The 117,402-nt window shown below is 46.9% G+C and overlaps 5 protein-coding genes and 2 long non-coding RNA genes across 11 annotated transcripts; 3 read left to right on the forward strand and 4 right to left on the reverse strand.

The window, feature by feature from the left end:
• Positions 1-7,465: 7,465 nt before the first annotated feature.
• Positions 7,466-9,687, reverse strand: LOC147005879 (uncharacterized). The gene is made up of 2 exons (XR_015045238.1): positions 9,549-9,687; positions 7,466-8,167 (listed from the first exon to the last, which is right to left on the reverse strand). It is a non-coding gene; the product is annotated as an uncharacterized LOC147005879 (long non-coding RNA).
• Positions 9,688-16,246: 6,559 nt separating this feature from the next.
• Positions 16,247-40,403, reverse strand: Slc43a1 (solute carrier family 43 member 1). 4 transcript variants are annotated; one of them, XM_085834719.1, is made up of 16 exons: positions 40,267-40,338; positions 40,091-40,173; positions 38,767-38,933; positions 29,912-30,089; positions 29,734-29,789; positions 29,549-29,625; positions 26,972-27,064; positions 25,175-25,308; positions 24,073-24,251; positions 22,884-23,030; positions 22,684-22,719; positions 22,343-22,496; positions 20,009-20,150; positions 19,676-19,749; positions 18,330-18,453; positions 16,247-16,948 (listed from the first exon to the last, which is right to left on the reverse strand). In XM_085834719.1, exons 3-16 carry the CDS (start codon positions 38,918-38,920, stop codon positions 16,802-16,804), a joined length of 1,695 nt encoding a protein of 564 aa, XP_085690845.1. In that variant the 5' UTR covers positions 38,921-38,933; positions 40,091-40,173; positions 40,267-40,338; the 3' UTR covers positions 16,247-16,801. The 4 variants fall into 4 exon arrangements, with proteins under 4 accessions (XP_085690845.1, XP_085690847.1, XP_085690846.1 ...); XM_085834721.1 differs by lacking the exon at positions 40,091-40,173 and having other exon boundaries at positions 40,267-40,403; XM_085834720.1 differs by lacking the exons at positions 40,091-40,173; positions 40,267-40,338 and adding an exon at positions 39,278-39,374.
• An 8,807-nt stretch (positions 40,404-49,210) lies between these two features.
• Timm10 (translocase of inner mitochondrial membrane 10) lies at positions 49,211-52,499 on the reverse strand. Its single transcript, XM_021156267.3, has 3 exons — positions 52,357-52,499; positions 51,802-51,916; positions 49,211-49,637 (listed from the first exon to the last, which is right to left on the reverse strand). Exons 2-3 carry the CDS (start codon positions 51,870-51,872, stop codon positions 49,436-49,438), a joined length of 273 nt encoding a protein of 90 aa, XP_021011926.1. The 5' UTR covers positions 51,873-51,916; positions 52,357-52,499; the 3' UTR covers positions 49,211-49,435.
• Positions 52,500-60,674: 8,175 nt separating this feature from the next.
• Smtnl1 (smoothelin like 1) lies at positions 60,675-68,164 on the forward strand. 2 transcript variants are annotated; one of them, XM_085830529.1, is made up of 7 exons: positions 60,675-61,307; positions 62,279-62,453; positions 62,554-62,605; positions 63,541-63,696; positions 63,858-63,972; positions 64,138-64,289; positions 67,965-68,164. In XM_085830529.1, exons 1-7 carry the CDS (start codon positions 60,675-60,677, stop codon positions 68,107-68,109), a joined length of 1,428 nt encoding a protein of 475 aa, XP_085686655.1. In that variant the 3' UTR covers positions 68,110-68,164. The 2 variants fall into 2 exon arrangements, with proteins under 2 accessions (XP_085686655.1, XP_021012640.2); XM_021156981.2 differs by having other exon boundaries at positions 62,321-62,453.
• Positions 68,165-69,325: 1,161 nt separating this feature from the next.
• On the reverse strand, positions 69,326-79,884 carry Ube2l6 (ubiquitin conjugating enzyme E2 L6). The gene is made up of 4 exons (XM_021153305.3): positions 79,816-79,884; positions 76,094-76,189; positions 72,571-72,757; positions 69,326-69,995 (listed from the first exon to the last, which is right to left on the reverse strand). The coding sequence occupies exons 1-4, from the start codon at positions 79,840-79,842 to the stop codon at positions 69,844-69,846; spliced, it is 462 nt and encodes a 153-aa protein (XP_021008964.1). The 5' UTR covers positions 79,843-79,884; the 3' UTR covers positions 69,326-69,843.
• LOC110286746 (uncharacterized) lies at positions 79,824-81,111 on the forward strand. The gene is made up of 3 exons (XR_002377163.3): positions 79,824-80,095; positions 80,511-80,678; positions 80,868-81,111. It is a non-coding gene; the product is annotated as an uncharacterized LOC110286746 (long non-coding RNA).
• A 21,808-nt stretch (positions 81,112-102,919) lies between these two features.
• Positions 102,920-112,893, forward strand: Serping1 (serpin family G member 1). The gene is made up of 8 exons (XM_021153819.2): positions 102,920-103,005; positions 103,541-103,615; positions 104,712-105,225; positions 106,789-106,923; positions 107,830-108,033; positions 108,212-108,348; positions 110,710-110,929; positions 112,426-112,893. The coding sequence occupies exons 2-8, from the start codon at positions 103,565-103,567 to the stop codon at positions 112,677-112,679; spliced, it is 1,515 nt and encodes a 504-aa protein (XP_021009478.1). The 5' UTR covers positions 102,920-103,005; positions 103,541-103,564; the 3' UTR covers positions 112,680-112,893.
• The last annotated feature ends 4,509 nt before the right edge of the window (positions 112,894-117,402 follow it).

Below are 117,402 nucleotides of genomic sequence, written 5' to 3' on the forward strand. Positions count from 1 at the left end.
GGCCTCAAGGTCACTCTGATCCCCCAAACCTTCTGTTTATTGAGTTACCTGGGTGTTGGGTTTGTGTATTGGTGGCACCAATTTGCCCAAGAGAAGCAGCTACCACCAGCCCTGAAGTGTTTGGTGGCTGAGCAAGGAGTGGAGGTGCCTGGCTAAAAGGTCTCCAAGAAAGAAATGCAGCTCCCACTGTCCCCACCAGGAGGCGTTGTAACTTAGATATCCAAGGTCACAAACAGCCTAAATATGTCTGTGGGCATCTCTGGAAAAGGCAGGTCTTCCTCAGGAGAGCACAATGACACCACAGAAGACTGAAAGAGCAGAACCTAAGACTAGATTTCAGCTCGTGTTTGCCTTCTTTGTTGAATGCCCCCCATATGAAGTATTCAACATACACAGCTATTCTCAATACCCCAACAGCCATCTGGTCTTTCTCTCTTTGCTCCAGTGAGATAGAAGCCTTCATAGGTGGATCGAGCCAAGGAAGCAGTTCTCTGAGCAGATTACAAGAGGCTAAGAGGTTAAGGTAATCAAGAGACCAGGATTTCAAGTTGGGGTGCCTTACATTGCAGTGTGACTGGGAGCTCTCTCTCCTGGGCAACTAAAGAGGCTGGGGGCAGGGCTCAAGGCTTAGCCTTGAGACTCATCAGATGGAAAAGATCTAGGATCCAGAGTTAAGGATGTAAACTGAGAGGTGGGAATGGCAGAACAGGAGAGACCCGGGTGCTAGGGTTTCAGGACTGAGCTACTTCTGGGATCCTATAAGGCTGACCAGTGATGTGCATGGATGATTGGAAGAGGGGGTATTCACGGGGAGGATTGGGGAGGACTTTAGATGCGAATGTAAAATGGATGAGAGACCAGTGAGAACAGAGGTCAGAACTGGAGAGCTCTAGGCTCAGGGTCTTATAAGGGCCTGTGTTAGGCTGGCTTTGAGAAAGCTCATGAGGGAGACTGGGGAGAGGAAGGGGGTGGAGGTAAGGTTGAGGGGGAAGGGGAGATGTGAGCTAGGAAAGAGCTGTGTTGGAGGAAGGGCTGCTGGGCCAGGGCAGGGGAGGGTAGTCTGCTGGTAAATCAGAGGCAGGCTGTCCAGGTCACAGAATTATCGTTGTGAAATATTCATGGACCTTCGGTCCAGATGCTATTTCAGAACAAGGAGAGCAGGAGGAGTGTGTGAGGGCCTCAGGAAGCAGCCTAGAGCAATACTGCTCCCCACTCGCCCCCCCCCCCCCAGCCACTGCTAGCCCAGACCAACCAAGGGACGCCCATCACGTGCACACCCACACTCTCTAGCTCTCCCTCACACGCAAGCACTCTCGCTCGTGCACGCGCGCGCGCGCACACACACACACACACACACACACACACACACACAAAATGGAGCTTTGCGGCAAGTGTAAGCACACCAGACAGCCACGGGTCCCACAAACAGGCAGATGCACCTCAGATATGTGGACCTATACCCACACCCTCTCTCTCATCCAGGACCCCACCCTCAGCAATCTCACAAGCTCAGATCCCCAGCTTCTCCAAACAATCCAGATTGACAGCTGTGAGCCATATACCCCAAAATAGAAGAGATGGGTAAGACTGTGTATCCCAACCCCCACCAATGTCCTGATAAGGAAACTGAGGCCAGAGGGTCCAGGAATGAATGCATCCATTCCTGACTCCTGAAAGAAACAAAATCCATTCACCTCCCACATTCCGTGAGTGTGTCCCCATTCTGCATGCTTCATTTTTTTTTCCAGACACCCAGTGTGGTTGGCTTTAGCTCCTCCCTTCTCTAATCTCCTCCATCTAGTCAGTTCCCAAGCCCCCCTCCTGGCTCTTGTCCATCTTCTCCTTCCTAGCCCCTACCACCTCCCTGCTGAAGCTCATTACCTCATGCTTAGAATATAAATGAAAAGGGAAGTAAGCTCTACTCAGCTTTTTCTACACTCAGTCTCCCACCCTCCAACCCAGCCTGCCTACAGTAACCAGACCTCATCTGGCCAGACTGTACACTGTGTCACTATGTCACTCTGGAACCTATTGTGGCTCCCCCATAGCCTTCAGACTCAAGGTAAAACACCTCATCCGGGGATCAGAGGCGTTTCTCTGTCAGGAAGAAGCTGCTATTCAAACCTCCTTGCCTTGATGGCCAGCCTTCTCTAAAGCTTGAATGTTTGTGGCCGCCTGGCTTGGTATGCTAGAAACTCAGAAATCTACTTTCAGTGCTCCCTAAAGTTCTTTCATCTCCCCCAAACTAGGAAACTCCTCCCTGCTCTCCTCAGATAACAGACTACAGAGCTCTTCCTCAAAGCCCCGACTGCACCTTCCTGCCCATAGGCAGGGCTCTTTTCACTGCCCTTCAAACTACAGAGATGAAGTAGCCCAGAGGATGGCTGCCCCCTACTGGCCGTCACGGGAAGCACAGACAGGCTTTGTCACCACAAACTGCAGAGTGAGCATGCAGTCTCCCAGGGAGAGGAGTAGAAGGACGCCAGATGACAAGCTTCATAAGCCCTTAAGCTTCTCAGGTTCTTACACTCAGACTGCGGGTGAGGGTGTTTTCAGCCCGGTTTTCTGAGCAGCTGGCTCCCCACTTTAGATCTCTAATCTGTTAGAGAGCTCTTTTATAAAACATGGAAAAAACGGGGCTTCCAGGACCCTTTAGAAGGGAAAGTTGGCCAACAACTTCTGAGAGGCCACAAAAGCAGAGCCAGACCAGGTGGCAGGCCCAAGGTCCAGCTGGGGTCAGGTTTCTCTATGAATTTTTAATGCTTCCAGCCAAACCTGTCAGATGTCCTGAAACCTGAGCATCCATCTCCTTCCTTCTGTACTAGACGCCCTTGTCTATCCCACTGTTCCTGGGGAGTGGGCCAGAGAGGGAACTCTGGGATCGCTATGCTCAAGGAAAGTGGTTTAGGGTAGTAGAGGGTTCTTCTACTTCCTAGCTATGTGACCTTGGCAAATTACTTCTCCCGATATTCCTTTTTGTTGGTGTGTTTGGTTTGGACATCTAGGTGGGGGAGATCTCTGATATAACTGAGTTGTAGTGGGGGAGCAAGCACCCAGCAGGCCGCAGGAAAGGGGAAATAGCCTGTGTTTGTCAGCACCATCTTCCCACAAGCCCTGTCTCTTCTCATCTTGTTTTCTTCCACCCCTAGAAGTGGCTTTGCCTCTTTGTTTTGAAGGTAGGGCTCCAACTGCTTTTGTTGTCTCCAGTCACCTCCAAAAAGCCTGAGCCTCAAATTTCTCCCAGGAGCTACAGATGAGAAGAGAGGGGAAGGTGGATCAGAAAGTCAATAGTAGAGAGCTGATGAGTGGGGAGTAGAGATGGAGCAAAAGAGGGGAGAACCCTGAGGTGGGCCAGGAGAGAAAGGGGGTCACCCATCTTAGAGAAGAGCCAGGGGCAGACTCACCCTTTTATCTTGGATTCTTCCCCTCCCCCTTCCCCGTTGCCTCCGCTTTCTTTTTTTCCTCCTGGCATCTTCTCCAGGCCAGATATCATCACACCAGAGACAGCCATAGTGTCCGGGGGAGGGGCTGTAGAAGGAACTGGGTCCCTATTTTTTTTTTCAGTCCATTCAGCCTTTGCACTGTGTTTCAAAAACAAGGGCCGTTTTATCTGATTAAGAGGGAAGCTGGCTCCTGAGCCCCCTCGACCTACCGACCGCTGCCGAATCAGATAGCTGGGGGTGCAGGAATCTGCTTTTTTTTTTTTTTTTTTTTCAAGCGGAGAGCCACTGTAAGTGCACTTAAGACTGAGAATCTTGTGAGTGGGAAAGAGAGGAAAGAGGGGAGCAAACAGCAATGCAAAAGAAAGTTAGAGGTCCTCCCCAAATATACACACATGGAGGAAGCTGTGAGTGAGAATTCTGTGTAGAGGACAGTGGGTGCAAATAAAAGATGGAGGATGATAGAGACAGACGTGCTTGCCTGTAATCCCAGTACTAGGGTGGGTGGGGCAAGAGCATAGCAATGAGTTCGAGGCCAGCCTGGGCTATATAGGGAGTTCCAGGCTAACCTGAGCTAGAAATTGAGATCCTGTTTAAACAAAACCACAAGATAGATACTATGAGGAGTGAAAAAAGAGGGATCCAGGTCATATAGGGGTAGGAGGTGGCCAAGATGAGTCTGGGAAGTAGCCAGGGGCAAGACTATACACATGCAGGTATGACCACCCATGGCCACCTGAGATTCTGCACTGCTGGACCCAAGATTCAGAGAAGGACAATCACAGACAAACCCCCACTAGCTTTCTGAGGAGAAGGACCAGAGAGCAAGCGTTTCATTCCCCAAGACCAGTGTGCCTCTATAGGGTGAATCTCAGGAATCTATAGATTCGTGTGAGTCACCTCCTTAACCAGGGCCCTCTGCACCCGCGGGGTTCAGCTGTGTCCAGCATCCTTCTGACCTGTTCTCTCCGGCAGCCCCAGACCCAGCTCATCTGCATAAAGTTCCAATTAACACGTTTCCCCAGAGCTGTTTGCGATCCCTGAACTCGCTCCCAACCCAGAGAGCGCTTCCTGCCGCCCCCTCGTCCCTCGGATCGCAGCCCCATTAACCCCTGAGCTCCAGGCGGTTCCCCGTGGCCTCTAGACAGTCCCTCCGAAGGAGCCAGCGAGCCCGGGACGCACCCCTGGGCGGTGAACCGCTCAAAGGGCGGGGCAGAGGCTGAGGCTCCTTGGTAAACGAACGACAGGCGCTTGCCCGCCCCTCTTTCTGGGAAGAGATGAGGAGGGGGACTTCTCCCGGGAGACTCGGGCGTCGAAATTCCTCGTTCCTCATCCTCCGGCCCCCGCACCCCTCCTCCCGGCAAGGCACCCTCTCCCCTCCCCAGCCATCTGTTCCTCTAGGCAGCGCCGCGACAAACACGGCTCTAGCTTGCTTCCGTCCCTACCCAGCCCCCTCCCCAAACTCTCCCATCCCCAGGAATGGAACAGTGATGGCACCCCTCTCCTAGAAGGTCCACATGTCGACCTCCACCTCTCACTCAGCCCCTGCCTCAGCTGCGCAGAGTTAGCTGTGGAAGTCCCCTTTCTCCGGAGGGTCCGTGGGGCTTGAGAGAGAGTGCTTCAAGACTGGGGGGTCTGGGAAGAAGAGACGTCGGGAAAGGACAGAGCAACCAGAGGTAGGGAAACTGAGGCATAGGTGTCAGAAGTGTGGATTTCAGCACAGCGGTCTGGGGTTCCCCTCCTGGCTTGCCACCCCCAACTTGGCCACCCTCAAACACGCAGTGCCGCCTGCTGGGCATACTGAGTATCGCGCGCCCACACGCTGGGCTTCCAGCACCTGCCTTCGTCAGAGAACTGACTGGTGGGATGCCAAACAGGTCACTAGATGGCTTGAGGCTTACAAAATTAGAGTCTTGGGCAGAGAGCAGGGAGACCCCGGCAGGGCCTTTGGGAGCTAGCCAGCCTCACTGACAGGATCTCTCCCATTCTGAGATTGTGTGTGTGTGTGTGTGTGTGTGTGTGTGTGTGTGTGTATATATGTGTGCACAAAAGGCCACATAGAGAGTCAGGAGTCTGCTTAAAGCAACCATCTGCTGCGTGACTTCTCTCCAGACCTCGTGCAGTTTTGTCATTTGAAGATGGGTGGGTCATTCTTTATTTATTCCTCAAGAGAACTCAGAACAAGCAGGGAAGCACAGCTTATTTGGAATGCTATCTTCCAGCCCTAACATTCGAGGGGGGGGGTGTCCTCCATGGGGTAAGGATCAAGAGAGTGGATCCAGACTTTTACTGGGATCACTCCAAAGTCAGAGATAGTGGTGCTAATCTGTCAACCCAGCAGCTGGGAAACTGAGGCAAGAGGATTGAACGTGGGAGGCTAGTCCCAGCTACAGTGAGTTCCCTAGGCTAGTTTACCTTAGCCTAACAGGCAAACCCCTCAAATCTACTAACAAGTCACCCATCCCAGAGAACTTGTATGCCTGGGTGATCCCTTCTGCCCCTGACTGCCAATGGGATAGGCTTCTGTAGTCACATTGCTACCTGCCCTTGCCTGAACACTCTGCCTCTGTGTACCGCATGGCTTTGCCTAAATCTTTCTAGGTGTTTTCCAAAACCCACAAAGCAGTGCATTACTAACCTCTCCGACTATATCGAGGTGTGCGGATGACGGATTCTCAGCAGGCATCCGTGGTCCTGTCAGTCTATGACTAACTGCTAAGACTTTATGTCCCAAGGCACAGACCAGTGGTGGCCTGGGATAAACAAGGTCACATCTTCCTGGAATGTCGCTCATTACTTAAGATGGTGTTCTCTTTACATGTGAGTAATTCTAAAGCCTCCCTTTAATGTTTAAAGTAAATGTAAAAATAGTGTAACACAGCTCAGAATTTGCCTGATGTCTTAAGATAAAATAGGAGGCAACAAATAGGCATTGCTTTCAGCAGGCCTCAGACATGTGCTTTGGTGGCAGAAAGGTTTGAATCATTCTTTAATGCCTCCTCTCTCTCTCTCTCTCTCTCTCTCTCTCTCTCTCTCTCTCTCTCTCTCTCTCTCTGTGTGTGTGTGTGTGTGTGTGTGTGTGTGTGTGTGTGCGTGCGTGTGTCTGAAGCTCAGGCTGGCCTGGAATTTACTATGTAGCCCAGGCCAGGTTCACACTCATGGCAATCTTCCTACCTCAGCCTTCTAAGGATCCACCACATCTGGCTCTTCAGTATGTGCTCCTTAAGCATTTGCTATTGTCTCTTGTAAGGAGAAAGGGCAGCTTGTGAGATACACTCTCAAACCCTGGGGAGACAGAAACTGAACTTCCTTTAGACACTAATGTGTGGTGAATGAGCATGGCCTCTATAGGCTCAGAGATCTGAATACTTGGTCCCCAGCTGGTGGACCCATGGGGAAGGATTAAGAGGAATAGCCTTCTCCAGGAGGTGTGTCACTGGGCTTTGAGGTTTCAAAAACCAACACCATTTCCATTTAGCTTTCTCTCTTTTTCCCTTGATTGTTATCTGGAAATGTGAGCTCCCAGCTCCTGCCCCAGCACCATGCCTGCCTCCTGTCACGCTCCCTGCTGTGGAGGTTATGGACTCTAAGCCCAAGAAATTGTAAGTTCCTTCAAACTCTTCCTTCTTTAAAGTCGTCATTGTGTCTGTACAACAGGAAAATAACTAAGACAGATAGCAAGGCAGTAAGTACATAGTTGAGAAGAGGAAGATGGCTAGGCAAACAATGGTCAGGCAGGCAGACAGACAGAAGACACACAAACACACACACACACACACACACGTTGTTTTGTTTTTCAAGGCAGGGTTTCTCCATGTAGCGCTGGCTGTCCTAGAGCTCACTCCGAATACTGGAGTGTGAGCAATCAGGTCCTCTGAAAGAGCAACCAGTGCTCTAAGCACTGGACCATCACTCCAACCCCACCAAGCATCCTTCCTAAAGGTCCAGCCAAGCCTGGGTGAGGCAGAGAGATAGAGTTCTGGAAAGACAACAACCCACTCCTCCAGGCACAGATACACACCAGCCAGATTTCATTTCCCTTTTTATTTCCTCTAAGACCTGTAAGAAACAGCACCAGGGAGGGAACCCGCCCTCCAGCCCCCACACCCCATCCTGGATACAGCCAGCCCCTCGGTCCTTCTCCTGCAGGAAACGATGCTATATGCATGTGCGTAACATATATGTGTGCACACTTGGCGGCTGGAATCTTAGTGTGGTCTGTTCACTGATCCCATGAGTTTTCAGAAGGCAGCTCCACAGAGGCTCCTTGGCCAAGTGTGGAGAAAGGGCAACCCCACACTCTCTTTTCAAAGACGATGGCCCAATACCACTGGAACGGGCACTGTCTTCAGTTGATGGATAGCTTGGTTGGGGGAAGTTTTTAAGGGCTGTTTTTGGTTTGGGGGTTTTGTTCTGTTTGTTTCCCTTTTTGCAAGTCCCTACAAAAATAGAACTCTTAGTATTTATAAATCCACAGACCCCGGCTCTATGCACACGATGCAGGTAGAAGGCCACAAGCCATTCCCTTCGCTTTATCAGGCCTTGAATGCCTGTCCTCCAAGTCTCTTGGCCTCAGGAGTCTATGTAGTCACCTTCGAAGTATTGAGCACCTTCTGTGGGTCTACCAAATTGGTGGCATACTCTCTCTGCAGGCGAGACCGGTAGTAGTAGAGGTAGGAAGGTAGGAGAAATCCCAGGAGTGAGAGAATCAGGAGGCCCAGATTTACCTGTAGAACATGGAAAGAAAAGCAAAGGAAGCCACATCCTTACTGGCTGGACACATCTTCTTCACGGACCTGCCTAAGACTTCCATCATGGAAGAGAAAGTAGCCATCTGTCCTCCAGGTCCAGGATCAGAAGAAACACCCGTTCAGACCTAACGGGTGTGTTGCCTGTTCCACCAGCATGTTAGATGGTCAGCAAGCTGGCAAAGGGACTGAGGTGAAGTCTAGGAAATAACAAGGAGGCCCCACAATGCAACACTCTCACAAGTGGAGAAACCTATACCCCTGAAGGCAGGCTCATGGCAGCCAGTAGGATCCCACTGGTATGACAAGAAGAGGCTCTTGGTCATGGTCAAAGGAGCCAGAGCCAGCCTGGAACACACACCCAGGACCGGACCTTCATCAGCTCGTGGGAATCACATCCTACTCCCTCCATGATTCATGTGCAACTCTGGGCAAAAACTCTCAACTCTGAGTTCCTCTTTCACAGGTCAACTGTGGCAAAGACTGAGGGAAAGAAATCCCCGCATGCTCATTGCACAAGAACTGCTCAGCAAACTTCGGGGAGGGTCATATGTCAAGTTCCCTCAGAAGGAGGGTTCACGGGTGAGTGTCCCACAAACAGAAATACTGTCAGGGAGGAGGCTGAGAGTTCTGCAAGGAAGGGACCTCATGCAGGCAGGGGCAGGCATTCTGCCAGTGAACATCCCCAGTCAGGTGAGGAGGAACCCTGAGAAAGGATGCCTCTGTAGGTCAATGGGAATGGGACCAGAGGTACCTGAATGCAGTCCCAGGGACCATGACCAGGCTAGTACCAACCTATGAGGAACCTTATGCCAACAAATCAATGGGAAAACCTCTTTCAGAACATGCATGAGGACCAGCGTCCACATCCCCCAAATCATCTAAATATTGTGTGGGAGTGGTGGGCCACCTGTAATTCCAGTTGCCTGGAGAAAAACTGCTTAACTAGACGACTCACACTGTTAAGTTCTGAATCCAACTAAAAGGCCCTGCCTCAGGGGATAAGGTGGAGAACAATCTGGAAATACTCCCAATGTCAACCATGAGCCTCCACATACACAGAAATACACAAACACAAGCATAGATACAGTCATGCACACTCACCACACACATGCTAAAGTTTAATAAAATAGAATACCAGCAGACTGTTGGAACCAGATCAGGAGAGAGACTGACCTGAGAAGTGTGGCTTTTAACACTCTGGGAAGGGTTCTGATGAAAAACCAGCCTGAGAGACCCAGATTAGATATCTCTAAGGCACCTCCTGGTTGAGATGCAAGGAGTGAGGGGTTCTAGCACACACCAACCCCTCCCCCTTCCCCAGTACTGCCCCTGGGCCCCATGTTCAACTGGCTCTCACCCAGAAGGGATCTCCATGCAGGGGTCCCACCATGGCCATGAAGAGTAGCTGTTGCAGCAGAGCAAACACGGCACTGATGAGAGACTGAAGACCTGTCAGTGTCCCAAAATGATTGGACGGGAACCTATCCAGAGGGACATCAAAGAGTCAGAGGTGAGACCCCCTGATGCCCAGCACCCATCCTGCTCCCTCCCCAAATATCACTGTGTTGGCCAGGAGAATTGTTCCTTGAAGAATTCAGACTCTGAATGTAACCTTTGGTCCCTGCCCTCAAAGTTATATGCCACTTCAGAGCCAGCAGGCTGGGTTTAGTCACCTACTGCCTGTGTGGTCATTGTCACAGAGAAGTGGAGAACTGCATGGAGACCAAGGTCTTGCAAATGGAGATGAGGTGGCCAGAGGTGGCCATGCCCAAAGGACAACTAGATAACTGTTTGGTTCCAGCCTGCGAGGCATCTCGGAACTGGAAGAGAAGAGGGAATCTAGGCAGGTAGAGAAATAATGGAACCAAGCCAAGCTAGTCTGCTCAACGTACAAATTTTTAATGGCAGACATGCTTTATAATGGAGAAGGGAAGCCCATTCCCACCAAATCATCCTTGGAGCCCAGCTGCAGGTGACCATGTGTAGGATCAGATGTAGACTCCAGAACAGCTAGGCTGACTTCCAGCAGGTAGCAGCAGCAGCAGTGGCAGAACAATAGAGTGATCCAGGGAGGCAGGCTCCACCCTAGGTGATCTCCTTAGTGGTAAGCAAAGTCAAGGTCTGGATCAGCCTGCTTCAGGCTGGTGGGGGGAGGTTACATCTCCTCCCTGTTATTAATATAAAAAAGAATGGCTGGACTGAGGCATAAAAGTTATTTATGCTCTATAGTTCTGCCTGATTTCTTTGGGCCTAGTGAAAAAAACTTGTCTCAGTGGGATTCTCTAACTTTTCTCATGGTAAATTCTTATTTGGTTAAGACTGTCCTTAGTGTCCTAGTAAACATTCTGCAGACCAGCCCTGAACTGCTCGCTCCATCTTTTGTAATGCTTAATTAGTTACTGAATAGGTAACTTCCTTACTGAATTCCTACTGAATTCCAAATTGTAGGCTTCATGGTCTTTTTTAGGACATTGGAACACTGGGGAAGGCTTAACTATATCAGAATTCAATCTTAAAAGGCACTTATAATAAGCTAGTACTAAAGGAGAGCACGTGGATCTATACACCAGACTAACTCGGGGATAGGGTAATAATGTATGGGTTGTGAGAACGCCAAAGTTCCAGGAGGTGAGTTTCCATGAAACTCTTTGTCTCATGAGTGCTCCCAGGCCTCTTGGTCTGCCAAGCAAACTTCACTGGAGTGTGCGTAGCATTCTCCCATTCTTATATTTTTGCTGAAGTTCCGGAATGTCTTGCCTTGTCGTAGCTGTAGATCTTAGGAGTGCTCTAAAGATGAGTGGAAACACAACAATTTACTAATAAATTAGTGTCAATAATAATAGCAAGTAGGATAATATATTGAACCCAATCCAAGGGATTCAGTGCACTTAGGTTATCTTTTAAATCTCTGGCCAATTCATCAATTTTCCAAGTGTCCAAGTGACTATTGCTAATATCTGATATTTCTGCCGTTCTAGCCTTAATATATGCTATGTTCTGCCCTATTGTTAAGACTACTACTTCTAAGACATTAACCTTTGCCTCCAATTCATGGCTCTGTGGTGTATTATTAATAAACCACGGCCTCTAGACAAGTACCTCTGTCTAGATTAATATGATTTTGAGATCTGGGTTCCTGTCTTAGACTGTCTGGCCCTCATAGCAAACCTTAATTCTAAATCAGACCAAAAGCCACAATATGTACTAAAATGCTACTTGAGTGAAGATTAGTAACTGCCACCTGCTTGGAGGCGGGGATGCATGCCTGTTGCAGTCAGGCTGAAGGGCGTTGACTGACCTGCTTGAAAAACAAAGTCCAGAGCTGGTGAGATGGCTCAGTGGGTAAGAGCACCCGACTGCTCTTCCGAAGGTCCGGAGTTCAAATCCCAGCAACCACATGGTGGCTCACAACCATCCGTAATGAGATCTGATGCCCTCTTCTGGTGCATCTGAAGACAGCTACAGTGTACTTACATATAATAAATAAATAAATCTTTAAAAAAAAAATGGGGCTGGTGAGATGGCTCAGTGGGTAAGAGCATCCGACTGCTCTTCCGAAGGTCCGAAGTTCAAATCCCAGCAACCACATGGTGGCTCACAACCATCCGTAATGAGATCTGATGCCCTCTTCTGGTGCATCTGAAGACAGTTACAGTGTACTTACATATAATAAATAAATAAATATTAAAAAAAAAAAAGAAAAACAAAGTCCAGACAGTGAAAGGCAACAGTACAAAAGCTTCATTTGGGGAAGTCCAGGAAATCCATTCAATTGCAAATTAGCAATGATAAAGCTTAGACTTAGAACTCCCAGTGTGGGGGAGGCAACCTTGAGAATCACAGAAAGGCTGCAATCTTTCTGGGAGAGGAGGCTGTGTTCTAATTTAACTTCGTTAAGTAAGAATATTTTGTTATCTTCCCTGGGATACTCTAATACTGGAATTATTACTAGACCAATCCAAGACTGAGTTAGAATAACCGGTCACATGAGGGAAAGAGAAGAATCACTAATCTTGCTAAGTCAGATTACACAGTCTCTGATGTTCTTTTTACCATAAGGTTAAAAAGCTTGAAGCAAGGCAGCTTCACTTGTCCAAACTGGAAAAATGGCAAGCAAGGATGGGTCGAAAACATGTGCCCAATTTAGCTTCCTTGTCATTAAAGTCAGGGCACTTACCTGTCAGTTTGTCACACGAATTAGCCACCATGCTTCTGCAGCATTCTGTGAAGAAAACCTATACTTTTCTCTTTCCTAATAAGCTAGCTTTTCAGGATCAAGCCATGTGCCAATAAGTAGATCCTTTTAAGATACTATAAGGCATTTATTAAATTCTTTGTCATCTAAATTTCAAAATTCTAAAGTAAAAGTATGATTTAAATAATGTGCATGGGAATGCACTAAATAATATGCACGGGGATTAATTTCCCCCTTCTTTGTCTTTTAAGAATCTAGAGTTTTAAAGTTCCACAATACCTTGTCCTTGAGAATTAATAATTTGTTGACAAAACATCTCAAATACTTGACTGTTATAGTCAGTATTTATGTAACATGGGTTGTGACTAATTGTACTTTCAATAGTTTTTCTTGAAGAGCGGTTGTAACTAGAAAGCTTGAAAAGTTATTAATAGTCACACGTGTATAATTTATTTACTTATTAACTCAGAAATAAGAGCATTTATTTGCAGCAAGTTATTAAGTATAAGTCCTCAAGAATTAACACTATTATGTGGAAACAAGTAGTAACTGAGGACACTAAGAGGAAAGAATTTTACATGCACAATTTCCAAGAACACTAAAATATTATCTTAAACCATAACTGTTTTGAATATATAAAGAATGAGATTATATATCCAATCCATCTTATATGTAGGACCTATAGACTGCCTGAGATATAAATCTAGCATGGCATTGCTTTAAGATGTCCAGGCAATCTAGAACAATTTATTAAATGTCTAAAAACATCCTTCTTAAAAGGACAGCATTTTTTCTTATGAGTTGTATTTGCATAAGCAATTGCAAATTTGAGAATTAATCGCATCCAAGGTAGGAACAAGCTTAAGCAATTGTGAGCTCTGAGATATAACATTGACTATTAATATACAAATTAAGGTTTGATTGTTCAGCATTTTAAAACACCATCCACAGCACACAACTTTATCTGTGCTGAAGCAGGGGAACCTCAAAAGAATAAGTGTGTGATCCAATTCACATCTACTTATATCCCATAGAGGGGTTGTTTTTAAACACAATAATTGGGATGTATGCATGCATGAATTTATAGAAGATACAAAAGCATGCATAAAAACAATTTTTAGCCTACCTTTGGGATAATGTTTGTCAATTTTATTTAAAATGATGGTATGCAATAGATCAAATATTAATATTCTGTAATAACCAAATTAATCGCTGTTTGGAACAAGGAACAGACACTTAGTCAGGTTTTTAAGACACAATTTTTGTTATAGTTATCCCAAACTATATGAATTTATCTTATAATTTTTTATTAGCACCACAGTGGCTTAATAGGATGCTGAAACTGTGCTTTGAGGTGAATGCCACCTTGGCCTCACCCTTGAGAGGCATTAGCTAATAAAATACTTTCTACTTAGAAAACAATATACACTGAAAAATTTAAACTCTTAGCTTTTTGATTACAACTCACTAGAAGCAAAACTCTTTACAATTATCAGAATGCAAAGGAAAAAACAAACCTTTAAATCTATAATAACTTTATATAAAGTAGGCAAGCCAGATTGTAATGCCTTTATAGATTTTACAGCCCAATTGACTTCTTATAAATTCTGAATTTAAGCATCATTTCAAACATCCGGATAGATCTGCAACAATGTTTTATTAGTTAAAGGGAATTTACCCTGAAGGCAGGGAGGAGGGAGGTTTTCAGGACTTCCCTAGTCACATTTTGAGAAACAAAGGAGATTTTGCGCCAACTTCCCTGAAGCTGCTCTGAACTCGCATTAACTCGAACATAAGAAAATTTTTTTCCGACCCAAGCATTTTGGCCCTCCTGTAATGAGGACAGAATTTAGAACTTTTAAGTTTCTTTGTAATATTAGATTATAACTACAACCTTGGGAAAGCAAAACCCAATTTCAAAACAATTTATCATCGTTAGAATCAATATTAGAAGCATTACTATCATATTACAAAGTTTGGCTGCCAATTTATACCTATGAATACATGACAGTGCAAGCTTTAATGATTCATTAAAGAGACATTGCTTTAAATCTTATCTTTAAATTTAGTTTCTAAGATAAGAATCACATTAAATAGTATCTCAGCTAGAAGTATCTTAGGAGGCCCAGTTTTTTGGCCTGCTTATGTCACGTGTTTGAAAAGACTCCTGAGTTGCCAATTTAAGGCTAACCTTCTGTTACCAATGTAACAATTATTTAATCCTAACCAATAACTTATGAGCTGATTGTGAAGACATGCAAAGCACATTACCAGTAAAAATCCAAATGAAGCAGCTACACTTAGACCAATCAGAGAATATTAATTTTTCTAGCGATAATTATAAAATAAAAAGCACTTTGTCATTAGCTAAACACAATAATCATGAATGCTGGGAATTTTCTTAGGAAAAAACCATCTATCAGCTTTTTTGCCCCAAAACCATGAGGCTGTATCCGTTTTTTTAAAAAGCAGTTTTTCCAGCAGGGGCCGTCCTGCTGTGCCTGATTCTGGCGGAAAGCATGTGGCCACTCTCGGCTTTGCTTATACCAGCAATCTTTTGTTTTTCAACACATAACACAGAACATTCAGTCATTCAGGCAAGTAGACAGGAACACACATGAATTGAACACGTGGACAGACCGGTGCACCAGACATTAGACGACACCTTAGACAAAAATACAAAGAGGGCTGGGAACTTCTGCTGTAGGGGCTAGAGAGAAAAAGGCAGGGCGTCTCCTAAAATTTCTATCTGCTTCTGGGACATTTTCCTCCCGCCTGATGCAGTTTCCGACTGCAGCCAATCTGCCTGATTATTAAATCTAAACCCTTTTATCTCTCTCACCTAAAAAGCAGCTTCTGGAAGCTGCGGCTGACTGCCTGTTACCTTCCAGGATCCTGTATCTCACTGCTGAACCTCAGTGAACCCAGCGCATGGGTTTAATGCTGTTCCAGCTTAGCCTGTACGTACGAATTTTAATGGTACGAATTTTAATTCTTTTCTTCTTCCATGGAGCTCCAAACCAGCAGTGTTTCTTCCAAATGTCCTCTGCCATTACCAGGTCCCGAGTTGGTTCACCAAATTGTTGGGGACGGCCTGCGGCTCTCATGTCCAGGTTCGAGCCTGGGAGGCATCTCGGAACTGGAAGAGAAGAGGGAATCTAGGCGGGTAGAGAAAAAATGGAACCAAGACAAGCTAGTCTGCTCAAGGTTCAAATTTTTAACTGTGGACATGCTTTATAATGGAGAAGGGAAGCCCATTCCCACCAAATCATCCTTGGAGCCCAGCTGCAGGTGACCTTGTGTAGGATCAGATGTAGACTCCAGAACAGCTAGGCTGACTCCCAGCAGGTAGCAGCAGCAGCAGTGGCAGAACAATAGAGTGATCCAGGGAGGCAGGCTCCACCCTAGGTGATCTCCTTAGTGGTAAGCAAAGCCAAGGTCTGGCTCAACCTGCTTCAGGCTGGTGGGGGAGGTTACAGATAACTAGTAATCCAGCCCATGTTAAAAGGAGAGTAGGAAGGTAGGCATAGTGGTGCATGCCCTTCATTCTGACCTTCGGGAGGTCATACACACACCACACACACACACACACACACACACACACACACACACACACACGTTGTTTTGTTTTTCAAGGCAGGGTTTCTCCATGTAGCGCTGGCTGTCCTAGAGCTCACTCCGAATACTGGAGTGTGAGCAATCAGGTCCTCTGAAAGAGCAACCAGTGCTCTAAGCACTGGACCATCACTCCAACCCCACCAAGCATCCTTCCTAAAGGTCCAGCCAAGCCTGGGTGAGGCAGAGAGATAGAGTTCTGGAAAGACAACAACCCACTCCTCCAGGCACAGATACACACCAGCCAGATTTCATTTCCCTTTTTATTTCCTCTAAGACCTGTAAGAAACAGCACCAGGGAGGGAACCCGCCCTCCAGCCCCCACACCCCATCCTGGATACAGCCAGCCCCTCGGTCCTTCTCCTGCAGGAAACGATGCTATATGCATGTGCGTAACATATATGTGTGCACACTTGGCGGCTGGAATCTTAGTGTGGTCTGTTCACTGATCCCATGAGTTTTCAGAAGGCAGCTCCACAGAGGCTCCTTGGCCAAGTGTGGAGAAAGGGCAACCCCACACTCTCTTTTCAAAGACGATGGCCCAATACCACTGGAACGGGCACTGTCTTCAGTTGATGGATAGTTTGGTTGGGGGAAGTTTTTAAGGGCTGTTTTTGGTTTGGGGGTTTTGTTCTGTTTGTTTCCCTTTTTGCAAGTCCCTACAAAAATAGAACTCTTAGTATTTATAAATCCACAGACCCCGGCTCTATGCACACGATGCAGGTAGGAGGCCACAAGCCATTCCCTTCGCTTTATCAGGCCTTGAATGCCTGTCCTCCAAGTCTCTTGGCCTCAGGAGTCTATGTAGTCACCTTCGAAGTATTGAGCACCTTCTGTGGGTCTACCAAATTGGTGGCATACTCTCTCTGCAGGCGAGACCGGTAGTAGTAGAGGTAGGAAGGTAGGAGAAATCCCAGGAGTGAGAGAATCAGGAGGCCCAGATTTACCTGTAGAACATGGAAAGAAAAGCAAAGGAAGCCACATCCTTACTGGCTGGACACATCTTCTTCACGGACCTGCCTAAGACTTCCATCATGGAAGAGAAAGTAGCCATCTGTCCTCCAGGTCCAGGATCAGAAGAAACACCCGTTCAGACCTAACGGGTGTGTTGCCTGTTCCACCAGCATGTTAGATGGTCAGCAAGCTGGCAAAGGGACTGAGGTGAAGTCTAGGAAATAACAAGGAGGCCCCACAATGCAACACTCTCACAAGTGGAGAAACCTATGCCCCTGAAGGCAGGCTCATGGCAGCCAGTAGGATCCCACTGGTATGACAAGAAGAGGCTCTTGGTCATGGTCAAAGGAGCCAGAGCCAGCCTGGAACACACACCCAGGACCGGACCTTCATCAGCTCGTGGGAATCACATCCTACTCCCTCCATGATTCATGTGCAACTCTGGGCAAAAACTCTCAACTCTGAGTTCCTCTTTCACAGGTCAACTGTGGCAAAGACTGAGGGAAAGAAATCCCCACATGCTCATTGCACAAGAACTGCTCAGCAAACGTTGGGGAGGGTTATATGTCAAGTTCCCTCAGAAGGAGGGTTCACGGGTGAGTGTCCCACAAACAGAAATACTGTCAGGGAGGAGGGTGAGAGTTCTGCAAGGAAGGGACCTCATGCAGGCAGGGGCAGGCATTCTGCCAGTGAACATCCCCAGTCAGGTGGGGAGGAACCCTGAGAAAGGATGCCTCTGTAGGTCAATGGGAATGGGACCAGAGGTACCTGAATGCAGTCCCAGGGACCATGACCAGGCTAGTACCAACCTATGAGGAACCTTATGCCAACAAATCAATGGGAAAACCTCTTTCAGAACATGCATGAGGACCAGCGTCCACATCCCCCAAATCATCTAAATATTGTGTGGGAGTGGTGGGCCACCTGTAATTCCAGTTGCCTGGAGAAAAACTGCTTAACTAGACGACTCACACTGTTAAGTTCTGAATCCAACTAAAAGGCCCTGCCTCAGGGGATAAGGTGGAGAACAATCTGGAAATACTCCCAATGTCAACCATGAGCCTCCACATACACAGAAATACACAAACACAAGCATAGATACAGTCATGCACACTCACCACACACATGCTAAAGTTTAATAAAATAGAATACCAGCAGACTGTTGGAACCAGATCAGGAGAGAGACTGACCTGAGAAGTGTGGCTTTTAACACTCTGGGAAGGGTTCTGATGAAAAGCCAGCCTGAGAGACCCAGATTAGATATCTCTAAGGCACCTCCTGGTTGAGATGCAAGGAGTGAGGGGTTCTAGCACACACCAACCCCTCCCCCTTCCCCAGTACTTCCCCTGGGCCCCATGTTCAACTGGCTCTCACCCAGAAGGGATCTCCATGCAGGGGTCCCACCATGGCCATGAAGAGTAGCTGTTGCAGCAGAGCAAACACGGCACTGATGAGAGACTGAAGACCTGTCAGTGTCCCAAAATGATTGGACGGGAACCTATCCAGAGGGACATCAAAGAGTCAGAGGTGAGACCCCCTGATGCCCAGCACCCATCCTGCTCCCTCCCCAGATATCACTGTGTTGGCCAGGAGTATTGTTCCTTGAAGAATTCAGACTCTGAATGTAGCCTTTGGTCCCTGCCCTCAAAGTTATATGCCACTTCAGAGCCAGCAGGCTGGGTTTAGTCACCTACTGCCTGTGTGGTCATTGTCACAGAGAAGTGGAGAACTGCTTGGAGACCAAGGTCTTGCAAATGGAGATGAGGTGGCCAGAGGTGACCATGCCAAAAGGACAAATAGATAATTAGTAATCCAGCCCATGTTAAAAGGAGAGTAGGCAGGTAGGCATAGTGGTGCATGCCCTTCATTCTGACCCTCGGGAGGGAGAAGCACACAGATCTCTAAGATCAAAGCTAGCCTGGTCTACAGAGTGAATTCCAGGACATCCAGGACTATACAGAGAAACCCTGTCTCAAAAGGGACTTGGGGGTGAGACTCCAAGTTACTAGAGTTGATTCGGATTTGCAGTGATCCACACTTGAGATGACACTAGGTTGGAGTGGGACTTAGGCAGGTAAGCTTGGGAAATGAGATGGGGGACATGTGACAGGTGAAGGCAAATGGGTTACAGATACCCTGGATATGAGTGTTCAGAGAAACGACATCAAAGGTGACTGAATGGCATAGCTGGGACAGTGCAGAAGGAAAGAGAGAAGCTGCCTTCTGCTGAGATGGCTCCAGGAAACATTAGCCAACCACATACTCAGAGCCTTCCCATGAGGGGATATCGCATGATGCAATCCATGCAGAAAAGTATGTCAACAGTGCCTTGAAGTTGGAATGAGGAGAGGAGGGAACCAAGGTTGCTCATTGAGATACTACAAGAAATCTCTACAAGACAGGGGTGGGGAGCAAGGCCACAACCCAGCTCCGGGGCCAAAACATTCATCAGAGGAGACTCCCATTTTCTTTAGGAAAGGCATCATAACTTTGGCATCTCTGTGAATAGGGCGTGGACTACCTGTAATCATTGAGTTCCTGCTATGAGATATGAACAGCCAGTTTCCATGACCACATCCCCCTCTGACAAGTCAATGCTGGGGGTGGGAGCGAGGCAGGAGCGATGCTGCTTTAGAACACTGGGTCCCTTTCAGCTCTGGCTAAGCATCCCTAACTATGCAGGCAAAGCTCCAGAAGGCAACTTGGTCCATGTGACTCACACAGCAGCATAGAGACCTCCACAGGCTGAGTGGAAGAAACCGCGAACTATGGTGTGCAGGACAAAGGCCAGCAACTGAAATCCGAGACAGAGAGAGAGAGGGAAGAAGGTCAGAAAGATCAAGGCAGAAAGAGGAGGGACCCAGGCCTTGCTGGGCCATCTACAGGGTTCTAACCTGACCCACCCCTCACCAACATGATCTACTAGGCATGCCTCCTGGAGCACCTAGGAAACAGACATGGAACAGAGCCATGCTTGTTGACCATGCAGATGCTGGTAGAGAATTCCCAGGGGGAAGTCCTAGAAATGGAGAGGGGCAGAGGAAAGCAGGTACCTGCAGGTGTAAGTTCTTGATGAGGCAGGCGATGCCAAAACCCACAAGCAGGATGTTGGTCAGGGTGAAGGCATTGATGGCATTGGTGAGCTTTTGTACCTTGCGGTAGCGTGGTCTGGTGAACTTGGTGCTAGCCCCATCTCTGAAAAAGAACAGACAGTCTCTAGCCGCTGCCTAGAACTCCCTGGAAGCACCTTGGTACTAGCCTGGCCCCACCCCCCCCTGCTGGTATGTTTGTAGTTGGGAAAGCATCAAAACAGAAAACCATTTCTCCATCTAGAGAGATGACTTAGTCAGTGAAGCACTTGTCTGGCAAATGTGAATCTCTGAGTCTAACCACTAGATGTCATAGATAGATAGATAGATAGATAGATAGATAGATAGATAGATACATACATACATACATACATACATACATACATACATACACATATACATATATTTCCCCTAGGAATTGCTAAACAGCATAGTGCACATCTTTAATCCTAGCAATTCAAGGCCAGTTTGGTCCACATGATGAGTGCTATCCTGTATATAAAAGTGCTATATACTTGTCAACCCAAAGCTGGGGAGGTACAGACAGGTGGATCCTTGGATCTCACTGGCCATTCAGTCAAGCTTACTGGGCTAGAGGTCCACGCCAGTGAGAGAACCTATTTCAAACTGAAAGCCATAGGCAATACCTGAGGAACAGCAGCCAAGGTTGTCCTCTGCCCTCTACCCACGTGTGTGCATGTTCACACGCATACATATTTATATACTCACCTGTAAAAAAAAAAAGGAAAAAGAAAAACATTTTTCTTTAAGTGTGGCTCCCTCATCTAACTAGATAAGCACCAACTTGAGGGGGCACTTAAGGTATAAATCTACAGACCTATCCCCAGAATGCAGAATGTCTGGAGGCCCAGGAAATCAGCCTGGCAAGTGTCCCAAGTGTGTCTCACACACACTGAAGTCAGAAGATCATGGGTGAGAAGGCAGGTACAGAAGGAATGCCTCATACCAACCGCCCCCACCAGCCTGAACAAAAGCAGATGCCAGTCTGGGCACAGTTTGGCATGACTGCCCAGGAATCTCCCCGGGTGGCATGGCCAAGAGCCCTGAGGCCAGCCCAGGAAAAAGAACATCAGGCTGGGGTGAGCACATGCTGCCTGTCTGTCCTGTCAGATGGGCTCTGTAAATGGGCTTTGATCATCAAGAATAGAAAGCAGGGGTCCAGAGAAAAAAAGGAAGCCACTGGGTCCATCCTTAGGTACCTTTTCTCCTAATCCCCTCCCCCAAATTCTCAGAGCAGATGGGTTCACAAAGGGCAAAGTTGTCATGATCCCTGAGTTCAACCCAACTTCAGTCTTCAGCCAACAAGATGCCCAGGATAACCCCAGGCCATCCTCTACTACAGCTGGCTCACTGTGTGTGAGCCCAGGTCATGACAGAGGTGATAGTCAGTTACTACTAAGACTCCATTACAGAAGACACAATCGCTTCTACCTTCACCTCTCCCCTCTCTCAGAACTCTTTTTGCCAGGAAGCCATCTGTCATATCTAAAGTAGTCCTAATATGGGCCACTTCATGCTCAGTCACACTGGCAAACCTGGAAGCAGTTATCCCATCCAGGCAGGACTTCGGATGGCAGAGCTATGGTAGGAAGCTAGAACAAAGCCTTATGAGAAATCCCAGACCAGAGACATCCAAATAAGGTATTTCCAGACTCCCTGCCCTTAACAGCCATGTGTAATAGTGAAGATTGGTGATTTGGGAACAAGGCAATGCATTCCACAGCAATAGAGAGCTAATAAACCAGCCCCCTTTCCCCTAGCCTTTGTTTTGAAGTTGCCTGGGTCTCACTCCGTAGCCAAAGTAAGCCTAGTCCTATCATGTAGCCTAGGCTGGCCTCAAGCTCATAGCAAGCACCTGCTTCAGCCTCCTACTTAGATAACAGGCGTAAGTACCCAAGCTTAGACCAGGTTTGTAGTGTATGCTTTATGGCACCGACTCAGGAGCCTGCTGTGTGCCTTCGGGCTGGCTATTTAGTGGTACAATCTCAGCTTCCTAGTCTGTCAAAGGAGGATCATCATGAACTCATCTCATAGAGATGCTGTAGGATTCAAAATTGTGCAAAGTGACTACTAGCACGTGCCCAACCCCCAACTACAGGCATTCATTATGCCAAACAGGCCATGCCTTCTCTAGCCTGTTTCCCCCATCTGTAAAACAGGGGAGTGCATTGCTCTCTCAGACCTCTTAGGAGACCGAAATAAGATGCTATATGCACAGACAAGGAGGAAATGTTAAGTGTTGTCTGGGGTCCTGTTAGCACCATCCCTAGAGATCACCTGGCATCTCCAAAGGAAGCACTCTCATTCAGGGTGCCCTCCGTTGGAGCATCCACACAGTCCTTGATGCGCCAGTCCATGATGTAGCCAATGAGGGGGCAGGTGAGAAGACACAACAGCTGCATGACTCCAAAGATGGAAGAGTAGAACTCAACTGGGCAAGAAGAGAAGAGGGGGTCAGGATGCCAGCATCTGTGTGGACACTGCCACCCACCTCCAGCAGAGGAAGACTGTGTCAGACCCAAATTCTCAGGACCCCAGGACTATGAGAATGAATCACACTCAAGGAATGGGACATATCAGGGTAAGTACGGGCCGGGGCTGTGCCTTCATCTCCCTACCTGTCTCCTCCACCTTCTGTCTCTGCTCATTCGTCTCTGTGGGTAGAGGAGAGACATGGTAATCAGACGCTTAGCCAGATGATCCTCTGAGCTGAGCTGCACATACACATACACATACACACACACACACACACACACACACACACACACACACACACACCATGCTCCCACCCTTGCACAGGATTTCCAGAGAGCCTTACCACATTCCTTGCCACCAGTCACAATGAACTCCAGGATCTTGTTCATAGCACCCATATAGAAGATAACCCGAAGCTGGGTCATGCCCATAGTGACAAGGCTCCACAGGAAAATGGGGGAGCAGAGGCTCTTGCGGAAAGGGGCAGACTCTGAGGAGACAGTGGGTGGAAGGTCAAACACTTCTGCTGTTCAGCTCATATGGAACCAGTGTAACTATGATGCTGCGTGACTCCAGAGAGGAAGAGGACTCTTCAGAGACAAAAAAGCTGCAGGTACAGTGTGCTCTAAGCTCCTGGCAAGCTCTATAACAGCCCCCAAAGCATATTTCCAAGTGACCTCTAAATGCTTCCTGTGTTCATAGATTAGCAATATTTATGAAGCAGCTGCTATGAAACTCACACCTGATAAGCTTTGTTTTCAGCAAGTCAATTTTGCACCAACCTTTTTTTTTTTTTATTTTGAGATAGGCCTTCCCACAGTGAGGAAACTGCTGCTCAGACAAATAAATGATTAGCCTGAATGGCAGGGGGACCTGACTCAGGTTCCTGCTCTTAAGCATCCTCCTGTAAGATGGGCAGTGGGGATAATTACTATAATGGCTGGCCCCATGGTGCACCGAGTGAAGAGCTTTCCTGCCCATTGACTCAGACAGTCCTCGCTGGACAATGATTTAAGGCGTGAAGAAGGCCAGGGTGAGAACCAGTGTGCAATGTCATTCAATGGAGAATAGGACTCAAACTCTCACCTTCTCACTCCAGAGGCCATGCTCCATCCCCAATCGTGTAGCTGAGGCCCAGAGAGAGAGCACAAGAGCTAAGGTATCTTTGGAAATGAACTTCAGCTTCGTGCATCTCCTCCTGTGGCCAGCAGGGGGTGGAAGTATGCCAGACATGGGAAGGCCTTCCCTGCAAGCTCTCTGACTTGGCAGTGCCAGATGCAACAGGCACGGAGACTGGTTCCAGGTGGGTTGGGACAAAGACCCAGATACCTCCGAGCTCAGGAGATTTGCCTTATGCTGGAAGCTCCTTCTACCCACATCCAGAGGACCCAGCAGGGGTCCTGAATCTGAACTTGCCGTTGAGCTTTGACTTCTCCATCCATAACATCCGTAGAGGGTATTATGAAAACCACGGAGGGATGACACTGCACCCTCCCTGCCCACCATGGTTAGAAACCTGACAAGACACTCACTTTCAGGAGTCTTCTCTGAGGTACCAGGGATATCCGGGGATGAAATAAAGGCGTCAGCCCCCTCCTCCAGGCTGGGGGACTTCTGACTCAGCCGCTGACCCACAATGGTTACATGGGTGTAGAAGCGGTCACCTGTGACCTTGTGGTCCAAGGCTAACCCAACGAGTTTGATCTTCTTCCTGGCAACAGGCAGACCAGAGTGTGTGAGAGCTAGCTGTGCAGAGTCTAATGTCAAGGTCTAGGCACCATCCCAGCCTGTCCAAGGGTACTGAGCACCCCTTTATCTGGCCCTGACATAAGTTCCTTATTGCTGCCCCCATCTCTCTTGCTCCGAGCCTAACTTAAGCAGCTGCTTATACAGATACCCAGGAAATGAGGGCAGATGAGTATTCTTGGTCTATTCTCATGAAAGAGGGGTCATAGCAACTGCAGACACTGGCTCGGCCTGGTCCCCTCCAAACTTCAACTCACCTCTTCAGCGCTAGGACCTTTATCGAGTCTCTTTGTCATTAGCAGAGTTGGTAATAGCATCTATATCATACAGCTATCTGGCAGTAAGTACATACAGTAGTTACTCAAGGAATGCCAGCTTTTTGACTATTACCATACATATGTGCTAGGCTGTACAGAACCACCTCCGGCTGCTGCTGAATTGAAAAGGGGCTGGAGAAAGCTGTCAATCAGGTTGACTCCCCACCCCACCGCCAACCAAAAACAGTACGCTAAACTTCTTGGCAGCCTCCTCTTTTGGTCCATTTACCACAATTTCAGGAGTGGTGGTGGTGTCTCCTACTCTGACACCATCTCCTCCAAAGCCAAAGAGAATACTACCATTAATAGCAAAAAGTACATGTTGACCACCTAGTATGTGCTAGCTCAACTAGTTAAAAAAAATATCTGCAAACAGGTGGCTCAGGTGCAAAAGCAGAGCTGGGATATCTGAGGCCATTTGCAAAACTGAATTCCAAACCCATGTCTAACGCCAAAGCCAGTTCTGTCAATCACATCATCATAGTCCTGGCCTCAACCCTCTACAGCAGGGGTCAGGGGTCGGGGGTTGGGAATCCGCTTCACACTCCAACCTCCTCTCCCAGCCTCTCACGTGTAGTCAACTTCCTCAGGGGCAGGAAAGGCTTCTGCAGGCCAGTTGAGAGCACAGTTCAAAAAGACGAGACAGGCCAGGCCAGACCATGTGAACATGATGACAGTGAAGGGGACTCCAGCATCGTAGATCAGCTGTTGGGGAAGGACAGGCTATAGAGGAAGCCAGCTTGCCGGGGCCCCACAAAGGCAGAACCCTTGGAGAACTGGAGCCTTGCGTCGCGCTCCTTCTACCCAATTTGAAGGTGAGGAAACCAAAGCCAGAAATCAAAAGTAAGACCCAGAACACCTGCCTTCCCTTTCTTCACCCAAGCCCCATTAAAGGAGTGTGGAACCATTCTTTAAAAGTGCTGAAGGTGCCTGCCCTCCCCCCCCCCCAACAAGCCTTGAGACTCTCAACTACTACCTTGGAAAGGAATGCCAATTTTTGCCCATGACTCCATAAAAATTATTCACACACACACACACATGTTATTTCATATCATATGCTCAAGGGAAATTAATGCTCCAAGCTTACCCTTCCTCTGGCTAGCAGATTTCCTCATGGAGTGGCATCCAACCCGAGAAACCTTATCTCAATGTTCCCAAGAGCAAACAGGTTCACACAGTGAGGGAGGTGGGGTAATCTGGCAAGATTTTAATCCCAGAACAAATAGGTTCCGAATTGCTTGGGCTCTTGTGCAAATGGGTCAGCCCCTCTGATAAGAGAACTGTCTCCAATTGTCCTCCCTAACAGTCTCCTGCTGAGAGCTCTGGTAGAGGTGTGAGGGAAACCTTCACCTCTTCCAGGAGCTTGGGACTTGGGCTCTTTCCTTCTGGTGGCAAGACAGAGCTTCTATAGACAGCTCCCCTTAAGCATGTAGGAGTGATATCATAGGACACTCCTCAAGGTCACAAGGAGGTAAGCAAAAATGCCCCTGAAAGCAACAAACGGCCCAATTTTCAACTCTGAAGAATGATGGCACAGTCCAGTGGAAAGAGTGCTTTGGACCACTTGATGGAGGAAGAAGCCGAGTCCTCCAGCCCTACCCCAAGGGTCCACCAGGCTGGCCTGACCAAGATCTACTCTGGCACAGACATGCTTTTTAACCTTAGATTAAGTTACCCAGCCTCTCCAGCAGGGAGATTTAGTCAAAATATCTGGCCTTCTGGACTTAACACAACCTCTACCCTGCCCCATCCAATTCCTGTGGCAAAGCAAAAAGAGAGCACAGAGGAGTAGGGAAGTGGGTCAGTGGGTAAAGTTTGGATCTCACATAAGCAAAGGTGGGATGTGGCAGCATATGTCTGCCACCCAGGATGGGCTGTGGTGTGGAAACAAGCAGATACCAGTGGGCTTACTGGCCTGCTAAAACTGCAAGCTTCTTGTTCAGTGAGAAAATAAGAATATAAGATGGGGAGTGGGGGTGGGGGGAGGTGGTGCACGCCTTTAATCCCAGCACTTGGGAGGCAGAGGCAAGTGAATCTCTATGAGTTTGAGGTCAGCATCGTTGTCTACAGAGTGAGTTCCAGGACAGCCAGGGCTAACCAGAGAAACCTTGTCTCAAAAAACAAAAACAAACAAACAAAAAAAACCCCAAAACAACAACAACAACAAAGAACAAAAACAAAAACCAAAGAAAAACAAAGACAGAAAAGAAGAAGATGGAGAGCAAGAGATTAAGCCCCCACATCAACCTCTGCTGCTATAAGCATGGAAGAGCCCAACTGTAATGTACACACAGACAAACACACACAGTGAGGGGGGAGAAGGTGGGGGACAACCCAGCCTTCCCCAGCCCTATGAATAGTGCCATACCTTGATTCCAGGGAACGTGATGGCAGAAGACGCATAGGAGCCAATCATGAGGGCCATGAAAGTGGATCGCAAATTCCCAAACATGTTGGGCAGCTGAAGGAGAAGAATAACTCTTATGACTCAGTGAGGTGATAATATCGTCCCAAGCTCCCCTCTCTTAGCACTCTATAGGAAAGCTTGGAGTCGTTCCTCAAAGTGGCCTCCAGGAATGGTGGCCCCAAGAGACCTACAGGAGAGTCCCAAGGTAAAACCCCTTGGGGAATGTTTTCATTCTGACGGCTCTATTACACACTCAATGCGCTTGGGCACCTAACAGTGTTCCAGAAATATCCTTAGAGAGAAGTTTTAACTTTGCCTCATCCCAAGGCTACCTGGGTTTTTTACAATGCTGGAATAGGTATTAAGAAACACTGATCAAGGGACAGGAGAGCTCACAGATGCTCAATGTCCAGCACCAGGGTTTCTCAAAACTGTTTATAACTCTATTTCCTGACAGCCTTTTCTAGCCTCTGCAGGGCAACAGGCATGCACACCATACACCGACATACGTGCAGACAAAACACGCATATGTATAGCATAAATAGAAAATAAAAATAAATAACACCGACGTAGTCCAACTCATTTCCAAAGTGAGAACGCTAAAGCTGTGAAGGAAAGAAAACCACTCATGCTCACACCTTAAAGACTTCCTCCTGGCCCCATCAAGGTTGCAGCGATGGAGAACCCTCTAAAACAAAGGTGACCTTTAATCTTCTCTGAGGCCCAAATACCATAGCCTACAGGTTCTGCTGCACAGGGATAAATCACGGGAAAGAGCGGGCAGGTAAGAATGAAGCTGAGGTGGCTCTGACAGGCAAAGCAGGCCCGAATGCAACCAGTAATGAATTCATTCATCATCTGTTCTGCTCAGTGAACCAGGCCCTCCGGGAAAAAGAAGGCAAAGTCCTCCGTTCATCCCACTGTCTTCCAGTGTTAGATGCCACACGGAAACTAAAAACTCCACCAGAACAGAGGCTCAGTCGAAAGACCTCAAATAAAGATGAGGAGTAAAGCATTTAAACAGAGAAAGAAGCTGTCGCTGACCCGAAGAGAACTGTCAGGGAGAAAAAATAGGCTCCCATTAAAACAGGGTTTCCTGGTGCCCTCTATCTGTTACGTACACTGTCAAGGACACCAGGAAATGATCCCTTTACCAAAAGGGTCGAAGAGGCTCTGTCTAAGCTTGGCACTAGCGAGAGCTAACCACAGGGTGACCCTGGAGGTAGCATACTGGCAGTAGTTAGAGCCCACGGGCAGTCTGCAACAGCAAAAGGCTCTTGGTTAGGCTTGTCAGCGGGAGGGGGGGGGGGGCAGGGCCAACAAGTGGTGGGGCGGGGCGGGGCCGGCGTCAGGCCCCACCATTGGCTGGATATTACCAAGGCGATGACCCGCTGAGGAGCACAGACTGTCTGGCCCTCCAATCCCCTCTACGACCCCGGGCAGGGTCCAGGTCAAGCCTCCTGTTCCAGCCCCAGAAGAGATTTAGAGACCTGAGCCAATGTGCACAGCGGGAAAGGGTTGCTGCACCGAGGGGTGGATCAGAAGGGATCAGCTTCCTTGAAAGTTGTGAAATGTCCCCGGCTGCAGTTAAAGGCAGCTGCTAGGATGAGAAATTCGGCCAAAACACCCAGTTTGGCCGCATCAGAGATAAACAACCAAAAAGAAAAAGAAGAAAAAGGCACAACAAGAAATTCCCTACCCCACCCCCACCCTGCTGAACTTTTAACCCTTATACCCACAGACATACATAAACATATAGAGTAAAACAAACACAGAGAGACTAATAGGTTGAGCCACATGAAAGGGTTAGTTTTGTAGGTCGAAGACAGTCAACTATTGGCAAATTCACACAGTCCAGGCTCACAGATGCATTTTCACACAAGCCCTTTAACACACACTCACTCCCCTATAATGTGGCAAAGGTCCCCTGGGCTCAGCTGCTCCTCTGCCCTCAGGACCACATTACCCAGTTGAGCTCTCTTTCCAGTATTAATTTATGACTGCTGACATGACTTATTAGTTTGCTTACTTATTGGATTTTCTGTTTAGTCCCCCATATGGAAGCTTCTGGAAGGTGAGGACATAGTCCTGTTTGTACTGTAGGCTCAGTGCGGGAACAGATCTCAACTGACAATACAGGCTCAGTACACACACAAAGTCTCACCCACGCACTGCCCCGTGCCTACCTACCCTCAGTTCCCCACCTGCATAGTCTCACACACAAGCACTTGGTCTGAGACACTCATCCTTTCTTGTGATTCTAAAGTTGTTTTTATTTATGTGTATGAGTGTGTCTGGTGTGCCTTATGTGCTGTCCCCTCGGACGCCGGAAGAGGGCGTTAGTTTCTCTGGGGCTTGAGTTATATAGGCAGTTGTGAGCTAGAGGCCTAGGGGTGCTGACAACCCTATCTGGTCCTCTGGAAGAACGGCAAATGTTCTGAACTGCTGAGCCATCTCTTCAGCCCCGTCTCACTCATTTCTAACCCCACCCACTCCCAGGTGTCTGGATGGCAGCCAGGGCAAATCAGTAATACTCACAGTGAGTGAGGTAAACGTTAAGCAGATGCCAGCAAATCCATTCAAGGACAGTGCCAGGAATATCAACGGGGACAAAACTGGGAAGAGAAAGAAGGGTAGATGAGGGCATTTGTGGAGCCATGAGAGTCAAGGTCCACCTTCATCTCACCCGTTCTAAAGAAGGCACACGAAGGCAGGTGGCTTACCTTCGGTGTCCCGGGAGGCCAAGGCCATGAGAGTGCAGGATGCGGCAAAGCAGGCACTGTAAGGACACAGAAATGTGGGGCATGTTTTTGTTTGTTTGTTTGTTTGTTTTGTTTTTTGCCTCCCTTCCTCTGCACCACCTTCCTGGCCCTGCATCTCCCCACAACCCAGCCACCTCACCTGCCCACCAGGCGCAGGGGCCTGGGCCCAAAGCGGTCCATGAGAATTCCCAGAGGCAGTGTGGTAGCACTCAGCAGGAAGGAGCCAACGGTGAAACCCAGGTTGAGCATCTTTTCCTGCTGGTCACAGCTTGTCCACTGATGCTGTTCATCTTGGGTGGTATTGGTCCTGTTCTCAGCTGAGGAGGGGAAGGGAGGGCTCAGCACATGCAACAGAATCAAGAAGCCCAGCCCGGAGGTCCTGCCTTCCAATCCAGGCCTCTAGCTTGAACCAACCAGGTGTCCCTGGAAGTAATAGGCTCTGTCTGGGGTGGGAAAGGAGCTCCCGAATGACAGCCATTAGCACCTGGCCCTGGGAGACTCACATACATTCTCAGTGTGAGGCTACAGCTAGCCCAGTTGAGAAAGTGAACGCATGGCATGTAAAGTTATAATAGTCGCCGGAGAACACCAGTGAGGAGCACCCCAAATCAGTGACTGGTTCTTTAATTCTCGCAATAAGAATGCACATAAAAAGTAGACGCCTTCTCAGCAAATGATATTACGATAGTAATAGCTTGTATTATTTAGCACTTAACTATGTTCCAAGCACTGTTCTGCACAGACCTTGTAAGTCACAACAAGACCCCATTAATAAAACATCCCAGCCCCCCACATGAAGACGCCAATGTGCTGCCTTCCGAGGGCCGAGCTCAGCTGTGAACTTGGGAGCTGTAACGAAGTAGAATAAAGGGGAAAGAGGGTGACTTTACTTAACTCTGTGCACTGAGCCACAAGGTGGTTGCCTCCGAATTGTTTCTGGGCAGTGGTGCCAGGGGAAATCAGGGCATTACCTGGGAGACAGACCAAACAGGGTCTTCATTCCCATCGTCCACCTGACTAGCTATGGAGTCTTGACCTGGGAAACTCTCACTCTCTGCCCCAGGCCCCTCGTCTGCTAACAAGGGCAGAAAATGAGCAGCCTCCGCTGGAAACAGTGAAGAGAGTTCTGCAGAGTTCCTGGCCCAGGGGAAAGGGCTGAGGCACATTCCAGAGCTCTTGAAATAGCAGACAGTGAGGTTGAGCCCAGACCCACAAGATCCTATCCTAGGACTAGAAGCTCTGCAAAAGGCTCATCATGGGGAACAAATGGATGCTGATTTAAAGGGTGAGGTGAACGGCTCATAATCATTCATGCATGAATTCCCAGTCCTCAAGAGGCTGACATGGGATTGGTTTGAGGTCAGCCTGAGCTACATAGTGAGTTCCAGGCCAGCCTGAGCTATGCATGAGACTCTGCCTTGAGAGTGAGAAAGAGACAGAGACAGAGACAGGCAGACTGACAGAGAGACAGAGAATCATTAACTAAAAATACAAAAGTAGTGAGTTCTGTAAGGAGAATGGAAGGGTATGATTGTTCCTGGGTGCTGGAAAAGAGGATGGTTATTGACCCCTGACTTCAAGTTGCCAAAGGACCTACAGGTAGCATGAGGGAATGATCTGTGTGTTAACATTAAAAAGAACATAAAGAGTGCATCGTAAAAGCAGGCTACTAAGAAAGGAACTGCCTTGAGCAGTAACAACTGCCTGAGAGGCCAGGGAAAGGGCTAAGGCGCCTGGAGGAAGAGGGAGGGGGCTATACCTCTCAGCCTTTGAGGGCCATGCTAACCCTCTTACTTATCTATCTTCACGATCACCATCCACTTCACCACTGGGTTTGTCCATAAGGGTTTATTCTACACCTGATTACTGGACATTTGCTGTACACCAGCATTGTGTTAGAGAAAGACAAGTCAGACCCAAGGCCACAAACACGTGACCACCACTGATTCTCTCCCTGCCCCTGTTGTGCTGGGCTGGCAGTAAATTGGGTTGAGTGTCACTTTAAGTTAAAATCCAGTTTTCTAGTTCATTAACAACTTGGGCTCTCACTGGGCATGGTAGGGTGCAGCCACAGCCCCAGCTACTCAGGAGGCTGAGGTAAAAGCTACTGGACGCAGGAGCTCTGGGCCAACCAAACCTGAGCAACATAAAAGAAAGAGATGGAGAAAGAGAGAGGGGAGGGAGGGAAAGTCAGGAAGATCTAGCTGTTCCTACTGAAGAGGTAGCCTCCTCTTTTGCCAGGGCTGTCCTTCTTGAATAAGTTTATGTCTATGTCACAGCTCCCAGATGCTGGCTGTCTTAACCCTGCTCTGCTTGCCACCTTTATTATCATCTGCCTGCCCTTATATGACACTTGAATGTGTAGCCCCCAAGTTAGAGACTGTCCCTGCCTTTAAGTCAGGGACTTAAATCGAAGGCCAAGCTCCCTTCGAAATAATTCCACTAGCTTGCACCTAACACCTGCTTTGTGCCAGGTTGTTCACGCAACATCTCAGTTACTCTTTACAACATCCCTAAAGAGTTAATACAGCAGTCCTGATTACAGATGATGAGGTTTCCAGAAGCAAGAACACTCAGTCACCCAGCAGCCTACAGCAGCCTCCAATTCAAACTCAGAATGATCTCCAAAGCCAGCAGAGATTCACCACACCACCATCCTAGCTGTCCCACAGGCCAGCTTGAAAACTTCCCCAAGTGGATTCTATGTCAGTGAGTTTGTGTACTCTGGAACAGGATCCAGTCCAGTGGATTGCTAATGGCCACTCAAGGTCCACTAATACCTAAGTTCTTCTGGTTTAATCAATCAACTTCTTGTGAGTTCAATATGAGCTAGTTCCTAAAGCCTGATCACTCTGAGTGGCTGGTTAAAGGTTCTTCAGTCATGACAGCCGCAGCAGAGTAAGTCTTTGGGATCCAACTGCCCCACTTTCATAGGCAGATGGGACATGGGGAGGGGGAGGGGACGGGGAGAGAATGTACTCAGTAAGTAGAAATGTGCTCAGCAGTTGGATTAAGAATCAAGGAAAAGGGGCTGAAGAGATGGTTCAGCGGTTAAGAGCATTCACTGTTCTTCCAGAGGTCCTGAGTTCAATTCCCAGCCACCACATAGTGGCTCACAACCATCTGTAATGCCCTCTTCTGGTGTGTCTGAAGACAGGGACAGTGTACTTACATAAAACAACTAAATAAGTCTTTTTTTAAAAAAAGAATCAAGGAAAAGCAGATGACCAACACTGTTCCCAGCCAGCCCTTGTTTGTTCCTTAATAGCTGGGTAACCTTAGCGACATTAAAGTTGGCCATATACACTACATGGGCATTCAAAGTAGGGTTAGGTAGTGTATGGAATCACTTCTGAGGTTTCAATTACTAGTTATTTGTGCATTAAAAACATGGGAGTATATGTGTACTTCTTAGGAATAGGTATTCCTGTATAGATACCTGTGCATATAAGACATCAAACCCAAGGTTGCATCACACTTTAAATAACAGTAACTATGGCACTCAGAAATTATAAAATTACAATGGTGACTTGTAGATGATCCTGTCTGGGAAACCCTGGAGATTAGATCATGGTTAAGCATGCATCTCTAGTCAAATCTTGGCTTCGATAGGTATGCTGCAAAAATTCTCTAAAGACTTGCCCCACCTCTGAAATGGTGACAGTGACCTGAAACACCTGGATCTGACCATGGCCTAAGCCCCACACCTACAGAGCAAATTTTAAGTGATTTGATTTATCTCCTAATCCATGTTTGCTTCCTCATGATACTTTCCTGCTGGTGACATAGTCACACCACCAAAACACCTCAGGACGAAGTTCTAGCTGGGAAGGTCTTGTCTATGGCCCAAGGGAAGGTAATGTTGGAGCCAAGTCCAGTGCTCCAAGATAAGAAGTTTAAAGAAAGACCAGATGCTAACTGGAAAAAAAGAGAGAGAGTGGTCTCCACAGAGTGAGATCCTACCCAGCCAATCCTGCAGCCAGTGAAAGGAAAAGACCTGAGGGATTTTGATATCTAAAACACATCAAAGAGTCAAAGTTTATGCACCAGGAGAGGCCCAGATTCCAGCCCCACCGGGCAACAGAACTTGGCAACTTCAACCTCTTGGTTAAAGAAGAATAATTGTAAAGAGTCTATGGAATCTTCCTCTTCAGTTAAGGAAAGCCACGGAGAACAGGCACGTGGCAAGAGTCTCTCTCCATGGAGGCCCAGAGAGACCATTTCATGGAGCTGTGAAGGTGAAGTCTCGATTGCACTGGAGACCCTAAGATATTGGATAAGCCATGGGATGTCTGCCAAGGAGAGCCACTAACAGGCTGTGGAACAAATCCAAGAGAGAGAAGTGTGTTGCAGTCAACAAAGTTGGAAGAAGTGGGAGATCTGAAGAGCCTTTGATAACTGACAGGAAGTAACAGGATTAGAGTTTGCCCTCCTGTGTTTCCTGCTTTGGTCTAGTATTTCCTCAGTATGCTTCTATCCTGTTTTTGGAATGGTAATGTATATTCTGTGCCGTTGTATGTTGAATTATGTAATTTGATTTTTGATTTTGACAGGGGTTACAGTTAAGAGATTGCCAAGCCTCCGAAGGGACTTTTTTTTTTTTTGAAGTGTTAAGAGAGTTATTGACTATGGGGACTTTGGACTAAATGTATTTTGTATTATGATGTGGCTATAAGCCTATGGGGGCAGAGGATGATATGTGGTGGTTTGAATGAGAATGGTATTTGAATGTTTGACTTCAGGTTAGTAGAACTACGTAGGAAGGATTAGGAGGTGGGTCACTAGGGGCGGGCCTTGAGGTTTCAAAATCCCATGGAAGACCCAGTCTATCTCTCTCTGCCTCCTTCTTATAGATCAGATGTAAGCTCTCAGCTACTGCCCAGTGCCATGTCTGCCTGCTGCCATGCTCCCTGCCATAATGGTCATGGATTCACCCTCTTATACTATAAGGAAGTCCCTAATTAAATGCTTTATTTTATAAGTTGCCCTGGTTATGGGGTTTCTTCACACCAAGAACAGTATCTAAGACAGCTGGACTGCTCTAGATCAATCCTCAGCTATCAATGGTTGGGACACTTGAGCTTTTCCCATGAGGCTTAGTAACAAAGTTCTACGGTTACTTTGTACCCTCCTCACAAAGGTGGATGTGGGGATAGAGCCCACAGAGTCGCACTTGTTAAGGAGACACTGTGAGCCTCAGCAGTAGTCCTTGCTCTCCTTACCAGCTGAGTGACTATAGACACATCACATCTCCTAGTTTCGGTTTTCTGTCCCCCAAAATGGGGTTATAATAATACTGACATCACAGATTTACCATGAGATCGAAAGATCTAACAAATAGTAAATATTTAACAACCATTAGCATTCTTTTGTTATTTTGTTAATGTGTTACAAACTGAAATGGCCCTGATCAAATTTTGAGTAACAGTCCCCATTAGCTCTTACCCCAGAGTAAGAAAGACAGCGGAGAGACCCTGAAAACAGACAGTGTGACCAAGGAACCCCAAAGCCTACACAAATGTCAACCTCAGTAATGAGCGTCACACTCGTTGAGTTCTTCAACTGTTTGTTAAACGACATCATTTGAGACTTGCATGGCTCTGTGACAGAAAGCTAACAGCTCTCCAGATGGAGACCATTAACGAACATCACAACCATTCAGAACGCAGAGGGCGAGTACCCGCGTGGTACCCAGCCCCAACGGATTCATCCACCGTACAACTCCTAGACCTAAGGCAGAAGATGCCTTCTGGAAGAGGGGATAGAGAGATTGTAAGAGCCAAGTTTGCTGTGAGACTGCATCTCCTAGAAATGTCAGGGAAGACTCATGATGAATGAGGCACCAGAAGGATTGTTTGTGATCAGATAGCATGAGCAAGACAGAACCAGAACGGAAAACACCCATCCCATCCGTCAGCCTGCAGGGCCCCTTACACGAAGGGGCGGGGAGAGAGATGCTCAGCATTGATGTCCTTTCCAAAAGTGCACAAATATGTTCTGGGGGAAAGGACAAGAGTTCGCTTAGCTCACCACTAGTGCTCAGAAACAGCCAGACCCAACCACACACCCACTTTCAAGTAACTCAAAACATCAAGTCGGGACTTCATAAGTCCAAGGATCAACACTCAAACCACAAAACTAAGAAAACACAGGTGCAAATTTTTGTGACCTCAAATTTAGCCAACGGTTTCTTAAACAGGATGGTGTAGCAGAATAAGAATTAGGCAAATGAAATTTTATCAACATTAAAAGGGATACACACCAGAAAAAAAGAAAAGAAAGAAAACTATATGAAGGACTTAGATCAGGTAAGGAACTCTGATAGGTCAATAATGAAAAAGAAAGACCTAGGCATATGGCTCGGTAGTAGACTGTGCATTTGCTTAGCAGTATAAGGCCCAGGGTCCAATCTCTGAATAAATAAACAAGCAAATAACACAACTTAAAAGGGGAAGAAGAAGCTGACTAGATGTTATTCCAGAGAATAAGCCAACAAAAACACATAAAAAACATTCAACCTCAGTAGCCATTAGGGAAATGCAAATTAAAAAAGACAGTCAACAACCAAAGCTGAGGTTGTGGAGAAGCTGCAAGCCCTCACGCGCTGCTGGTGAGAATTTAAAATGTGGTTATCATCTTGGAAAACATTAAAGTTACCTTCATGACCCAGCAAGTCCACTCCAAAATAAATACATAAACACGGGAGTATTAGCCGTAATAACCCAGGTGCCCATTAACTAATGAAGAAAATGTAGTCAGTCCACATGATAGAGAACTACTCTGCTATTAAAACAACAACAACAACAACAACAACAAGGCTTATATGTGGAACAAGGATGAACCTAAAAAAAAAAAAAACATTATGCTGAGTGAAAGAAATCAACCACAAAAGACAAAATTCCATTTATAGAAAACGTAAAAAAGAAAACGTTCCAAACAGGTATAGCTGGTATTTGTCATAGCCAATCTCTGACAGAAAGCAAACAAGTGGTTGCCTAGAGAGAGAACGGAGAGCTGGTGTTGGTCATGGTACAGTGTGGCTTTGGGGGATACGCATATGCTCTAAAATTTGTGGGGATGACTATAAAACACTGGATATTCTTGAAGCTATTATATTGTATGTTACAAATGAGAGACTTATACATATCCCAGGCCCTTAAAAGTTCTGGGGGTGGTAGACATGTTGTAAATATTGACTTGTGATAATTACTAGAGTGTATATATTTATCAAACATCATCAAAATGTACAAGGTAAATCAATTTCTCCTAAAGAATTCTTAGTGAAAGCTTATTACCTCTAAGGACAGAAGACAGGGAGAAGCCACTGGATGGGTTATAGCAGACATCAAGGCCACCAGACAACAAAGGGATGGTGCTCTCTAGTCTCCAGAGAAAGCTCAGAGGGATTTGAGCTCCTGTGTGTGGGGGTCCCTAAGGACCCACCTGGTCCTCTCAACCATCCTGAAATGCAAGCCTATCATTCCATTTCAGACTTCTTCCTCAAGGAATCCACCCTGCCTTCCTAGGCCTCACACTAACTCCATCATCTCCAGCCCCAGCCCTCTGTAACTGGGGCCGGGCACCTGGGCAGAGTGCCATAGCTGGGTGCAACCCACTGCTTCCTTAGAGATAACTTCAGCAGGGGTGGGGCAGCCCCACAGTATAGCTGGAGCTGCAAGTAAGGATAGATATCAAGACCTCCTCACCTCCACCCTCAAGGAAATGGTTTTCCATCCTCCCACACTCACAGGCTAAGCAATGAGGCAACAGGTTGAGCTGAGGAGTCAGGAGAAGCCAGAAGGACATTCACATGTGTGTTGAGACTTAGTCATCCAGGGAACTGATGTTACTATTGTTTCTAGGTAATGGACACTCAATTTGCAAGGAACTCACTGGTTAAATGAGATGGAAGCCGGGATTCAAATCCCTGCTGGCCTTCTTTCCACAACATGGATGTGGGAAAAGAGACAGGAGAGACATCAAACTGCACACCACACAGCCCCTTCACTGAGCACAACACTCTCCTTTCCAGAAAAGAGAAATATCCACCAAGTCCCAGCCACTAAGTGAAGCACTCCCTCCCTGACAGATAGATGCAGACAGGCAGCCTCTGGCTGCACTAACTGTTCTCAAAGAGTTTAGAATTCCCACTCCAGGTCCGGGTCACTTTACACAAGACCAAGGTGATTGGTGTGGAAAACAGAAACAAACGGTCCACAAATATCCATTCTAGAGGAAATAAGGCTTTTAACTTTGTACAAAAGGAATGATTTGTAGAACTGAGCACTCCAAGGTCCTGAAAAGACCAAGAGTATAGGTCTTTCATGTCCATACTCCAGTTTGTGTACTTCTGCTTGATCTCATTAAGAACTCTCTGTGGGGCTGGTGAGATGGCTCAGTGGGTAAGAGCACCCGACTGCTCTTCCGAAGGTCCAGAGTTCAAATCCCAGCAACCACATGGTGGCTCACAACCATCCGCAACGAGATCTGGCGCCCTCTTCTGGAATGTCTGAAGACAGCTACAGTGTACTTACATATAATAAATAAATCTTTAAAAAAAAAAAGAACTCTCTGTGTATTGGTGATGTAGTTCAATGCTTGCTAGCACACACACACAAAAGACCTGTTTAATTTGAGCATTCCTTAACCAGGTAGGTGCAGAACTTCTAAGAGTCTATGGACTACTCTAGACAGAAGGTTGTTATAGGCAATCAGTCTCAGGATATGGATGCCTAGTAGGACTTTGGCTTTCACTGGCCACTGAATCAGAGAATCCTGACAGAGTGGCATGTGAAGTTTGAAGAGATCATGAAGTGAGGCTGTCCAATTCCTAGCTGCCCAGTGTTCCGGTCTTGGGCAGCCCTGCTTTGTCGCTTTGTCTCTGCCTGACCACCTGTCCTTGTTTTCCAACTTCCTGCCACCTCCTTCTACCGTCCCTCGTCCCTCGTCCCTCGCAGTCTTCACCTCCCACCCCAACACCCTTCTCAGATATACCTGGGCACAGGCTGGAATAGAAGCCTTCCTTCTTGAGCATGATCAGCAGGGAGGCCCAGCCCAGGAGCACCGCGGAGAAGAAGAGGTTCTCCACCACAGCGGTGCAAGCCATCCACCAGCGCCTGCCGTACGCCTGCTTCAGCGTGGGAGCCATGGTGGCCGAGACTCTGCAGAGAAACAGAGCGCTCAGAGAAGGGCTTCCTAGCGGCCCTTGGGAAGGGTAATCCATCATGGTGGCTCCTGAGACCCCTGGAGCCAAAGAGATGGAGCCTTCATGGAGGCCCCATAGAGCCCGGTGCTGCGGAGCTGGCTCCGCGCGCTCTGGCAGTGCCAGGAGCGAACGCGCCACTGGCCCGCAGGGCGCTATCAGGAACCAGAAAGGTCTGGTCTGAGCGAAGCAACTTCCTGGCGCGCTGCCGGGCTTGCCTACCCGGGCCAGGGCGCCCCGATCCCGCTCCAGGAGACAACCCCCCAAGTTCCCAAAGTCTCTCAAAGTCACCAAGGGGCAGACCGTGCTCTGTAGCCACCTCTGGCCCACAGCTAGCCAGCCTCTAGGCGCCAGATCGGATTCTCAGAAGCAAGCAGGAGGCGGAAAGGGAAGTCTAGGGCTACCCCGAGACCCTCTATTCTAGTTACGCCTTTCATTCTACTCCTCCTCTCCAGAGCCGGGGTAGAAAACTTCCTCCCGCCTGACACAGCCGGCGGCGCTCGTCCTGTCTCCTGGGCCAATCCCACGGCTGCCACGTGGAGGGAGACCCTGGGCGGGCCCCGTGGCGCCTCCGCGCGCCCCTCATTCTGCCGCGCGCCTGGGAACGCGCCAGCCCCTCTGTCCCTGGGAGGGGGCTTGGGCTCCGGCAGGAAGTCCGGTGCCTGCAGACTTTATAAGGACATACTTTATAAGGAGGCAGATGGGGTGGCCGGCGGGCGGGTGTGTTTACCAGAGGGAACGAAGAAACCCGAGCCCGCCAGGGCCGCGGTAGCCACCGCCAACAAGGGAGGCGATCTGACCCGGGGACCCGAAGCAAGACCCGGGCGAGCCGAGAGGAAATGATCAGGGGAAGAGCAAACAAGAAAGACGAAGGGAAAGAGACCCTTCTCTAAGGGGTGGCCCAGCCCCTCATCTGTGAAACGGGGCTTTTGAATCAGGGATCCCCGAGGTCCCATCCTATAATGACAACCGTGGTTCTAAACAGAGTGGAAGAGAAGAAGGGGAGAATGAAGGGGTCGGACAGAGGGAGCAATGTGCCCAGAGACTCAGGTAACGGACGCTTCACAGGGACCTGCAAGTGTGGCTGGGTGACTTTGAGCTGCGCTAGCTGCTCACCTGTCCCGGACAAACTTGCCTCCCGCAGCTGTTGACACCCGGAGTAACACAATTCTCCCCGGCGCTTCCACACTCCGGATCTCCTGAAACCCAGGATCCCAATTCCAAATCGCATCCACGCGGGGGGTCTTCCCTGCGTGCCAGACCCAGCGGGCCTCGGAACCCGCCGGTCTCACCTCGTCTGCGCCCTCGAAAGAAGCAGTGGATCTGGGAACCGTCCGGGGGCCACAGATCAGTGAAGCGGGGAAGCCAGGGCATGGACTACGCGATCTGCGGAGTTGATAGCTGTATTTACAGGCGTTGGGAGCAGCGCCCCAAGGTGGGGGCGGGGGTTCCCGTCCTTCCCCACCCCTTAGGTCGAGTTTCATGCACACGTGACTCGCCTGTTGGTCCCCAGATACTCTTCTTACCCAGTGCGCCCGGGGCACCTAAATTTCCACTCTCAACCCCCAGCTTCTCTGTTGACCCCCTGAACTAACATTTGACAGCATTGTCTACATCTTTGTTCAAAACAACCAAAAACTTGGCTGAAGTTAAACTGGATGCTGGAAAGGCTAGGGTGGGGTCTTGAACTGTGAAGTCGAAAAGGATTCTTTTCCAAAAGAGTCGGGAACTCTTTTGGAGTTTATATGCTCCAATTAAGAGCCTGCATTTTGAAAACTGTCTAGCCCGAGTTACCTTGGGCAACTTAATCTCTCAAAGCTTGTTTCCTTCTCTATAAATTTGGATAACAGCATTTGCCGGCCTGTCAAGAGGAGATAGAATTAGGATGCAGTAGTAATTAATGCTGGGTACACTTGACTTGGTGAGCATAATAAATGTTCATTGTTGCCGCTGTTGTCATTATTTCGCAAGATTCAGTGATCAGGTGCTTCCTGTCGCTAAATGATTGATCTTTTGGTAAATCATTCAGTCCACCTGGCCTCAATTTCCCCATCTGTAAAACAGGAAAGGTATTCAGTACTTATTTGGACAGATTAAGGAAGTAATTATGCTGAAGGAAAATACGGATATGGGTTAACTCCGTGCATTAAGAGTGAAAAGGAGAGACCAGAGGTGGTGGTGCATGCATTTCATCCCAGCACTCAGGAGGGAGAGGCAGGCCTGGTCTCAGGGCAGCCTGGGTTGTTACACAGAGAAAGCCCTGGGGTTGGGGGCAGGGAGTGGGAGGTATGGCTGGTAAAATGCTTGCTTAGCATGTCTAAGCCTGAAGGTTTGATCTGAAGTACAGCACAAAGCAGGGTTAGTGGCGCATGTCTGAGAGGTAGGGGCAAAGGGATCAGAAGTTCAAGGTCGTGATCAATTTGCAAGAGGCCAGCCTGGGCTACAAGAAAGCCTGTCTCAAAAAAAAAAAAAAAAAAAAAAAAAAAAAAAAAAAAAAAAAAGTGTGATTCACAGAGCTCTGAAGAGCCTGAAACAGTGCAGAGTTCCACAAAGGTAGCCAGGAAGGAGCTGCTGAGCCACCACACCAAAAATGGAGCTGACATTGCCAAGTGACTGCGACGTGATGGGCACTTTCCAGAACAAAAGTTATTAAATATGCAGCTCATCGAAGAGTGCTTCAAACCTCACATGTTCTCACACAGAGAGTAAACAAGATTTGCAGCTAGACCACAGAGACTGGAGGCAGGCTTGTCTGGCTGGGAAGTTTTCTGGTGTTTTCATTCCTGTGAGCCAGGTGAAGGAACAGCAAAGCAAAAGCTTGGCAGTAGAAAGGCACGGGAAGTTCTCTGGCAAAAAAGTGCGTGTCAGCCTTTGATGGTTTTACTTCTTAAAATGCCTCGCTGGCTGCAGAGTAAGGGGTGTGGCTGAGCAATTGAGCTCTCGAATATGTATGTGTTCCAGTCCAGAAGTACAACACACACACACACATACACACGCACATACACACACATACACACACATACACACATACATGCACACACATACACACACACATGCACACACATAAACATGCACATACACACACAAGCATATATATATAGATATATACATACATATATATATGCTTCTACACGCTTGACCTCAGGGTCAAATTCCTTAGCTCAGTACAAGGGACCCCACAGGAAAGGTTCTAACTCAACAGCATCACCACCTCTTGATGACCACATTGAAACATTAATCCACTATCTATGGAGATGCTTTGTCGCACTGAAGTTTCAGTGAGGTTGTGAGTCCCACCAGTAAGACTTTAGTGTCCATGAACTCCTGTGTTTGGAAGGCTTGCTACTCCAAGTTCCATCTGATGCTCCCATCTTCCGACTCCTGTGAAGTCAGGAGCCTTTGTTCTGTTCACCGCTTGCATATGCAGAACACCTATGAGCAGATGTGTGGGGCGGAGCCCGGCCAGCTGGTTTCACACCTTCCGGGCTCAGCACCTGCTCTTCCTTCTTGTAGGGGTGGCAGATTCACTTCTTCTTTTCCAGTTCACTCCTCCTTACAGCACTCTCAAGCTTCATCTTCATTTGGAAGCTGCCATTCCATCCCCAATGACTATGCTGATCCCTTAGGAAGCGCCCCTCCCCCGCCCCGCTAATCTAAAATGAAGACTTTCTTTCCTTCTTCCCCTTCCCCACTCCGTGGGCTGGAAGCCTGTTGGGCGCAAAACCAGTCATGCTGTAGGTAGCTTGTATGGCTGCTGCTGCCTATGGCAGACCTGGCGTACAGTAAACTTCAGCTAGACATGTGTTGAATAAATGAGAAGGGAGTGGCAGGAAACAATGCTGGTAAGGAAGCCTCGGATGACTTTGAAATGATCTCCGTGAAGCTAAATACTTACAGTAAAAACAACACAAAAACTGAGTTCTTTCGTTTTCTTCTTTTGGTTTTGTTTGAAAGGGACAGGCATGGTTAATGTTTAATGAAAGGAGGGCATATTGGGAAGGAAGGCTTAAGTAGGTAGGAAGCCTATATAATAGCTGATTGGAGAATGTCAGGTACTGTCACACACACACACACACATAAACACACATACACACACATACACACACACACACACACACACACACACACACACACTGCACTCAAGAAGCAGAGGCAAGGCTAGTTCTAGGCCAGGGCTACAGAGCAAAACGAAGACCAGCAAACAGCGGGTGGGATGGTGGTGGAGAGACGGCTCAATCATTAAGAGTAGTTGTTGCTCTTGCAGAGGACCTGGGTTGGGTTCCCATCCACCCACATAGCTGCTCACAACTTTCTGTGATGCTAGTTTCACGGAACTCAGCGTCCTCTTCTGGCATCCACAGGCTCTGCAGGCATATGGTATACACTTCATGCCTGCTGGCAAAACACTCAACCAACACACATAAAAATACAAATAAATAAATCTTAAAGATTCTATTCAGGAGAGCACCTGAGGTTTGGGGAGGCTGAACAAGGGCCATGGTGGGAGTGTATAACTGGGGAATGTACTCCGGGAGGGGAGTTGGACCCAGTCAGGAGCTCGGGAAATGGTCTTTAAGGGTAATGTGTAAGTTGATGTCTGAAGATAGCTTTAAGGGAAAGACTCAGCAGCCTTTATCAGTCCCTAAGAGAAGGAAGCCTCCTATGCAGAATTCAGTTCCAAAAACTGCAGGTATGCACACAGAGGGAGGGGGTTGTAGCATAGGTCATTGCCGAAAGCTGCCCTTCCAAGCCTGCTGGACCTTCTGGGGCTCTGAGGGTTGCTCAGCAGTTTAAAGCGACCATTTCCTTTCCTCTCTTGCTCCCATTGTAGCCTAATCAACAGCAGCAGCAGGTCTTCCCCCGGCTTATGTGACAAAAATGGAGACACCCCAGATTCTGTCCTGTGACGCCCTCTTTGCATTACCCTGTAGCTCCCGCCTTCTCTCCATACACTGGCCTTCCTGAGCCCTTCTGCTCACTGAGCCCACAATGGACCCTTGCAACCTGGCCTTCCCAATTCTGCCCCACTTGACCACACATATAACCAGCATGATTTACTGGTAAAAATAATTTTATCTGGCTACTGCCTTTGAAATATCTTCTGTGTCTTTCTGTTAGTGGAGTTAGGCAATTTCCATAAGTGCCCGATTCAATAACTTTCCAGACTCCACCTGTTTTGTGGTCTATGTAACATTTGCGCTTTAATGTTCTGTGATGAACTCATCAAGATGTGCCTGACTCCTCTGATGGACTGTGCACCTCTCAGGGCCAGTGCATGGTGTGCCTTCCCTCTGCCTCCCACCCTCCAGAGCCCCTGCCCGGTAAATCTTAGTCATCCTTTGAATCTCACTAGTTTATCGTTTTTTGGAGCATGTAGCCTTCTCTGAATACCCAGACTGGAAGCACAGTCCTTCTCACCGCCTCATTGCTCTTTGAACATCTTTTGTAACACTTACTAAGAGGCCTCTGATTTAGGGTTATTGGAGCACACTGGGGACAGATCGTCCTTCTGAGTAAGAGACATTTTAGGAGAAATATTAATGCCATGGAAAGTGGTGGTGGTGGTGGTGGTGGTGGTGGTGTGTGTGTGTGTGGAGGGTTACGACAAGATCACAGACCCCAACACTGTAGACAGGGGCCAAGTGAGGGGTTCCTTCTTATAGGTCTCAGGCACCATAATTGATGAGTGGCCACAGCACAGGCCTGCCTCTGACAGCCAGGGTTTGAGAGTCGGAGGTCTTGCTTTCTGAGGAAGGAAGAAAGGAAGGAATCTTGTTGGTGGGTAACTTACAGGACATGGGGGAAAGGGGAGGGGGCACACTTGCTTATGCTGTACCCATTACCTGGTGGGGAATGTGCCTTTTGATATCTTCGGAGTCTAGTAGCCTGGTTCTATCCTTGAAGAAGTAAGAATAAGGGTACCAGAGACAAAGAGATGGCTCAGTGGGCTGATGCTTGCTGCCATAGCAGGTGAAAACACTTGCAAGTTTTTCTGATTTCTGATATATGTGCACATATGTACCCACTAATTTTTTTTTAATTAGGGTACCTGCTATTCTTCTGGAATTCAGGCACCTTGGGAGTCTGCTAGAGGGTAAGAGATAGGCTTTGGGTAGGGGGGCTTGTCGTTTTCTTTACTACAGCTGTAGAAAGTGGCTAATATATGTGGGTGTGGCTTAGTCAGCTCCTAGCCCAAAGTCTGATGCTTTTCACAACTATAAAACCACCTGGATTTAGTACTTGCCCCATCAACTGGATTTTAAACCTCATTCCAACGTATCCTATGACCTAAGACGATGCTCATCACAAGACTCCTCTCAGCTCAGCATACAAGAGCCCTTGCACAAGTCTATCAGTGCATACTGAGAAAACAACTCTTAGCATTTGCCAGATTTTTAACAGGGTTTGAGACCTGGAAGAGGCTGTGAACCTTTCCCTAGATTCTGAAGGGACTGTCCACCCTTCAGAAAAGCACCCCCCACTAGAATTTAAGCTGTAAGAAGGGAAGTGTCTGTTATTCTGTTTTGCTCATGATGTATGCCAAGGACCTAGAATGGTACCCAACACATTCTAGCATAGGTGTAAAGTGAACAGCAGTCTCAGACAACTGCTTCAGGTACACAGGCAACATGTGCACAAGCTGTCTGTGGCTGAGTTACCTCAAAACACAATGCTTTATCTCACTTCTCAAGGTTGAGAGATAAGGTGACTTGGCTGGGTCCTGACCTTCAATATCTCTCACAGGCTTGCAAAGTGTGGATCAGGGATGCTGTCATCTGAAAGCCAACAGGGGCAGGATCTGCTTCTAAGCTCACACCTATGGTGGGACACTTACCATGTGAGTGTTGCTTACCCCAGGGGCCACTTCACAGGTTAGCTTTCTACATGGGAGCTGGCTTGATCAGAGTTAGCAAGGAAGGGAAGAAGAATGTGCAGTCTTTTATAACTATATCCTGTCACCTTAGCTATGATCCTTTTTATCAGAAGTATCTTTCATCTAGTGCACATTGCATATAGGGAGAGGATCCACGTAAGAGTATAAATACTGGGCAGAATCACTTGAGGTCCCCGGAATCTTAGAAGGATTCCGTGGGATTCACTCACAGTAGAAGGCATAGAGCAGAGCTTACTGGCTCAGGCCAGTGAGGAGGAAGCAGAAACCAGTGGTGAGAGCTTTGATGAACAGCTGAGCCTGTGCCCATCTTCCAACAGGCTGTTATCAACGTAGTGCAGATTTTCTGATCTTCTAACTTCTTAAAAGTAGCCAAAGCCTAGATTTTTGTGAAGTATTTCTTGATTTTTAAAACTAGTATAATCAAGCAAAACAAGATCTGGGTTTACACTTCCTTTCAATGACAGAAAGGACCTAACTCAGTCTTATTTCTCAGACCTTTTGAAGAGGTCTACATCTCTCCAACCCTCCACTCCATCCCAGTGGTTCATTGGCAGCAAGACCCTAGCCAACTCATTCTGTACACGTCCCACAGAAGACAGTGTGAAAATGCAAAGTTGCTGCAATATAATTTCCTTAGAGGGGGCTGGGATAAAAAAAAAAAAAGTCCTTAGGGAATTCCCCTTAAGCCAAAGAGCAGCATCGAAAGCAGCCTTGGGGGCTGGTGAGATGGCTCAGTGGGTAAGAGCACCCGACTGCTCTTCCGAAGGTCCAGAGTTCAATTCCCAGCAACCACATGGTGGCTCACAACCATCTGTAAGGAGATCTGGCGCCCTCTTCTGGAGTGTCTGAAGACAGCTACAGTGTACTTACATATAATAAATAAATAAATCTTAAAAAAAAAATTAAAAAAAAAAAAAAAGAAAGCAGCCTTGGGTCTGTGATTCAGAATTCCAGCTCTGCCTTTGACAAGTGTATAACTCTTGAACGCCTCAGTCTCTTCATCCATAAAAGGCAACAGTTGTACCTACCCCAGAGTTGTCCTAACATTAAGCAAAATAATAATACAAGGCCCACCACAGAGGTTAGCTACAGCAAGTCCATATATGTGAGCCAGTCTTTACATCATCAGCCCTTTCTCTTTTCACAATCTGTACCCTGTCCCTCCTTGGTCCATTATCTACTGCCATCTAACATGGTCTGTCTGGCTGAGAGAGCAAGCCTGTGAAAAGCAGACCTGTCCCTGCCACTGAAAGGTTTCAATCCTGTAACAGTCTGCTGACGCCCTTAGCAGGGAAAAACTCCAACTGGCTTAACACAGCCTACTCCCTAAGCTGTTCTGGAGCTGAGCCTGCCCGGGCTTCTGGGCTCATTGCTCAGCTTTTCTCTTCACACTTGGTGTTGCAGCCACACTGCAGCTGTTTCCCAACCCTCCACACTTCCCTGCCGTGGCACAGCCTAAGAGCTATCCCTGAGCTGGAACCTCTCCGTCCTATGTCCACCAGGCCTTGTTTGTTCCAGCTCTGCACTATCAAGAAAATACTCATGATGTCCCTTTTAAACCTGAAAGCAGATACAGTTTCTCTTTTCCTCACAGTGGCTCCTCTTCCTAGCAATGTGCTGCGTGGCTGGCAGAGAACAAGCAGCTGTTAACTTTGTGGCACGGGCCCCAGCAGCTCAGACCTGTGTGCAAACAGCGCCACCTGCTGACCAAAATTTGTATCCCAACTTTTAGAAAGACTTCTGCCCGTCCTAACAGAACAAAGCCTTTTGCGATTTTACATAAGTTAACCTAGTGTTTCCACTTCCCACAAAATTTAGCAAATGATTGAGTATTTGGTGTATTTCAGACACCTCTCTAACTATTGGGTTATTAGTTTGCACAACCACTCGAGGAGGCAGATAGACTCCACTGCAATTTTTAACAGGTAGGGTGACTGAAGCAGTCAAAAGCCTCTCCCAAGGTGACACAGCTTGAAATCTCAGCCAAGACTCAAAACTGATTTGAACCTGCACTTGTAAGCTAAATAAAGTCTCTGCCTCTACTGTCCTCTACTCTGTCCCAGACACCTCTACAGAGAAAGCCTACACTGAATGTACAGCTCTGACAGTGGATTCAATGTTAACAAAGTCCCTTCTAGCTGAACCCCTACATTCTGAAAGCTGCAGTCCCAGGGCCCTCCTCGGACAGCAGTAGGGCTTGGCCTTCCCACTGCTATACTGTGTGACCTGTAAGCAGCTGCCTCTCTGAACCTGTTTCCTAACTATACCTTTATCTGGGTGGGTGGACGCTCTCATACACTGAAAAGTGACTGAGGAACAGTCTGAATCAGGTAAACACAGATGGTGAAGTCACCAGTCAGGTCCCGGCCTAGATTGCTTTCCAGGATGGCTGACCCACATCCCATCTTGACAGTACTATAGCTATCTAGTAACATCTGGAGCAGAGTGGCTACTTGCTCACAAAATCCTATCCACTGTCACATCCTCTAAATCGCTCCTTTTTGATGTGTAGAAATGGCCTGCTTGCCTCCACTTACTATCCAGCTTTAAAAGATAGTTAGTGCTTCCTATACCCAAGTCACTCTACTATATCACAGAGATGTAGCACATTCAGGGTCACACAGCAAGCATCATACTCTAAGCACAAACCTGCCAGTCCCACTAGTCTATAGACTTAAAGCACTGTGTTAAGGTACACAACCATTGGGCTGGAAAGATGGCTCAGTGGTTAAGAGCACTGACTGCTCCTCCAGAGGTCCTGAGTTCAATTCCCAGCAACCACAAGGTGGTTCACAATCATCTGTAATAGGATCTGATACCCTCTTCTGGTGTGTCTGAAGACAGCTACAGTATACTTATACACATAAAATCTTAAAATTAAAAAAAGGGGGAGGAGCCGGATGTGGTGGTGCACGCCTTTAATCCCAGCACTTTCGAGGCAGAGGCAGGCAAATTTATGAGTTCGGCTACACAAAGAAACTGTCTCTCGAAAAAACGGGGAAAAAAAGGGGGGTGGGGTGGGGAGTACACACCTTTAATTACAGCATTTAGAGGCTGACACAGGAAGACAGAGATTGAAGCCAGAAGCAGACCGGGCTGCATAATAAAACCTCACCTCAAGATACAAGCAACTTGCTGAGCATGGTGGCACACATCTGAATCCCAGCACTTGAGAGGCAGAAGCAGGTGGATCTCGTGAGTTTGAGGACAGACTGGTCTACAGAGTGAGATCCTGTACTTAAGAACAAAACAAAAAACTCCAACCCCACAAACAGAAAGACCCACTGCATTAAATTCCCTCTACTGTTGGATGACTCTTTACTCTCAAGTAAAGACACTGCTTTGCACAAATTTGTTTTAATAAGATATATACATATACACACACGTACACTGTCACAAACCAGCGTGACAAGTCCCCTTCTTCAGCCAGGAGAGCTCTACTACACGCAGGGGTCCTGGAGATGCTCAAGGGCCTAAGTATGACAGTTTTCACATGTGACATCCATTAGGGACACTTTAATCAGGTAAGTGGCAAGGTACATCACAGGTGTAGACGGCCCGGGGCCTCATGCAGGCCCAGAGCTCTGCTGTACCCTCTTCATCAGCTCCTCATCCTGCATAGACAGCTCTGTCAACTTTTTGCCCATCCTCTCATGGATGTCCAAGTACTTGGATACACATCGGTCCAGACACACAGACTCGCCTTTGGACAGCTCTGCCTCCTTGTAGTGGGGAGGCACGCACTTCCGGTGGCAGGCACTGGTCATTCTGGGATTAGAGAAGAACAAGGTTGTATCAGTAACTACCTGGAGCATCCCAGGAACCTTCAACAAGCCCAACCCTGCTGCATTGATTCTTGCCTCATTCCCTCCCTCCCTCAAGAAAACAGTGGAAACCCCCAGTTTTCACTTCAACCACCTTGGAACGCTTTTCCAACTAAGACTCTTCTCTGAGTCGTGTACAAGACTAGTTAAAGAGGAAGCACTAGATGAAGACTGGCTGTGTGCCAGGCATCACGCTAAGGGCTAATACAGATTCTGTTATGCGACCCTCACAGTAACCCAGTGCGGTAGGCACAATCACTATCCCCACTTTACAGATGAGGAAATTAAGACACAGCTCAGTAAGAGCTGAGGATCACACAAAGCTAGGTAGTCTAACTGCGCAGTCTGTATTTTAAAAACCATTCCAATTTGTAGTCTCCAAGACAAACCTACCAAGAGCTGCTGACGAAAACCAGCAGATACCTGCTGGTTCCTGTATGATGTGCCAGACGCTAAAGGCTTTCAGTTTAATACTGCAATGTCTTTATGAAGCAGTGCTTCTTAGGTCAGTTTTACTGATAAGTAACCAATTATGAGACATTCAGCCTAAAGATATTCAGCAGGTGACTGGTGCAGCAAGATGTTTCCAAACGGCTACAAGCAGTAGTTGTGAAGTCAGGCTGAAGTTCTGGTCCTGACATTGCTACTGACCAGCTATAGACCCTGAGATTATTAAACCCCTTGATACTTCAATTCCCCTGTGTTAAAATGGTACTAATAAAATTAACCCACTGATTTTCTTTCTTTCTTCCCTTTCTTTCTTTCGAGACTGGTCTCATCTATCCTAGGCTGGTTTTGAACCCGCTATATAGCCAAGAATGATCCTGAACTATTTAGTCTCTGGCCTCTAAGTGCTGAAATTATAGGCACCATGTCAAGATCAAACCAAGGACATCCTGCATTCTAGACAAAAATCCTACGTTATTATACCCCTTCTCCCTTTGAATTATTTTTAACTATTTACAAAAATGATAATGGGGGCCTGGAAAGTGGTTAAGAGAACTGACTGCTCTTGCAGAGGACCTAGGTTAGGTTCTCAGCACCCACACGGCAGCCCACAACTATCTTTGACTCCAGTTCCTGGAGATATGATGCCCTCTACTGGCCTCTGTGGGCAGGCAAGCAAAACATCCATACATAGAAAACAAGTAAATAAAAAAAATTTAAGTGATAATGTATATAAAATGCTTTGCAAGTGCCTAACACAGAGTTAACGTTTAATTTAGGCCGGGTGTGCACACCTTTAATCCCAGCACCCCAGAGACAGAGACAGGTGGATCCTGAGAGTGAGGCCAGCCTGGTCTACACAGATCAAGCTGACAACCAGGGCAACACAGAGAAGACCCATCGTGAAAAATAAGAACAAAACAACATTCACTCCACCGCCCCCCCAAAAAGGAAGAAAAAAATTAATAAATATTAGCAACTAAATACTATTAATTACTAAATGACTGTTCAGAAGGCTCAGGAGGCAAAGGCACTTGCTGCCAAACCAGAAGATTTGAGTTCAATCCAAGATGAGATCCTATTAAGTTGTCCTCTGACCTCCACATGTGTGGCACTATGGCATGCACGTTGGCATTCATAAACAAACACAAAATACATAAACAAGGGTAATTAAATGGGCTATCTGAGAAGGAAAGATGGAAACGAGGAGGGGAGGGGAGGGGAGGGGAGGGGAGGGGAGGGGAGGGGAGGGGAGGGGAGGGGAGAGGAGAGGAGGGGAGGGGAGGGGAGAGGAGAGGAGGGGAGGGGAGGGGAGGGGAGGGGAGGGGAGGGGAGGGGAGGGGAGGGGAGGAGAGGAGAGGAGAGGAGAGGAGGAGAGGAGAAAAGGCAGTGCTTATATGTTCTTGATACTCAGCAGAGCCTGGGCAGGAGATTCTCCATCACACACCCCTTTTACTCCCTCCAAATAGCCAACCAAGTCCTTCTAGTGACCTGTATTTACTTCAGCGAAGCACGCGGTGAGGGTGGGGCGGGATTAGGAGGGCGGGACTTGGCTCCACTACCTTATCGAAAGCAGTCGTTACAAGTGCTTCACTCTGTCAGGCTAGGGGTGATTAGGGCGAGTTTTCCTCGACAAGGTGAAGCCGAGTGCTTCTCTTTACCTGTTGTACATGTCGGCCATCATCTCCACCTCCAGCTCCGCAGCTAGCTGCTGGGCTCTGAGCGGATCCATGTCAACTTAGCACCGTGGAGAGAATAGCCTCCTGGTCTTTAGTCCTAGGAGCGGACATGATCAGTCAGCACCGACCCCTCCCGGTTCACCCCAGTACCCACCCGGGGGGCTGGAGGGTGCGGGAAATTACAGCGTTTCAGACCAGCGGGGACCAGTACCCCGCTCAGTAAACGTATTCACCCCTCTTAACAGAAGTGGAGATGAGGCCCTTAAAGAGGACAGTGTCCAGCTCAAGGTCACTCGCGATGTCATGGGGCTCGGGGCTGGAAACCGAGCCCTCTCAGTACCTCGAGATCACGCCTAGAGCCAGAGGATTGACAGTTGGGACGGAACACACAAAACCGTGGGCCTGAACCCATGCAGCCCCGAGAATGTGACCCTAACCACAGCCTAGGTTCCCGGGGCCGGTCTAAAGGCTGAGCCTCTGTCACGGCAATGGCATAATCAGGGTCACCCTGGGTATCAGACACCGTGGCCCACTCACCACGGCCTGGGGCAGGTCACAGCTCCCGCAACGTCCCCAACTTCGGGTCAATAGTAAAAAGTTACCGGGTACCAAGGCAGGCGAAATAAGAAGCACGTGGGTCACTTCCGGAAGGAAGTCTAGCCTCTTCTTTGATCCGGAAGAAAACGCCGACCAGGCTGCGCTGGGAAACCGGCTACCATAGAGAAACCGACCTCAATTTGCTAGAGTGGACTCCAAAGTACCATAGAGTGCTGAGTGAGTGGCAGAGCGCCGGCAGCCTTGTTAGCATTCCATCCCTCCCGTTGTCCGGGAGACGCCTGAGCGTTTGCAGTGTGGAAGAAGCTTGGCTCCCTGAACCCGCCAGAGCGCAGACGGATCTTATGTGAAGAAAGGAGAACGTTTCCCAAAGGAGCCTGTCAATTTTGCATGTTAAAACACCTGAAGCACTTAAAAAAAAAAAAACCTCAGCGTCCAGACGTTACCTCATACCCGTGAAATCAGAATCCCGGGGAGCGGTGTGCAACATTAACTGGTGGAGTTGCAGAGAGGCTACACGATCGCTGCTCGCAGAAAAAAAGAAACATGTATAGAGATTGTCTTTATTTGCTTTTGAGACAGGGTCCCATGGAACCTAGGCTGCTCTCTAATTTGCGGTGTAGCCGAAGATGACCTAGAACTTACGAACCTGCCTCTACCTCACTAGTGCTGCGGCTACAGATAAGCGCCATTATGCTTGACTTTTGCAATGCTGGGATGAAAGCAGGACCACATGCTTAGGCAAGCACTCTATCAACTGCCCCAGTGCTGCAACATGTTTTACTGCACTTCTATATTATAGCCCTACACATGCACAATAAATAAAATAAGTAAATAAATAAATGTAATAATAAAAAGCATTGGGTTTATCCCTTTAAAAGTATTTTATTAGGGCAAATTCACAACACAGAACACAGTCTAATGAATGTCATTGAATCTATCCCCAAGATTTAATAATTCTTACTATTTAGTCACATTTTCTTGATCTATTGTCTTTAGCAGATGAAGTCTTTTTTCCAAAGTGCTATTTTCACATTCTCAGCTAATAGTGATTTTTTTCATCTCTCTTCCACAGTGCTGAAGGTTGAATCCAGGGTCTCATGCAAACACTCCACAACTGAACTACACAGGTCATTTGCTATACTATTTTTAAATTTAAATTTATTTATAAGAACATGTGTCCTTGGGCTGGAGAGATTGCTCAGTGGTTAAGAGCACTGACTGAGTTCCAGAGGTCTTGAGTTCAATTCCCAGCAACCACATGGTGACTCACAACCATCTGTAATGGAATCCAATGCCTCTTCTGGTGTGTCACAGCTACAGGGTACTCATAGATACAGAAAATAAATATATTGAAGAAGGAGAAGAAAAAGAAGGAGGAGGAGGAGGAAGAGAAGAAGAAGAGGAGGAGCCCATGGTAGGATCAAAGGAGGTCAAAGAACAACTGATTCTCTCAGCAGCCAGAGTGATGTAAAAAAAAAAATAAATAAATAAAAATAAACTACAACTGGATCATGTCACTCACCCCCTAGATGCTGCAGTAGTTTCTCATCATGGAGAAAGCCAAAGTCTTCTCAATAGTTTATAAGACCCTGCACTGCTTCTCTCCATGATGTGATCCATCCCCTGAGAAGAGCAAACTATAGGACAAATGGCTTACCTTGGCTTTTGGTTCACTCTATTCTACTGTGTCAAGGAAGGCATTGTGGCAGGAATGGGAGGCAACTGGTCATAGCATGTCCATAGCCAAGACACACAGAAAAATGCTGATACTCAGCTCACTTTGGCCTCTTTATTCAGTCAGCTAGCCCAGTCCATGGCACATTGCTATATACGTATAGGGTGGGACTTCCTACCTCTGTTAACCCAATATAGAATTATCTCATGGACTTGCCTAGAGGTTTATCTTCTAAGTGGCTCTAGATCCTGTAATTAGATTATCAGTGTGAGCCAGGACAAATTCCATATGATTCACCAACCCTATTTTCTTCCTTTTACTTCCAACTACTCTCCTGCTGCAGTGCTTTGCCGGGCCATGCGGATATCCTCTCTATCAAATACATCAAGCATACGCCCTTCTTCCTAGTTACTGTTCTCTGCCAGGGATGCAGGTGCTCCTCGTTGGCACAAGTTTACATCCCAAACTTGAGGTCTTTGTTCCTATCTCACTTGCCGTATCTACAAGTATATTCTCCTCCCTACAAAACAAGCAAAAATAAAGACAAAGCCCTATTTCTTGCCCCACTTCACCTTATTTTATAGAGCCTGTCACATCTAATGTAGTGCATATTTACTTGTTGATGAGATGACTAACTCATCACACTCCAATGATCTCCTTTTGCCTGTTTTCTCTTGTGTTCGGTGCCGTTGTCTCCAACACCTACTTGGTGTTCACTAACCTCTGCATCAGGGAATGAAGGGATTATATAAGAGAAGTTTTGATGACTGATGCCACCATCTTCTAGTATGTTGTTTTTATTATCTATTAAAGAAATAAAAAATCATCAAGGCAGAGACATATGGGAGAACTCACCGACTCATCTGTCTTTGGCGGATAATATTTTTAAGGTTTATTTATTTTATCCATATATAAGTACACTGGAGTCATCTTCAGACACACCAGAAGAGGACATTAGATTTCATTACAGATGGTTGTGAGTCACCATGTGGTTTCTGGGAATTGAACTCAGGACCTATGGAAGAGCAGACAGTGCTCTTAACCTCCAAGCCATCTCTCCAGCCCTGGTAGATAATTTCTAATGAACAAAGGAGATGTACCAGGGACAGATATTGCACTGATTTGAACATCAGTCGCCAAAACTGGCTTCACAGAATAATCTCACATTCATATCATCCCAGGCACTGACCCCAACTCTTTTTTTCCCTGCTTTCTTGATTAACTGTTTTATTCAATACGTATTTATCAAGAACATAATATAACCCAGACAAAAATTGGGATCTACATCTGTGAGCATGAAAAACGATTCCTCATAGAGCATAGACATAGAGGAGAGAGCGAGAAAGAGAGAGAGAGGAAGAGATTTACAGTGATTTCTAAAGATCTATTTATTTTTATTTTGTGTGTATAAGTGTTTTGCCTGCATGTATGTGGTTTATGACACGTGTGCCCTTGGAGGTCCGATAAGGGCATCGGATCCCCTGGAACTGCAGTTCCAGATGGCTGTGAGCCATTCTATGAGTGTTGGGAACTGGGTACTCCATAAAGACAGTAAGTGCCAGGCTCTTCACCACTGAACCATTTCTCCAACCCCAAGAATGCAATGTGTTGTTGTTGCTTTTCAAGACAAGGTTTCTCTGTGTAGCCCTGACTGTCCTAGAACTCAATTTGTAGACCAGGGTGGCCTTGAACTCACAAAAAAAATCCACCTGCAACTGTCTCTCAAGTGCTGGGGTTAAAGGCATGTGCCACCACTAACCAACATCAAGAGTGCAATTTTTGATTCCAGTAAATGTTATACAGTACCTAAGCAGGCAAAATTGATGGAGAGAGCTTAACAATGGAGGGCCTCCGTTAGAGAAAGAAACTTGAGCTGGATTCAGAGTAATGAGAAGGAGCCAGCCTCACAAAGAGCAGAAGGAAGAACCCAGTCCTGAGTCTGGAAGGCACTGATTAGATTTATTTACGGCACAGGAAGCAAGCCAGTATGGCTGAGTGAAAGGGGCTGGGGGAGGGGAATTGGAGGAGTCACAAGCTTCATAAACAGGAGGAGCATCACTGCCCACACTCTCCACATGGTACCCTCCTTACGTTGTATGACACATGGCCAGGGTAAGTATTTGCTTTGTTTTGGTTTTCAGAGCAAAATCTTAATTACACACACACAGACACACACACACACACACACACACACATGGAGTATATTCAGAGCTGATCATGTTCCAGTCAATGGAGCTCAAAACAGAAGCAATGGGTTATGAATGATGTAGATGCTAAGAGTCCAGTGTTTCATATGTAGATGCTAAGAGTCCAGTGTTTCATTAGCTCTTTTCCATTTCTCTCTTCTCTCAGCCTCTCCCCTTTCAAGCTTCCTGGTCCAGTGTGAGCCCACAGTTGGCAGCGGCTCCAGTTACCACCTTCTGAGCCCACCCCTCAGCAGCGACTTTGTCTAGAGAAGAATAAAGGAGGAAATTAGAGGAAGGCTGGAAGCAAGGGGCTAAGGGAGCATGGAAGGTCTACCCCAGCTCTGGATGATCACAGCCGACCAGAGAGCTGGAGACCACGTTCCAAATGCGCCCCTGACTGGTTGTTGCTTGTCAAGGTCTCCACGGCCAGAGCACTTCAGGAAGGACGGTGATCTCAGGAAAGATGTTAGGGCCAGTCCCTGAGAGGGACACAGCAGCTTGATTGAAAGATGCCACCTGTCAGATCTTCGGGGGAAATCTGAGCCTCCCAGACTAAGAGAAAGTGTTGTACCAACAGAGCAGTAAACAATGCTCTTCCCGAAGCCCAGGCCTCTTGAAGGTGGGGTGGGGTGGAAGCAAGGAGGTGGGACTTTGAGCTGAGGGCTCAAAGCCACCAGAGCTTAAAGAACGATGAGAGTGAGGCAGCTCGGCCAGAACGAGGCAAGAGCTCCGAGCTGCAGGCAGAACCCCACAGGTAGGAAAAGTTGTGGTCCTCTCTCTAACTACTTCCCGTATCTTCTAGCCCAAATTCTTACCTTTCACGTGCCAGACCTTTCAATGAGGTCCCTGCAATGAGAGACAAATTCAGGATGCTTCCTAATTCTCTCTGCTATGTCCATTCTTTTTCGATGCCTAATGGAGTTGGGTGACCTTGAGGTCAGGTACAGAGTGGCTGGCAGGTGGCCATCTATGAAGAGGGCCAGTAGGGAGTGGGGTGACAGGTGGAGTTCTTGGAGCAGGGGGGTGGGTAGGATGCAATGGCCTCTACAAGTGAGGACTGAAGTGGGTAAGGTAGGGGTCTCAGAACTGCTGGGAGAGAGATTGTGTGGCCATTGAAGAGAGGCATCACAAAGACAGCAATCATCCACTGTGGTTTTCCCTCTGGACTAGGGGAGCTGGACTGAAGAGCTGAACTGAGCACAGCATAGGGGTAGCAGTTGGGGTTCAGGTGAAAGAGGGAAGAAGGAAGCAGAGAGAAAAGCGGGAAAGGAGTGTTTCTTTCGTGAATGGTCTAGTGTGCACTCAGCTGTAAGAGGACCTCCTCGGCCTTATTCAGTGACTCCTCCCCACAGGTGACTTGAAAGGACACTGGGTTGAGAGGATCTAGTGGGGAAAGTATCTTCAGTACATACACGCTCTAACTCTGCACTCAGGAGATCTCCGTTCCAGGTGTGGTTTGAGCTATTTAATTCTCCTATGGCCTTAGTCCCAGGAATGCTACTCCTTAAATCAGACTCCTAAACTGTAACATGGGGTCACTTACACCTTCCTGAGGGGGTCAAGCACGGGATGACTAAGGGAAGGTGGGGTGCATCAGTGTGAGCTGTAAGCTGCCGTAGAACCGGGAGCACTGGGGGAAGGGGGTGTTATCCTGGCTCCTCAGAATGCAGAGCTTCTTCGCTCCTTGTCTATTTATGACAAGCCCGGAGGGGAGAAAGCAGAGGTGATGAAAAGGCAAAGGTAGCTGAGGTGTGTGTGTGTTCACATGCGTACTGTCTCGTCTCCTCTACCTCACTCGTGTAGTGTGCAGATAGAGGGAGAGATGACTGAAGCAAAAAACTATGCCTTAGCCAAATATGCCTCACTTGGGGGCATCATCTTACTGACACTCTGTTCTGTCTGTCTTGTGTCACTAATAAATGCCCTGGGGACCAGGTCAGGACCTCGCTGTGGCTCAGGAATGGCACAGTCAATCCTCACTAGACAAGCTGTGGACTAAGGACTCCCTGCAATGAGTTCCCATGGGCTAGCAGCCTAAGCCCTCCACTATCCATATGCACCAGGATCTGGTTCTATCTCTACAAGTTCAAGTGCAGAACGAGCATCACACAGTCAACAGTGGGAGCTGGAATCCCATAAGACGCCCCTCCCCTCCGTGGCTTTCACCCCTGGCACACACCACAAAGAGAAAGAACAGAGAAGGAAGAGAGTTTGTGCCTTGTTCAGACCTTGAACATGGTTTTGTCAAAGAGGGTATAGGAATGTCTCGTGGAAGGCATTCCAGTAGGAAAAGAGATCAAAGAGAGAGACCATGGCCAGGTAGGCTTAAGGAAAGGAGAGTTCAATGATCTTCAAACTACGGTTTCCGTTTTTTAAACTCAGCGCCACCTGATACCTACTTAAGTGCTAATGATGCTGTATATCTCTAAGAAAAGCTGGCTATATTTGGAATAACCTTGGTCAGTGAATAAATGCATCTTCTTCTCACTGTCAAGAGAACCTTTATTCATTTTTCTTCTTTCTCTTATTCTGCACCCTCCTCCTCCTCTTCTTCTTTGTCTTCTTAGTCCTCCTCTTCTTCATTTTCTTCCTCCTTCTCCTCCTCTTCTTCTTTGAGACATAGCCCCCAGCTGGCTTCAAAAACACCGTGTAGCTGAGATTGATCCTCCTGCTTCTTCCTCACAAATGCTAGAATTCCGTGCCTGTACCACTCTGCCCAGTTTATACAGTGTTGGAGGTTGGAGGTTGGGAACTTTGTATGTGCCCCCTGAGCCACAGCGCCTTTGTTTGTAGCATACATCCACCCGGTACTGTCTAGAAATTCTGATCTGAAGCTGGGGCTCTGAGGGAATCCCTTGAGCTCAGAAGTGAGTGGCCAGAAGGTCAGCGTCCCTGTGCTATGCCTGCCTGGCTGTCTTTCCTTCACCACACAGGCACGCAGCAAGGCGAGACCCTCTTGCTAGGCTACTTGACTGGAGCTCCTGCACCTTGAGGAAGCAAGCTCCTGTGTGAACAGTCTCCGGATCTCTACAGAACCCCATCTGCTTCTTAGAAAGTGGAGGGCACCAAATCTAGGGGACCTCTGAACTCTTGTCTAGGGGAACAGGAAGAGTGAAGTAGGCGACAGAAGCAGATCCTGCCTTCATGCTGCCTGAGCTCTGTTCCAATTTACTGAGGCATCCTGGGTACTCTCACCAAGAAAGTACTGCCAAGGACAGGAGGTATTTTTAGCCAATGACAAGAGTGTCCGCTTTTTGTACTGTCTGAGTCATGCCTTGAACCCCACTTGGGGACTGTTATCTTTGTAACTAGAACCCCAACAAGAAAAGGTAGTGAAGGACCTGGCCCTTTCCCCTACTCCATAACCATATACTAGATGCAAATAAAAATCACCAAGCAAAGGAATCCTCTCCTCTACATAGACCCGGGAGCAGGCAGAGGCCAGCTTTGCAGGCTAGAGAGGATGTGACTCTATTCTCTCACCGGAGCAAACTCTTCTCACCCACTTTTCAAGAATCGCAGAGGTTCAGAGACTCCCTAAGCTTGAGTATTTTACATCACCTCTATGGTTTGACATTTGTACCATCTCTACTCAAATTTCCTAAAGGCCTCTCTTGTTTTGAATTAAAGTTATTTTTAAACCCAATAATGCCTTTCTAAGACACTTTAGATCACTGCTGGAGATGGAAGCTCAATATCGCTTGCCAGAAATAGGTGACTGAAAATTCACACAATGGAAGCAGAGCGGGGCTACTCGGTTCTCTACACCTGCCTGCTTTGGGCTTTAGGAGGCAGGCAGCAATTGTTCCTCTCACGTTGGGGAATGAGGGTATTAAACTGTGACCACCTCATTGGCTTAATCAAAATGAGGTTAAAATTATTTAAAAAGCATGATATGAGACTGAGCATTTCACTCAGGATAAAGTGATGACTCGCATGCATGAATCCCTAGGTATAATAATAATAATAATAATAATAATAATAATAATAATAATAATAATGGTGTGGTGGTACAGTAATAATAAGTGTGGTGGTACACGCCTATAATCTCAGCAGTCAGAAGACAGAGGCAGTAAGATTAGGATTTCAAGGATATCCTCTGCTAAATGGCAAGTGTGAGGCCAACCTAGGCTACATGAGACTCTGCTTCAAAGTAACAACCATAAAGCCACACTTATAGAAGGGCACTGCATAAATGCCATCCAACATCAAGTCAATATGCTCCAACTGCCCCTCTATAGCAGAGAGAACTCTCTATATCTTTCTGATTTCCACAGGTAGAGTGGAAATTTGATGTTACACCCAACTAACTAGTAAGGGGAACAGGACAGAACTACAGACTTCTTGACTCCCGAGCCAGGGCACTGAGAGGGCAGGGTCTTCACCTCATGCCGAGGCAGTGTGCGACAAAGTCTTCACATCTTCTCTTTCTAGACATGGAGCAGACAGAAGGGAACTCCTCTGAGGATGGGACCACTGTCTCCCCAACTGCAGGGAATCTTGGGACACCAGGAAGTCAAGGCACTGCAGAGGAGGTGGCCAAAGGCACAGTTGGGACAAGTGACAAAGAAGGGCCTCCAGATGGGGCAGAACATTTGTGTAAAGCAGCATCTGAGAGTGGCGCATCAGGGAGGTCCCCGGAGGAAGCAAGTGTATTAGATGAGCTCAAGACAGACTTGCAAGGGGAGGCCAGAGGGAAGGACGAAGCCAAGGGTGACCTTGCCGAGGAGAAGGTTGGGAAGGAAGACACCACAGCGGCTTCTCGGGAAGATACTGGTAAGAAAGAAGAAACAAAACCTGAACCCAATGAAGTTAGGGAGAGAGAGGAGGCCGTGCTGGCCCCGGAGAGGCAGAAGGTTGATGAGAAAGAGACCAATCTAGAATCTAAGGAGAAATCGGATGTGAATGACAAAGCCAAGCCTGAACCCAAGGAGGATGCTGGAGCAGAGGTAACTGTCAACGAGGCTGAGACTGAGTCTCAGAAGGAGGCTGATGTGAAAGACCAGGCCAAGCCTGAGCTTCCAGAAGTTGATGGGAAAGAGACCGGAAGTGACACAAAAGAGTTGGTGGTGAGTACGACATAAGACCTCAAGCCTTCTCCCTCTCTAGAATCAACTCCCACCTGACTCCCTTGTTTGTTTGTTTGTTTGTTTGTTTGTTACTACTACAAAACATCCAAGCAAATCAAGTTAAAGGAGGAAAGTTTTATTTTAGACCATGGTTTCAAAGGTTTCAGACCTGGCTCCATTGCTTTTAGGCCTTTGATAAGGCAGAAATACATGAAAGGGTGTGGTGTAAGAAAACTGTTTTTCCTATGGCAGCCAAGAAGCAGGAAAGAGGAGACAAGAAATCTCTGAACATAAGATATTCTCTTCCATGGGGAGATGGCTTGTTGGGTACAAACACTTGCTAAGCAAGCTAAGTTCTGAGTTCAAATCCTCAGAGCCTGTCAAAGTCCGGGCCAGTAAAACACATTTTGTAATCCCAGTGTGCTTGATGGGAAGCCAAGACTGAGAAGAAAATCCTGTGTTGCACAGGCAATCAACCAAGAAAACTTGTCTCAAAGAAGGAGGAAGTAAGGATTGTACCTGAGGTTGTCCTCTGACCTACACACACACACACACACACACACACACACACACACACATTGCAGCATGTATGCGCCCCTACTCACACACATGAGTGTATTGACACAGGGACACACACAAAGAAACATATACACATCACATAGGGACACACACATATGTACAGTACATAAAAGATATGTGCTTCAAAGGCACAGCCCCAGTGATTGATCTTCTAACCAAGCCCTACCTCCTATAAAAGCTCATTCAGCTATGAACTCATCAATTGGATAGTCTGTCGATGAGGTTAGAGGCCTCATGATGCAACGTACCTATCAATAGAGGTGTGACCACTTTGTATCCAAACCATAATACTTTGGGGAAGTACACTCTTCCCCCACCAGGTATACGGGAGTGGGAATAGAGAAAGGAGAGTGTGGTTCAGGCTGCCTTCCAAATTTTTCTGAAGTTCTTAGAAAGCCTTGGGTAGCTGCCTACACAGATCCTGTTCATCCCAGGAGCCAGAGAGTCCCACTGAAGAGCAAGAGCAGGATAAGGAAAATGAATCAGAAGAAAGGGCTGCAGTGATTCCCAGCTCCCCCGAGGAGTGGCCCGAGAGCCCCACAGATGAGGGGCCCAGCCTCAGCCCAGGTAAGGGACAGCCCAAGATATGGCTAACCTGAAGGAGGAGGAGCCAGAGAACACATCGCAGATTGCCTCAGCTTCCTTCCACTCTATTCCTTCCCTCCAGATGGATTGGCTCCAGAGTCTACAGCATCTGGAGAGACCAGTCCTTCAGCCAGGTAAAGCAAGCTCTAGAGCTAACTCCTCCTTGCTTCTGATCCTTTTGAAGTCAACCATCTCCTCTTTCTAGGCCTCCCCCCAAACCCGATTTTCAGGATCCCTAGCCCTCAGCCTTGTATCCCAAACAGATCCCAGAAAGCAAATGGAGTGAGAGGCATGAAAGATGCCTGATCTACCTCCTGCCCTGTGGCTGGAGCCTCTTCAGGCCCCATGACTTCACCACAGCTCTCTAAGAATTCAGAGTCCTGAGTTTGGACAATGGCTCTGCCACTTACCAGTCACCGACCTTGGCTATGGCACTCAGCTTCTTTGCATCTGTGAAGTGAACTTAAGGATTGTATGGATAGCCCAGGGTTGTCGTAGGCTCCGACGACTAGTGAGCAATAAGCACTTGAGCAGGGTGCCTGGCATATGGAAAGTGCTAGAGAGCCAGCCTTATTCTTCCATTACCCTCCAGCCCCTTGCATGTCTCTTGGGGAAAGGTGACCTGTGAACACTCACCAAGCATTTGCACAGCTTTGTAGCAAGTGCAGCTACCTGACCCTGATCATCTTTAGGCCTCAGAATCACCTTGTCGGGTAGCCATTCCTGTCCCCACGTTACAGATGGGAAAGCTGAGGTTCTCAGAAGTAAGGTGATAGGCCCAAGATCACACAGCGAATAATAATAACAAAGCCAGGATCTAAACTCAGGTCAGAGCCCAGATGTACCCTAGTTTTGCACCATGTGGCCTCAACAGACTGCAAGCTCCCTGGAGGCAGCTTGAGTCTGTTTATTGCTTCTTGGCCCTTCCAGTGCTAGGAACAGGATGAGTGTGTGCTCTGATTAAGCGTGCTTGTACAGACTTGTCTATGGCAGTGACCTCTGCCCAGCCCCCGTGCAGCCTGTGGTGTCGGTTCAATCACCTTCGTGCTTCTGCAACCTCTCCATGTAGTGAATCTTCGCCCAGTGAGGTGCCAGAGAGTCCCACAGAGCCTCAACCCTCAGAGAAAAAGAAGGATCGAGCACCAGAACGCAGAGTGTCAGCACCCAGCCGGCCCCGGGGGCCCCGTGCACAGAATCGGAAGGCCATCATGGACAAATTTGGCGGGTAGGATCCCAACCAGGAACCAGGGTGGCCTGAGATTTCCCTAGGATTTGTGGATGGGGCCAAGGGAGGGAGGCCCAGGGGCCAGTGGGAACCATCAAGGCCAGACCCTACACCTGGAGCCAGAGATTCCCCACAGGAATTTCTTGCTCCTCCCTTCACAGGGCAGCCTCTGGCCCCACTGCACTGTTCCGGAACACAAAGGCAGCCGGGGCAGCCATTGGTGGTGTCAAGAACATGCTTTTGGAGTGGTGCCGGGCCATGACGAGAAACTACGAGGTAGGCACAGTCTGGGGATACAGAAGGGGCAGGGGACACTTTTCCCCAGGGTAATAGTGTGGTGGAGAATCTGAGGGTTCAGATTCCAAAGGGTGGGAGAGGCAAAGACCAGGCTCTCCAGCCTGGGGTCGCTAAGGTCTTCTGTTCCCCGCCTGCCTATCTCAGCACGTGGATATCCAAAACTTCTCCTCCAGCTGGAGCAGCGGCATGGCCTTCTGTGCCCTCATCCACAAGTTTTTTCCAGAAGCCTTTGACTATGCAGAGCTGGACCCATCAAAGCGCCGGCACAACTTCACCCTAGCTTTCTCGACTGCAGAGTAAGCCTCAGTTCTGGGATGCCGAGTCAGAAGGGAGGCGGGTGGCCTTAGGGGGAGTCCAGGTGGGTGCACAGAGTGCAGGGCAGGCGACCAAACAGAGAATAGTGCCACACAGCCCTGTATCTGAGTTGTTGTTGTGTTTCTTTTTTCTTTCTTTCTTTCTTCTTCTTCTTCTTCTTCTTCTTCTTCTTCTTCTTCTTCTTCTTCTTCTTCTTCTTCTTCTTCTTCTTCTTCTTCTTCCTTTTTTTTAGTACCTTTAGGTAAATGACTTAAATAGACGAAATTACCATCCTTGTGGCTTATATTCTAAATGAAGAGACAGACCATAAGAACATACATGCAGATAAACATGTAATGGCAGAGAGTGACAGGCAATGGGCGGGAGAGATGGTTCTGTTGATAAGAAGCTTGCTGCACAACCATGAGGACCTGAGTTCCATCCAGGGCACGTGTAAAATCCCAAGTGTGGCAGAGATAGGCAAATCCCTGAGCTTGCTGACCATACTAGTCAAATTGGTGAGAGACCAAGACTCAAGTACCCAGATGGGTTGTGCCTGAGGTACAACATCCAAGGCTGACTTCTGGCCTCCACAAATCTGCAGACATGTGTGTGCATGAACACACACAATCAGAGAAAAATTGAAATTCAAGCAGGGTAAGGGAGAGAAGATAGGCAGGCCTTCTTGTACTGGACAAGAGGGTATAGATTTTGATTCTGCATAACCTTGGACATGCCCAGTCTCCTTTATTTCCCAGGGCTTCCGAATCCCATGATGTTTCCTCTTTTACAGAGATAAGAACTCAGTAACACAATCAAGTCCCTGTAACCTGTAACAGGGCCTAACCCACAGCAAGCACTTCAGAAACCCTTGGCTACATTGCTCTTGTCGTAACAAATGACATCATGGTTACTATGATATTTACTTTGGGATTTTCTGGGATATGCAGTGAGAGACCATCTTAATACAAAACGAACCAACCAACCACCACCACCACCCACAAAACATTGTTGCCAGAGGGATAACCAGGGCATGGAATTCCTACCATTCTCAGCCTCACACCTTCACCCTGGGTGACGATCCCAGCAAGAAACTTCTAAGTCACCAATGGCAACAGGATTGTAGGGAGGGACTGGCCAGCAAGAGAGCCACATAGGCCCCTGATGGACAGCCACGTGCTTTTTCTAAAGCCCATCCATAGTGGTGTGTGCGTATAATTTTAGCACCTCAAGACTGAAGCAGGAGGATTGCTGTGAATTTGAGGCCAGCCCATCAGTCAGTCAGTCAATCAATCAATCAATCAACCAATCAATGGCTGTGGATGTAGGTCAGTTTATAAAGGTCATTTACCCCACACAAAGGCCTGTGCTTGATCAACAAATGTGATGGTGCACACCTGTAATCCTAGCACTTAGGAGCTAGAGACACAAGAATGAAAAGTTTAAGTTTATCCTTCACTACACACAGAGATGGAAATCAGCTTGTGATACAGGAGAATTTGTCTCAAATACACACACACACACACACACACACACACCCTAGGAATGTTGATGCTAAAGTATCTGGCCTGCAAAGTCTAACCCAGGCCTGGCCATTCACCAGTAGGAATGAGTATCTCCATCAGGAACATGAAATATATTGACCCATACTTTGCCCACTTGTATGTCTGAGGGCATTGAATCCTCTGGAGCTGGAGTTACAGACATGGTGAGCCACCATGTGGTTGCCGGGAATTGAACTCAGGACTTCTGAAAGAGCAGCCAGTGTTGAGTGCTGAGCCCTCTCTCCAAACCCTCTCAACAACTTTTTTTTTTTTTTTTTTACAGCAGGTTTCCTCAAACGTTAGTTGAATGAGCAACATACTACTCATATTAAGGGGAGACCTTCCAGTTAGGTGAAGATCAGTGGTGAACCCTCTCTTCCTAAGAGGTTCTCTGAGGCAGGTCCTTAGACACAAGGATGATATTTAAAAGCCACCAGATGGCCAGGTGAGATGGAATGTACCTTTAAATCCCAACATTTAGAAACAGAGGCAAACAACAACTACAAAATTCCAGCCAGATTCTGTATTCCTAAAGTCCTCTTCCAGTTTTATGTTGTTCTGCCATGGGATGGAAGATAAGATACCTTGAAGTTCCAGCCCAGCAATACTCAAATGCTGAATGAAGGCTCTCTAAACCAAGTAAGCGTCTGCAAAATGTTTGTCCAGACCCAGTCAATGAATCCTCATAGGTGGAGATCGGCAGGGTCTTCCCAGGTCCCTACAGGAGGACTGTGGCAGGGTAGGTATTATGACACTCCTGTCTAGCTAAGCTTAGAGGCAACCAAAGAATAGGCAGCTCTGCCCCCAACGAACATCCCTAACCTAGAGAGTACTAACCTGGTTTCAAGTGAGGATGGCCGCAGGCTTTGGGAGGCACCAGGCAACGGAATGGGATTGAGGCTAGGAAGAATTACAGGAACAGAGAGTGGAGAATTATAGCTGAGGTGCCAAGGTTTGAATCCTCACTCCTCGTTCTCAGCTCCATGGCCTCCCTGGAAGTGTCTCACAGGATCTGAAAGGTGGCCTCTGCCACAGCTATCACCCTGATCCCCTGATCTGGAACTCTCCTCTAGTTCTCAAAATCCTTCCATGAAGGGAAGGAGTAGCCAGTCCAAAGCCCCAGCGGGCTTCATCAGTTACTCTTGAGGGAGCCCTGCTTCGATCCGGGCTCCAGAGGCATAAAAGGTTTGCTTTCCCAGTGTTAGGGGGACAGCACTAGCCCACAGTCATGGACTGAGGTGTGGATGCGGTAAGTTTGTCCCATTCTTCAAAACTCTCCGATCCGTGCCCCTCCCCTAGCTCCCATGCCAGTGGCTTGAATTTCAGCCCATCCGTGGCAGCCCCAAGAGAGGATTTCCGCTGGGGCCTTCTTGCTCCCATTGCTAGCACCCATGGTTGACTGGCCTCGGCAGCCCAGCCTGCGAAGACCTAGCATCCTCCGAGCCAAGCTGCCAAAGGCATAGGGCAGGCCTGGGGCTGAGCCCCAACTGTTACATTCTTTCACCTTGGGCAAAACACCTAACCCTCTCAGCTCAGTTCCTCCTCTGCTTGTTAGCGATAAAGAGGAGTAACCGAGACCATCTTGCAGAACTAGCTGATAAGACACCTGGCACAGGGACATGAGGCCCGAGCAGTGATTAGCCCAGCTTATCGGCCTCGGCAGAGCCCAGGGGTATCAAGTAGCCTCAAAGAACAGCTGATAGATTAGCAAATGAGGACTTGCTGGGTTCCCTGCAGTCCGGAAACACACCAAGCAGTCCTGCTTCGGGGCCTTTGCAAATCCTGTTTCTCCACCTGGCTTCCTTATTTACTCTCGAAGCCCTCCGCAAGGACCCTATTAAAATTATCAGAAACCCCCTCTATCATTGAATGGCCCTTTTCCACTATTCTTTTCTCCATAAGATCTCTCACCAATCTGATACACCTTCTGCTTCATGTATTTGATTACTGTTGGTAATCAAACAGGGTTTTGGCTATTCACTGCTAACAAATAGAAGAGTGCCTGACACATAGTAGGTGCTTAATAAATAGATGACCTAATTGAATGAAACTGTTAGGGTTGCTGGACCCATTCATCTCCTTGGCTTCCTCTTCACCTTTGACCCTATGCTCCTCCTTCCACCCTCCCCTCAGGAAACTAGCCGACTGTGCCCAGCTGCTGGAGGTGGATGACATGGTGCGGCTGGCAGTGCCCGATTCCAAGTGTGTCTACACCTACATCCAGGAGCTATACCGCAGCCTTGTGCAGAAAGGGCTGGTGAAGACGAAAAAGAAATGAATGGCAAAGCCATGCGGGAGGAGGAAGTGGGGCCCAGCTGCCAACCGTGGCCTCGGGGTGCTTTCGCGCCACCAGGCATAAAGCAGGTGGCACCGGCATCAACGGCACCGAAAGTGCTTTTTCAAAATTCCTCTCATTCCTTGCTGCTCCCCGCACCCCAACCAGCCACACGTATGTTATAGGCGGTGGGCCAAAAATAAAAAGAAACCTGCATTTGGAGCCATGTGTGGCAGTTTGCCAGGTCTCTCTTGCTCTCTCCTCTTCCTCCCACTGAGGGGGAGAGTCGAGGAACGCCGACTTCTAGACAGGAAGTAGACAATCTCTAGAAATCTCACACAACTGTGCTTCTGAAGCCGGTCAGTGGGTGGCGCTCGAGAGACAGCCACCATCCTAAGTAACTGGTTTCCAACAAAATTGACCACTCCTACTCTGAAGTTTTGCCTTGTGTCCACTTCTTTCCACTGTATGGAAGCTCAGTCGGTGATAGTGGACTCGTCTGGCGTATATGAAGCTGTGGGCTCATTGTCTAGCACCGGGGAAGGGAAATCAGACATGCTGCCAAGGATATAGAAAGAAATGCGGTCTCTGCTGATTGTCAGAAGGACGTACACAATCCACTAATGAGCTGTTGCCTTGCGCAACACAATGGTGTTCCCCCTGTAGACCTCTGGAAGGCCCACCTAAGGATGGCCTAATCAGGGCCAGCATTTCTTATACCGTATGGGGAAATAGCCACTAGATGCCGAGTCACACTCTTTGTTAGTCCCCAGCCAGCCTGCTTTCTGATGAAACACTTCGTTCATGGGGCTCACAGGGTAAAAGGTGCAGGCCACCAAGCCACACAGGCAACCTTAGCTGAATCCTCAAGACCTTCCTAGTGGAAGGAGAAATTTATGTCTCCAAAAAACTGTTGTTTTACCTCTACTCCCAGGCCATGCTATGTTCGCACACTTCTACACAAACACACAAAATTATTTTTAATGTAACAAAAACTTTAAAAACAAACCCCCAAACCACCCCATCCTCTCATGGAAAACTTAGCTGAACTCTGGAATCCATCTGTGAAGTTAATGGCAGACAAGCAGACACATTTTGTGGAGCACCCCTGGACAGGAGGTTGGGGGTACACAAATCCCAGCTTCAGGCCTGCCCCCCCCCCAGAAATATAGCCAGTCAGGGAACAAACAATTCGGAAACATGAAGTCCGACTTCTGGGTGGAGGTTAGACTCTTTATCTTGAGATTCATCAGCGGAAAATAAGATGTTTAACACTTAAATCTGGACATGGCTATGACAAGGGCGGTTAATCTCAATCACTCAACAGTAAATTTGGTACCTTCTGTAGGCCCTGCCTTCCGAGCAGAGTCCTGCCTTTCTCACCCCTTGGTGCCTGGGCCCTGGGGCATTCAATGTTCTGTCAATTGGCCTGAAAGGTGGCCTAAGACAGAGAGCTGGAAAGCAGGCCTGAAACTGTGTGTACCTAACTCCCATTGGCTCTGAAGCCAAGGAGGATGTGGGGATGGTACATCGACAGCCAGACAGCTCAGGGAAGGAGCACACATCACACAGGTCCCGCTACCTCCATCACATACATACACACCAGGTACAAGATTCATAATTAGCAGCTACAAAGGAAAACTTAGACACAGGGTGAGCTTCCCAAGGCCTCAGGCACCAGTCTGTGATATCCATCTGCTAAGCAGAAGATCCAGGCAGAGTGGCTTCAGAACAGATTTAAGAGGGCCGGTCCACTCCGAATTGAAGGGTGAACTCTTCTGCCTTCTCCCTGAACATCTCCGGGTTCTGAGTCAGGAGGTCAGCAAGTTCCAGACGCACAGGCTCTTCCAGATTCGGTTTACTCACCAGCACGTTGAGGGCCTCCAAGACTGGGGGAGAGGACAGAGAAGAGCATCAGGACCAAGAAGAACCATGGGAGGAGGTAAGGTCTACTTATCTCCAGATTCTCCTGAAGCCGCACAATCATCCTCAGGGTACCACAAGAGCATTCCATCACTTAGGATGGCTCCACAGCCAAAGCAGGTGTCCCTCTCATTCTTGATGGGTGAGGTTGAAACCCTGACTCGTCCTCTCCTTTTATACAGGGTCTTACTATGAAACCCAGGCTGCCCTCGAAGCCAAGTTCCTCTGCCTTCCATGTGCTAGGATTACCAACGTGTGCCACCACACCTATCCCATGATGTTCAAACGATTATTTGCCGTGCTTCAAAGAAGCTCCCCATGAGATGAGCGGGATTCGTGATCCTCACTTTTACGCTTTCTTTTTTACTTATTCTTCCCTCATACAATACATCCAGACTGCAGCCTCCCATTCGTCCCGTCCACCCAGTCCCCCCTACACGCCTTCCCTCTCTCCCAGGTCCACTGCTCCTCTATTTTCCTTCAGAAAAGAGCAGGCCTCCCCGTGATAGCAACCAAACCCGGCATAACAAGATGTAACACAAATCAAGGTTGGACAAAAGCAACCTAGTAGGAGGAAAAGGATCCCATGAGCGGGCAAAAGAGTCAGAGACTCCCCCACTCCCATTGTTAGGGGTCCCATAAAACCCCTTGCTAAACAACCACCGCACACATTTGCAAAGGGCCTGGTGCAGACCCATGCAGGGATTGCAGCAGCATCCTTTTACAAGATCAAGAGGCTTGCTACATGTCCTAGGGTTCCGTGACTGTGATGAAAGACCACGGCCAAAGTCAACCTGTTGAGGAAAGGGCTTATTTAGCTAACAACTCTCAGGTCACACGCCATCATTGAGGGAAGTCAGGACAGGAACTGAAGCAGAGCCCACAAGGGAGCACAGCCTCCGGGCTTGTTGCTGGCACCGCCCACAGTGGGCAGGCCTTCCCACAGTAATCTTTACTCAAGAAAATGCCAGACAGGGCTGGAGAGATGGCTCAGTGATTAAGAGCACGGACTGCTCTCCCAGAGGTCCTGAGTTCAATCCCCAGAAACCACATGGTGGTTCACAGTCATCTCTAATGGGATCCGATGTCCTCTTCTGGTGTGTGTCTGAAGACAGCTACAGTGTACTCATATGCATAAAAGAAAATGCCAGCCCAGACAGACTTACCCACAGGCATTTTTCTCAATGATTCTAGCTCCTGTTAAGCTAACATAAAACTAACCAACACACTATACCTGCTACATTTAGCCACACTCTACCCATTGGCTCCTGTAGGTCCTTCACCTAAGCTTTAGTATCTTGGTTTATTCCACCAGGCTAATGGGAACACCACCTCACACCACCGCACACCAACTCATACCACCTCACACCATCTCACAGGATGAGATGATGGTCCTCTTACGCCCACCTCCTTCCCTCTGAGGCCAAGCTCGAGCTCTCTCGTTCACTTGCTCCCTCCCTCCCTCCCTCCCTCCCTCCCTCCCTCCCTCCCTCCCTCCCTCTCTCCTTCTCTCCCTCCCCCTCCCTCTCTCTCCTTCTCTCCCTCCCCCTCCCTCTCTTCTCTCCTCTCCTCTCCTCTCCTCTCCTCTCCTCTCCTCTCCTCTCCTCTCCTCTCCTCTCCTCTCCTCTCCTCTCCTCTCCTCTCCTCTCCTCTCCTCTCCTCTCCTCTCCTCTCCTCTCCTCTCCTCTTCTCTTCTCTTCTCGACACACAGACACACACACCATGGCTAAGTGTCTACATCACGCCTACGAGAATATGCCGACTATCCAGTGTATCAAGAAGCATCTTTCCATCCAACAGGGGTTCATCTCACACTAACATTTAAACATGTCACTCCGACTTGTTTATTTTTTAAATGCATTTACTGGGGATGGGATGGGTAGCTCATCAGTTAACAGCACTGCAGCTCCTTTTAGATGAACTGCGTTTGATTCCCAGTATCCACCTTGCTTGAGTTAATGTCCGTAACTCAAGTCCCAGGGTTCCAACACCCTCTCCTGGCCTTTACAGGCACTAGACACACACATGGTACACAGACATACATGCAGACAAAAACATCCTTAACTGCTGAGCCATCTCTCCAGCCTCAAGAATGAACTTTTTATTTACTTGTGTGTGTGTGTGTGTGTGTGTGTGTGTGTGTGTGTGTGTGGTCATACGGATGCTACAGATCTTGTGGAAAGGGCAGAGGACAACTCCACTGTGGGCTCTGTGGATCACACCAGGTTTAGGCTTGCTCAACGAGCCTTTTCACTAGCTCAATCATCTTGCCCTTGAAGATGACCTTGAACTTCTGACCCTCCTGCTTCCACTTCCCAAGTGTTGAGATCCCAAGTATGGGTGATCACACCCAGTTTATGTGGTGTGAGTGACTGAACCTAAGACCTTATGTAGACAAGGAAAGCACCAAATTACACGCTGAGTTACACCCACTTCCCTGTCTCTTCTCCTTTAAGCCTTTAAATCAAAATACGCATACAACAGCCCTATCCAATAGCCCCCTTCTAGATCGGCCCCTCTTCTGGGCAAGGTCCGCCCTACCTTGATAGGCCTTGGTGTAAGGCTTCCAGTTCTCATTGCTGATGAGGGGCAGGCACACCAGTCCATCCTCACTGACGTTGGGGTGGTAGATCTTGGTGGTGAATCTCAAAGTTGGAGGCTTAAGTGGATACTCCCTGGGGAAATCAATCTGCACACGGAAGGCTTTGAGGCAATAGGGAAGCTGGTCCTGATCAAAGAGAAAAGACTGAGGTCTGTTCTGATGGTACAACTCCATAAAAGACAGTTTTCCTCCAGAAGCTTTGATGTGGCCTTCCCTTCTTCCCCATCCCACAGTCCCCGTTGCCCTCTGCTCCACTCCCAGGAAGATATGAGGGTTTGGTGATTGCCTTAGGAATTAGATGGGGGATAGACTTACAGAAGATACCCTGTCAAGAAATCGGACCCTGTGTTTGCTCTCTTGCCCTGAGTGAGCCCCCTCCCATCACACACACGTGTACACACACACACTTTTCAGTCCTTGTAATGCTCCTCATTTGTATGTTTGTAGGGCTGACCAGTTGATACTGGATAACCAACTGGTGTGCTCCCCCCTGGGGAAGACCACTTCCCCCACTGTAAGAATTCTACAATCGCCTGAAGTTCATCGTGCAGGGTATCATGGGCTTTTCCCAGTCCACTCTGGCATGTCTATTGATGTCTTTATTCAGATCATGTTGGTGAGGCTTTATGGGTGTAGCTTCTGATGCTGCTAGAGACACAGTCTCGCAGCAAACTCCCTGATCCTCCTCTGGCGATTACAATTTTCCTCTTCCTGCTTCTGCAATATTCCCTGGGCCTTAGATGCTGGAGTTGTTTGGTAGAGCTATCCACTGTGACTGGGCATCACTGAACTCTTTAAAGATGGACAGCTTTAAAGATGGTTATACTTTACGATGATAGATACACACAGTCAAAATCGAAATATACAGAAGTTAAAATTAAAACAAAAAACAATTAGATGTAAAGCCACATGCCTATGATCACAGCATTTGGAAGGCGAAGTGGGAGGACGGTTGCCTGGGCTGCAGAGTGAGTTCAAGTCAGCTCGGACCGCCCTACAAAACTCAGTTACAAAACAAAACCCATAAAGTTGGAGGATGGATTAGACAAAGGTTTGGTGACAATCAAATGCTAGTAAAAGAAGAATTGAGATCAAATGACCTGAAGATTTTCCTGGGCACCTACCCTGGGCCACCTGAGACTAGAGATGGTACACATTAGTTAGCCTGTAGAGATGAGTACAGGGAATATAAAGGCCCCGAGGCTGCCCAGCATGGGTAGTCTTGGTGCTTCCCTTACTTGTAGGGGTTTCTTAAGCAAGTAACTGGATCTCTCTGTGCTTCTTTACAGTGATAGCAGTAGATGTCTTCATAGGTCTTAGATGAGAATAACTGTTATTTTATTTTAAAGGCTTAGAAAAATATGGCAGTACAGACATGTGCCAGCTATTATTCATAAGTATGAAAGCTGTGTATCTCAGCATCTCCATCTTCTGATGAGGACACTGTAGCTCGGTGTGTATATGTGATGTCCAGGCCACTGTGACTCTCCTGAAGTGGAAACTAGGTACTTGTTTGACTCCACAAGTACACATATGACCACTACTCCATGCTCTCTGAGAACACTCCAGTGGGCAGAGATGCAGCTCAGCTGGCAGAGTGCTTACCCAGCGTGGACAAAGCCCTGGGATCAGTTCCCAGCACCGCATAAAACAGGGTGTGATGTGCACACGTGTAATCCCAGCGCTTGGGTGGTAGATAAAGTCAATGTCTTTCTCAGCTATATAGGAAGCTTGAGGCTAGCCTGGGATACATGAAACCCTGTGAGAAGAAGAGGCAAGGGGATAGGAGGGGAGACCAGAATGATCCAGCACAGAGATCAGGGTCCTTTAGACTGGGGCTCCAAGTCCTTTTAGAATGTCCCTTATTGAAAACACAGGGTAAAGGCAGCTAGAACTATAAAAGTGGTGGAGCAGAGTCAAGTGTGTTGTGTTGTGTTGTGTTCTGAGTGTTGGAATGGACCCAAGGCCTCACACACACTCCATGGGCACATCCACTGCTATTGAGCTATGTCTTCAGCCCAGAGTCAAGATTTTAACTGAGTGCTCCTCCCTAACAGATTGCAAAATGGACACTGGGCTTAGCTGTGTGGCAACAAGGTAGGAAGCAACTCCGAGGCAGATAAAGGAAATGCCCAGTTCTTGGTCTCGATAAATAGAGAAGCTTAAGCCTGGGAGGCAGAGACAAGGGTGAGGTAAGACCCTCGGGGCAAAACTGAGTGTCTTTGCATCCGGTGTACAGACAGCTGAGGCCTAGGCCTGCTCCCATTCGGCTTCCAGCTACTAAGTGACTCTGAGCTTCTCTAGTTCTCCATCTCACATCTTTGAGGAAGGTGGGCCAGATGAAAGATTTCACACTGCATCTCATGTGAGCCGAAAGACTGCTACTACTCTCCACATTCTGGGTTAAATAAAAAATGTTTTGACTGGAAATTATCCACATACTGGTGAAGACAGACAACTCGAGCTGGAAACGCAGCTCAGTGGCAAAGTGCAGGCTTAGCGTGAGCACCCTGGGGTCGAGTCTCCGCACTGCAAGCACAACCAAAAAAAAAAAAAAGAGAGAGAGAGAGAGAGAGAGAGAGAGAGAAACCTGAAAGTCCAAGGCAGGACGACTTCCATGAGCTCAAGGCCTGCCTGGGCTGCAGAGTGAGACCCTGTCTCATGTGAAGGAAGATGAAGGGCCCAGTAGGACTCTCACTCAGTGACGAGTTTACCTTGTGAGTATTTGGACCTGACTTGGGTCCTCCAAATTCCCACATTAAAAAAAAAAAAAAAAAAAAAAAAGCTTGTCATGATGACACACCTTTGTAATCCCCATGCCGGAGGACAAACAGGCAGATCCCAAGGGCTGGCTGGTTAGCCTGTCTAGACTACTTAGAAAAGTACAGACTAAAGTCTAAAAAACAACAACAACAAAAGTTGACAGAGCTTAAACCGACCTCTTGCTTCCATGAGGCAAGGAGATCATATTCATGATGGCAAACACAGAGAAGGGACAGATGGGAGTGGGCAAGGAAGAGGAGAGGGGAGGGGAAATGAAATGAAAATTTGGAAGCAGCTGACCTCCTGCCTTGTCACCTTATTCTGTGTAAGCACTTGCTCTTTAACTTCCTAGGTTTCTACATCCTTATCTGTAAAAGGAACTGTAAAACCTCCTACAACTCCTTACGTGGGTGCTGAGGGCTGGGCTCAGGTCCTCACGTCCACCACCTGGCCTCCCCTGGTTTTGATTCTGTTTGTCTGCTGAATCTCTGTGGCGGGCTTGGTAGCTACAGGTCTGAAGGAGGGTGTCCTCTTACATCTAAAGGCTCTGTTGTGTTCATTAGTCTGACCGGACTTAGAAGCCATTGGTGTACAGACAGAGATTCCTCCACACACCACAACCTCCAGGATGAGATCCTAGGCCTGACCCTCCCTGCCTATGCTAACCTAAGTCTCCAAAGGGTCCCCAGGGACACTCACTGGCAGCAGGAGCATGTGCCACACAAGCACATTGGCATCATCACTAGACAGTTGGCGAAGGTATGGCGGAAGCTCCTTCAAAAGACTCTCCAGCTCCTGTAGGGATCACAGCAAGGGTGGTAAGCCAAGTGCTCACAGCGGCAGCCCCACAGCAGCAGGCCCACAGCGAGCCCAAACAGGAGATCCTAAGAGCAGAAAGAGAAAAGACAGAGTCCCAACTTAGGGAGCGCTTAGCTGGTGTGAGACCCAGTACTGAGCGATTAATGAATGACCTGATTTCAGCCTCACCACAACACTGTAGCCCCCAGTGTAAGGATTGGGTGACCTCAAATATTCTCTCAAATATTAAGAACTCCGCGGGGTAAGTAAATTCTTCTAGGAGCCTTCTTTCTGAAGGCAAGGTACTCAGTCCTCTTGCCCTTTCTCTAGAAACTCACTGAGTCCTACTTCATCCCTCTCTCTTCAGTAGTATGTGACTTTCCAGCACTGGCAGAATGAACGGCAAGGACATCAAGCATCCATTCATCACCACCACCTTAGGGGTAAAGGACTGATCCAGGCTTCCCAGGTGAGACACTGCACATCACCCATGGTAACCGGGGGACGAGAAGTGACACACCTTCTCAGAAATGTGGCTTAATCACTAGAGATCCCTGAGTTCTCTCAAGAGCAGTCTACTGAACATTCCCAGCTGACCCTTGACTAAGACAGAGTGTAGCCCTCAAGAATGCCTTTGGAGTAATGGAGGGAACGAATCCAAGGCCATGAATAGTGTGAATGGCACATAACCAGGAAGGAGGGGAGTGGGAACACTTTGCAGAGGCTGTGTGCTGTCTGGGAGTTGGGCCTTGAAGAGTAGGTAGGAGCCCACCAGGCAGAAAAACAGAGAGCAAAGACAGAGAGCCCAGACAGGACAAGCATGTGCAGGTCCCCATGGAATACTAATAGCTACTATAGGAAAAGGGCCTTATGGCTAAGTACATTTGGAAAAGCTGAGCTAAACGGTTTCTTCACGGCAGAGCAACTCAAAGGTTTTGGGTTGGGTTTGGTTTGGTTATTGCAGTAGTGGAGATGGGACCAAGGACCTTGAGCAAGATAGGTGGTACCCTACACCACACTCCCAGCACTGTCAGTGTTCCCATTATACCATGGTGCATCTGACTAAGGGACCTCACCCACAGGACTCCAGTTCTTCTCATTTTGAGAAGGGGGTGGTGGTTTGAAAAACAGTCATATATTCAAGGCAACTCTGGGGACAGTGAATAGATACAAACTAGTGGTTCTGATCCAGGGAAGTGTTTAGGATGCCTTTGCCAATATCTAGAAACGTTTTCTATTGTCACAGATGGGATGAGTGCTGCCACAACCCAGCGGGTAAAGTCCATGCTGATGAAACATCCTAGCTACAGAGAATGATCTGGTCCCAAATGTCAACAGAGATAAAGTTGAGAAAGGCCTGTGTACACGCAGGTAGAAAGTCCCCTAAGCCAGGGGCTTGGGGGTGGGGTCCTTCCCTGCTGTGCATCATCTGTACTCTGACCCCCAAGTATATAAGCACTCCACACTCCCTTTTATCACTAAACCCATCTTCCATATATAATCACACTAACAAATGGCTTCTCATGCCTTCTACCTACAGCCATGACCATTCATTGCCTATTCTATCTTACCACAAGCATAACCCATGCCATTGCTTGGGTAAAAACAAAGGCTTAGGTAGAACACAGATCTTGGATGGACATTTTTCTGGGCTGAAGATGCAGCTCAGTTGGTAGAATGTTTGTCTAGGGTGCACAAAGCCCTGGGTTCAATCCTCAGCATTGCACAACACTTGATAAAGCAATGCACATCCATGATCCCATGTCTTAGGGTATGAGATGGAGGCATAAGAATCCTGAAATTAAAGGTTCAGCTGGTGAGATGGCTCCATGGGGAGGTGCACTTGTTGATCTTCCAGAGGACCAGAGGACTTGGGTTCAATTCCCAGCACCCACATGGTGACTGATGACTGTCTCTAGCCCCAGTTCCAGATGATCTAATGCTCTCATTTGCTTCTGCTAGGCATGCAGGTAGTTAACAGATATATATACAGGCAGGGCATCCATACACATAAAGTTAAGTGATTTTAAAAATAATTAAAGGCCATTGTCAGCTACATATCAAGTTTAAGGCCAATCTGAACAACACAAAATGGTATTTTAAAAAATATATACCGAAGGGAAATTTTCTCTCTTAACACTTGGATTTTCTGTGTTTTGATGAATTCTGACTGAACTTCCCATGACTGCTGAAACCCACATCAGTGCACACAGCTTCTCCCAAAGCCAGCTAGTAAGTCACCTGACTTAGGAGAAATGAAAGTGAAGGCAAACAGGCCATGAAAAGCCCTGTGAGATAGACTCTTATCAGTCTGGGCTCAAATTCCAGCCCCATTACTTCTGCAGAATATCACTGGCCAGCCACGTTACTCTCCCTGATGTCTCAGTTTCCTCTTCCATGAAATGGGGAGACACAGTCATCTCACAGTTGTTCTAACAGTTAAATAAAACAAAATGTCTGGTGCTGACGATTTCGGAGCAACAACAGCCAGTTTACCTTTTAGCATTGAGGTAGCAAATTACCCTCTGCCCCATTTTGTACCAGCCTAAAACCAACAAAGTTTAGTTCTGGTTTGGGTCTGCTCTGGACTTCTCTATCTCAAAAGAATTTTCTTTTTGAAAGATGAGGCCAGCAACCATCCCTCCTGTCTCCTGAGGAAGCCTTCCCCTCAATTCTGCAGACTAGAGGGGCATTTCGGGTAGACTCAAAGCCTAGAGGTGCCAGCGCTGGCTCACCAGAATTTCTCCTCCACGGTCTCCAATCCTGGCTTCATTCCGCCGTCTAGACATTCCTAAGGAAACCGCCCTCTTTCTATTCTTTCAGATAGTACCAAATAGTGTCCCATAGAATGAACGTTCAAATGGAACAGAATTTCTGTTCCATTTCTGCCCCTGCCGCCTGGCACTGGGCTAGTACAAAGTAGGCGTTTAGTAGCTGTAGCAGGACTGCACACAAATAACCTACTCAGAGCATAAATTGTTACTTCTCATCCAGGAACTAGTTTGTACAGTTTTATTTCACGGTCTGTCCATTCACCACCCCACCGCCCAACAGCACCTCGGGCTTCTGAGGCTTCCGGGTAATGTAGGTATCAAATTATGGGTGTCTCCACTAGGCGGAGCAACAGAGCCCTTCCTGTGCCTTAGATAAGTTCCACTAATAAATTTCCAGCAGAATTGAAAATGAAACCAGTTTGGAAAGCCCAGTTCATTGGAAACCATTTGGAAAGCCCAGTTCATTCTCGTGCCCAGTACAACTGATGACAACTTTTTTGAAGCTGATAACATGATAACAACTTTTTTTTCCAGACCTTCTCAGTCAGGCCCCCTCCCTTCCTCCTCTTTTTCTCCCTCCTTCTCCTCTCTCTCTCTCTCTCTCTCTCTCTCTCTCTCTCTCTCTCTCTCTCGCGCGCGCGCGCGCGCGCGCACACACACACACACACACACACACACACACCGCGCCTTTCTCCTCCCATTCCTCCATTGGGAAAAGGTGAGGATGCCTGAGTTTCAGCCAGCCCTGGTACCCAAATAACCAAAAAAGTTCAGAGAGCAAGGGGGCAGGGGAGGGTTAGGGCAGGGCGGGGAGGGGCACAAGGAAATGGTCATCCTACGTAGGCTTACTTTCGCCACTCGCTTGCTGGCCGTCATCTCGGGTTGGAGCGTGGGGAACCAGCAGATTCCAGCAGGACACGGCTCTCTGAACTGCAGCTCCCGAGCCCCGCCCACGCTCCACTCCACCCACACGGACTCTAGCTGAAAAGACCTGCTCCCCACCCCTTTGGTGGATACCTGGAGGCTGCAATCGAGTGCCCAGCTTGGCGATCTCGTATCTCAGCTCCTTGCAGATCAAAGACTGCGTCCGTGGAGCGCACTGCTCCTCTTGGTTCCTGCATCTTGCGAGGTACATCTCCCAGAAGCCGGGATGGGATTCATCTCCAGCCTCTGTCAGCTCCCCGGACGCTGAGAGCAAACTCGCCCAAAGTACAGATGAGATACTCTTGATACAAAGTAGCTTCGGGGCAGGGCTCTCTGCGACCTCCGCAATGGAATTGTGGACCTACCACCTCTAAAGAAAGTCTCAGAATCCTGGGCCAAGTCACTTTGCCTTTGTGGGTTCAGTGCCCCATCCTAAAAGAGAGTGGGGGGTCAGTGTAGACTTTATGTCCTCCGAGGACCGCTCCCTGAGTGGTACAGTCCAGCAGATGGGCAGAGACGCAGCGATGCTTCTTTTGGATTGCTTGGTGCCCGAGCACCACTAGAGGACGCTATTGGACTCATTCGCTTTTATTTTGGGCGTTCTGTGTTTTACTCTACAGAACACATAGAAAGTGTCTGCTGTGTGGCGATTTGGGAAAACGATGGGTGGCTGAAGCCTCGAGATAGATTTCAGGAGACTATTATATTTTATCACCAACTGATTACAAACTATGGAACTACTGTGTGTCCTCATGAACAGCCAAGAAGTCTCTAGCCTCTGCGCAAGGGTAAAGACCCCCTCATCCCAGCCCAAGTCGAGGCCAGGCTGTAATAGCAGCCCCCGGCCTCTGGGAGAAATTCTAGAGCTAGAGGGGAATCCACCTACCTGCCTCACCCATTCCAGCCCAGAAATTAGCATATTTTGAAGCCCAAGATTTTGACTCAATATGTCACATGATTTTTATTTTCCTGTCCAGGAACCAAATATCTGTTCTGCTTACATATAGGATGTGCTTGAAAAATGATTCTGGGGCTGGAGAGATGGCTCAGCAGTTAAGAGCATTGACTGCTATTCCAGAGGTCCTGAGTTCAAATCCCAGTAACCACATGGTGGCTCACAACCATCTGCAATGAGATCTGATGTCCTCTTCTGGTGGGTCTGAAGACAGCTACAGTGTGCTTACATATAGTAAATAAAGTAAATGTTGAAAAAGAAAAAAAGATTCTGGTTTGTTTTTTTTTTTTTTTTCAGTTCAGTAACTTTAACCAGACACCTTCTAAATGCCAGCAATAAGCAGGACACCATCAGCAATCCCTAAATATAGTTTGGGGACAAGGGCATTTGAACCCATTTCTGGTTAGTAGTCTTAGTTAACACCAAGTGCCAGGCACTATCTATGGAACACACCAGATGGAGAAATTGTGGTGTTTGTCCTCTGAGGGGCTCTCAGGCAGTTGAAATACAAAGAGAAAATTTCCCTTCGGTATATATTTTTTAAAATACCATTTTGTGTTGTTCAGATTGGCCTTAAACTTGATATGTAGCTGACAATGGCCTTTAATTATTTTTAAAATCACTTAACTTTATGTGTATGGATGCCCTGCCTGTATATATATCTGTTAACTACCTGCATGCCTAGCAGAAGCAAATGAGAGCATTAGATCATCTGGAACTGGGGCTAGAGACAGTCATCAGTCACCATGTGGGTGCTGGGAATTGAACCCAAGTCCTCTGGTCCTCTGGAAGATCAACAAGTGCACCTCCCCATGGAGCCATCTCACCAGCTGAACCTTTAATTTCAGGATTCTTATGCCTCCATCTCATACCCTAAGACATGGGATCATGGATGTGCATTGCTTTATCAAGTGTTGTGCAATGCTGAGGATTGAACCCAGGGCTTTGTGCACCCTAGACAAACATTCTACCAACTGAGCTGCATCTTCAGCCCAGAAAAATGTCCATCCAAGATCTGTGTTCTACCTAAGCCTTTGTTTTTACCCAAGCAATGGCATGGGTTATGCTTGTGGTAAGATAGAATAGGCAATGAATGGTCATGGCTGTAGGTAGAAGGCATGAGAAGCCATTTGTTAGTGTGATTATATATGGAAGATGGGTTTAGTGATAAAAGGGAGTGTGGAGTGCTTATATACTTGGGGGTCAGAGTACAGATGATGCACAGCAGGGAAGGACCCCACCCCCAAGCCCCTGGCTTAGGGGACTTTCTACCTGCGTGTACACAGGCCTTTCTCAACTTTATCTCTGTTGACATTTGGGACCAGATCATTCTCTGTAGCTAGGATGTTTCATCAGCATGGACTTTACCCGCTGGGTTGTGGCAGCACTCATCCCATCTGTGACAATAGAAAACGTTTCTAGATATTGGCAAAGGCATCCTAAACACTTCCCTGGATCAGAACCACTAGTTTGCATCTATTCACTGTCTATAGAGATGCCTTGAATATGTGACTTGAATATGTGAATATTTTCAAACCACCACCCCCTTCTCAAAATGAGAATGATTCCAGAACAACAAAAGCCAGTCTACCTTTTAGCGTTGAGGTGTGTAGTTCTTTGAGTATGTAGTCCTGACTGGCCTGGAACTTGTTGGTGAACCAGGCTGACCTAGAACTCAGAGATCTGCCTGCCTCTGTCTCCCAAGTGGTGGGATTAAAGGTGTGTTGCACTGTGGGAACTTATAGGGGGGCAGGGAAAAGAGGGGGGAGGGAGGATAGCCCATGCCCGGCCAGAGTTCCTCCTATGCTCTGAGCAGGAGGACGCAGGAGGGCTGCCAGATGCTTTCCACTTGGCCCTGAAAGAAAGAAAACTGAATTCAAGACTTCAAAGCCCTAGCCAGAAACTTTATTCAAGGTCCATGACTCATGCGGCTTGCTAGTTAGGAGGGTTTTTTGGGCCTAGAGCAAAGAACAAAGGCTGTAAAATCATCCCAGGAACCAAGTAGCCATAAAGATAGGGAAGACATACAAGAATGTCCAGACTGGCCCAGCACCTCCCTAACTCCTGCCCTTCTGACATGGGTTAAATGTTAACCAGATGCTCTGCTGTTACCTCGATCTGCATGTACAGTCTGCTGATGTTTAAATGAACCAATCATGTGAAACCACACCTCCTCCAGACCCAGACCCTTTTCTATAAAACCCCCCAGCTTTCAAGCCACATGGTCGAATCCACTGTCTCCTGCTTCAACCCGGAGCTCCGCCATTAAACTAGCTCGTGTATTTACATCAAGATGGTCTTTTCGGGATTCTTTGGGTGCACGCCGAATCAGGAATTGAGTGGGGGTTTCCCCACTAGGTTCTTTCAGCCCCAGGTGGGCATCTAAGCCACTGACCCCACTCAACGAGGGGTGGACAAGGAGCAGCCCCTGGAGCCCCTGGGGCAAAACCCAGTAACCCCAGGGTTATGAGAGAGAGGGCTGAGGGAGAGAGGTTCCCACACAGGCAAGAGTAAGAGCAGCAGGCCTTGATGAACAGAGACAGTCTATGGTTTTAGAGCTTTATTGTAGAAAGGCAGGGGGAAAGAGAGAAGGTAAAAGAGAGAGAGAGAGAGACTGGCCATGGCCAAGAGGAGAGAAGGGGAAAAAGGAGAGAGAGAGAGAAGAAAGGTTAGAGAGTAAGAGGGAGAGAGAGTAAGAGTGAGAGGAGAGAGGAGAGGAGAGGACAAGGAGAGAGAGAGAGAGGAGAGTAAGGGGAGTAAGAGCAAGAGAGTGAGGTGGGGCCAAGATGCCACTCTTATGGTATGCTGTTATCTTTACTGTTGCTAGGTAACTGGGGAGGAGTTTAGCCTGAAGGTCAGAAGCTTGGGACATTGTCTATGTGAATAAAATCCATGCTTCTTTTGTGGGGGTTGTGGGGGGGGGGGCGGTAACTTCGACAGGAGCCAGGGTTGCATGAGATATGAGGGAACTCCTTCCATCCCATGTAGGTGAATTATCACCACCAGATCCAAGGATTCAGACCTCAACTCGACTGGAAACCAGACTGTCTGTGTATAGCCCAATGCCCAACATGCCTCCACACTCAGCAGTTTAGCCTCTGAATTTTTAATGATAATCACATAACGAATCAGTCAGTCTCAGAGGAGGAGGAGAGGAGGAGGAGACTCACTTGATCTCCTTGTGGAGGCAGGGCAAAGGGTAAGCCAACACACGTATGTATGTAATGCTCAATTAGTATGTGTATGGCAAACATCATTTCTTTCTTTATGTCCGGGACCTACAAAGTCTTCGAGTTCTTCATGAAATATGTCATGAATCCCTATTAATGAATTTTGCCCTAGTCTGAGAAATGGTTCCACAATTAAGGGCGCTTGTTGCTCTCACAGCATCTTGACTCCAGTTCCCACATAGCAGCTCACAAACTATCCATAACTCTGGGAGATCAGGCATACATATGGTGCACACATATGCAGGCAAAAGAATCACACACATAAAATATTCTTTTCTTAATTAGGAAAAGAAAATAAAGAACTCAGGGCTGGAGAGATGGCTCAACAAGCAAAGATTGTGGCTCCCCAGAGCCCTCATGGTGGGAAGAGATAAGGAAAGAACTGAGTCCCTTGGGTTGTTTTCTGACATTCACATGAACACCATGCATACCCCAACACACACACTAAGTAAAACTTAATAAAAAAAGAAGACTAGCCAGGCATGGTGGCACATGCCTTTAATCCCAGCACTTGGGAGGCAGAGGCAGGTGAATTTCTGAGTTTGAGGCCAGCCTGGTCTACAATGTGAGTTTCCAGGACAACCAGAACTACACAGAGAAACCCTATCTCGAAAAACAGAAGAAGAAGAAGAAGAAGAAGAAGAAGAAGAAGAAGAAGAAGAAGAAGAAGAAGAAGAAGAAGAAGAAGAAGACTAGAATTATTTTTTTTAACCTAAGCATATTTGGTATCTATTGTCCAACTTCCTGTATAATTCCTCTCTGCTTCCCTTCCTTATTCCCAGTAATATTTATTCTATTCTGATTCCGTGAGAACTTTATAAAACTTCCGGATATGGGGAAAGAGCCAGCTGTGGTGGTTCACACCCTAGTGCTTGGGAGTTGGAGACAGAAGAGTTAGTTCAAGGTCAGTGTTGGGTACTTGAAGAGTTGGCAGCCAGCCTGGTTTACATGAGACTCTGTCTCGGACAAACAAACAGAACAGAAACCCCATACGTGAGTTACATGTAGTGTTTGTCCTTCTGTGTCTGGCTTATTTTATTTATGATGCCCTAAAATTAAGATGTAAAGTTTGAGTAACTATCCAGTCAAAACTATAGACAGATACATATTTTAAAGGTTACAGGTGAACATTTAAATTTTTTTAAAGATTCATTATATTTTATGTGAGTGCGTGTTTTATGTGAATTTACGTGTGGGTACCACATATATGCCTGGTGCTGGAGGAGATCAGCAGACTACAACAATATAACAACCAACATTGTCATAGTCATTTTCATCATCATCATCATCAACATCATTCAATCCAGTGACTTCCAGTGCAGGTAAATCCCCCAAAAGGATGTTGAACATTTTAAATGGGTTTAAGTAACAAGACATGGGTAAAAAAAAAAAAAATAAGTAAGTAGAAAGCTTATGTAGTAGGGATAAAGCCTGGCTTGAGTCTCCAGAGCTGTAGAATGCACAGGCTTAAAAAGCATCTTCTGCTTTGTTCTGGTTACATTTTTTATGTGATGTTTATTATTAAAAATAAACAAACAAACCAAAAAAAGAACAAACAAAACAAACTTGCAACCAGGCAGTGGTGGCGCACACCTTTAATCCCAGCACTGTGAGTTTGAGACCAGCCTGGTCTACAGAGTGAGGTCTAGGACAGCCAGGGCTATACAGAGAAACCCTGTCTCAAAAGACAAACAAACAAGCAAACAAACACAAAATCTTCATGTTAAAAATATTATTAAATCATGATGGAGAGATGGCTCAGCAGTTAAGAACACTGACTGCTCTTCCAGAGGTCTGAAGTTCAATTCCCAGCATCCACATGGTGGCTCGCAACTATCTGTAATGGGATCTGATGCCCTCTTCTGGTGTGTCAGAAGACTATGCTTATATTCATAAAATAAATAAATAAATCTTTAAAATAAATAAATCTTTAAAAAAAAGAGAGAGACATGTGAACTTTGGACATTTCTTAAGTGATAAGCTAAGCTCTTGTCCTCAGTTCCCACAAAATTCTGTGAGGTGGTCATGAAATAAATAATAATAATAATAATAAAAACATTATTAAATCATAGTGAACAAGAATACAATCCACGTCTGGGCATGGTAGCTTAGCGAGTGCAGTGCAAATATGAGGACCTGAGTTTAAACCTCTAGAGCCCACTTAAACACACAGCATGAACACCCATAACCCCAGTGCTCTTATGGGGGGATAGAAACAGGGAGGCAGAAGGCTCCTCTGAAGCTCACAGGCCAGCTAGCTTCCCAGGCAATGGAAAAAACAATCACAGAGACCCCATTGACAGACACATGCGGTTATCCTCTGACCTCCACACTCAGGACACACACACACACACACAAATCCAGGCAAGTAACAATACTCAACTGTTACTATACTTATTTTTTCTTCTCATTTTAAAAGAAATTAAAGTATATTCATAGGCCCCTGAAAGTATCACAGGCTCAAAGCCCTGAGCCTGGCTGGCCCAGATCTGTTCTATTTGCGGTGAGTGCTATTGATTTTCCATTTATAGAAATGATGTCCTGCTCTGTTTTTTCTATTAGCGTCGCCAGTAAACAAAATGCACCCCTTAAACAATATGAAAGCATATAGTCCTATGGTTGGGTAGACGAGACTGTGGCAGAAGTCAAAGCCCTTCGTCGCACAGGAGAGCAGAACGGGGTCTAGAGACATTCTTCCTTACAAGGCTGGGGCAGGAAGTGCGGAACTGTGTAGTGATGAGGCTGTCTCAGCTGCCCCAGAACAATCCCGGAAGGGCTCATCTGTTCCCAGTGACCGGTTTTCACTTTCACGGGAGTGGGGAAGTTCCAGAATTACCCCAGAGCCTGCTCTTGCCAAGCCTGAGGGCCTGGGAGTCAGCTTCCCAGAGGACCCTGTGAGGAAACTGCTTCAGAAGGGCCTTTGATTCCAGCAGAGCACTCTTTCTAAACTGCTCGGAGATAAGAAGCCAAAGGCAGGGTACCTTTAAACCCACACTGCCACATCTTACTGAAGGAGAGAAAAAGAGAGGGTGGGGAACTTTGAAGAAGAGCAAATCAGTGGGTCTGGAGTGAATGTTCAGCAGCGTAGAGTGCTCCGGCTTTCCCAGGGACCCAGGGTTGAATTCCCCACATGCCCACATAGGAAGTGAATCCGAGTAAAGTAGCATTCCTGACTTGGGAGGTGGGGTGAAACTTCTGTCACCCAGGTAACCAAACCTGACCAGAGGACCGACCCAGAGGTGGGAAAATCGATCGAAATCCGAGAGGTTTGTTCCCTTCTGTTTTTCTATTTTAACCGAATGGGGAGGCTAAAGAGGCAGTCCAGAGTTGACTGAGGCAGCCCACACGGGTTGACTTTCTAGACCCCCATCTGGATGTCAAATGGGAACCGCGCTGAGATAAAAATGGGATCTTTCAAAATGCAGGCAGAGGAAGGGCTGTGGAAGGCAGGGGCCTTTGTGGAGTCTCAGTTGCTCTATGGCTGCAGGTAAGACTCAGAAAAGTCTCTAGAAAGCTTCTTGACTAGATGAAAAAAACAGCCTGCCTGGTGTTGGTGTCGCATGCATTTAATCCAGCACTTGGGAGGCACAGGCAGTAGAGACTAGCCTGGTCTACAGAGCGAGTTCCAGGACAGCCAGGGCAAGAGAGAGAGAGAGAGAGAGAGAGAGAGAGAGAGAGAGAGAGAGAGAGAGAGAGAGAGAGAGTCAGAGACAGAGTGGAGAGAGACAGAGAGAAAGACAGAGAGACGAGAGGGAGAGGGACATGTCTCAACAAACAAACAAATACCAAACAAAAACAAACAAGAAAAAGAAAAAAAGGAAGGAAGGAAGAAAGGAAAAGAGAGAGAGAGGGAAGGAAGGAAGGAAGGAAGGAAGGAAGGAAGGAAGGAAGGAAAAGAAAGAAAGAAAGAAAGAAAGAAAGAAAGAAAGAAAGAAAGAAAGAGAAAGAAAGAAAGAAAGAAAGAAAGAAAGAAAGAAAGAAAGAAAGAAAGAAAGAAAGAAATCAGAGAAAAGAAAAGCTCAGCCAGGTTTGAATGTGTGTGTGTGTGTGTGTGTGTATGTATGTGTGTGTGTCTGTGTGTGTGTGTGTTGATAAGCAGACAGACAGATATACAATTTCTGGTGTGTAGTATATAGAGTACATGTGTTGTATGTGTATTGCATGCATGCATGCAGACAAACCTGTATACAGAGTTACTTTTCACCTGTCTTCTGAGACAGGGTCTTTCATTGAGCCCAGAGCCCACTTAGCTAAACCAGTTAATCAGAAAGCTCTTAGCAGCCCAGCCCAGCCCTACCCAGTGCTAAGGTTATAGACACCTAAGCCCTAAGTGGGGGCAGGGGGTTGATCAGCTGAATTATCTCCCTAGCTCCAAGTTTGTATCTTAAATGAACACTATGTGAGCAATGTGCAAAAGCTTTGGAGAGGCTGGGTAGAAACCAACTAGTTATGATGGCTTGGTTTTTGTCTTTGTTTTTGTTTTTTCATTTTTGCCCATAGGCTCACTTTCCTGTAGCTTGCATGCACTGGCAGATGACTCACGTTAAATATTTGGCTTAATAAAGAGATGGTTTTTAATAGGAAAATGAGAACTATTCTGGCCCAGAAATCATGAGGGAAGATGAGTGCCGTTTATTGGGATAGGGGCAGTAAAAGATAAATATGCCTTCACCTGGAAGTACTCATGAGCTCCTGCTGCAGCCGTTTCTCTAGAATGTGGGCAGTCTAGCTCTCCTCTTCCCTATCCATCCTCCATGTAACATCTCTCCTCTTAATTCTTATCAGCTCCCCAGAAAAGACAACAAGCGATACCAGCCTCCTTAAAAGCCACTGCCAGAAGACACCATGAGGATGGGTGTGTAGGAGAAAGAACAGTAAAAAGCTTAATTGCGCAATCTGTGTCCCTGACAGCCAATATCAACGAGCCCTGCCTATTCAATTGGTCAACAGCTATTTACTGAGTTTCTGTTGTGTGTCTGGTGTATGTGGGTCTGAGGTGGTGGGGGCAGAGGTGACAGGAAGTTGCACAGACCAGAAGTGAAATCTGAACTTTTCAGGAAGCAGGCAAGAATTCTGACACTGGGTCACAGTGGAGAGTCCTTGATTGATTCTAAGTAGCCCTTGGCCATAGTAGGACTTAGAAGGTAAACCAGTGTGCGGGCAGTCTGCTTCTTTTAGTACCTGTCTCTCAGCGTAGACATGGAGCTCTACTGGAAGAGTGCTTGCCTCACATGGAGGAAGCTCTTGGTTCAAACCCCAGCACCACATAGACTGAGTCTGAGGATGCACACATGCAATCTCAGCAATCAGAGGGCTGAGGCAGGAGGGTCACAAGTTCAATGCTATCCTCAGCTACATACTAAGTGTGGGATTAGCCTAGGATACAAGAAACCTGTCTCCAAAACAAACAAATGATGCTATGCTCCTTAACCATTGGTGTTCTTCCCGTCACTTAATTCAGATGAAAGCAGGATGTATCAGGAAGATGTAATTGTTAGATCATTAGGGGTCAACAGAGGGGACTCTTGAGCAGCTCCTAACTAGGGAAATTCCTGTATGTGTGTTAAATACATAAAAATGCTCCCCCAGTGACATACATCTTCCACCAAGGCTATAATTCCCCAAACAGTACCCAATGGAGACTAAATATTCAAATGCCAGAGACTAAGGCGAACATGTGTCATTTAAACCTGGACAGAGACAACTCAGTGGTTATGAACACTTGTTGGACAGTTCAGTCCCCAGCAACCATCTCACAGCCATGTGTGACTCCAGCTCCAGGGGAACCTGATGTTTCTGACCTCCGAGGGCAGCTGCACTCATTTGCACATAACCACATGTGCACACCTGTACATATTTAAAAATAAACCCTTTAAAAAGAACTAAGTTGCTGGGCAGTGGTGGCACACACCTTTAATCCCAGCACTGGGAAGGCAGAGGCAGGCTGATTTCTGAGTTCGAGGCTAGCCTGGTCTACAGAGTAAGTTCCAGGACAGCCAGGGCTATACAGAGAAACCCTGTCTCGACAAAAACAAAAGACAAAACAAACAAACAAACAAAGAACTAAATTTACAAACCTTGGAGTTGGAGGTGTAGCTTATATAGTACATGTGGCTCTGGATTCCATCTCCAGCACTACGAAATACCAGCAGAAAGTAATTCCAGCTGGGCATGGCAACACATACCTTCAATGCAAATCTGGGAAGAAAAGATAGGTGGATCTCCGTGAATTTGAGGCCGGCCATCCAGGGCTGTATAGTGAGATCTTGTATCAAAAAAGAAAGAAAGAAAGAAAGAAAGAAAGAAAGAAAGAAAGAAAGAAAGAAAGAAAGAAAGAAAGAAAGAAAGAGGGGGAAGGAAAGGATAAAAAAAAGAAAAAAAAAGTGTTGCATTTTATAAAAAAGAAAAGGAAGCCAGAAATATGTTTGGTAGAGTGAGGTATGGTGAAGTGGAAGAGTATGCCTTTACAGGCCCATACTGAGGCATCCCTTCCCCCTAAGGTAACAGCCATAAGATGGATATAGTATGGAATAGAGTTTATTTAGGGCATTGGGAGGGGAGTTGAGGAAGTAGGAGAGAGAGAGAGAGAGAGAGAGAGAGAGAGAGAGAGAGAGAGAGAGAGAGAGAAGGCCAGCCACAAACACAAACACGTAAAGAGAGGTGGGAGAGGGGAATGGGGAGAGAAGGGGCAGAGAAGGAAGAGGGTAAGAGAGTAAGAGAGTGGGCTGGAGAGATGACTCAGTGGGTAAGAGCACTGACTGCTCTTCCGAAGGTCCTAAGTTCAAATCCCAGCAACCACATGGTGGCTCACAACCACGCGTGATGAGATCTGACGCCCTCTTCTGGTGTGTCTGAAGTCAGCTACAGTGTACTTACACATAATAATAAATAAATCTTTTTTTAAAAGAGAGAGTAAGAGAGAGCAAGAGAGTGAGGAGGGGGCAAGTAGCCCCTTTTAGAGTGAATCAGGCATACCTGGCTGTTGCCAGGTAACTGTGAGGCAGAGCCTAGAAGGAATGCTAACAGGAAGAAAGAGAGAAAGAAAGAAAGAAAGAAAGAAAGAAAGAAAGAAAGAAAGAAATCTAACCTCTATGCGGAAAGTTAGTGAAGAAGCAGTGTTGTCATAGTGATATGGTTAAGAGTCTTCCAGAAGTCAGTGCTGGGTGTGTGTGTGTGTGTGTGTGTGTGTGTGTGTGTGTGTGTTGAGTCATGCAAAGGAAGACGGGGAGGCAGGGGGACCTGAGAAGAGAATCTAGATTGTTTTATTCATGTGGTAAGACATCCTTGCAAGGGGCTTTTAAATAGAATGGTATCCCCTGGAAATCCAACTCATATCTTAATGATTCTCACTGTGGGTTGGACAATGGCTGGAAGGGCCGAGTCGAAGAGACAGTCCAGTAAAGATTTCGTATTCTAGGTGGGAAAAGACTGTGCTAGGCTGTGGCTGTACCTAGCTGTGTGGCCAGGAAGACAGCTATAATGAGCAGCTAAAACCAAACATGAGTGATGGCATAACTCATTTGCTAGCAAGGAAATAAAAATTAAGACCACAGTACATTGGCTAAGAGTTTTAATTACAGCGCCAGCAAGAAATTAGTGAGAATTTAAAGAAATAGTAACTTCTTTTAAAGAGATTTTATTTATGTGTGTGAATGAAAATTCTTGTAACAAAGCTGTGTCTGCCTGTGAACACAACCTCGCAAAACCTCCTGGAAGGAGTCTGTGCCTGCAGAGACTGATGGACGGGATTGTAGATTCAGAAGCTAATGACTTAATCTTGGACTAATTTTAGCCCTTTGGAGCAGCCATTCCTTGCCCTCTCTGTATCTGAACTAACACCTCGTGATAATAAATTAAAACCTCTTAGAAGCTGTTAACTTAGAACTAACACCTCATGATAATAAACAAAAACCTCTTAGAAGCTATTAACTTAGCAGAACACTAGCTTCCACTAATCCAAGAGCTAAGAATATGATCAGATAACACTTAAGGCCTTTTAAACTAAGCTTCCCCCATCTCCATGGGTCTGCCTCTCTGCTGTCCTCACCATTTTAAACTCGCCTTGGTTTATGGTTCTGTTTATTTTATAAAACTAAAAATGTCATGAAACTGCTTCTACACTGTATTTATGGTTTTACTGCTGTGAATAGGCAACATAACCAAGGTAAATCTTCTTTTTCTTTTTCTTTTTCTTTTTTTTTTTTGAGACAGGGTTTCTCTGTATAGCTCTGGCTGTCCTGGAACTCACTTTGTAGACCAGGCTGGCCTCGAATTCAGAAATCCGCCTGTCTCTGCCTCCCAAGTGCTGGGATTGAAGGCGTGCGCCACCGTCGCCCAGCCCAAGGTAACACTTAATTGGGACTAGCTTACAGGTTCAGAGGTTCAGTCCATTATCATCAAAGCAGGAGCATGGCAGCATCCAGGAGACATGGTGCAGGAGGAGCTAAGAGTTCTACATCTTCATCTGGAGGCTGCTAGCAGAATACTGGCTTCTAGACAGCTAGGATGTGGGTCTTAAAGCCCATGGCCACAGTAACACACCTACTCCAATAAGGCCACACCTTCTAATAGTGCTACTCTGTGGGACAAGTATATACAAACCAACCATCACACACTGGAACATGGAATTTGGGGTAACCTAAATCCATGGACCATAGTCACTCAAAACAACGCTCTGAATAAATTATTTTTTGTCTCCTTTAAGAGGAAAGGTGTGATTTTTACATCAATGTGTGTGTGTGTGTCGGTGTGTGGGTATGTGCACTTAAGTCAGGTGCCCACAGAGGCAAAAGAGAACATTGGATTCCCTGGAGCTGGAGTTACAGGTGGCTATGAACAACTAGAGTAAATGCAGGGAACTGAAGTTAACAAATGCTTTGACCATGGAGCTATCTCTCCAGCCTCAAGAAATAGTAGCTTTTGCTCCAATCACTTCCTGTTCACTGTGGGGCTGATAGGTTCTCAGCCTGTAGTGAGGGTGATCTAACATATACTGCCAGACACTGGACAGATAAGAGCCACAGTGGTTGATTAGCCATGTATATGCTATTACCATGGCTGAAGACAACACATGTCACGGTGGACCACACAGAGACTGAACTCTCAGGAACAGAATAAACCAGCTAGAGGTGGTAGGATTCAGACATTATAATAGCAAGGGTCTTGGTTGGCTCTTGTGTGATTAATTCCGTAGTCTGCCAGGGAACTGAAGACCATTGCTCATTGATACAGGAATGTGTCTGATACTCTTGACCAAGAAAGTTATCAGCTAGAGGCCTTAGCCAAGGGAGCAGAGTGAGAAGTTCTTGCCATAAGCCTTGGAAGCCCCCTGATATTCTCCAGCTGTCAGGGCAGCACACAATATTGAGCCTGACTGTTTAGCCTGTATTAGTCATGTTTTCCAGGGAAACAAAACCAACAGGATGTGTATATATAGAAAATAAATTTATTTTAAGGAATTGGTTCACGTGACTGTGGAAGCTAATCTAAAAGCAGTCTCCTGGCAAAATTCTTCTCTTCTGGAGAGGGAGAGAGAGGACTTTTCTATTAGTACCTCAGCTGACATGACGGGACCCTTCTACATCATAGTGGACAATTTGACTTCCTCAAATGTGAAGCTCATCTAAAAACCACCCTGGCCTAGATGGCTCTGTGGGTCCTGTTCCTGTGATCCACATTGGAAGAAGGAAAAAAAAACAACCCTTGCTGGTTTCAGACCTCTAACATATGCATGTGCACACACATATACCTAGCTAAATGAATAAATATAATAATAAACATTTGAAAAAAACAAAGAGAGAGGCTGGAGAGGTGGCTCAGCAGTTCAAAACACTACTGATTTCCAGAGGCCTAAAGTTCAATTCCTAGGATACACATGGGGTAGCTTACAACTTCCTGTAACTGCAGCTCTAGGGCACTCAACATCCTCTTCTACAATCTGTGGGTATCTATCTGCACACGTGTGTCACTCACATACATGGCACCTGAGATATATGGCATGCACACACACACACACACACACACACACACAGAGAGAGAGAGAGAGAGAGAGAGAGAGAGAAATAAAACTTAAAAATAAATAAATAATCCAGGCATGGTGGTGCATGCCTTTAGTCCAAGCATTGTGAGGTAGAGGCAGGTAGAACTCCGAGTTTGAGGCCACCTTGGTATACATAGCAAGTTCCAGGCCAATTAGAGCTACTTAGTGAGACCTTGCCTGAGAACAAACAAACAAAAATTTTAAATTATCCTCAGAGATTCCTTCCGAATGTGTGACCACATAACAGAACACTGGCATTAGCAAGTGCATCATCATAACACCAGCTGTGGTGGCACACCTCTGTAAGCCCAGCAGTGGAGGTTGGAACAGGAAAAATCTCCAGTTTGAGATTAGTTTAGGCTATATAGCAAGACCATCTTAAAATACAAACACATTTAGTTGGGTGTTGTAGGCTTAGATTTTTTCCAAACCTATTTTTAATTAGTGTTTTTAAATGCTTTAACCTCCCTTCTAGCCCATCAGCTGCCAGAGGCAGTGGGGAGGAAAGGCTGCTAGAGCAGAGGAGGATGGGGCCCTGTTTAGAAATAGTTCTTTGAAGCAGATTCAATCTTCGCTGTCAGGATAGCTATCAGCAGTTTAGATAATACAAATCAGCTCAATCCACTCACAAACGCCGTTCACAAACCAACAATGACAGATCAATCCAGAAGAAACTTCAAGGCTCTGCCAATCTGCCCGAATCCACAGAAGTGGCAAGAAGCAAAAAAAAAAAAAAAAGCCGGGTGTGGTAGCACACACCTTCAATCCCAGCACTTGGGAGGCAGAGGCAGGCAGATTTCTGAGTTCGAGGTCAGCCTGGTCTACAAAGTGAGTTCCAGTGCAGCCAGGGCTACACAGAGAAACCCTGTCTCAAAAAACCAAAAAAAAAAAAAAAAAAAAAGTTAACTAGGTGTAATGGCACGTGTCAGCAGCCCCGGCTCTGAGGCAGAAGGATGAGGTTCTACTTTCTCCTATTTAAAAAGAAGAAAGGTAGCTGAAAGCCATGCTTAAATGAAAATAAATGACAGCCACATGCTATAATACTTGGATTTTTTTTTTCTTTAAGACAGCCAAACTAGAGAGATAGTTAGCTGGGAAAGTGCTTGTCTTGCAAACAAGAGGACCTGAGTTCAATCCCCCGAAGCCATTTTTAAGAAAGTGGGCATGAGGCTAATTAGAGATGGCTCAGTGGGTAAAGAACCTTGCTGCCAAGACAGATGATCTGAGTTTAATTCCTGAGATTCACAAGAAGAGAATTGACTGCCTCAAGCTGAACTCTGACTTTCACACATTCCCCACCCTACACAAATACACAAAGGTAATGAAAATAGTATTTATAAAAAAATAAAAATAAGCCGGGCATGGTGGCACATGCCTTTAATCCCAGCACTCAGGGGTCAGAGGCAGGTGGATTTCTGAGTTCGAGGACAGCCTGATCTAAAGAGTGAGTTTCAGGACAGCCAGAGCTACACAGAGAAACCCTGTCTCGGAAAAACCAAAACCAAAAAAAAAAAAAAAAACAAAAAACCGGAAGGCTAAAGAAACGGCTCAGTTGTTAATTAAGAGCAATCTTGATTGATTGATTGATTGATTGATTTGGATTTTTGGGTTTCGTGAGACAGGGTTTCTCTGTGTAACAGTCCTGGCTGCCCTGGAATTTGTTCTGTATATCAGGCTGCCCTTGAACTCACAGAGAGATCTACCTGCCTCTGTCTTCCAAGTGCTGACATTAAAGGCATGTGCCACCATGCTCAGACTCCCTAAATAATTTTAAATGATAAAAATTTGAAGACTATAGGCAGCCATTGGAACACACACTTCATCAGAAAATAAAACTGAAAGTCAACTAGGCAGTGGTGGCACACACATTTAATCTCAGCACTCAGGAAGCAGAGGCACGCAGATCTCTGAGTTCAAGGCCAGCCTGATCTACAGAGAGAGAGTTCCAGAACAGTCAGGACTACACAGAGACCTTATCTCAAAAACAAAACAAAACAAACAAACAACAACACCAAAAAAAAAAAAAAAACTCCAAAACACCAAAACCTAAAAGTCTAGGTGAGGGGCTGGTGAGATGGCTCAGTGGGTAAGAGCACCCGACTGCTCTTCCGAAGGTCCAGAGTTCAAATCCCAGCAACCACATGGTGGCTCACAACCATCCGTAACGAGATCTGGTGCCCTCTTCTGGAGTGTCTGAAGACAGCTACAGTGTACTTACATATAATAAATAAATCTTTAAAAAAAAAAAAAAAGTCTAGGTGAGTCCACAAACATGCTTGGTTCCATAAATAAGTTCATGATCCAGGCATGGAGTATAAATCTGTAAGTTGAAACAATTTTATGATTATCATGTTTTGTCACAGCAATAGTAAGATAATTAATACAGGGACCAAATTCACATCTGGGTAAACAAGACAATCCAGGACCTTTTGACTTAAGAGATGACAACCAACACCTGGGGATGAAGTTAAACCCAGGAAGGCTGCAAACACACCAGGTAAGCTGCTGGACAAGAAGGGTAACCACTAGTAAGTGAGAGAACCTTCTGGAATCAGCAGGCAGCTAAGGCTAGCTTGCAAATCAACTCAAATTTCATTATGCCTGAGATCAAAGAAATAGTTTGTGATACATCCATCCAGTGGAATGTTGTGTATCTGTTGGAAAGAATGAACTAGAGCTACCTATAATGACTTAGTCAAGTTCTCATGATATCTTATTAAGTAATAAACAAAATTATTATGGGGGCTGGAGGTACACTTGTGTTGGGAGAGTGTCTGTTTAACATGCATAAAGCTCTGGGCTCAATCCCCAGCATCACAAAAACTGGGCCCGGAGACACAAGACCTAGTGAATGTGGAGGCTGAAACATCATAAGTTCAAGGATATCTCATATACCAAGTTTGAGTCTAGGACTATATGAGACCTTTGAGAGAAGGAGGGGAGGGAGGAAGGGAGAAAGAGAGAGAGGGAGAGGGAGAGGGAGAGGGAGGAGGGAGAGGGAGGAGGGAGGAGGGAGAGGGAGAGGGAGAGGGAGAGGGAGAGGGAGAGGGAGAGGGAGAGGGAGAGGGAGAGGGAGAGGGAGAGGGAGAGGGAGAGGGAGAGGGAGAGGGAGAGGGAGAGGGAGAGGGAGAGGGAGAGGGAGAGGGAGAGAGAGAGGAAGCAAGCAACCCAGAAAGAATTATGTATTCAATATATGCTTTTTATAAATAAGAAGCCAGGTGTGGTGGCGCACGCCTTTAATCCCAGCACTCCGGAGGCAGAGGCAGGCAGATTTCAGAGTTCGAGGCCAAGCCTGAGTTCCAGGACAGCCAGGGCTACACAGAGAAACCCTGTCTCGAAAAAACAAAAAACAAAATAAAACAAAAAAAGCAGTTGTTTCTCCATTGGGAGTTGTGTCTGCAATGAATTAATTTTATAAATATCTGATTTATTTAAAAAATTTACAAAGCAAATATATGATATTGAAGTGATAAGTTTGAAAGAATAAAATATCTTTAGATAAATGAATGGACCAATTTAGAACATCCATATAAGGAGAGTATTTTGGTTTGTTTGTTTCTTTGTTTGTTTGTTTTAAAGCATAGCCAGGTTGTGGTGACAGCTCAATGACACAGGCCTGCTTAGCACCTTTTTTTTCCATTTATTTTATTTATATGAGTACACTGTAGCTGTCTTGAGATATACCAGTCGAGGTCATCAGATGTCATTACAGATGGTTGTGAGCCACCATGTGGTTGCTGGGAATTGAACTTGGGACCTCTGGAAGTGCAGTCAGTGTGCTCTTAACCACTGAGCCATCTCTCCAGCCCATAAGAGATTATTGAATGTTTCTAATTTACTCTAAAAAGTTTTGGGCTTCTAAGGAGGTCATTTAGGGTTTTCTGGGTTTGGAAAGTTTGTGTCTTACAGATATTTGTATTTATTTCTGGTCTTCATCCCTGATCTCCAACCACCTCTTGGTACCAGCTGGAGACGGCCAGGAAGGAAAGAATAGAGGTTTTAGCAGAAGGGTTGTGAATGAGCACTATAAAGTAAGAGTTCCAGAAAGGCTCAAACTCTGTAGAGCTAAGCAGGAAAATGCCCATGGAAGGTGACAGTGATACGTCAGAGTACCAAGTGCAGATACTATCTGTGGTCACAGTGACACCAGGAACCCACATCAAACTTTTTACTGGTGGCTGTCAACTCTGTGGTTTCCACGGAAAGAGGTGTGTTGTGAGAAATCAGAGACAAAGCTCAGGAAGCACGCAAAGCAAATGCCTGCCCCCAGTGGGGAAGGACAGAATTCACAACCGCAGCCACCCTAAGAAGAGCTTCTGTACACAGGGTGAGGCAGTGAGCTGCAGCCCCTGCTTCATCAAACAAGAAAGCTGCTACAGTGGACCTACCCCCGGGGAATGGCCAGGGTGCACAGACACTGGTGGCCAAAATAAGTGAAGGAAAGCGATCTTCAAACAGAGGGAATCTCGTTGCTTCTCCACTGCTCACCCTGAAACTTTGGTCAGAAATCACTAGAGAGGACTCGAGGATCAGATTCTGATGGCTGCTTTGGATTGGTCCTAGCATGCGTGGGCCAGTAACCACAAGACTTTCAAGGTCAGCCAGATTTGGTCCAGGCTTCCCTTTGGCATTTACTAGCTGTGTATCTCTGTTACTTTTACTTGACAGTGACCAAATTGCCTAGCATAGATGACCTAAAAGGAGAATATTCACTTCAACTCACAAATCCAGAGGCTTTCATTACATCCAAGCAGAGAAGACATAGCAGAAAATCTCTGACCAAGGTGAGGTGGAGGCCCTTCACACTGTGGTAGACTGGGCAGCAAAAAGAATTGGAATCAGAGGCTAGGTATAACCTTCAAAAGCTCAGCCCTAGTGCCTGCCCTACTTCCACCAACCAGGTCCTAGCTCTTAAAAGTCTGCCCCATCCCAAAATAGCGTCGTCACCAGCTTGAGAACAGGCACGTGAGTCTTGTTCAGACTCAAGCCATAACCGTTCTGTAATGCAAAAATAAATTTAGTGCAACTTCTGCATGAGGGTAGCAAGGAAATATTAGACCAAGGGGAGACTGAAGTCACTGGGGTAAAGGTTAAATCCTGTAGCTCCATGTTCATCATACCAGGCATGTAGTAGCACCATGTGTGAAGTTAACAGGCTTTGGCAAACCCACCCCTATGGCCTTCTCAGTTGTACTACACATGGATTTTCTCTTGGGATGGCTTCACGAGGTGCCTGTGGTTTTTCTCGGCAGATGGCACATACTTCTAGCACGCCCATCTTGAGGTCTCCTGTTCTTTACCATCACAGCTTCATAAGCTAGCCTCTCAAGGATTCGCTGCAAGATTCTGAGCTTGACGCCTGTGCCTGGCCTCCCAGGCTTAAATATCTGGGTTCGAGCTTCCATGATCACAAAATTCTCATTCCGTGCACCTGTAAAACCAACAGTAGGCAGATGACATCAGCTTCCACTGGTAGGTCCAACCGTATCCAGACTCCTTGGACCTCAGCTGAGTTTTTACAGAGCATAGCCTGGGAAGAAACTTTCTTAGTTGGAAGTCTACCTTTATTCTCTATCCTCTGAGTGTGACACACACAAGAAAAAATAAAATTTTTACAAAGAAAAGGAAAGTTTTTCTAATGTTTTTGCCATTGTGTGCCCTTTATCTACCTGTTAGTATTTCCTTTAGGCTTTGCCCGCTACCTAGCAACAGCCAGGTAAGAGGTTACCTAGCAACAGCCAGGTAAGAGCCTGGCTCACATAAAAGAACCGCTGGCTAGCTTGCTATATTTTGCTCTCTTTCCATTCTCTCTCTCTCTCTCTCTCTCTCTCTCTCTCCATCTACTCTCTCCCTCTCTTCCCCACGTGTCCATGGCCAACCTCTTCTCTTCTTTCTCTCTTCCTCTCTTCTCTCTCCTTTTGTCCTTCTCTGTCCCCCTCCCTTCTCTGCCTCTACCCCTTCCTCTAGGTCCCACATAAACTCTCTTTTTATATTAAGCCTATTGTTCAGCTGGTTTGTCAGAAGGAAAGCTTCAGCGTGGGCCCGCCCAGGCGCTGCCTTCTGTGGCATCACTGCTGCCATTTTATAAAACACTATACTACCTTTGATGTATGGAGTCTCACCCTCAAGACACCGTTTCCACTGCACAAAGAGTACAGTTTCTCTTCTGTGGCGCTGATCTCTTTAACAATTATCGTCTCTTTGTGTGCAGCCGATTTGTCTGCTACTTTAAACAATCCACACTCCTTTCCTAGCCATATTGAATTCCTATCTTTCTGCCAGTCTTAAAGTTCCTGATTCTGTCTCTAAAGTTCTCCTACCAATATGCTAGTCTATTACTTTTCAATCCAATCGCACCCCAAATTTCAGGACTCGAACAGAGCATGGCCAAATTCTTCACTGGATTGGACGTAGTCCATTTCTCAATAGAATCCTTATTGCTACCAGAAACCTCATGATCTGTCTACATGTTGGTTGGTGTTTAGTCTTCCAAACCTTCATCAAAATAGCCCACTAAATAGCATTTACAATATTGTAACAGTTCCCTCACCTTCACTTCCTAATACCTCCTTATTCTCCCCACAAACTAGTTCCAAAGGCCTCCATAGCACAAGGGTCAATTTGGTTACAGAAATTATCTTACTCTGAAACCAATTTTCTATACTAGTTATGTCAAGTCTCTGTGGCCAAAATACCTGACATAGGCAACTTCAAAGCTAAAATGTCAAGTCTGCTTCATAGTATCAGAGGGATTCAGTCCATCATCTCGGGGAGGGCATAGCAAGCAGCTCTTCTCCTGCTGGCAGAAGCATGGTGCAGAAGCTGTTTACATACGGCAGACCGGGAGTCAAAGGCAGACCAGCCAGCATCAGAGGCCAGGTAGACACCCACTACCGTCAGCTTAGCCAGCTTCCACCTCCTGGAAGTTCTGCAGCCTTCACAGATCGTGAGTGCCGCCACCAGCTATTGGTGAAGGCAAGTGTTCAGCATAGATTCATCTGTTGGTGACATTGCAGATCCAAACCATACACTTTTGTCTTCCATGGATCTAGTAATTACTCTGAGCTTCGTCCCTAACTTATTCATCCATTTATTTTATTTTATATGAACAAGTGCTTTGCCTTTGTGTTTGTATGGGCACTGTATGTGTGTTTGGTACCTGTAGAGATCTGATGAAGGTATTCGATGCTCAGAACTGGCATTACGTATGATCGTGAGCTACCAAGTGGGTGTTGGGAACTGATCCCACATGTTCTGCAAGAGCAATCAGGTGCTCTCTTACTGCTGAGCCATCTCTCCGGGCCCTGAGCCTCATTAAAATACAAATAATAAATACCTCATTTAAGATGTGATCAATATTAGTACTTACTTCCTGGGTGTTATGAGAGTTAATGAGAGGGCAAACACAAAGATGTAAGAACTCAAGGAATGTATTGGCTTTTAGTTTAGCTCACCCACTTCCCAGAATCCTCAGCTCCTCGTGCCTCAAGGCCATCAGTTGGGGCCTGGGGTACAAAGTGGAATTTGCCTGCAGCTCTTCAAAGGACAGCTCTGAGATTATGGAAACTCCCTACAGTTTAGCAGCTCCTGGAGTGGTTACAGAAAATGAAGCAGCCGGGCGTGGTGGCGCACCCCTTTGTTCCCAGCACTCGGAAGGCAGAGGCAGGCAGATTTCTGAGTTCGAGGCCAGCCTGGACTACAGAGTGAGTTCCAGGACAGCCAGGGCTATACAGAAAAACCCTGTCTCGAAAAACAAAACAAAACAAAACAAAAACAAAAACAAAAAAAAAAACAAAAAGAAAAGAAAAGAAAAATAAAAAGAAAAAATAATAAAGCACAGAGTGAGGTAGAAGACTTTTCTAAGGTCAGCGGGAAGATATGAATTCTCTCCTCTCCTTGAGTATCAGATCTCTGGCTACAAACAAACTTTCCTGAAAGAGGCGAAGGCAGGAAGGGTCAGGCCTACAGTTAGCCGCAGAACTTAACAAGCTACAGCGCTTTACCAGGGAGAACAGCCTGCTTTTGCAGAAGACATTTGATCCAAAATAAAATACAGACTGCTCAGTCAAATTTGAATTTTAGATACAAAACAAATGGCAAAAAGTTTTATCACCAACATATTGCAAGATTGCATGTAATATACTTAAAATTCAAGTCTAACTGGGCTCCTCCTTGCCAGGGTCTCCCACAATAGGCCTATGGTGACAACTCAACCACAAAGACGTGTACCTCAGGATTTGGTTTTTTGGTTTTGGGGCTGGTTCGGAGTTAATGTTGTTCTGTTTCAGTTGTTGGTTTTTGTGATTGTTTTGGTTTGTTGTGCAACTAAGGGGTTGAAACCAGGGCTCGGCTGGGAACTGGGACCAGTGATGATGTGTAGGAATGGGGAAGATCCCGCAGCCATTAGGTTTTTAGGAGACTCGGGTCCAAGCCTGGCATATCTCCAAATGAGAGCAATGGAAGGCCATTTAACTACTTCTAAGGCTTGGCCTATTTCCAAAGGCTTGCTTTACCCATTAATCTCAAAAAGCTCATCCGTTGTCAAACCCTGGGCACTTTGTGTGTTTCTTCTGCCTTTATCTTGATCCACAAAACACTAAGATCACTAAGAGCATCACTCAAGCTTCCTTATTCCAACCGGTCACATCCTACCCCATTCCAAGAGGAGCTCTGGGCTAACTGGCCCACAGTTCCAGACTCGTCCCATCCATCCCATCCTGATTTACAGGAACTCACACTAGCAATCAATCATCCTTAATTTTTAACTGGGCTGTGTCCTGAACCAGCCAATAGCTGAGAGTGCCCCCACCCCCACCCCACCCTCACTGATTCTCTGCGACTGTCCGCTCAGTCTGCCCTGAAGCTGCCTAGTGACCAAGAACTTGGACCAGGTTTGGTAATGGGGGCTTTGGGAGGAACACAAAGTTAAAGAGGGCTTGGCAGGGAGATCTCCAGCCTCCTTATCCCGTTTGTTATTTCTGAAGTTTCCATACACTTGATTCTACTTGAGCCTTCCTCCTCCTCCTCTACCTCCCCCTTCCCCTTCCCCTCCTCCTCCTCCTCCTTCTCCTCCTCCTCCTCCTCCTCCCCCTCCCTCAAAGCTGTGAGCTGTGCTGCCCAGCTTGCCCTGGCCTCCTCCTGCTGCCTCTGGCTTATTGTTCAGTTAAGCGGACCAGGGAGATTGAACAGATGGGCCGAGACCTGGGCGTGAAGGGAGAGAAGGGCCAGCCGGTGCCGGGAAAGCGAAGCGGTTTGGGGAAAACAAAACAGAGGGCGGAGCCAGGGAGAAGGTTGCCTCAGAGGGAGGAGGAGAGAACACACCAAGGAAGGTCGAGGCCTGGAATGGAATGGGGGCGGGCCCGGGAATGGGTGGACCCCTGAGCTCCTAGGCTCCAAGGCTGGCTCTGAGGCTAACTGGCTTCGTAGGACGCAGCTGACATCGCTGCCCAGATGGCCTCCAGGCTGACCCCACTGACCCTCCTGCTGCTGCTGCTGGCTGGGGTAAGTGGTCCCCCTGTGAGGGGGTAGGGTGGGAGTAGGAGTGAGAATTAACTCTTCGGGTCTTGGCGAAGGAGGGAAGCCTCTCCAGAGAATCTTGAGTTCAAGTCTTGAACAAGCGTCAGACCAGGGTCTAAAGGGACTGGGTTGTCTATTGGAAGGTTCGTTAGCTGAATGACCTTGGGCAGGACCCTTTTCTGGGCTTCCTTAATCCAGTATGTAAAAAAGAAGAATACATAGACCCATCAGCCAGGCTTAGATGGGTCATAGAATGGAAGATGAAGAACAAGCCCAAGTTGTGAAAAACAGACACCCTCCACCCCTCGTGCTGCTGTGATGGTCTTTTCTAAGTTAGGGTCTGTAGAAAGCAGGATGCAAGGAGGAAAGCTAGCAGACAGACCTGGACCCGCACCAAGGTTAAGAACACTGTGGTCCCGGTAGCCAAGTAGGACAGGGATAACAAGTCAACGAATGAAAACCGTGAGTGCTTGCTTCCAGTGGATGAGCAGTGGACTATGCTGGAAGCTGGCATCCTGGGTGACACTGGGTGAGGAGCTAGTTAGCACATAATGTCTGGTTAAGCAAGGGATCTGGATTTTACACACTTTCCTTCCCACTTCTGGATATACTGCCACATAAGGAGATTCTCCTGTCTCCACTTCCCAAAGGCCCAGAAGACTGGGGTTACCTAGTCCCCACTGTCTCTTCCTTTCCTTTTGAAATACTAATTGTTTTCAGTTCCCAATGGTGCACTGCATTCACTCTTGGAAAATCCACAGTCCTAAAATAAGACTCGCAATTGCACTAGCCTGGCAAGTGAGTCAAAACAAGTTGATATTTACAAGAAAACAGCTACTTGCATGGCAGTCACTGGACACAGATAACTGATAACCAAAATCAGAATTGCCTCATATCTCCTGCAGAGAATTCCCCCAGCATTGCCTATTTCTGAAGGAATTGTGGGGTTGGTCCAAGGTTTCACCTGCCAGGTTATACCAGGAGCAACTGGTATGATATGTTCCAATCATCTCTTCTTGCTTGAAATGGTTGAGGGAACTGTGGCTCACCAGGAAATGAAACACTGTTTCTTGAACCACAGGATAGAGCCTTCTCTGATCCCGAAGCTACCAGCCACAGCACCCTGGATCCACTGGAGGCTCGAGCGAAAAGCAGAGAGAGCTTCCCTGAAAGAGATGACTCCTGGAGTCCCCCAGAGCCTACAGTACTGCCTTCTACCTGGCCAACAACCAGTGTAGCCATCAAAATAACAAATGACACCATGGGTAAAGTAGCCAACGAGTCCTTCAGCCAGCACAGCCAGCCAGCTGCTCAGCTACCCACAGATTCTCCAGGACAGCCCCCTCTGAATTCTTCCAGCCAGCCCTCCACTGCCTCAGATCTTCCCACCCAGGCTACTACTGAACCCTTCTGCCCGGAGCCACTTGCTCAGTGCTCTGATTCAGATAGAGACTCCTCAGAGGTGAAGCTCTCAGAGGCTTTGACAGATTTCTCTGTGAAGCTCTACCACGCCTTCTCAGCTACCAAGATGGCTAAGACCAACATGGCCTTTTCCCCATTCAGCATTGCCAGCCTCCTCACACAGGTTCTTCTTGGTAAGACTCTGACTTCTGTCCAGGCTGTAAGGGGGTCTCTTTCATGGGGATCACCAACCACAGACCTTCTTCGAGGCTGTGCCTCCGGAAAGAAGCTGTAAAATGAGCTACATGGTAGGGGTGATAGGCCTTCACTCTTGAGCATGGTTTCATTTGACAGTGATTTAATTAGGTACTATTACTTATATTTTTGGTTGTGAGCTTCACCTTTAATGACTGAGCTATCTCTCCGGCTTGTACAATTGCTTATAAACTAAACCCCTATGGATTCATTAATGATATATAAAATAAGGTCCCAGTCACCAATCATGGTTCAAAGCAATGGAAGGTGCTAAGAGATGAAATCCCCAGAGATAGATCTAAGATAGAATCACATGATGCACTTTCTAGCTACGCAACCGTGGACATCACTTAACCTCTCTTGACTGTGGCTTATTACCACAGTCAAGTAGAGAGGTGAAAAGCCTCTGTCTTCAGGAGAGTGACTCATCTGGGAAAAGGCAATTACCAATTACCACAGGCAGTGGAGAGGGAGGTGTGACACTCCTCATACCCCAACAAGGAAAATTCCAGAAAGACTCCTAGAGGCTGCACATACAAGATTCCTTCTCCTGACATCCCCAAATCCTAATGTCCCACCATAGCTGGTAGCTCCCAACTCTTCAGGCATGATAAGCAGACCATCCTCCTCAGACAGCCTCAAAGTCTCCTGGGAGGTCCTTTCTAGCCAGTTGGTTTCAATACATTAATTTTAGCTCGAATCCTGCATTCGTCTTTCATTTATTAGCGCTGTGGCCTTAGATACATTAGTAACATAATCCCTGAAATTTCAGGGTCCTCCTCTACATAATAGGAACATGAGTATCCTATGCAAAAGGTTTGTAACAATTTAATAAGGTAGCATAGGAGAGGTATTGGAATACCTGGAGTAGAAGAAATGCTCTCGACAAATTTTAGCTGTTATAACAGAGAGGATGTGTACAGTAAGTGCTTAATAATGAATAACATCCGTCCTCTTGGGCTGGTGAGATGGCTCAGCGGTTAAGAGCACTGACTGCTCTTCCAAAGGTCCTGAGTTCAAATCCCAGCAACCACATGATGGCTCACAACCATCTGTAATGAGATCGGACTCCCTCTTCTGGAGTGTCTGAAGACAGCTACAAAGTACGTACATATAATAATAAATAAATAAATCTTTTTTAAAAATCTGTCCTCTTTGATCATAGTGGTCAAATGCCTCTGTAGAATGACCCTTTGTAAATCCGAACCATCTAAATCAAAGTTAATGTGGAAGTGGCTAGAAAGATGGATGGGATGTGTAGAGGTAGAGAATCAGGGAAGGAGAATATTCCAAGTCCTGGAAAAGTCTATTGGGATGACTCGGGACTGCCCACTGCCTCCTTCCTGACACATGAACTGTCTTCCAGAATACAGTTCTGATGCTCTGAGACCCCCAACATAGCAAAAACACCCTGCATTCTAGTCAGTCTTCAGCCCATCTCAAATAGTAGTTCTCCCATTTCAACCCCAAGAACCCTCATCTCTCTGTATCCTCTATTGCAGGGGCTGGAGACAGCACCAAGAGCAACTTGGAGAGCATCCTTTCCTACCCCAAGGATTTTGCCTGTGTCCACCAAGCACTACAGGGCTTTTCATCCAAAGGTGTCACTTCTGTGTCTCAGATTTTCCACAGCCCAGGTGAGTGTCCAGGGCAGAGAGTAAGCTGTTGGATGATTGTGGAAAAGAAAGCCTGGGAAAGAAGATGGGGATGAATAAGGGCAGATGGGGGCCTCAGCAGGAGTTTCATTCAGGTGGATCCAGGATCTGGATGGTCCTTCCCCATGAGACCCGGGCAAGTCATTTGCTTTTTTTTCTTTCTTTCTTTTTCTTTTTCTCTTTTCTTTTCTTTTCTTTTCTTTTCTTTTCTTTTCTTTTCTTTTCTTTTTTCTTTTCTTTTCGAGACAGGGTTTCTCTGTGTAGCTCTGGCTGTCCTGGAACTCACTCTGTAGACCAGGCTGGCCTTGAACTCAGAAATCCACCCGCCTCTGCCTCGCAAGTACTGGGATTAAAGGAATGCGCCACCACTGCACCTGGAAGTAGGGTCTGTTCCTGCTGAATAAGGAAAGGACAGAGAGGAAAGTCGAGTGCAGGCTGTACCGTGGTCTAGCCAGGGCTGGTCAGCAGCCAGAGTGCTGAGGAGTGGCTCTGTGGCTCTCAGTTCCCAGTTTGTTTTCTTGAGCCTAATTTGCACATCTGTAATAGAGGAGCAGGCTGGTCCCTGTTCCAGCATTTTGTCATCGTTGGATTGAGCAAGAAGAACCAAGGAAATCTGGACAAATGTGATGGTCTTTAAATCCCTGCACTCTGAAGGCAGAGGCAGGCATATATCTGTGAGTTCCAGGTCAGTCTGGTCTATGTGAGTTCTAGGCTAGTCAAAGCTACATAGTGTAGCCATCTCAGAAAAAAATAAATTAAATTAAATAAATAAGGAAAAAGTGAAACCAGAGCCTATGGGAAGTGTGCTCTCTCTCTCATACTTGCCCTTTGAAGGAGGGGAGGACTGCTCAGAAGACTCACACTTCCTTGCCTTGTCCTGCCTCTCAGATCTGACCATAAGGGACACCTATGTGAATGCATCTCAGAGCCTGTATGGAAGCAGCCCCAGAGTCCTGGGCCCAGACAGTGCTGCTAACTTAGAACTCATCAACACCTGGGTGGCTGAGAACACCAACCATAAGATCCGCAAGCTGCTGGACAGCCTGCCCTCTGACACCCGCCTCATCCTTCTCAATGCTGTCTACTTGAGTGGTAAGGGAAACACCAGGCAGGTAGTGAGCCCAATGCTGTTCTGCCTCCCCTCCTGTCGCCAGGCTCAGAGTTCCACAGACACATTCCCATGTGACTTGACAGTCCTACCCTTCCCTAACAGACCCTTTAACACCCTTCTGCCCCCTACTTACAATACAGCCACCCTTTCTTTCTTTAGCCAAGTGGAAGATAACATTTGAACCAAAAAAGATGATGGGGCCTTTCTTCTACAAAAACTCTATGATTAAAGTGCCCATGATGAGTAGCCTTAAGTACCCTGTGGCCCAATTCGATGACCAGACTTTGAAGGCCAAGGTAAGTTCTTAGCTCACTGTAGTCCTGCTTCAAACCGGAGTGTCTTGGCTTTGTTTCTGCAGTGACTTCCTTTCTCCTGATCATTATGGGATGCCTGCTTGCAAATTCCCCATTTCTGCTTCTTCCATCCATTAGCCCTGCCCTCTTCTCTCCTTCTCTCTCTAGTTTTGGCCAAGGCAGGGAATTTTAGGCTGGAAGGCATGAGTCTAGAAACAATTCTAAAGCTTCTTCATTCATCTCTACCGCATCAAATGGCAAACAGTGAGTCGTGTTTTAATTCTGTGTGTATCTCTCTCTCTATTAGCAGCCAGCACTCTGGATAAACTGAGAGCTTGCCAAGTCCTCTGTGTGTGTGTGTGTGTGTATGTGTGTGTGTGCACTTGTTCTACAGTATTCTTATGCACTTGTGGGTGTAAAACTGGATATGTGCAAATATGTATTACATGTGTATATACACAGGTGTTGTTTATTTGTTGTGTTTTGGTTTTTCTTTACTGTTTTTTTTTTCCAAGATAGAGTTTCTCTGTAGAGCTCTGGCTATTCTGAAACTCACTCTGTAGACCAGAATGGCTTCAAATTCAGAGAACTGTCTGCTTCTGCCTCTTGAATGCTGGGATTAAAGATGTGTTCCACCATACCAGACTGAAGTTCCTTATCAGAAATTGAGCAATATTATTTTAATGGGTACAGAGAGGAAAAGAAAAGAACAGAATATGGAACCCAAGCTGGGTTTGGCAGTGCATGTCTTTAATCCAGCACTTGGGAGGCAGAGGTGAATGGTTCTCTGTGAGTTCAAAGCCACCCTAGTCTACATATCAAGTTCCAGGACAGCCAGAACTATATAAAATAGAGTTCCTGTCTAAAGGAGGAGGAGAAAGAAGAGGAGGAGCCCAAAAGATTCTAGTTAGTAAATTCTCTGATTCCCAGCATTCCTGCCTTGCTATAACTGCAAGACACAGATCTGTAGGGTAGGAAGCAATGTGTCCGCACTGAACATAAGGAAAACACATCTTCATTGCATAGCTAGCCTGGTTTCCACCTTGGAAGACTTCTGGGTCCCTTTACACTCAGATGTGTGTATAGCAGTGTCTCAGAGGGAAGGTTTTTGAGCCAGTACCCCATACCATGGGTAGTGCATCAATGGATTAAAAGAACTATCAACAGAACACATTTGAAAAAAAAATTTACTGAACACACCCAAACTTTTTTCTCATCATTATTCCCTAAACAGTACAGTATACAACTATTTACATGGAAGACTTGTTTTTGGTATTAAAGCTAATCTAGAGGGCTAGAGAGATGGCTCAGTGGATAAGAGCACTAACTGCTCTTCCAGAGGTCCTGAGTTCAATCCCAGCAACCACATGGTGGCTCACAACCATCTGTAATAGGATCTGATGCCCTCTTCTGGTGTCTACACTGTATTCATATAAATAAAATACATAATTAAAAAAACTAATCTAGAAATAATTGGAAGTATAAAAGAAACAGGGCTTAAATAAACTGCATTTCAAGCTCCTTTGGTAGAGTGCTTGCCAGGCCTACACAAAGTGGTGGGTTTAATCCCACGCTCCTCATAAAACTGTGGTGGTATATACTAGTAATTCTAGCGCATAGGAGTTTAAAACAGGAAGATCATAGGTTCAGGGTCAGGTGAAGTGATGGTGCATGCCTTTAATCCCAGCAGCCAGAGGCAGCAGATCTCTGAATTCCAGGCCAGCCTGGTCTACAAAGCAAGTTCCAGAACAGCCAGGTCTATTCAGAGAAATCGTGTCTTGAAAAACTGAGAGAGAGAGCATAAGGGAGAGGGAGAGGGAGAGGGAGAGGGAGAGGGAGAGGGAGAGGGAGAGGGAGAGGGAGAGGGAGAGGGAGAGGGAGAGGGAGGTTCAGGGTCATTCTCTGTTTTAACCCATCCTGGATTGCATAAGATCTTAGAGAGAGAGACAGACAGAGAGAAACAGAGGGAGACAGAGAGAGGGAGACAGAGAGAGACACACAGAGAGAGACAGAGAGAAAGGAAGAAAGGAAGGAACAGAGCGGGAGGGAGGGAAAGGAAGGGGGAGGGGACCAGGAAAGGAAGAGAGGAAAGGAAGAGAAGAGAAAAAAGGAATTAAAAAAACCAAATCCCTTCTCTGTTATTACATAGCTAGTCAAGGTATGATCCAAAACTTGTGCTCAATATCTTGGGCTCTCACCAGGACCAGCATATTTCAGTCAGATTGACTGGCACCCCATTTCATGGCACAGCATGGCAGTCAGGTTTAGCTGCCACTTATTGAAACAGTACACACTAAAAGACAGTCCTGGGGCACAGGAGACAGGAGAAGGAAGAGCTAATAAGGGGTCTCTCATACTTTCTAGGTGGGACAGCTGCAGCTCTCTCACAACCTAAGCTTTGTGATCGTGGTACCCCTGTTCCCAAAGCAGCAACTTAAAGATGTAGAAAAGGCTCTCAACCCCACTGTCTTCAAGGCCATCATGAAGAAGCTGGAGCTGTCCAAATTCCAGCCCACTTACCTGATGATGCCTCATATAAAAGTAAAGAGCAGCCAAGACATGCTGTCAGTCATGGAGAAACTAGGTGAGCATGGCCACTTGTGGTTACTCCCCGGGTCATGAGGAGAAGTGGGAAAGGTGGTGCTAAAATGCAGCTATCATTCTACAGTTCTTTTTTTTTTTCCCTCGTTCTTAACATGAGTTTACTCCGAAGCTGTGTAAGTTAAAGGGACAGGGCTTTTATCCCATGAGGTCGCTGAGAAAGCTGAAAATCCGAAACTGTGTGTGACTTACCAAAAGTTTGCCTGACTTCCCCTAGAACTAGTTGGAGTCAAAGCACCATGGCAGTCCAGATCTCCAGATCTCTGGAGTGTTTCTCCTCTGGCTCACTGAACCATGTGACCCAGATGGGCTGCAGACATTCACTACCCCAGCCACACTCACTAGTCAACCACCTCAGAAGCTAAGCTCAGATCCATCGAGAGATGGCAGTTTAGGGACTCTGAATTCTTGGGTGAAGTTGCTGGGTGTTGCACAGAGGTACTGCAGGACCAAGCGTTTCAAGAACTCCAATAGTTCATAGATGGGGTAGATGCTGGGGTGGGCCAATGCAAAGTCCTGGATCTGGGCCTGGGTGGTAGCTGAGTTGGTCATCAGGACAGCTCTTCCACACCCATGCCCTTAAGGCCAGTGCTCTGGAACCCAAGCTTCCTGGGCCAGCAATCCAGCACTGCCTGGCAAGGAGCAGGGCCAGCTCACTGGCTCTCACAGAAGCACCATTTTCTAAGCTTTAATTTCATCCCTAGCTAGATTGGACACTCATTTCCTGTTCTGACACTTGACCACCTAATATATAATCTGACTTACTAGAATTGGGATACAAAAACCAAATAATAGACTAAAAGATGTGCCTAGGACTCCTACTTGTGAGAATTACAAGGGCTTTAGGAACAGGGGTCAAAAACAGATATTGACCCAGTTGGTGGGGGCACGCACCTTTAATCCTAACACTCCTAACCCTTAGGAGGCAGACTCAGGCAGATCTCTGTGGGTTCAAGGCCAGCCTGGTCTACATAGTAATTCCAGGACAGCCAAGGCTACATGGAGAAACCCTGTCTTGAAAACAAAATACAATAAAAAATAAATATTAAAACAAAATGTTGTAGTATTTTACATATTTAAAATGGCACCTCTGCTGCTAAGGAAATGCTAGGGAATTTAGGGCAGAGACCAGTATATATTTATGACTTATGACTTCACAGCATTACACTCTCCTGTGATCTCATTTTATAGCATATTACCCATCTCTATTTTCTAAAGTCCTTTTAAAAGCAATGATGTCATTTTTTTCAGGGGAGAGTTGGTGGTAGGCAGAGAGTGAGGCCTCTCATTTCTTGAGAGTGGCGGTTGGGCCTCCTGGCAGGGTTTCCCACCGACAAGACCTGAAGGCATGATGTAGAATCTGAGGAGGAAGAGACTATGGGAATTTGAGACTAACTCAGGAAATTAAGAGCAGAATCTCCACCCACCAGGAGTTTCCTGCTGATGTCTGATTTTGTTTTTCTCTTGTTTTTGCCCTAGAATTCTTTGACTTCACTTACGATCTCAACCTGTGCGGGCTGACCGAGGACCCAGATCTTCAGGTGTCTGCCATGAAACACGACACGGTGCTGGAACTGACAGAGTCAGGTGTGGAAGCAGCTGCAGCCTCTGCCATCTCCTATGGCCGAAGCTTACCCATCTTTGAGGTACAGCAACCTTTCCTCTTCCTGCTCTGGGACCAGCAACACAGGTTCCCAGTCTTCATGGGTCGTGTATATGACCCCAGGGGTTGAAACAGGCTTGGGTAAACATTGCCACCCAAGCTTCAGCTCCTCCCGTTATTTCCTTGCCACTGCCTGCCCGAGCCACTTCAAGCCTTAGGAACTGGCAGACGGAACTGTTTCCATCCACCAACCCCCAGGGTATCAACCACTTTTTTGCAGCTTTTACGGTTCAAGCCTATCAAACTCTACAAATAAAACTTGCAGACATTTTCTTCTCTCACTAGCCTCTGTGTAACTAGTTCCCTCAATATCAGAAAAAAAGGAATTACCATGCTTCCGGCATCAGCTACGAGTAGTAAGCTGCTCTGTACGTAGTGGCTTAAAGCCCCTGATGTTTATTATTTCATCCATGTCTTGGGTTTGGCCAGTGGTCTTGCTGATCTGACTAGCTGAGTTTCGCTGGGCATATAAATGCATCTTCCATTGTGAGTGGGTTGGTTGGGGTATGACCGGTCTTTGAAGGTTATCTTAGTTCGGGTTTTATTGCTGTGAAGAGACACCGTGACCACAGAAACTCTTATAAAGGAAAACATTTAATTGGGGCTGGCTTACAGTTCAGAGGTACAGTCCATTATCATCACCACAGGAAACATGGCAGCATGCAGGCAGACATGGTGCTGGAAGAGATGAGAGTTCTACATCTTCATCTGCAGGTAGCAGCTAAAAACTGTGTGCCACTGAGCCTGGACTTAAGCATCCGAGGCCTTAAAACCCACCCCCAAAAGTGGTACACTTCCCCCAACAAGGCCACACCTACTCCAACAAGACTTTACCTCCTAATAATATCACTTATGGACCAAGCATTCAAACACATGACCATACCTATTCAAACCACCACAATGGTCTTAGGTGACACTTTTTTGGCGTTCTTCTACATGTCTCCTGTGTCCTGCCACCAGGATGACCTGTGTTCTAAGAACACAGCCTCTTTCTCTCTTGTCTGCCTATATCAAGTTTACCATTTTCTCATCAACAATCAGCATAGTGAAGTTTAAATTTAGAGTGGGAAACCACTACAAAGTTATGGGGTAGAGAGCTATTCATTGAGGACCACAAATGCAGTGTATCTGCCATGATCCTTATATTTATTATTTGCTTCCCCCACCCCTCAAAAAAAAAAAAAAGTAGTAGTAGGTCCTGGAGATAGCTCAGTGGTTAAGAGCACTTGTCCTTCCAGAGGACCTGGGTTCAGTTCCCACCATCCATAGCAACTCACAACCATTTGCAATTTCAGTTCCAGGACATCTGACACCCTTCCCCCTCCACAAGTACTATGTGCGCACGTGGTGTACTAACTTACATGCAGGCAAAACACTGACACTGACTAAACATAAAAGATAAATTTAAAAATGTAACAGTTGCCGTAGTAGTGAACATGGTGGGAATAATCGTAGGTATTCTGCTAAGAGTTTTGTAGACATTTAATTCCTGCAATAATTTGGTATGACTAACTCAGGCTGTTCAAAGTCTTTTATAAACGGCTTTCTTCTGGGCATGGTGGCACAAGCCTGTAATTCAAACACGTTGGAGCAGTGGTTCTCAACCTTCCTAATGTGGTGACCCCCAACCATAAAATTATTTTCACTGCTTCTTTATAACCAGAATTTTGCTACTCTTGTGAATTGTAGCACAGACATTTATGTTTTCAAATGGTCTTAGGCAACCCCTGTGAAAGGCATCTCGCCCCAAAGGGCTTGTGACCCATAGATCCCATAGAACTACTGCTCTGGGAGTTAAAGCAGGAGGAACATAAATTGGAAGATAGCCTGGTCTAACAAGACTGCTTTCCAAAAAAGCTTTTTCTATCTCTGCCTCTGAATTTGTTTTTCCTTTTTGGGGGCTGTATCCATGAACTCACTGATGCCTTAGCCCTGACCTCTCCTGTCTCTCTTCCCACTTCTCCCTCCTCAGCCCATCTCTGTGTCCCTGCCTCATCTTTCTGTCTCTATTTCTTCCCACCTCCTCAATATGTTTCATATTCTCTCCTCCCTGTCTCCCTCTTCTCTCCTACTTAAGGCACATCCAACTCAAATATACAGACAACCATTCCTTGATTTAGCCCATCAGCTTCTCTTGCTGATGAGGTGAAAGATCCAGGCTCTAGCCTCATCACAGTCTCCCCTCCCCAGCTCTGTCCACACACACTTCAGACCCTCAAGTTCCCATCCATCACTACCCCAGAGGTAAGTGTACTCCCTGAGCCATCGCCCCTCAGACATTTATTTCCTAAGCATCTTCCAGACATGGTGAAGATTTAATTTTCAAAGGTCAAGCCAGGCTGCTTGATGTAGTTCTAGGTCTGGGAATCTCACTGCAGGGTAGCAGATGGCCAGGATATAGATTTCAAAAGCTGATACACCACATTCTAAGAACTTCTGTCTTCCCCATCCCTCCCTCCCAGAAAATCTTGTGTAAGAAGCTAAGACACTTGGGAAGTGGGTGAGAGGGTGAAATGTCACCTAACCTAATTGTACCCAAGCTTGAAGCTCTTGAGCCTTTGGACTTGTCCCTTTCTCCAGGGTGCTGAGCTAGAGAGCCAGGCACATGGCTAACTACAGGATATGAGGTCATCCAAGCTTCTAATAACCCTTGGCAGGATAAACTTAGCATGAATTCTGGTAGCTGCCTTGTTACTTTTCTATTGCCCTGATAAAACACCATGACCAAGGCAACTTTTAGGGGTGGTCACAGTTCCAGAGAGTAAGAGTCCATAACCAATGGGTGGGTAGGGAAATGGGGGAGAGGGGGGAGGATATGGGGGACTTTTGGGATAGCATTGGAAATGTAATTGAGGAAAATACGTAATAAAATATATTAAAAAAAAAAAAAAGAGTCCATGACCATCATGAGAGGGACATAATGGCAGGCATGGCACTAGAGTAGTAGCTGAGAGCCTATATCTGATTCATGAGTAAGAGGGAGGAAGGGAGGGAGGGGAGAGGGAGGGAAGGAGGGAAGGAGGGAGGAAGGAAGGGAAGAAAGGGAGGGAGGAAGAGGAGGAGGAGGGAAGAGAGAGAGAGAGAGAGAGAGAGAGAGAGAGAGAGACCGGCTGGCAATAGTACAGGCTTTTGAAACCTCAAAGCCAACCCCCCCCCCCCCCCCCCCCCCCGGTGACACACCTCTTCCAGCAAGGCCACACATCCTAATCCTCCCCAAACAGCTCTACTAACCAGGGACTAATTATTCAAACAAAAGGGCATCTGGAGGCCATTCTCATTCAAAACATCACAGTAGCCAAGAGATTTATTCCTGAAAGGAACTTTGATTTCTGTAATTTTCTGGTTTGTCTGTTCTGCTTGAAGTGAAAGCAGCCTTAGTGAAAGAGGAAATGAGATGGAGCAACAATCATTGGTTATCCTTCTCCTTGATATTCACCTGTTATGGCTCTGTTCTGGTCCTCAGGCTTCCCTTCAGTTTCTGACTCCTCGTACAGGCTAGGCAAAACCAAGCAAAGCCTCAGAATGTTGGGCCAATTCTTTGTTGTAGCTTGTCTTCCAGTGAAGACCAAGAGCCAAACAAGTCACCCCAACTTGTCCTAAGACTGTAGAAAGATCCCTGCTTCCCACCATGTTTCACTGTCTAAGAGCTGTCTACATGCCTTTCCTTCTGTTCCAGTGTGGACTATGTGCAGAGATTTGACCTTGCTGGCTTATATAAACTCTTGTGCACATTTTGGGACATGCTGTTGAGAAATCACATGGCCAACTGTTCCACGTAATCTCACTTTCATAGAGGCTAGTCTGGTTTGTTTCTGTTTTTGTTTTTTGTTTTTTGGTTGTTTTTTTTTTTTTTTTTTTTTCTGTCCAGAGGTTGCAGACATTCTAGAAAACAAACAGGTATTCAAAGTCTTTCCTTTTTTGTTTGTTTGGCTGGTTGGTTGGTTTTGGTTTTCCTGAGACAGGGTTTCTCTGTGTAGACCTGGCTGTTCTACAACTCATCTATAGACCAGGCTGGCCTTGAACTAGAGATATGCCTGTCTATGGCTCCCAAACCCTGGGATTAAAGTTGTGTGCCATGACCAGTTGGCTCCAAGGCCTCTGGAATGTGAAGCTAGGAAGAAATATAACATCACTCCTGCTTAATTATATTGGTCAGTTATTTGACAAACCAGCTCAAATTCAAGATAAAAGGACAGAACAAACAGAAAAAAAAGACTCTGAATACCTGTTTGTTTTCTAGAATGTCTGTACAGAAAAAAACCAAAACACCATGTCTCTACTTCTTAAAGACAAGACTCTCAAAGTCATTCTGCAAAGAGTATAGATGTAAGAATACGTGAATCACTCTGGCCACATTGCCAATCTAAGTGGTTGTACATGTTTGTACAGACTTATAGCAGCTCCCCCTAGCAAGTTGTTGCTCTGAGCCTTTCCTTATGAAGACCAAGGGGATGTTTCACCAACTGAAAGTGCAGAGAGAACCAACTTTCAAAAATTGTTCAATGACCTATACACCACATTCACACATGCCCTGTAGGTATAAATTTTTTGCAACCTGCTTTTAATAAGGGTTCAAGCTCTCCTCTAGCCCACCACTCAGAAGAGGTAGAAGAGACAAGTTATTAGGATATGGAGGAAGTGGACTTGTTCAGTAATAGTTCTTTGGAGGGCGGGGTTGAGCTTGATCTCCTTGGGCAGCAGTTCAGTCCTGCAGCAAACACCAAATATGATTCAGCAGCTGCAGACCCGTCCTCTAGGCAGGCAGACACCAGGCAGCTGTAGTCCAATCCTGA

Source organism: Mus caroli, unplaced genomic scaffold (assembly GCF_978045245.1).
Source record: "Mus caroli unplaced genomic scaffold, Mus_caroli_1 scaffold_2, whole genome shotgun sequence".
In the NCBI taxonomy this organism is placed as follows: domain Eukaryota; kingdom Metazoa; phylum Chordata; class Mammalia; order Rodentia; family Muridae; genus Mus; species Mus caroli.

What these genes read in the sequence shown, in the direction of transcription:
- Slc43a1 (XM_085834718.1), bottom strand. Translation starts at nt 38,998, where the DNA reads ATGATGGATTACCCTTCCCAAGGGCCGCTAGGAAGCCCTTCTCTGAGC. An exon ending in GCTTCCTTTGGAGATGCCAG is followed by an intron (nt 20,151 to 22,342) that starts GTGATCTCTAGG and finishes GTTCTTTTTCAG; the next exon opens with AGATGGGGCTAGCACCAAGT. An exon ending in TGCATGGAGATCCCTTCTGG is followed by an intron (nt 16,949 to 18,329) that starts GTGAGAGCCAGT and finishes CATGTTCTACAG; the next exon opens with GTAAATCTGGGCCTCCTGAT.
- Timm10 (XM_021156267.3), bottom strand. Translation starts at nt 51,872, where the DNA reads ATGGATCCGCTCAGAGCCCAGCAGCTAGCTGCGGAGCTGGAGGTGGAG. An exon ending in ATGGCCGACATGTACAACAG is followed by an intron (nt 49,638 to 51,801) that starts GTAAAGAGAAGC and finishes CTCTAATCCCAG; the next exon opens with AATGACCAGTGCCTGCCACC.
- Smtnl1 (XM_085830529.1), top strand. Translation starts at nt 60,675, where the DNA reads ATGGAGCAGACAGAAGGGAACTCCTCTGAGGATGGGACCACTGTCTCC. An exon ending in CCATGACGAGAAACTACGAG is followed by an intron (nt 63,973 to 64,137) that starts GTAGGCACAGTC and finishes TGCCTATCTCAG; the next exon opens with CACGTGGATATCCAAAACTT. An exon ending in CTAGCTTTCTCGACTGCAGA is followed by an intron (nt 64,290 to 67,964) that starts GTAAGCCTCAGT and finishes CCCTCCCCTCAG; the next exon opens with GAAACTAGCCGACTGTGCCC.
- Ube2l6 (XM_021153305.3), bottom strand. Translation starts at nt 79,842, where the DNA reads ATGACGGCCAGCAAGCGAGTGGCGAAA. An exon ending in GGCACATGCTCCTGCTGCCA is followed by an intron (nt 72,758 to 76,093) that starts GTGAGTGTCCCT and finishes CTCTTTGATCAG; the next exon opens with GACCAGCTTCCCTATTGCCT. An exon ending in TTACACCAAGGCCTATCAAG is followed by an intron (nt 69,996 to 72,570) that starts GTAGGGCGGACC and finishes CCTCTCCCCCAG; the next exon opens with TCTTGGAGGCCCTCAACGTG.
- Serping1 (XM_021153819.2), top strand. Translation starts at nt 103,565, where the DNA reads ATGGCCTCCAGGCTGACCCCACTGACCCTCCTGCTGCTGCTGCTGGCT. An exon ending in TGCTGCTGCTGCTGGCTGGG is followed by an intron (nt 103,616 to 104,711) that starts GTAAGTGGTCCC and finishes CTTGAACCACAG; the next exon opens with GATAGAGCCTTCTCTGATCC. An exon ending in GTCAGTCATGGAGAAACTAG is followed by an intron (nt 110,930 to 112,425) that starts GTGAGCATGGCC and finishes TTTTTGCCCTAG; the next exon opens with AATTCTTTGACTTCACTTAC.